The 113,928-nt window shown below is 51.9% G+C and overlaps 1 protein-coding gene and 1 long non-coding RNA gene across 3 annotated transcripts; both read left to right on the plus strand.

Annotated features, from left to right (window-relative positions):
* Positions 1-11,486: 11,486 nt before the first annotated feature.
* Positions 11,487-104,061, plus strand: BMP1 (bone morphogenetic protein 1). 2 transcript variants are annotated; one of them, XM_084615218.1, is made up of 20 exons: positions 11,487-11,742; positions 45,062-45,175; positions 51,510-51,671; positions 52,941-53,058; positions 57,436-57,614; positions 57,847-57,952; positions 75,452-75,576; positions 81,536-81,651; positions 84,520-84,622; positions 86,360-86,476; positions 86,784-86,929; positions 89,269-89,464; positions 89,975-90,100; positions 90,300-90,460; positions 91,210-91,393; positions 99,778-99,903; positions 100,187-100,314; positions 100,830-101,043; positions 101,714-101,964; positions 103,105-104,061. In XM_084615218.1, exons 1-20 carry the CDS (start codon positions 11,604-11,606, stop codon positions 103,237-103,239), a joined length of 2,946 nt encoding a protein of 981 aa, XP_084471344.1. In that variant the 5' UTR covers positions 11,487-11,603; the 3' UTR covers positions 103,240-104,061. The 2 variants fall into 2 exon arrangements, with proteins under 2 accessions (XP_084471344.1, XP_084471345.1); XM_084615219.1 differs by having other exon boundaries at positions 11,488-11,742; positions 91,213-91,393.
* LOC311513404 lies at positions 93,039-98,820 on the plus strand. The gene is made up of 3 exons (XR_014709718.1): positions 93,039-94,617; positions 95,144-95,734; positions 98,688-98,820. It is a non-coding gene; the product is annotated as an uncharacterized lncRNA (long non-coding RNA).
* Positions 104,062-113,928: the final 9,867 nt, after the last annotated feature.

Genomic DNA, 113,928 nt, shown 5'->3' on the forward strand with positions numbered 1-113,928 from the left:
TCGAGCCTGGTCCAAAGCACTGGAAGGGAACAGCACAACCCCCCTCCCCACCTAAAATGAAGACTGCCTGTGACAGCCGAGCGTGCAGCGCCAGGACCGACGACCCTCAGCGAGCGCTTTACCTTGCGCCCTGGAGCACCCAGGGGGCCTCGCAAGCCTGGCAGTCCAATGCAGGTGCAGGGGCACGGGTGGCAGCATTTCTTCTCCGACACAGCCAGCTGCAGCGGGACAGAGCATCAGCGTCACAGCCAGGAGGGGGACCTCTGCCCCATGGCCCAGAGAGCAAGTCCCCTTGGGTCTTGTGTGAGGCGCAGGGGAGCTGCAGGCTGACACAGAGCAAGTGACTGACCACTGCTGAGAAGACAAGCCCAGTCATCAGGCTTCTTTCGCTCAGAGCAGAGGAGCTTCCGTGCAACCTTGACATCTGGGCCAGCTGGTCAGTATCCCTGCCTCAAGGGATAGACCCAAATGGCCAGCTTGTCAAGTATCTCTGCCCTCTGCTAGAAGGGGTCAGACCCCTGGGCCCACGAGCCAGCCTGCTGGGAAGGGCCATTCCTTACCAGCTCTTGAGCCAAAACAAAGCCAATCTCGGGGCTCTCCATGCTCAGCTGCTGGCTGTGCCTGAACCTTCGCCCAAACTCAATGAGCTGCAGCTCTTCCACGTTGGTAGCGTTGTTCATGGCGATAGTCACTAGTGCGTCGAGCTGGCCTAGGACAGGAATGAGGCCAGAGCAGGGGCCAGCGTGGCATATGGAGCAGGTTACCGACTGCAGCGGGGTGTGGGTTAGGTGACTTAGCACCCTGGGGCACATGACTCCCTGTCTGACTCTGTCTTTCAACCTCTCCATGACTCAGTTTCCCCATCCATAGGGTGCAGGCAATAACACTGTCCCACCGAACAGGGACGGTAAGGATAAGTTAAATGTATGTAAAGTGCTTTGAGATCCTCAGAAGGGAGGGTGGATGGTGCCAGGGTAGCTCAGCACCATGGGGCAATGGTAAAACATGGCATCATGGAACCAGATGCAATGTAGTGAAGGACTACAGTCCCTGGGATAAGAGGGGAACGGAGACACCATGCTCAATCAGTGCTAAGATCCCCACCTTCCATCAATGCCCCTGCACCCAATCCCCTCCTGAGGTCTGACTGTGCTCCAGGCTAACATTCTGAAAACCTCTTCCCCTCCCGATATGACCACTGGTCGCCAGGAAGTTGTGTGATCCACCCACATACCTTGCACCTGCAGAGCGGCTGACATCTCCTCCAGCTTCTTCACATCATCGTCCAACCCGTCCGTAAACAGGAGCAGCACCTGGGGCCCAGACACGTTTGGGGCCCGTCAGCCTACAGGCCGCCGTGGAGGAAGCAGGATCCAGGGCAGAGATAGCTGGGGTCCCCCAGCCTGGGAGTACACAACACTACCCAGTGGCAGCAAAGCTGCTCTTATTCTGCCCAAGCCAGATGCACCTGCTGTGCCGGCACCAAATGCCCCAGGTACCACTGACCCGGGCAGCCAAACAACCCAGGTGAAACCTCTGCTGAGCTCCGAGGAGCCTTCCCCTTTGAAAAAGCAGTGGAACAATGGGAGCTGCGCAGGGAGCTGGCAGCAAGGGGGTTAAGTGGCCAGAGCCAACCGAGGAAGGGAGCCCGCTGAGCGAGCGTCCTTGCCCTGCAGGACGTGCCCATGCAGAGCTGTTGGGCCAGCTGTGGCTCTACCTTGTTACTCTCTGGCAGGCGTTGGCTCATCTCCAGGTGGCTGCGCAGGGAGGGCTGGTTCAGGTAGGAGCGCCTGAAGGCGTGTGCCACGCGCAGCTGCTGCAAGGTGTCATGCTGGTACTTGGCGAGGCGGGCTCGGAATAGGACCTCGCCGCCCTTGTCCACGCTCTGGATGCTCAGGGTGACGTTGAGCTGGGCGCAGCTGACCCTGGCCAGGGAGAACAGCTCCCGGATGATGCCCTCCAGGTACTGGTGCAGGCTGGACTGTTGGTAATCAGTGACGTCCAGGCCGACGAGCAGGTGCAGGGGGCATAGTCCTGCAGGGCAGAATACGGAGACCCAGCCGGCTCCCTGCCTCCTCTCACTCACCCCCACCCCCTCCACATCTCCACAGCAGCCCCTGGGGTGCGGAGTCCGTCTCCCTCCCACCCTCGTCCAGGGATTCATGTGCCAAGGTCTCGCCGACCTGCCCATGGTGTTCAACGGCTTCTCAGGACTCACCCCTGCGTCGGGACCATTCAGGGCACGTCTGCTCCGCAGTCGGGAGCGTGCCTCCAGCCTGCGCAGACAGACTTATGCTACAAATAGCAGTGTGGACGCTGCCGTGCCAGCAGAGGCTCAGCTAGCCCGCCGAGCTCAGAGCTAGCGGGTAAGGGAGGCGCACCTCGGCCCCTCCTGTTCTCTGCCTGCGTCGCGTAATCGTCTGGTCTCCTGGGGGCTGTGGTGCTTTGGTCTAATTCTGGTTGTTGGGATCAGCGTGGAGGTGGCATGGACCTGTGATCTGTGCTATATAGGAGGTCAGACTAGAGAATGGTCCCTTCTGGCCTTAAGCTCTGTGTCTTCATTGTGATAAAAAACCGCACGGTGCCGGGTATCAGAGCCTGGGTCTGTTGACTCGGGCTCACACTGCAGGGATAAGCCCTGAGACCCTCCCTCTGGCGGGCTCGCCTGGAGGTCTACATTGCAATGTCATAGTCCTGCATGGTCCGGAGCCCCAGGGGCCTGAGTCATCTGACCCAGGCTAGCCACGGCCACGCAGAGCAGTGAATCAGGCTGGAAGACTCCTTTCCAGCTGCAGTGCAAATATATCCTAAATGATGCTCTCCCTGCTCACTTTTCACAGCTGTTCCAAAATACTAAGGGACTGTCATGAGCCAGGGGCCCTTCGCCCCACTCCAGCATCCCCGCAAAGAAGCCACCTTGTGGGCCAGACACTGAAGTCAATAGAGCTCCCCTGATTTACAGCAGCTCGGGATCTGGCCCTCTGTCTTTACACATGAAATGGGGCTTGGGGTCCCCATGGGGGTACAGCCCTGGGAGTCCCCTCCACGCATGTGTACATAGACAGCAAGGCCTGGGGTTTCACTTTGTGAACCCTCACCAGCCCTTGCCCCTCCTTGTGCATAGAGTAAGGCCTGGGGTCTTCACTGGGGTACACCCTGGGAGTCATCAGCACCTACCTGTAGGGATTGGGATTGCCCTAGGCAGCGTATTGGAATAAACGCCCCTCCTGGGGTAGTCCCCACTTACCTGGACTCCGAGCCCCTCCAGCTCCAACAGCGAGCAGAAAGAGAGCGAGCCAGCGTTTGAACAGCACCATCCCCTGCATCCTTGCAGGCAGGACCTGGGCTGGACAGGCAGGAGTGGACGAGGGGGCCACGGGGATGGTGCAGCCCGTCTGCATGGGGAAAGCACAGGGATCACCTTCCTGGAGCTCTTGGCCCTCAGATGGTCTACAAACTCACCCAGGGAAGAGCCTCACTTTCACCCTGATAGTCCAGCTACCAGTCAAACTGGGTCCTGGGCAGCTCCACAGGGAAGTGGACATGAGGCGGTATCCTTTCCCCGGGCTGCAGCGCCAACCCTTAGAGGTGACTCTGGTGCAGCAGCCCTTATGCATGCTTCCCACGGGGATGAGCACAGGAGAGCCGAGGGCCTCAGCTTCCCGGGCCCCACCACATGCATGGAACTCCCATAGGACACGGTTCCAAGCATCCCTGCAGAGCCCCTCCCCCAGTCCCACCAGACCTGTCCTACTGCGGGGGGCCCTCTGCAGCCATGGGAAGAGCAGGATTCACCCCTTAGTATGGGGCTTCAGCAGGCCCCAGCAAGTCTAAGCCAGCCCTGGTGACCCCATTAAAATGGGATCGCAACCCACTTTGGGGTCCCGACCCACAGTTTGAAAACTGCTGACCTAGAGCGGTGGGACTCTGATCTCAGTTGTGGCCAGGAGACTCCACTATAATATAAATAACGAATAGCAATAATAACAGTAATCAAGCACCTGCCTTGTGAACTTGGGTCAGGGCTCTGGGTCTGGCACCACTTCCTACTCTCCATCATTGCTCATGAAAAACAAACAGGGCCCAGCCCAGCTGAGAGGCTGATTTTGGCTTCCTCCAGCCCTGGCTGCAAGAGCGGACTCTGACCCCGTCCTTTCTTGTCTGTCTGTTTTGCACTTTGCAGAAACACATTTGGGTGCATTTTATTCCTCTGCTAATGGGTGTCAGTTTCCAATCATTGTGCAATGGATTTGATGCTGCGGTCTGGGGTGAGGGGACACCGCGTACAGGGAGATTTACCCTGAAGGACATCTGAAATGTATGTAAGTGTACAAAAATGACTTTTCCATACACATCTCATGTTCCTTGGTCCTTTCTCAAGCTGTATGGATGCAAATGCAACCCTTCACTAGCTCACATGTGTCTTTTGCTTCAATGTTGCAGTGAGTTAATAAATACTAATAATGCTTTGAATTTATGTAGCATCTTTCAGCGGAGAATCTCAACATGCTTTCCCAATGTGGTTAAATAGCTTCTTTAAAAAGCCTCATTTAAAAGATAGGAAAATGGATGTACAGAGGTTAAGATTCAGTTGAGAATAGAACCCAGGACTCCTGGCTCCTTGTCCCTGGTTGACCACTAGACCATTCCCTCCCAGAGCTGGGAGTAGAACCCAGGAGTCCTGACTCCCAGCCTCTTGACCTAACTGCTAGACCATCCTACCTCTGTTTTTACTGCACAACCGTCACTTTGTAGATTCAACACCTTAACGTCACTGAAGGATCAAAGCGAAAGAGAACCTTGTTTAAATGCAAACACCTTTAGGAATTAGCAAAGTGGCCAGCTGAGAACAACACACAGCCAAGAGCTTAACCTGTGATATCTCCAACTTTCTTCGAAAGCTTTCCCTAGGGTAAAGTTTTCTCTTTTTAGAAAGCATAGCCTCTTACCTCACGGTACCATTCGGCCGCACGGAATAGCAGCAGTGCCTGGGGATCCCAAGAGGCTTATCCAAAAAGGACAGAAACACATAAATTACTTTATTTGATAGTCAGCTGCAGGATGGAGGAGAATTGACTGCTCACTCAGGACGGTCGGAGGTTTACTTGTTTATTCCACAGCTTAAATAAATAAATAAATGGATACGTCAGGAGACACCAGATTCCGCCCAGTGACTGGCTGTGAAGAACTTCCCAGATTTTAGCTTTCCGGTTCTTAAAGAGAACATGTGAGGTCAAACTAACCGTCCCAAGGCCCATGATGCCACATGGCATTATTCTCACTAAATAATGCTGGTGGGGTTCTCATTTTTGTCCTGTTGAGGGTACAGTATATCCAACTTCCAGCAAGCCCACTTGAAAGAATCGAGGAACAGACTTGCCAAAGGGCACTTCTGTTCATTGGAGCACCTCTTGATAAAAGAATATAATGAAGCCTTTTAAATGAAATTCCAGGACAAGGATCAGTGAGATTTCCAGTTTTCCTACGTGGCAATCAGAATGAGAGACCAGGCCACTTCATGAACAGGTGTGGAAAGAGATGTGAAAGAAATTCACCCTCTGAATCGGTTTGCCAACATGCTACAACTTAAAGGGGAAAAATACCCAGATTGGCCTCCAGCTTCTTAGAGGGTGTAAATCTGCATAGCTCCATTGAAATAATAGGTAGAGGCTGATTTACACCAGCTGAGGATTTGGCCCAATAGCGTCCAAAAAAACCACTTTTCCTGTAATCCGAACAGAACCTGAAGTTATCAAAATGGAAAGTGTTTGAGACATTCAGCTTTTACATTTTAAATGTTTCACCACGGATGCAGTTTGTCTCCTCTCGAGACTACCCTGACAATGACATTGGATTTGCCTCTTGCCCTTTTGCGTTCTCATTGCAAGCCCAATGTTGCAGTGTGGGGATTGCACGCTACGAAAGGGGGGAAACAAAGAAAGCCACTGTTTTCAAAGGGTGCTTTGTGGAATAGAAACTTTTTTTAAATTGCACTTAATAGCTTTAAAATCTTGTTTTTACAAAAAAAATCTAAATTTTGGGTTTAAAATGAACCTGCAAGCATTTGTGTAATTGAAGTATATCCTGACATTATCTACCCTGGAGAAAAACAAAGGGGGGAAATACATCAAAGGTAATTTATTAAGGTGACAGGCTTTCCCCCTCATCAGTGATGTTTGAGTAAGGAATTGGAATTAGAGGAATTCTGAATTTAGCAGTTACTGAAAAGAAAACAGGAGATAAGTAATGTTATTTAACAGATAGGAAAAGGAAGGGGGATCTAGGATTCCTGGGTTCGATTCCCATCTCTGGAAGAAAGTTTTAGCTTGTACCCAGCGCAGGAATCTGGGACCGAGGATGACTGAGTTCTGTCGTCTTCACTGCCACTAACTCACTATGGAACCTCAGCCACTTTGTCCAAAAGTGGCCTCAGATTTTTGACACCCAACTTGAGATACCTCGAGCCTATGCAATTGCAGTTGGCATCGAGGGGAGTTGAGGGTGCTCAGCCTGCTGAAAACGTGGCTGGCCCTGCCCTCTCTGTGCCTCCGTCCTAGTCTATGCATTGTGACTAACAACACTGACCTGCAGTGAATGTTAATGTTTGCGAAGGAGTTTGAGACAGTCACACAAAAGGGCAAAATATTAACCTGGCTGTTTAACAGAGAGGCAGCATTACCTAATGCCCAGGACCGGGAGTCAAAAGAACTGGGTTCTAGGCCTGGCTCTGCCGCTCACCTACTAGGTGCTTGCTCTTGGGCAAGTCCCTTAATTTCTGATTCCTCTCTTTTTTACAGCACAAGCTTTTTGGGAGAGGGACTATCTCTCCCTGTGTAGATAGCTCCTGGCACAATGGGGCTCTGAGCTCAGTGGGGGCCTGTGCATGTTTTCATAATCTAAACAACAATATTAACTTTAAATACACTTCCCTTCCCATTTGTACTTGCAAGTTGGGGACAATCCTCCTCCTGCTGTGAGATTTGCCATCAATTTCAACAGAAGCAGGATTGGGTCCTACAGGAGCATCATCCCAGGGATGTGAGAGCAGAAGCAGTGGCCAGTGAACCTGATGAGTTCAGGCAGCTAAGCCAAGCCCCTGTGAGTCCACTGTGCACTGCTGTAGGACTAGTCATGCAAAAGGGCCAAGAGCGGTACACAGTGCATTTAAAGTCCTTAGCAAGTTGGGACACTGTATGCTGCAAAGTGTATCACAGCGTGTAAGGCCCAAAGGGACCACTAAATCACCTAGTCTGGCCTCCTGTGTAGTCCAGGCTATCGACCCCAGCCAGCACAGGGAGCAGATGGCAATACAAACTGCAGAGAACCACCCTAGAGTCAGGCAGAGTGCACTCCTTGCCCCCGTGTTGGAACAGGGTTGGTGGGAAGAGAATTTCCTCCTCTCCTCCCTATCACACTCATGACTCACTTTCTGCTGTAGGCTGGGAATCTAACCCCCCCCCCCCCCAGTCTAAATCCTGCCTACTCTATCCCAGGAGTTCTCAAACAGGAGTCCAGGGTCCCCTGAAAGGCCACAAGCAGGTTTTAGGGGGTTTGCTAAACAGGGCCAGCATTAGACTCGCTGGGGCCCAGGGCAGAAAGCCAAAGCCCTATCACGTGGGGCTGAATTCCGGGGCCCTGAGTCCTGCCACCCAAGGCTGAAGCCAAAGCCCGAGTTTCATGGGGAGGGGGGCTGTGGCATGGGGCCCCAGGCTTTTATATGCAGAAAACCAGTTGTGGTGGCACCGGTGGGCCAGGGAATTTTTATAGCATATTGGAGTGAGCCTCAGAAAGAAAAAGTTTGAGAGCCCCTAGTCTATCCTACCCCATCAAAACATGGGAATGCACATCATGCCCATTGATTTTAAGGGGGTTGCATGAGTTTTGTAAGCTCTTTGGGGCAGGGAACATCTCTCTGTTCCATTTGTACAGCGCTGAGCACCAGGACTCAGACTCCCAGGCACTTATGGGGATACACATTAGTAACAATTCAGCCCTGCATGTTCGCTGCCCTTGACAGTCAATAGCAAGCTTGGAGCTCTACCTAGTGGTCACTCCTTGGGCTGATCCCAGTGCTGGCCAGTGGCCAACCCTCACAAATCACAGCCTTGCCCAGAACTGCAGCAGTTCCCCCATGTGGCTGATTCACCCCCAGTGCTGCTGAAGTTCACTCCCAAAGTTAGGCCTCCGCAGAGGCATTTTAACCCTTTGGACTCAGCTGGGTTTAGCATGGGATGGGATATGTGTTCTGTGTCCAGTGGCAAGGAGGGAGGAAGAGACTGCAATGAGAAGGGGGGTGTAGAGGGGAAGGATAGATGCTCAAGGAAGACCAGGAACAAAACAGCACAGTTGTGAGAGGGAAAGGCATCCCTCTCTCATCAGCACCAACAGCTGCTCTGTGGGCAGGTGTTCAGTGTTTGATACAGGCAGAGATCTCATTCTTCTCAGAGGAGCATGCAGTAGGAATTCCACTGAGAACTGCAGGGAAGAAACCACAACATCTCGTCTTCACAGAGGTAACTCTGCTTTCTCAGTCTGCTGTCCAGCTGGGGTTGTGTTCTGCAGGTAAAGGAGACAAGGGCAATTAGTGAATGCAAAGGTATGGACACTGCTCACACCTACACACAAACAGCATAAGCACTATGTACTCTCTGACGGATGCACACACTTTTATATATATATATATATATAAACACAGTATCCTCCCACACACCTTAATAAGTGAGACCACTGCTCCCGCCCATGTGCACACAGCCCACACCTGCACATACCCACCATATCAAAGGTGCAATATCCAAGGCTGCTGGGAAGAGACTGCAGTTTATGGCCTAGCCCCAGTCACGTGACCCGGGTAAAGGTTTCAAAAGTGTCTGCACAAGCTCCATGATAGTAGCTAACAGTTTCTACTGCTCCAGCAGTTGCTTGTGCATTGAGATGCCAGGCACTTCTTCCCAGACCCACCATGCAGCCCAGGGAGTCCTAGGGGCAGGAAAGAAAGGTGAGGAGCTGTTCAAAGTGGGAGATGTGCCGCCGCTGGTCATATCTGCCCTTGGGATGGAGAATAACCTACAAGCACAACCCCACTGCTGTTCTGCAGATTGGGCACAACCAGGGTCCTGGGGAGATCCGAGCCTTAGCCAAGTCAAGGGGGCTAGTCCCAATCCGGGAGCAGGACTGGGAATGTTTGCTGAACCCTTTGCCTAACTGTGCTCTGCACTCACCATGCTATCCTTGTACCCCCTTCCTTGGGCCTTCTGTTTGCAAACAGCTTGCTCCCCAGGGCTCAGCTTCCAAAGGGTTAAGAAAAACACAGGCTGGGTGGGCTCATGACAACAGGCGGTCTCAGGGTCATTGTGCAAGGTAGCCAGGGGCCGCCAGCCACAAGAGAGGCCTGAAGTGACACAGCTTGACCAGTAGGTGTCGCCCACAGACCTCCATTACAGGAGTGCTGAGCCCAACTTCCCATGGGGGGAGCTCCCTGCATGTGTAAAGGCTGTTCATCTCTCCTGGCTGGGGCTGCTGCCAGGGCCTGGCTTTATCCTTCCACACACAGCTACTGCACCACCCAGCAATTCCCCTGCCCTGCTTCTTCTGCACAAGACAGCCACCCTCTCCCAGCACACCAGTCACCCCAGGGTGATTTCACTGCTGTTAACCTGGCTGAACACTGGGGCTCAACAGCACCCCGGGCTGGTCAGACACCCTTCTCCAGTGGGCAGAGTCCATCCCTCTGCATCAGTCCTGTGGGGAGAAGCATGTTGCACAGGTACTAGGGTGACCAGGTGTCCCGATTTTATAGGGACAGTCCTGATTTCTGGGCCTTTTTCTTATATAGGCTCCTATTGCTCGCCACCCCTGTCCTGATTTTTCACACTTGCTGTCCGGTCACCCTAACAGGTACAGGCCTTGTGCCAGGACAAGCTGGTGGGTTCTCGTGGGGCCAAGTGTCTATACCTCACACGCATGCAAGTGAAACCCCTGCCGCAGCTGGCACGGCTTAGCCTGGGCCGCTCCAGCAGAGAGGTCCAGGAGCAAGTGGGCTGAGGAGAACTCTGTGGCTGAGTGCAGTGGTGGGGCCCAGTGTGTGCATAGGGGACGCTTGCCCCCGCTCTGTGGTAGCTCCAGGGATAGAGGGCATCCTGCTCCAGGGCTGTCAGGCCAGCACATCTCACCAGCATGAAATTTGCCTTGGGAGAAGGGCTGCTAGAAAACTGAGCGGGGCCAGATTTGCAAAAAGGTGCAGCCCCCAGCAGCTGTGACTGCTCCTGGCCGAGGGTTCACACTGTCCAAATCGGACTCTTACAAACTCTCCAGCCCTAGTCCAGACCAGACCCCCGAGTGACACAGATTCATGGGGCAGAGACTGTGCTTCCCATGCTCAGTGCACATACTGAAATGAGCGCAAGCCAGCTGAGGGACTTCCTAGGGAGGGATGGCTAGATTCCTAGATGGAGACCTCACAGGGGCACTGCACGCCTCCCTGTATTTCCCCGGGCACTGGAGAAGCATGCTGTCCCCTTCCCAGCCTGGCTCTGTGGCCATTTACCCCTGTGACAAGTGAGTTGAGACTCCAGTCCACCAGCAGCTCTTTGCATGAAGCCAGAGGCAGGGGGAGAATCCCTTGTGATGCTCCGATCCTGGGAATGGCTGGAGCTAGGGTTTTGGTTCAGGCCTGTCCGTGGAGACCCCAAGGGAAACCCCAATGTGAATGCTAACAGGAAGCCCTTACCAAAAGCAATCAACAGACTGCTAAGGAGGCTGCTTATTTCCCAGTTTCCTTCTCAGCAAGCAGCTGCTTTGGGGTCTATCCCATGGCCCTCAAGCCCTGCCTCTCACAGACCAGCCCTGGGATCCCAGCAGGGGATGACTCTCCCAGTCCTTCTCCCTCCCCGGTAAACATCCCAAGGGCCGGAGCAGAGAGGGGGCAGCGTTTCCTAGCCCTCCGGATCTCTCCTCACGCAGCTGGGAGCCCTGCAGCCGGCGGCTGCCCTTTTCTCTGGGCTTAGCTGCAAGGAGCAGCATCCAAAGCGGTGGGCGAGGGGACTGGACCATGGCGGCCCCCCCCCCAGGACCCTGCAGCTCAGAGATCAGGTCTGAAACCCCCCGCTGCCGCCCTATAGAAACCTGCCACACGAAGGGGGCCCCGCAGCAGCTCCCTGCAGACCCGGCTCTCGGGGACCAGCCGGTGCCCACAGCGGGGCGGGGTATGACGGCCCCACGCCGCGCCACGGGATGCCGGGCATGGCCAGCCCCGGGCAGGCGGGTACCCCAGCGGCGGGGGTTGCCCGGGGGCCCCAAGGACGGCGCTCCGTGGCCGGTGAGCGGCGATGCAAGAGCATCTCTGGGAGCCGCTTCTCCCCCACCCCGGGCTGGCCCCGTTCCCAGCCGGGCTGCGAGCAAACTCTGCAGGCTGGAGGGGCTGAGCTCCCGGCCTGAACCCGCCCCCGCCAGCTCTCATTTCCCTAAAAAAAAAAAAAAAAAAAAAAAAGACAGAGAGCGAGGGGGGAAACCCTCCCATCTCCTTCCACTTCTCTCCTTCCCCCTCCTTCCCGCTCCGCTTCTCCCTTCGGTCCCGAGGCGCGTCTGCCCGGGACTCGCCAGCCAGCATGTCCGGCGTCAGGGCGTGCTGGCTGCTCCTTTCCTTCGTGGTGCTGGGGCCAGCCCTGGACTTTCCCGACTACACCTATGAGCTGGAGGACGAGGAAGACACGGAGCCCATTGACTATAAGGATCCTTGCAAAGCTGGTAGGGCCAAAGGGCTCCCCCTATTCCCCCCCCCCCCCAACCTCCGGTGCAAATGCGCCCCTTGATGGGCGGGTGCGGGGAGCAGCGAGGCCACTGGAGGACAGGGGCTGGGTGAGCCTGGGTCATGCAGACTCTGCCTGGCTGGCAGGGCAGCTGCAGACAAAAGAAAGGGGCCGGTGTGTGTGTGTGTGTGTTTAAGGGACACTTTCAAAGTTGCTGCTCCTGCAGCCGGGGCTGGGAGGGAGCTGAGCCAGGGCAGAGACAGCCTCGGGCAGGGAAAAGCTCCGAGGCTGGAGACTTGAGTTTTCTGGGTTGTTTTGCCCCCTTTTGTGCTGCAGGAAATGAAACTTTGCTTCCCCCCCCCCCCGGGAGTTTTTCCTCCCCCGGGGAGTTTTGGGTTTCTTTGTGGGGAGGGCTGGGGGGGAGTTAAGTATACCTCATGCAAGGGAGAGGGGGAAGGAAGTTGCCACGAGGTTACGCTGTGGTGTGGGGGGGATCCATCCATCCATCTGCTTATACTTCGGACGTGGAGGAGGCTGGAGGGAGAGGGGGGGCTCTCCCGCTTCCCCAGGAGGAGCTGTCAAAGCAGGCGGACTCCTCCAGCCCGGATCAGCCCCCAAGTCCCCGGCACAGCTGGCCCACTAGCAGCTCAGGCTTTGTGGCTACGAGCTCTCTGAAAGTCTCCTCTCGTTCACACCGGTTTCACTCCTGTCTCAGTCCGGTGTGAAGGGTGGGATCCTGCTCCAGAACCCAGTGAGGCAGGATCGGGCCGTAAGCAAGAGGAGGATCGGGACCCAAAGACTTTGCAAAAACTTTTTGTTCTTTCCTTATCCCAGCTGTATACGCCGCTGCGAAACAGCAGCGGAAAAGCCTGGCGGTGATAAACCTGGGGGTTGGATTACAATTGATAAAGAGGGATTTTGGCTGGGAGGAGTGTTATCTCAGTTAGTGATTGTGACATGTTATTTCATCAGCGCCTTGGGTGCTGAGACTTGGGCTGGGAGTGAGGAGACTTGGCTCTGTTCTTGGCTCTGCCACCAGCCTGCTGCCTGTCCTTGGGCATGTCACCTCATTGCTTGGTGCCTCCCTTTCCCCAAAGGTAAAATGGAGATAATGAGGACTGTCTTTTGTAAAGTGCTTTGAGATCTGCTGAGGAAAAGAGCCCTGTAAAGCCTAAGTAGTAATATATCACTGTTTATTATTATTCCAGTCATTATTATTAATCAATCTAGCATGATGCTTTACCAACCAACAGTGAGGGAGTTTAAAATTTAAAGCTGCAATGGGATCCTTAGGGGTCCTGGGGTCCACTGGGGCTGATTGGATTGTGGGAGTGGGGCCTGAATTTGTGTGTGGGCCACTGTGACCATACAAAGCACCGCCTAAGTGCAGTTATTATTGTATTAGAATGATGTTTATCATCTTCCTTGAGCAAGCCAGGCCAGGAGATGGCTAAGGGGTTGGTATTTAAATTACAGCAGCACCTACAGGCAGGGCTTTGGAGCTGTGCTCCGGCTCCGCTCCAGCTCCAGGCAAAAACCTGCAGCTCCACTGCTCTGCAGCTGCTCCGCGCTCCAGCTCCGGGCTCCGCTCCAAACCCTGCCTACAGGTCCCAGCTGAGATCAGGGCTCCATTGTGCCAGGTGCTGTATTGAATGAGAGATGCTCCCTGCCCTCAAAGAGCCTGCAATTGAAATAGACAAGAGTGATGAAGGGTGGGAGGGGAAACTAAGGCCCAGAGAGCAGACATGAGTTGCCCAGGGTCACACAGTAGGTCAGGTGTTGCAGAGCTTAACCTTGTGCTCTGGACACAGGAACCAGTTGTCCCTTTAAATCTGCTCTGTTCAGCCTCCACTTTGTCACCGTGTGTGTGTGTGTGTGTGTGTGTGTGTAGGAGAGGGGGCTTTAATTGTTGATTAAATTAATAGAGGTTGGTAGGGACAAGAGGTAGGTCAAGAGGCGTTCTTTCTGATTGTGCTTGTTGGTCCATTGTGTGTGAGAGACACGCAGAGCGGCGTGCCGGAGCCCTGCCCCCCACCTTTATTGGATCCATATGTGACTAAGTCAGTTATTGCCATTTGTATGGTGGCTGCGTCCGGAGGCCCCAGTCTGAATCAGGCTCCATTAGACACTGCACAAACACAGGCCCTATCCCGAAGAGTTCTTTATCCCTCGATTAGCTTCAAGTGCAACTGGGAATCGGGGGGGTTGGATGGGAGCTTGCCCATTGCTTCTTACAGGACAGGGAAGCCGTTCCTCTGCTAAGATTGGCCTGGCCAACTACATATCCCACAAGGCTCTGGGATCGTGTGTGTTTGTGTGGTGTTTTTTGGTTTGTTTTTTTTTCAAGGCACCAGCTGCAGTAAGTTTCCTAGGACTTTAAGAGCAGCCGGAAACAGCTGACTCCTTGGCACTTGGAATTATTCCGTGGCTCCCTTAAATTCCACATGGAGAAGGAGCAGTAGGAATAACGAAGAATGAGATTTGGTTTTCACTGCACAGTTCCTGCCACGGGTATCCTGAGGCCACCCGCCCACCAGGGATAACTCCCTGTGGCTCACAGCCTCCGTAATGTTCCCCTTGCCATCTCTCTCCGCTGCAGAGCTTCCCCCAGCCCTACCCCAGGGTGGTACTGGCCCAGACCCTGCTGTAGTGTGCCAATAGGCGTTTTCCTGAGAAATGCAGCCAGGCTTGGGGGCCTGCCAGCTTTGGCATCAAAGCTCCCACATCACAGCTGTGCCCGCTCCCTAGAAGGAAACAGTGGCCCTGGTCCTGCAGTCCGGTCTCCTTACCTCCTGTCAAAATAAACCTCCCTGGCTCTGATTCAAAGCCATGGCGGCGGCGGCTGCCTTAGCAGCCCAGTATCAGGGGGTAGCCGTGTTAGTCTGTATCCACAAAAACAACGAGGAGTCCGGTGGCACCTTAAAGACTAACCGATTTATTTGGGCATAAGCTTTTGTGGATAAAAAAAACCCACTTCTTCAGATGCCTGGAGTGAAAATTACAGATACAGGCATAAATATACTGGCACCTGAAGAGATGGGAGTTACCGTACAAGTGGAGAACCAGTGCTGACAAGGCCCGTTCAGTCAGTTAGCAGTCCAGACTCCACAGCGCTGAGGGGCCCCTTGGTAGTTTGCCAGGAGCAGTAGCTGCATCAGAGCCTGTGTGTGCTGTGGGTTCTGTCCTAAGCACTTGGATCCCCTGCAGCTCTCAGACTAACACCCCCTCGATTTCAACCCAGGGGGCTGGCAACTGTCGGAGAGGAGCCCTTCGCTGTAGCATTCACTCACCTGTTTGGACCAGGAGAACCATGTCCATCTATTCTGTTTTACTGTGTATAGGTTCTCATACCGCCCTCATCATTGTCCTATATGAAGTACTTCCAGCCGTGCATTAAGCGACATGACTGACAACCTCACACGTGGGTTGTTCCCTCCCCAGGGCAGTGTGCAGTGTCTTGTTTGTGCAGTGAGGTGTCTTGTTTTAGAAGGGCTTTATTTAATTTTTGTATATCTCTGTCCACAGTGCTCTGTACAATTGCTGTATTAATAGGGGGGCTTGCCCATGGGATTAGCAAGTCCTGTGGGGGGGGCCATCTGTTGCCACTGAGTCAATCTTTTGTGACAGAGTCAGTTTATAAAGCAACTAAATATCGCTTTATTTCCTTTTGTACACCGTGGGCTAGAGGAATAAGCAGGAGATTAGCAGGCAGAACTCCTTGGGTTCTCTTTCCAAGTCTGGGATGGAAGTGTGAATTTGTGGCTGGAATAAGTGGGGGGGACTGGCAGTCAGGACTCTTGGGTGCTATCCCTGGGAGGGAAGTGTGGTCTAATGGCTAGAGCATAGAGGTCTGGATTCTGCTCCCAGTTCTGCTACTGACTTGCTGTGCAGCTGTGGGCAAACCCCTTTGCCGCTATATGCCTCAGTTTCCCCATCTGTGAAATTGGGATGTTGATACTGACTGACCTTTACTGGTTTATTATGAACAAGGCTGAGTTAACATTTGCACTGAGCTTTGAACACACAACGCCCTTTTAAGTGCTAACCAAACACGTACAGCTAGTGTTTGTGCTTGCTTTGTCCTTGGAAGATTAATGTACCGTTGTTGAGCTCTTCAGCAATGAAAACAAACTCCTGGGTGTCTCCTGACCTGTTAGAGATGGACAGCAGCTGTGGGTTTGGCCCTGTGTGAGTCACTAGTTCCTATTAGCCGGATGTGCTACTGTTGTAATTCTGCCTCTGTAATGTGATGTCGTTGGGGGTGAAGCTGGAAAACATGGATCCAGATTTTGGACCTCCCCCTTCCCAGAGTCAGGGCTGATTTGAATCTTCCCATTCTGAAGTGTCGTGGTATTCTGTTCCAGGAGTTTAGTCTGGACCCTTTGCTGGTCAAAATGCCCTTCCAATATGAAAGGGTGTGATGACATTTCATGGGCCCTGATTTCTGGATCTCTGAGCATCCAGGATAGCAAAGGGTGTGGTATACTGGATCACCAGGAATAAGATTGGGGTTATCCCCCAAATAACTGGGATAGTTAGCGAACTCCACCATCTGCCTATGTAAGAACTCCCCAGATCATACCTTGGGTATCTCTACCATACACACCTGGTTGCAGGGGAGCAGGGCTTGACCTAAATTCCAGTTTCCATGTTGAGTCAACTGAAGTCACTTGTTACAGTTGTATTTGTCATCATGATGCACAAACCTATTCCAACTGTTGTCATTTATTCATCCAGGGTGAAGTGCGTCCGCTGAGCAGAAGCCAGCATGAGGCTTTTGTTTGGAGATTTAAAGCGGTGCATAGGCCTTGTGAATTTCACACCATGACATTTGGATTTTGTTTGTTAGTGCAGGGGCGTGGCTCATTTCACACTGCAGCAGTCCTCTGACTAGACAGGGATGGTCTTGGTCTTGGACTTACTCGTGCCTCAGTGTGGGTTGGGGCGAGGGGGAAGACCTTGTGAAGTCTCTTCCAACCCTACATTGCTATGATTCTATAATAAACTGAACAGGGGAGAAGTCAGCTCTCATCCTGCAGCTTTGGGAGGGCATGGTGGTGGCAGTGTGGTGAATAATAGGTAAGGTTTAGTTGCATGCTGAATTTTAATCCTGGGGAGAGCTGGCAGGATTTCCCATGGCAAAGCACAAGGCTGCGTGCTTGGCTCAGCTGCACCTCCCATCTGCCCTTCTGTACACGCTGCCAGCAGCTTGGGAAATCCTCCTGCTGTTGATTCATGCCAGCGGGTCATGTCAACAGGGACGCAGGACTTCCCAAGGCTTATCAACCAGCACTGCTGCTGTGCAGGAACAGGGAGTACCTGCAGTGCACTTGGACAGGAAGGATGCTTCAGCCTGCTAGAGACGGAATGGGACAGAGACTCCCTGCAGATTTCTCTCTCCTCTCTGGTAGAGGAAGGAAAGGAGAGAACAAAGCAAAGCATCCACAGGCAGCACAAGCAGAAGGGGAGAGATTGGCAAGACAAACTAGATTGGAAAGATTTGAAGGGGCTTTAATTTGTGGGTGAAAGAACTGTTTGAATGGAAGAGGAAAGGACCAGTTATCTCCAGGGGTTGATCTGCCTGAGGAGTGCATTTCTTACCTGCTTTGGTCTTTAAGGCAGCACCTAGAATCATACTGGGCATTGCTTGGGAGGAGAGATGCCCCCTCCTGGTCTATCAGCAGCCCTGTGTGCTTCCTGGAGGTTCCCAGTCCAAGCAGTGGCCCTTTGAAGATGTGATACGATCACAGCTTGAGACAGGGCTGCAGCGCCTCCCTGACTAGTGAGCGAGTGGATTGAGAAGCCTTGGACAGCACTGACTCATTATGAGGTCTCCTGGGGTCAGCCACACGCAAACAGTTTCCGGCCGGGAGAGGAGGACCTGAGAGCCAGCAGCGTCATAGGCTGGAAGAAGGAGGCACTTGGGGAAGAAAAGAAAATGTCCTCTTTCCCCAAACCTGGGCTGGTGCACTAGAGAGACTGACAGTAACTCTGGCATGTGTCCTTCCCCACAGAGAGGAAATCCCTGCTTCCCCCTGGGCCTCATAGCTCCATTTCCCAGTGGCTTCAGATTTCCAAGCCAGGGCTACCTGGGGTCTGATAGTTCCTGCACCGTTGAGAGCGGATGCTGCTGGGGACATTGCCTCAATGGCTGGGATCTAGCAGGTCCTAAAGATGAGAAGCATCTGTAATAACTATCGGAACCTAGTTATTGAGCGAGACTGTATAACTACTGTATTCAGATAGTGGAATGCTTATTATACATGGGTATTGTGTTAATTCAGTGGGGCTGCAGGCGAAAGAAGACACTAGCTTCCAGATAAGAACAACCCAGCACACAGTTGAAAGACAGTGGGGAAAGCTATTAGCTTGGAAGATCCTACAGCCTGTCTCCAAGGAAGTTGCAAGGTTTATTTTGCCAGTGGTGGGAGGTAACACATCAAAGGACTATAGGCAGTTAAAAAAGGACTTGATCCCTGGGAAGGGGTTGATCAAAAGATAGAGCAGGATTTAAAGGCACACTCTTTGAAGCAGGCAGGGAAAACTGCCTGGTTTAGTTGAGAGAACAGAGTATACCACCCAGACTCTAGAGGTCTTGAAGTGTCTGTAGGAAGTTTAGATCTGGATGTGGATGTGGAAGGTGGACAGACACCTGGTAAATTAGACATGCGTAAATAAACAATATGTTGCTTTAAGAAGGCTGTTTGGTCACTGCCGACCAGAGGAACAGAACAGAGGGCATTGAACATAAGTCAAGCCTGATGAGGCAATCACAATTAGTATCTGGGGCTGCAGTCCAGGGTCCAATCTGAGGGTGAGAGAATTGTGTGATTCCACCCAAAGAGAGGTGACAGCCCGAGGCCTGAGAGGGGATGCTCTTGGAGAGGCCAGAAGGGGTCCAAGGTGCAGTTAGCTTGGTAACTGTGACACAACAGTCCTGCGAGGCAGGCAATTGCTCTTCTCCCCGTTTCACTGATCGGGGGAACAGAGGCATCAAGAGACTCAGGCCTGGTCAACATTTAAAAGTTTTGCTGGCATAGAATCATAGAACTGGAAGGGATCTCGAGATGTCATCTAGTCCAGTCCCCTGCACTCGTGGCAGGACTAATTATCTAGACCATTCCTGACAGGTGTTTGTCTAACCTGCTCTTAAAAATCCCCAATGATGGAGATTCCACAACCTCCTAGGCAACTTATTCCGGTGCTTAACCATCCTGACTGTTTGGAAGTTTTTCCGAATGTTCAACCAAAACCTCCCTTGCTGCAATTTAAGCCGATTGCTTCTTGTCCTATCCTCAGAGGTTAAGAAAAACAATTTTTCTTCCTCCTCCTTGTAACAACCTTTTACGTACTTGAAAACTGTTATCATGCCCCCTCTGTCGTCTCTTCTCCAGACTAAACAAACCCGGTTTTTTCAATCTTCCCTCATAGGTCATGTTTTCTAGACCTTTAGTCATTTTTGTTGCTCTTCTCTGGACTCTCTCCAATTTGTCCACATCCTTCCTGAAATGTGGCGCCCAGAACTGGACACAATACTCCAGTTGAGGCCTAATCAGTGCTGAGTAGAGCGGAAGAACTACTTCTCGTCTCTTGCTTACAACACTCCTGCCAATACATCCCAGAAGGATGTTTGCTTTTTTTGCAACAGCGTTACACTGTTGACTCATATGTAGCTTGTGGTCCACTATGACCCCCAAATCTTTTTCCGCAGTACTCCTTCCCAGACAGTCATTTCCCATTTTGTACAGGTGCAACTGATTGTTCCTTCCTAAGTGGAGTATTTTGCATTTGTCCTTATTGAATTTCATCCTATTTACTTCTGACCATTTCTCCAGTTTATCCAGATCATTTTGAATTTTAATCCTATCCTACAAAGCACTTGCAACCTCTCCCAGTTTGGCATTGTCCGCAAACTTTATAAGTGTACTCTCTATGCCATTATCTAAATAATTGCTGAAGATATTGAACAGAACCAGACCCAGAACTGATCCCTGCGGGACTGCACTCGTTATGCCCTTCCAGCATGACTGTGAACCACTGATGACTACTCTCTGGGAACAGTTTTCTAACCAGTTTTGCACCCACCTTATAGTAGCTCCATCTAGGATACATCTCCCTAGTTTGTTTATGAGAAGGTCATGCGGGACGGTATCAAAAGCCTTACTAAAATCAAGATATACCACGTCTACCATTTCCCCCCTATCCACAAGGCTTGTGACTCTGTCAAGGAAAGCTGTCAGGTTGGTTTGATAAGATCTGTTTTTGATAAATCCATGCTGACTGTTACTTGTCACCTTATTATCTTCTAGATGTTTGCAAATTGATTGCTTAATTATTTGCTCCATTATCTTTTGGGGCACAGAAGTTAAGCTGACTGGTCTGTAATTCCCTGGGTTGTCCTTATTTTCCTTTTTATAGATGGGCACTATAAGTGCCCTTTCCCAGTCTTCTGGAATCTCTCCTGTCTTCCATGACTTCTCAAAGATAATCGCTAATGGCTCAGATATCTCCTCCGGCAGCTCCTTGAGTATTCTAGGAGTATTTCATCAGGCCCTGCTGACTTGAAGACTTCTAATTTGTCCAAGTAATTTTTAACTTGTTCTTTCTCTTTTAGCCTCTTCTGATCCTACCTCATTTTCACTGGTGTTCACTACGTTAGACGTCCAATCACCACCAACCTTCTTGGTGAAAACCAAAACAAAGAAGTCATTAAGCACCTCTGCCATTTCCTGATGTTATTTTTTCCCCCTCATTGAGTAACGGGCCTACCTTGTCCTTGGTCTTCCTCTTGCTTCTAATGTATTTGTAGAATGTTTTCTTGTTACCTTTTATGTCTCTAGCTAGTTTGATCTCGTTTTGTGCCTTGGCCTTTCTAATTTTGTCCCTACATATTTGTGTTATTTGTTTATATTCATCCTTTGTAATTTGACCTAGTTTCCACTTTTTGTAGGACTCTTTTTTTGATTTTTAGATCATTGAAGATCTCCTGGTTAAGCCAGGGTGGTTTCTTGCCATACTTCCTATCTTAGCTACGCTGGACAGGTGTGTGATGCGGTATGATCCCTGATCAGCAAAGCTGTGCTGGCAAATGGTTCCTTAGTGGTTAGAGCAGAGGACTTGGAAGTCAGGACTCCTGGGTTCTTTTTCCAGGTTTGGAGGGAGTGTTGTCTCATAATTAGAGCACCGGGGGGAGGAGTGGGTTGGAAGTCAGGACTCCTGTGTTCTTTTCCAGCTTTGCAATAAGAGGAGGATGGCTTGAGAGACATGACTTGCAGGTTGTATTCTTGTCTTTGCCAATGACTGGCTGTGTGACATTGGACAGGCCACTCCACCTCTCTGTGCCTCAATTTCCCCATCTGCACAATGGGAGTTAGTCAGTGTTATCAACCCCACAGTCATGCAGCAAAGCCAGGAACTGATCCCAGCAGTCCTTGCTCCCAGTCCTGGCCATGAACCACAAACACTGTTCTTCCTCCTGAAAAACCTGCTCTCACCTCTGAAGATCCTGTTTCCATGCAGATGACCTTGATCATGAAGAACTGGGGAAGGATTAAAAAAAATCTGGTACCCCCGCTGAATAGATTCCAAATATTTTTCATTCCAGCAGCTCTTCTTTCAGCAAGTGACTAGCTCTGCTGGCTCCAGTTCTGTCTTCATAGTCAACTTGAATTTGCAGATTGAATCCAAACTCGAGAAGGAGGGAGAAAGAGAGAGAGAGAGAGAGTGTGTGTGTGTGTGGTCCCCCTGGTGTCCCTTTGCAGTTTTCTTCGATTAATAAATATCCTTCCTTTTCCGCTTGCTTCCAGAGAGGCTTTGACGTGAGTTGGGCTTGCTTCCTTGCCCTGCTTCCTCAGCTGGCAGCTGGGAAGCATCTAGTCTGTTCAGAATAATGGAGTAGGAGCAGTAGGAAGATGAGTCCCACCCCATAAGGAGAGTTCCCCTCCCTCTCTCCTTTGGGGTGACCAGACCATCTCCTGTTTGTGACCCATCTCTGAGCATGTTAGCTGGAAACCATTTATGCTATGCAGGAGGTCAGACTAGATGCTTACAATGGTCCCTCCTGGCCTAAGAATCCAGAGAGCTCAGCTGAGCTCCTTTCATTGTTGAGTGGGCTCTGATTAAGCTGAGAGGTACCCAAATCAGAAGCATTATTCCACCTGCCCCACCCCAAGCTTTGTGGGATCCAGATGTCATGGGTGTGCTAACCTCAGAGATTTACAAAACAAGACCCAAAGCCACCCGGGCATTATCCCATCCCTAAGACACCTCCTAAACAGCCTCCCCATTCCACAGTCTCCGCAGCTTCCCCCACGAACATGGCTAACTTCTCTACCCAACCCCAAAGTAGCCTGCGGGTGAATCGGGCTAACTGCACTGACGTCCTGTACTGACGTCAGTGAGCCCAACTGCCCCAGTGTCTCCTGCCTTGGGCAGCTGTTCACCTGCAATAGCCAGGGCTACAGTGGCAGGATGAAGGAGGCAAGGGGAGAAATGAAGGCAGAGAATAGAGCTGTGCAAGCCTTGAGTCCTGGACAAGAGAAGTTGTGGACAATGGGGGGAGAGGGCAAAAATGCTGAGCTTGCTACAAAAAGGAGAGAGAAGGGGCAGGGGACAGTGTGCTAGACTGGGACTCAGGAGGCCTGGGTTCAAGTCCCAGTTCTGTGTGACCTTGGGCAAGTCACTGTCCTGCACCTCAGTTCCCCCATCTGTAAAAAAGGGAAGAATAATACTTCCTGTCCTCTACCTTTATCTGTCTTGTCTATTTAGTGTCTAGACTCCTCAGCACAGACAAAGGGTAGGAGTGGAAACTGAGGCCCACAGAGAGGAAGAGACTTTCTGAAGGTCACACAACAGGTCTCACATTTCCCCATCTGCTTTCCCAACAATCCATCCCACTTGCCTAATGCCCTGGTATAAAAAGGCCCTTTCCTCCTTATCCCTTTCTGGATTCCTCTGTTCCCCATATCTGAACCACCAACACTCCCATTTTCTGTTCCCAAGGATGCTGGCTCCCTCCCTTTTCTGATTCCCTCCACAAACAGTTAAAGAACATGAGGCCATCCTGGGTCAGACCAATGATCCATCTAGTCTAGGGTCCTGTCTTCTCACCTGGTCAATACCAGGTGCTTCAGAGGGAAAGAAAAGAACAGGGAAATTATCAAGCGATCCATCTCCTATTGTTCAGTCCCAGCAGCTGGCAGTTAGAGGCACCCAGAGCGTGGGGTTGCATCCCTGACCATTTTTGCTAATACCCATTGATGGATCTATTCTCCATGAACTCATCTAGTTCTTTTTATAACTCACTTATATGTGAGTTCTCTGTGTCTTGCTCTCTCCTGTCCATGCACCATCTGCTGTTTCCATCCTATGTGTGCCTTGGCGCATAACGTTCTCCTCGCGCTCCCCCTTGGCCAGTAAGCCTGGGATGCGCTCTGCCTTTGCGCTCAGTTCGCACAGATACATCCCATGGTACCGACAGCCCTGGCGGCTGGTCGGGCTGTGATTAGCAGGGATTCGGAGCTCGCCAAGTCTGTAATTACACACTCGCCATGTGAGCCAAGAGGGAGGGAGGCAGAGTGGTTAAGGTGATGAGCAGCTGGAGATCCACTCGGAAGTAGGGGCCTAGCAACAGACATTTAGCAGAGCTTGAGGAATACAGTGAGGGGCTCGCTGCAGGAATGGAAAGCACACTAACTCCAGGCCCAGGAGCAGGGATACAAGGGTGCACTGAGGAGGATGCACCCTGAAGAAGGAACCCTCAAGTTCTTCATGCTACTGCCCAGTCCCAGCTCCATCCCAGAATCCCCCAGAGCCTTTGCCCAGCCCCTGCACCATATTCCCTGTTCCCCAGAATCCCCCAGGGCTCCCACCCTTCCCCAGCACTGTATCCTGTTACCTCAATGCCCAAACACTGATGTTAGCCTGGTCTCAGCACAGAAGGGATTTTTTTCTCGACCTCAGTTAAATCAAGTCCTCTAACTGACACAGTTGTACCAACTGTTCACTCACTGCTAGCAGACACCAGTAAACTATAGTAAGATCTATACCTGGCTCAGATTGGGCACATGCCAGGAGAGGGTCCCTGGGTTCTCTCCCCAGCTCTGATACTGGCTCACTCCCTGGCCAGCCACTTCCCTGCCCAGTGCCTCGATTTCCCCCTCTGTTAAAACAGCATCCGTGATAATGACCTGCTCCACAGCACGCGTTGTGAAGCTGAATTTCTTTTTGTGTTTGACAGACATGCGTCTGGGTCAGAAGGAAGATGCTATGGGAAAGCAAATATCCCTAGCCAGTGTTCACAGGCTGTTTGCTCCCCATCCCTGGCTGGTAGTGAGGGGCACTGCCAGGGGGCTGCAGAATGGTGCATCTGGGAGGAATCTCGCAGAGGGCCTCCCTTGCTTTCCTGGTTTGTGTCTCCATCCCTCCTTGCTGTTCTCGGAATCTCTTTGCACAGCCGAGGCTGCTGCCAGGCAAACATCCCGGAGCCTGCCTGTTCAAACACAGCAGCAATCAGGAGGTGCGCTGCAGGCCCAGCAGAGGAACAGAAGCTTCACCAGCGGTGCCAGGTAACCGTCCACTTCGCCCCAAGGAATCTCTGATGCTGCTGCTAGGCAGGAGACTTTTGAGGGAGGAATTCATTCTCCCCCCCTCCCCCCCAACAAATGAGTGAGCTCAAGTTGCAGGACTCTGGTCAGGACTGTGGACGGGTTAGTGCAGAGGGTCACTCCCTCTGCAGCACACGCACTGGGATATATCCCCACTCCGATATGTGCTCATAGGACTCCCTGCACGGTGCCTGGGCTCCATGGCTGGTCTAACATGAATGCTGTGCCTGGCTCTGGCCAAGCTTAGGAAATGCTAAGCATTGTGGAATGACTGCCTGCCTCTGAGCTGAGTGATTGCCCAAGGCCAGATAAACACTCCGACCCCGTGAGGATAAACACAGGAAGGATATGGGGCAGGGACGGGCTGTTGGCCCTGTCCAGATGCAATGGGGACACGTTACTGACCATTCAAGCTAGCGTGTGCTCTCTGCACTCTCCTCTCAGCTAGGGTGACCAGATGTCCCGATAAAATCGAGACTGTCCTGATTTTTAGTTCTTTGTCCCGCGTCCTGACCGATGCACGGTCGGGACGCCATTTGTCCCGATATTGCGGCTTTGGCTGATCCGGCGGGTTTTGGTTTTTTTTGCTTCCCCCATGTGTCCCAATATTTTGTCAGGTTCATCTGGTTACCCTAGTCTTATCTGACAGGGTACACAGCAAGGCTACATAGTACTGTGGGTTCATGGGGTTGTGGCCCCATCCATGTAGGCACAAGCAGGATGCGCTTTCTCGGTTACACTGCAGGGGTGCTGTTTGCATGACTTCCATCTAAACTGGTGTTCCTGATCCACCCTGGTCCATTAAAGAAGAGCCAATCTGGGGGATTGGGTGGGCTCAGGCGATTAGAAAGGGGATAAGTGGAGCCTTCTGGCTGCAGATCACAGGTTCCTGTCCAGCCTAGGAATGATGGGAAGGTGATCGGGGGTGCGGGGGTCTGTGTGAAAGAGCTGGACTGAGCCCTCTGCATTGAAATGAACTTAAGTTCCACAGAGCAAATGAATGAGAACGGTCATCGACCTGGCAGAGAGGAAGGATGGCCCAGTGGTTAGAGTGCAAGCCTGGATCTTTGGGTTCAATTCTTTGCCCCATCACAGACCTTCTGTGTGACTTTGGGTAAGGCCCTTAGGTTTCCCAGCTGTGGTGGAGGTATAAATAGCACTGCTCTGCCTCACTACTCCTGGGATGATGGGGGCCACGCAAGTCCCTAAGGATAAAGAGCAATAGTAAGGATTGAGTGGAGCATGAGGCCTGACCCTCCCTCCCTCCCCCCCCCCCAGGTAGTGCAGGATTGAGCTCCTTCCCGCAGCCCTGCCATCCTCCGCTGTGTCATGGAGCTCCAGTATTTCAGGGGGAGAACCTGGAACTGGCTGAATTCCACTCTTTGCAGCTTGGTGTCTCTGTGTGCTGGGAGCGTAGCATGTTCTGTGTGCAGCAGCCAGGCTGGCGTGAGCTAGCGAGGGGGAGGGGGAGCATTCCTGACATATTTAACAACTTTGGGGTGGAAGTAGGATGCTCAGCTATTGAAGCTGAGGCTGTATTATTTGCCAGATCAGCACTTGTCCGGGATCCACATTTTTAAACTAGGGTGACCAGATAGCAAGTGTGAAAAATCGGGACGGAGGTGGGGGGTAATAGGAGCCTATGTAAGAAAAAGCTCCAAAAATCAGGGCTGTCCCTACAAAATCGGGACATCTGGTCACCCTATTTTAAACAGATCTCCTCCTTCCACTGAGCTGCGTTCCTGTTCTGGGTAAACCCACAATCCCTTCCAGTGGTGCAGGAAAGCAGGTCAGGGTCTTGTCTTCCTTGGGACTCCACATTAAGTCTATTCCAGGAGGGCACAGGAATCCAGTGTGAGATTTGGAAAAGATCTTTCAGATCCCATTCAGTCCACCCCCAGAGATTTTGGAATATGAGACTTCCCACACTGGATCAGCTCCATAGTCCAACTAGTCCTGTCTCCAGCAGTGACCAACTCCAGATGCTTCAGAGTAAGGTGCAAGAAGCCACACGGTTATCAGTGGTGACGCAATCTGCCCCACCCCATGTCAGCCGAAGCTTTCTTGCAGGAGTTTTCCTTACTCTTTGTTTTCTAGAGTTGTTTCAGGACTTGTTTGAAACCCCCTCATGTAGTGTGTCTGTCGAGAAGCTATGTTGGCAGGAGAGCGTCTCCCACCTACATAGTGCGGTCTGGCCGCACTTTAAGTTGATGTAACTTGCGTTGCTCGGGGGGGTGTTGTTTTCACACCTCTAACCAATGTAAGTTACATTAACTTTTGTGGTAAGGTAGGCCAGCTCTCTGTCCATTGGTGCTGCAGGGCTGGGTCTTTTAGCTCAGGCAGTAGAGGCTTGTGAACATAAAGCCAGAGGGCCCAGGTTCAATCCCTGATACCAACAGCTCACCCAGAGTCATGGTGTTACACTGGCAGTTGATCAGAGGTAGCTTTTCCTCTGGCTAAGACTTTCTAGAGCATAAAACTGTCTCCTCGCCATTCCCTGGGAATCTCTTTGGTGGTATATGCCCAGCTGTGTTTATTATCCCACAGATGTCTGGATAGTTAAAGTCTCTCCTGTGTGGCTTCCTGCAGTTTTAAGTACCAGGAGAGTTGGCCTGGGCCTTCTGTTTGCTTTCTCTCTCTCTCTCTCACACTCTCTCTCTCTCTCTCTCTCCTAGCTTTGGTCATCTGTGGAAAATGCCCATTGTGGTTTCTTTGTTTTTCTTCCCCTTTATCCTTGTCTGGAGTGTTTAAGGCCAGAATGGACGATTGTGATCACCTAGTCCGGGGTGGGCAAGCTTTTTGGCCCAAGGGCCACATCTGGGTATGGAAATTATATGGCGGGCCATGAATGCTCACAAAAGTGGGGGTTGGGGTGTGTGGGGGGGTGAGGGCTCCAGCTGGGGGTGCGGGCTCTGTGGTGGGGCTGGAGATGAGGAGTTGGGGGTGCAGGAGGGTGCTCCAGACTGGGACTGAGGGTTTCGGAGGGCGGGAGGGGGATCAGGGCTGGGGCAGGGGGTTGGGGCACGGGAGGGGGGCAGGGTGCAGGCTCCGGGTGGCACCTACCTCAAGCAGCTCCCAAAAGCAGTGGCATGTCCCCCATCTGGCTCCTACGTGGAGGCGCAGCCAGGAGGCTGTGAGCACTGCTCTGTCCGCAGGTGCCTCCCTGCAGCTCCCATTGACCGCGGTTCCTGGATGTGGAGCCCCCTGGCTGCCCCTACGCATAGAAGCCGGAGACGGGACATGCCGCTGCTTCTGGGAGCCTCACGGAGTGGAGCAAGCCCCGGACCCCGCTCCCCAGCGGGAGGTCGAGGGCCAGATTAAAACATCTGGAGGGCCGGATGTGGCCCCCGGGCTGTAGTTTGCCCACCGGTGATCTAGTCTGACCTCATGTATAGCATGGGCAAGAGAATGCCCCCTAAGTTGTTCTTGCATCTTATGACCATGTTTTGATTCTGTCACCCCCTTCTCATTCTTAAATTGCAGCTCACTGGTATTGAAAATACATTTGGAATGGGGCTGTCAATTAATCAGTTAACTCAAGCGATTAACTCAAAACAAATGAACTAAATTAAAAAAATGAATCACGATTAATCACAGTATTTAATCGCACTGCTAAACAATAATAGAATGCCAATTTAAATGAATTATAAATATTTTTGGATGTTTTTCTATGTTTTCAAATATGTTTATTTCAATTACAACACAGAACACAAAGTGTACAGTGCTCACTTTATTATTATTATTTTATTCCAAATATTTGCACTGTAACAAAGATAAAAGGAACAGTATTTTTCAATTCTCTTCATACAAGTACTGTAGTGCAATCTCTTTATCATGGAAGTGCAATTTACAAATGGAGAATTTTTTTGTTTGTTTCATAACTGCATTCAAAAACAAAACAACGTAAAACTTTAGAGCCTACAAGTCCACGCAGTCCTAATTCTTGTTCAGCCAATGGCTAAGACAAAGAAGTTTGTTTACATTTACGGGAGATAATGCTGTCCGCTACTTATTTGCAGTGCCCCCTGAAAGTGAGAACAGGCGTTCACGTGGCACTGTGTAGTGGATGTTGCAAGGTATTTATGTGCCAGATATGCAAAATATTTGTATGCCCCTTCATGCTTCGACTTGTAGATTGCACTATCTTTTATCTTTTTTTACAGTGCAAATATTTGTAATTAAAAAATAATAATATAAAGTGAGCACTCTACACTTTGTATTCTGCGTTGTAATTAAAATCAATATATTTGCAAATGTAGAAAAACATCCAAAATGTTTATAGTAAATTTAAATTGGTATTAAATTTATTGTGATTAATCGTGATTACTTTTTTTTTTTTTGACACCCTAATTTGGAATAGGGGCCATATTCTCTTGGGGCGTCTACCCAGACAGAGTATGTTACAAATGGATAAGCTCTCAAAATAGTAAGTGGGACTGAAGTGGTGCAAAGGACTTAATCCGGGGTTGCACAGACGTTCAATTTACCCAGATTGAGTTGAGATGTGATCTTCTTCTTTTTATCTGCATGACCCTCCTTTGCCACTATCATTCCCCCTAGTCCATGTTTGCTCTTGCTTGCTCACAAGAACGCTGTTCACCTTTTGTGTGCGTGACCCCACTCACGGCCCCATTGCTCCTTCCCATTCTCCTGCTGTTCCGCCAGCCTAGCCAGTGTGGATGTGGGGTCTAACTTGTCCTGAAGTGACTGCTGCAAATGATTTGGGAAAGAATATTCTTTTGACAGAGCAGTGCAATTTTATCATACCCTGCAGGATATTTCCAGCTTTGAGGAGCTACTGGAAGGCTACCGAGCTCCCAGACTCTTTGGTTTGCCAAAACAAGCCATCTGGGGTTGCTGGAGATCTTTTAACATGGTGTGGTGCTGAGGTAGGGAGTGGGGGATTAGAAAGGGTGACCAAGAGAGGGAATGGGCTTTCTGTTTGTTAAAGGAGAATGCCTCTTGCAGTTCAGGGACTGGCTTGTGTCATAATAAGAGCCTTGTTTGTACAAAGCTCAGCCCTGGGATTACATCAGCGTTCCAAGAAGCAAAAAAGAGAGAGACACAACGTCAAATAGTTGAGTATTAAGTTATCTTCCAGCCGTTGGAAAAATATGGTCAACTAAGTTCTTTTGCTCCAGTGAGAATTCCCAGGACTTCTGACACAGCAGCACCTCAGTGTGACCCATTCACAATAATGCTGATACTTAGCAGCTCTCTAGTACCTTCTCCATGAGGAGCTCATGCACATGGCCCATGCGCCACTCAAATCTCACCTGAGTTTAAGTACAAAGACCTTGTGCTTCAGTTTGAGTAGGGCTTAATGAGGGCATGGACTTTGGGCTGGCGCTCTGCCCAGAGAAGAATTGTACCCTAGGCCTTTCAGAAATAGGAACTGATTTAATTCATTCCAGGGGGGGAGTGTAGGTCAGTATTATCCCAGAATTGCTGATGGGGAATCTGAGGCACAGTGGGGTTAAAGACAAAATATTCAAAAGTAGCCACTACTTTGGGTGTATGTTAGGTGCCTAACCTGAGATATGTGGGTCTGATTTTCAGAGACTAAGCATATGCGACAGCGAACAAGATAACACTCTTTTTTGTGTTTGTGATTTCATTATGAATTAAGGAACAATGTGCAACTCATTGGATTCTGCATGGCCACTCCCAATTGTTTGGTTACTTTGTTTTCAGCTTGTAAAAATGAGCCCATCCAATGCTCTGAGTCCATTTCCAGCTATTCTTAAAAAAAACAAACCCTATCTGTCTATCATTTACGGTAGAACTGCAGAGTGACAAATACCCCGGGAATGGAGGTTGTTAGTAACTCTGAAATGTTCATAACTCTGAACAAAACGTTCTAGTTCTTTCAAAAGTTTACTACTGAACATTGGCTGAATACAGCTTTGAAACTTCACTATGCAGAAGAAAAATGTTGCTTTCCTTTTGTTTTTTTTTAATAGTTTACGTTTCGCACAGTACTATTTGCTTTTTTTTGTTGTTGTTTTGGTTTTTTGTCTCTACTGCTGCCTGATTGCGTACTTCCGGTTCCAAATGGGGTGTGTGGTTCTCTGGTCAGTTCGTAACTGGTGTTTGTAACTCCGAGGTTCTGCTGTAGTTGAGTTAGGGTAGCGCCTGCAGGCCCCAGTCAGGGACCAGGGCTTCATCGTGCTTCGTACTGTACAGGTGAACAATAAAAAGGTCCTGCTCCAAATAGCTCACCCTCAGAGTTATCTCTCAGTTGGGTTTCTGTACGACCCATCACCATGATCTCTCTACCCCCAGATAGAAGGCCTGATTGTCAGAGGTACTGAGCCCCCACAATTCCAATTGAAGTCAATGGGAGGTCTGGATGTCAGGCCTATAGTATCAATCTCTGTCCTCTCTAGGTTATTGTATTACTGTCAGCAATTATTAGGTCTAATGTAAGGTCCACCTGGAACCCCTAGATTCCCACACCCGCCTCCCCTCCTACCCTAGCAATAGCCTGGGAGAGCAAGCCAGCCCAGAAGTCGATGCGCCATTTTGGCTTTGACAAGCGAGTAGAGGAATCAAATTGCAGAGTCCCTTCACTGGGGATGCCCGGCATCCTGTCCCCGAGGTGATCAGAGCATTAACTCCCGTGCTGCGAAGGGGGGCGCTCAGCTGCCATGGTGCAGCATGGGGAGAGGGGCTCTCAGTTAATCAGGATGAAAGCACCTTGTGCCGATCACTCCTTTGGAAGCAGGGCGTGCTTGCGAAGCAGCTAGAGAGCACATTGCTGCGCTGTTAGGAATTGCTAGAGGAACAGCTAGAGAGCACATTGCTTCAGCTTTGCAGCCCCCTTCTTTTTCACAATTTCTTTCCTTCTCCTCCTCCTCCTCCCCCACTCAGCTACTGTCGATGGGAACTAGGTTGAAGGGATAGTACAGGAAAAACCCATCAGCACCAAGCAACCGCCCTTGAACCTGCACCTGCGCAAGATTGCTGTGTTCTCTCCCTCCTCTGGCTCCAGCCCAGGCCTGATCTGCTGAGCTGTTATTTTGTCTACCCGTGTGTGTTCTGCCCACCATGCACTCGCTTGGGTCGAACCCGGTCTCACCCCGATAAGGCCCTGTTTCTGAAGAAGACAAAACAGCCACAGGCAGAGCCAAATGGAGATAAACCTGGACTGAGGTGCCCGGCTTCCTTGTGAATGAAGTGGAGCACTGACGTGAGAGCAGGGCTTGGTCCTCAGTCCCTTGACCAAAATATCCCCCTTCCCACTGGTTTGCATGGTGCTGTGTATCTGTCTGCTGCTCTCCTCCCCAGAGGTGGCTGCATTGCCACAGGCTGCATGTATAGCATTTGTGTGAAGCAATTTGGGACCTGTGAAAGCCAAAGGAAAATACCCCTGGTATTCCCAATGCAGATTGCATCCTGCGGTGGCGAGTACCTTTAGGGAGCACATTAATAATGGCTGTGACTGGGATGCTCCAGACACGTACCTGAGCCAGGATTGACTGCCCTACAGCTCCTAGCTTTCCTCATGCCCTTGCGGCTATTGCTAAGTGCTTTGGTGTCCGTGTCTCTCCCTGACCTTGCCTGAGGCCTCTGTGTCTGAGTTTTCCCCAGCAAGCCAGCTCCTACTCCCTGCTCAGTTCAGTGCGCAGACCCCTAAGGCTGCTTGCTCAGCAGTTTTCTGATGCCCAGTGACACCCAACCCCAGCTTCCCCAGGTACAGACAGGCCACTGCACAGCTCCGGGACGAAACCCCAGGTGGTGAGGCTGAGCTGTCTGTCCCTCTGCCCCAGTAACCCTCCCACTCCTCCCCTTCCCCGGCATCTCTCCCCTTTGCAGCGCTGGAATTTACAGTAACAGAAGTCAGTCGGAAAGTTAAGCAAGGGATTTTTCTAAGCTCTGTGTGGACTAGCACAGCTGGCAGCCCCGAGGGAAGCCGCACTAATACACATCCCCACCCTTACAGAAAATCTTTACTCCTTTCACAGAGGCTCATCCCCTCTCTGAAGGGTCTTTGCACCAACCTGTAGAACTGAGTAGAGAATTGCATCCCTGCTATAGAGGGCAATGGGATGGGTCAAAGCCTCGGCCTTTGTTACATTCCATGGACTAGATCCTTAGGTCATGGTCTCCTTGACCTCTGTGGAGCGACGCTTTTTATACCAGCTGAAGATCTCGCCCGATAGGTCATTGTAATAATAGAACCCTGTTGCTTTCATCTCTGTTAAATTCTACAGGACTTTTCCCTGTGGAAAAGGTACAAAGGACATAATGGGTTATGCCAAGCCCCAGCCTTCTGGCTTATTGCTCTGAGACCTTTAGAGTGAGGCCAGGGTTCAAATCACCGTCCACGTGTCGCTTGCTTTGTGGGAACAGGAGAGCCTTGTGGAGGCAGCGCGTGCAGCCACTGCGGGAGGACAGCTCGGCAGTTGAAGAGCGGTGATCTCTGCTCACCCAGCCCAGGGCTTAGTGGTTATAGGGATCGTGACTGGGTGGTGACATCTCTGATGTGATGGAGGGCAGGGCCTAGGCTATGGTATTCGGAGGGTCACTAAGAGGATAAGAGAGAACAAAGCACAGCGTCTGAGGAGCAACTCCAGGGACTTCAATCAAATGCATGTCTGGGGCTGGGCAGGAGCCCGGGGTCTTTGGGTAACAGTGAATGTGACGCTGAGTTTGGCAGGAGCCCCAGTGGATCCTAGGTAACAGTGAATGCAGGGTTGGGCAGAGGCCCCTGGGAGTTTCTGGAGAACACAGTGTATGTCAGACCACAGTAAGGGGGAGGCACCAGCCCTGGGAACAACAGGGTTTGTTTTCTATCCCATCAGCTCACTACATATATCCCTAATTAGCCAGGGCTCACTTTTACCGTTTCGCTGCATTATTTTTTAGACCTGGGGTTGGAAACACAGAACAGGAGCAAGAAAACATCAAAGCAGTGAGAAGGATTTGAGGGAGCCCATTGCAGGCGGGTGATACCAAAACCAGAACCCCTCTGTCCTGGGGTTTGAGTCTCTTAATCACGTACTTGACTGAAGCTCATTCCTAGAGACTCTGCGACGAGACTGCACAGGCCGAGAACGCCACGCTTTGGCGCTTGGAAAGAGCCTTCGAAGATGAGGCTGTAATTCCTGTGAAGAGAGCGGCCCGATTCAGCAAGGTGCTTTGAGTACGTGGGTTGCCATCAGTGGGACTATGGCTAAAAGCCAGACCTTGTCTGCACACAGAAACGGTAGCACTCTGCTGTCTGGGCAGAGCTGGTGCAACTCCTTAGTGCGGATGCAATTACACTGGTATAAAGGTGCGTGTATTGGTACAGCCATTGATTGCTGTATGGGAAGGGGAACAAGCTACCCTGGTAAAAAGCATAACAGTGTATCTATACTAGAGTTGTACCAGAATAGCTATACAGTGTAAAAAAAAAAAAAAAAAAAAAAAAAGTCACTCCTCTCCGATGTCCGAAGAGATGTTTCTGCAGTTATTCTGCAGCTGGGCTTCCACTCCTCCTCCTCCTCCCACAGGCTGAGGAAATCCAAGGCTTCTTTCCTGGACCAGGCAGCAGCACCAGGTTTATCTGGAGCTTTACATGGAGCCATACCTGTGTGCTCGCCAAGGTGGGCTAGCAGAGAGAGGCATTTCAAAAACATGGTAGAGGTTTTAAAGGTGATGGGCAGCTTCTGGTCCCTGCAACTCCTGTGCAGCAGAATTGTGACCAGAGCTGTGGTCGTTGCAGGGATGGGGCCATTGTGGGACTGTTGTTGGAGGACTGTTGACAGCAGAACAGCGAATGCAGCATCTACTCAGTGATGGTACCTCTGGGATAGGGCTCTGAGATGACTTGGGTTGTCCATGGAGTTGGCTGACCATGACACACAGAAAGTCAGGGTTTTACCAACAGAATGCAAAACTGAGTGTGGACACATGCAGAGGTGTGTTGAAATGAGGCAAGTTTTACTGGTAAAACTTGGAGACCAGGCCTAATTGACGTTGTTATGCTGCTACAACATCTGTATGGAGACCAGGCAGCAGGCACACGGTTAAGCGCCATGCTGAATGGTGGCCGGAGCATTGGTCTCCAACCCAAGTTAGCGTGTTCACCTACTTTTTTATTTTGTCTTGTGTATTCTGTGCTCTTGATAAGTACCAGGCTGACTGTCGTGGCAAATGAGCACCTTTAGTTATTGATCAAGCGGATACAGCATGGGCAGCATCAGGGCCACCTTCCCTGCCATGCTGGCCTGCCAAGGGGCATCCATGAGAAGGGATTTCAGTCTGGATGATCCAGCTGGTCCTTGGTCTGTGAGCTGGGACTTCCCGAATATGTTGTTAACTGCTAACCTGCAGGGGTGTGTGTGTTTTTATGTAGGCAGCTGTTTGGGGAACTGGACTGAGACGTCCCACCCAGCACCTTTCACATGGTAATAGCCACGTTTTACACTTCTGCACAGGGCACTTTTTGGCCAAGGGGCTCAAAAGTGTCTGGTGACTTGGAGGTGCTCAGCTTGTGGCTGGCTGGCTTTAGGCCCCTTAGAAAGGTCTGATTTTCCTGCCATTTGAAAACCAGGCCCCTTTAGGATGCCTTCAAGATGGACATCCAATATCTCACCTCCCTGGCCCTTTTCAAAGGAGGGTAAGTCTCTGTCCATTGGTCACTGAGGAGGATGGTGGTTGTAGTAGGAAGAGGGGCTGAGCCATAAGCCCTTGTATGAAGAAGTTTCGTACGAGGCAGGACCTGCTCACAGAATCTGGCAAGAACAGGGCTGATATTGCAGAAATACACATTCTTAAGAAGTGCTAGTCACAGAGTGCTCACGCAAACACATCCCAATATCAAGGATGGTACAAAAACATTCCCCAAGGATAACAGGAACACACTGACCCCTCCTAAAAGCTAAGGTCAGGATGACAGTACGTAATAATCAAACCAATATGTAGAAGGTGATGGATGATAACTAGCCACGTCAGGGGCAGTAACTAACTATGTCAGAAGGGCGGTACTAACGTGTTTGGATCAGGGTACAAGTTGTATCTCAGAGGGAGTATCTTTGCCCAACATAGGGGGCAGTGGAAAGTCCCACCACGGACTGAGCTGCGTCCGTTGTCACAGGCATCCATGTCTTAATATCCTTGTAGAGTCTACCAGGTGCTATTACTGTGCTTCGTGGACAATAAACCTGGCCGGGTGCCTTCATACCTTAACGGATCTTGTGGTCATTGGGCGGTTTGATCGAGGTCTGCTGTGCCAACTGTCTGTGCAGAGCTGGGACAGCACGCAGGGAGAATACACACATGCAGCCAAACATCTGACCACAGTGGTAACTTTCGGTGACTGCTGGTCTGAGCTGGGTGTGCCTTAGAGGTGAAAGGCCCCCACATATGATCACCATTCCCCTGAGACATCTACCCCACCTCCTTGCCAGACTAATATGTGTATTTGGGTGCATGGTGCTTAAAATTAAAGTGTTGCATCTTCCAAGGCTGCCGTTCACCTAACCGTCTGCCTACCACTGTCTTCCTGCAAAAATGTGAGAAACCTCTTCTGTTCATAGCCAGGCATCTCCTGCACTCCTGACTTCTATAAGCCGTCTCAGAGACTTCTAGCAGATTATGCTGTCTTGATCCCAGGGAGATCATTAGCAAATATAAGGCAGCCCAGCTGTTGTGGTTTATGGTGTATACTCAGCATATGGAGGAACTTTGTCACCATACAAAAAACCAACAAATCGACATGTCCATGTAAGATCAATTTGGAGAAATACGCAGGCCATTCCCAAACCTGTCCAGGAATGGTTCAACCCAGGAGTGTGTCAGCTTGTCTGTCTTGAAATAGCTCCACTGGTTCACACGGGGTCACCTCAGTGTGTAAAACAACACGGTTCATTGTCAGTGGCTGAGCTTCTGAATTATATTGTAAACTCTTCCGGGTGGGGGCCCTGGGTCTGACCCACCTGTGCCTTGCATCTTGTGGTGTCATATACACGAGCGCAAACTGAGCGCAACATGCTGCCATTGTAATGGCTTGTGCTCGGATACTGTGGTGATAAAACCCTGAAACAGATTATTTATATAGCAGTAGCGTCTAGAGCAGGGTTGGTCAATAAGTGGGACCGTTGGCCAAATCCAGATCAGCAGATGCTTTTGAATGGACCCCAAAATCTTTTTATTTACTCATTATTAGTATTAGCATTACTGTTGTTTTTTATTATTTTCTCCGGATTCTGGACCTTGACTATACCTTGACCAAGAAATTTGGACCGAGACAAAAATAATTGACTCCCCCTGGTCTAGAGGCCACAACCAAGATCAGGGCACCATTGTGCTAGCTGCTGTACAAACACCTGGTGAGAGACAGCCCCATCCAGAAGAGTTTATAGTCTAAATACGCAAGACAGATAATGGGTGAAGGGTGAGCGGAGTTGCCCAAGGTCATGCAGCAAGTCAGAAGCAGAACCAGGGATAGACCTCTGGTCTCCTAATTCACCAGCCATGAGGGCTAGAAACTTTTTTTTAAACAATGGAAGCTGCCATTCTCAGGTATTCACATGACTCCAGGAGCTGGGACTCAAAGAAAAACACCAAATGTCACAAGGTTCATGAGAAAATGGCGAGTTTGGCCCCATCAGCCACATACTGGGACATGGGAAGCCCGTTCCCTGTTTGTTCAGACACCAGTCGCTACTAGAATCCCTGCAGAGACTTGCAACCTGTGCGCTAAACCAGTTTCCTCCATCTGACAGCAGGATGAGGGGAGGAGCTGGCCCGGAGATCAGTTTTCTCTTCCCTTCACAGCTCTTGCTTGTGACCCCACAGTCTGTACTGCCATGTCCTGCCATCTGCTTGAGCTTTGGGGTCTAGTGCTGGTTGAAGGCTGTTAAAATTCTCCGCTTCCCCCTTGCATTGCAGAGAGGGTAATTTACAGGGAGCGCTCTGCTTGCTAATCTGCTATCACCCATGAACTGCAAACATCAGACAGCAACAGCCATTATGCTAATTGGGGATAAACAAGTCACAACAACATTGTATCAATTACAGCCAATGCTGTCAGAGAAATTAAAAGTGTCTTGGGAATCTTTGCAAATGGGTTGAACGCTCCTTCACTCCATTGTCTGTGATGTGGCAGCGGAAACTCCAGTGGATCATTTTATGGCATTCACTGAAATCTTTTGCTTGAAAAAAGATTTTTGATGAAAACTGCCTTTTTTTAGAATAGAAAAAAGGTTTGTTCTTGTGACACTTTCTGGGTTTTTTCTCAATGAAAAAATTATATATATTGGACGTTGAAAATGATTAAAAACTGAAAAACAGTCATGAAATTTTTTTAAAAAAATGTTTTATTTTGTTCTGAAATTTTTCTTGGAAAATCCTTGCCATTATCTGACCAGCTCTGTTAGTTTCTAATACCCCTTTAGCCCGGTGTGACAGTACCCCTCTACCCATCTCAAAGCACTTTTCAAACAATAATTAATTCAATCCCACAACCCTCTGCAGGATAGATGAGTATCATCATAACCCACTTTGCAGATGAAGGAAAGAGATGGCACAGGGAAGTAAGCGAGTTGGGATGTTGATCCTGCGCCCGTTGCGACAATGGTAAAACTCTCATTGGCTTTAACAGGAGCAGGCTTTGGCCCTAGCCCAAGGGCACTCAGAAAGTCAATGGCAACCTGGGAATAGAACCCAGGGGTCCTGACACCCAGTAGCCTCCTGTACCTCAGTAAACACCACTTGCTCTCAGCCAAAGGAACCCAGGTGTCCTGATTCCCACTTAGCTGCTCTAGGCACAAGACCACAGTCCCCTCTCAGAGTCAGGGATAGAACCCAGGAATCCTGATTCCTAGTCCCCTGGTCTAAATACTTCTGCCTCTTTGGGTCCATCCCAGTATCTGTCCAACTCTGCTAGTGGTGCCAATGACTACAGACTTTTTAACCCCCACGTCACTTAGGCTTGCGCTGAACAGAGTTAGACAACATGCCAGTAAAAACACTGAGGGCTGGAGCTGATCTGGTGATAATGGCGGGAAAAGAGCTAGCCTACATAGAGCCAGAGTCCTTCTCTCCAGCATTCCCTGACACATTCCCTGACCTACAGTGATCCTCCCGTGCAAGTCACCCATGATGCACTGCAGTCGTGTTGGTACATGTGTAGCTGAGCTCTTTGAAAGCGCTGCTGGCAGGAGCTCACAAGTGATACTTTGCTGCCTTGGTTTTGCCAAATATTTAAAAAATATACGAATAATTATTGGTTTCCCATTTCCTGCTGGAGGCTTTAGGAGCTTGGTCAAGAGGGCAGATCTTAGACTGTCTATTCCTCTGATGGGCATTGTTGCCGCCTTGTTGCAGTAGCCAATATGTTCTGTTTTTGTTTTGTTTTGTTGCTGCCGCGTGGGGGGGAAGATGGAACTTTTCCAAATCCTAAGTGTGCATTTTGTCTGTGTTGATTCCCTTCGCCAGCGATCCCTTTGCTGTAGAGAATTGTGTTCTCCACCCACGTGGCTATTAAAATACATTGCCTCTTAAAAACACATAAAGCCACCTTCATTTAGGGATACACCCAGCTTCAATGAGCCAGATCCTTACCTGCAATAAATCAGCATTGCTCGGTTGAAAGCATCAGCCACTTTTCAGAGGAGATGCATGTATTTGTCAGTTATTGAAGATAATGGAATGAGGCTGAGAATCTGGCTCTAAAGACTTGCAGTTTCATTACCCAGGTCTTGCACGTACCATAAGTCTCCCCACATGGCTTCTATACATCCTCTTAATTTATATCTCTTGGCTGCATTCATAGCCTTGCAGCTCCTTCAGCGAGTTTAATTTCCCTTGGCTTTCTGTACTGTTCTTTCGCAGAAAAGGACCTGGGGATTACAGTGGACGAGAAGCTGGATATGAGTCAACAGTGTACCCTTGTAGCCGGGAAGGCTACTGGCATGTTGGGCTGCATTAGTAGGAGCATTGCCAGCAGATCGGGGGAAGTGATTATTCCCCTCTATTGGGCACTGGTGAGGCCACACCTGGAGTACTGCATCCAGTTTTGGTCCCCCCACTACAGAAGGGATGTGGACAAATTGGAGAGAGTCCAGTGGAGGGCAACAAAAATGATTCAGGGGCTGGGGCACATGACTTACGAGGAGAGGCTGAGGGAACTGGGATTATTTAGTCTGCAGAAGAGAAGAGTGAGGGGGGATTTGATAGCAGCCTCCGACTACCTGAAGGGGGGTTCCAAAGAGAATGGAGCTCGGCTGTTCTCAGTGGTGGCAGATGACAGAACAGGGAGCAATGGTCTCAAGTTGCAGTGGGGGAGGTCTAGGTTGGATATTGGGAAACGCTATTACACTAGGAGGGCGGTGAAGCACTGGAATGGGTTACCTAAGGAAGTGGTGGAATCTCCTTCCTTAGAGGTTTTTAAGGCCCAGTTTGACAAAACCTTGGCTGGGATGATTTTGTTGGGGTTGGCCCTGCCTTTAGCAGGGGATTGGACTAGATGACCTCCTGAGGTCTCTTCCAACCCTAATATACTATGATTCTTGGCACTACCTAAGTGAGGGTATTGTCCATTAATGTATTTGAGAGTCGGAACTTCTGCAATCCCTCATCTTCCCCTTGCAGGTTTTGACATGTTCCCTAAAAGCTGTATTCTTTTTTATTATCTTGTAATTATTATTATTATTATTTTTGCACTACTCCATTGCCTCCTTGCCCACATAAATGGATAGTCAATCCAAATATTGTACAGTTCGTAGCCGGGTTCCTTCTTCTAGCTGCATGAGGCAGTGTGACACAGTGGGTAGAGTGCCAGACTGGGAGCCCAGACGAGTTCTTCACCCCAGGCCTGCTCTGTGACTCTGGCAAGTCACCCTTTGTGTGTCTCGTTCTGCTCTGCTGTAAACTAGGGAGAAAACCCACCCTTCTGGGGGAACTGTGTTGAGATACTGGAGACTTCACAGCACCGGCGCTGCGGTAAGATCTCTCGTGTAGCCGCTCTATGCCGATGGGAGAGAGCTCTCCTGTTGACATAATTCAACCGCCCCAGTGAGCGGCGGTAGCAGCTCTCCCACCGACATAGCGCTGTCCACACGGCCACTTCTGCCATTGAAACGTATGTTGCTCGGGGCATGCGTGTGTGTGTGTGTTTCACACCCCTGAGCAGCATAAGTTTTGCTGACATAAGTGGTAGTGGAAACGTGGTCGTGTAGAACATCATTGTTCTGTGTCTGGTCAAAGCTGTGATCACTAGAGACAGGCCTGAACCATGAGGTCCAGAGCCAAAGGTCTCCAAGTTTTGTTCAGAGCGGGGGGCTTGGTTCAGCCATTGTAAAAGGGGGGCAGGTACCACGTTCATTTCTGGGTCAGGATCTGATTCTAGCTCAATATTCAGAAGGCTTTTAGTTTTCTCCAGTTACTCTAATTGTCCTGTCTCATTTTCATAATTAAAGACATAATTAAAGATGTTCAATTGCATCAAAGCAGGGACTGGGCATCACCTTTCCTTACGTGTTAACTGATCCTGTCACCTTCCTTTTCATTATTATTACTCTCTCCTCCATCTTTTCCTTGGTGCCAGAAAATGTTGGTGAGCTAGAAATGCAGAAGGAGGTGGCTTATTTCATGAAGTCCTATGATTCTGTCCTCCTCATTCCACTGTGCTGGCTGCTTTCCCTTTCAATGATTCTAACATGGACTGTGGCTGCCCATTGATTGCATTGTAGAGGGAAGGGCAAGACATTGCCTCATGCAGTCTGCAGCTCCCCGTTCATGGACCTGGCCCGTGGTGCTAGGCACTGTGCAAACATAGAACAGAGGGATGGATGGTCCCTGCCCCAAAGAGCCTGCAATCTACATACGTCTTTCGACACTGGGCTCTTATAGGAACAGGATAAATGACCTAAACCCCCTCTCCAGACCTGCACAGGGTGTTTCAGTGAAAGTCTGGCCACCAAGGCAGACAGTTGAGCCAAATTCCTGTAACTGAGCTGAATCGCCATCCCAGGGCTGGCTGGCTGAGTGTTGATGGTGTATCTCTAAGATGCAGCCGCCTAGGGTTTGCATGTGGATTCCATCTACACAGCAAAGAGGAGAGCTTAGATGTCTTTTCCAGGGGAAGGAAATGGAGGGAGGAGGAAAAAGCCGTCTTCCAAGCCAATTGTTAAGTCTGGGGTATTCTTTCTCAGCCTCCTTTGGCCAGAAACCATCCTGTTTCTTTTTAGCACTGTTTTTTGCCCTCTGTGGCAATGCAAGTTATGTCCTTTAAAGATTAGGTTGCTCCCATGGTCCCCCTGTATGCAGCATACAGCACAGGCTTTGTTTACCCTGGTGATTCCAGCAATCAGTAGCCAGTCACTCACTAGCGCAGAAGTGCAGACCCAGGGTATGTATTATCCAGTCAAATGGCTGTGGGCACTGTTCCCTCTAAGCTGCACACATGCCCGCGCGCCTGACAAAACACCGCGTGCACAAAAATTTGCACAGAAGCACAACAATTTGCACAGAAGACATTTTTTGCGCACACGGCCTTTCAAAAATTAGAGGGAACATTGGTGGTGGGGCAAGTCTGCTTGATGGAATAGGAAGGAAGCCAGAGCTGGCCAAGGGGAGCGAGAGGAGCAGAGAGAAGGACCAGGTGTGTGATAACAGTGGAAACGAATCCATGAAGGGTTTTAAACACAAGAAGGATAATTCTGAACTGGCTCCTGGTCTATTTAAATTGTAGGCTGCTCTGGGCAAGGACTTCCTGGTACTCTGTGTTTGACCATGCCCAGCACAATGGGGCCCCATTCTTGGTTGGTCCCTAGGCGCTACTGTAATAAACATGATTAATAGTAATAATGGGATTTCAGAAGCTGGATACTGGGATTCCCTCATCTCCTTTCTCCTACCACATGCACTAGGTGTCCCCATTCTGTGCATCCCAAAATCTGCTGTCACGTTCTGGGACTGTTCCATCACATAGCTATGGCTTCCAATCTAGGTGTGTTTTACACAGAGGATTGACTGGCATTATCTGCTTGCATGGCGCAGTGTGGTTCTTAACTACGCAGAGCTCTACTGTGATACTTGGAGAGCTTGTTGCTGTAGAATTGCCCTTGTAACCAGGAGGATGGCTACTCCGTCTTCTCTGAGGGTCAAATTCCACACATACACCGTGTACTGGGCCAGGACTAGGTCTATGTACGAGGCAAGGCCCAATCTGAGGGCTTAAATAGGACTAAAGTGGTGCCTAGCCTTGTGGGTACTCTGCTCAGGGGTGAATTTCATTGGACACATGGGGAGAAATCTTCTGGGCCTTCCTTACCCAGGTGACGCTCCCAGTGGTTGTAGTGAGATTTGCCTGAATGAGGGCCGCGCCGCAAGCTCAGGGGTTGGCTTGCAGCCCTCCTGATGGACCCGAACCAAACCACTGGATCAGATCCCAGATCTGAACAATGCACTTGGGCCACTAATCTTTATACCAGGACAGCCCCAAACTTAGCTCCAAACTTAAAATGTGAGTAAAATCTGAATCCAGACTTTGCAGCTTGAGCCCCATCTACCCTTTGAATGTTGGACCCCCTCCCCCAGGCTGGCAAATCAGGCACAGGGCCCCCACCCCATCCTCTGAGGGCCTCCGTTGTGACTCTGGGTCTGCTGTCTGCAGCGGCCATCGTGCGAAGGAGCTGAATCCAGGCTCGCTGTGGGGAAGGAGGGAGGCAGAGGCCGTGTTTGCACCAGTGATCTCTCGGTTGTACCATATGGTTTATATTCTCTTTGGCAGAGGAAGCTGAGGTTATTTGAGTATCCCTTGGCCGTAGACTGGCGTGTGTGTGGAGACACAAAGAAAAAGGAGGGTGCAAAGAGGGAACTTGCAAAAGAAGCTCTAGGTTAAAACAATGTGTGTAATAATAATTAATAAAAAAAAGTCCCGAGGCCTGTTGTATCCAAACCAGATGTCTGAGCGTCACTGCTGCCAGCAAAGCTGGTGAACCGGCACAATGGTGGGGCACAGAGCACCAGTGGGTGCTCCAGCTTCATCAGTCTTCTTTGTTGCTGCTTTCCCTGCACGCACTGTGTTTTTATTTTTAAAAAGGGAGTGGGAGGGAAGGAAGGAGAGGGAAAAGCCAGCTGCATTCTTTCGGAGGTGCATTTGAGGTGGAGATTAACTCCTCACCTTTCCTGTCCTGGGATTCAGGGGAGGCTGGGCAAGAGGAGAAACGGAGAGAGAATCTGCCTTAGTTATCCCTGGATTGGAGCCGCACTTTGCCCCAGTAGTGTGTTTTCTGAGGTCAGTTATCTGGGATTGTGACATGGGCTGAGGTGCCTGTGCACAAGAAAATCCATGGGCAGGTCCCGGGGCACCAAATACTGTCCCCCCACCCGCCCTCATTCGTTTACAATGATTATCAGTGTCCCTTGTGAGCTGGCAAATGTGCCCCGACCCAAACCTGCAGGGCACTCTGCAGCTGCTGTGCGGCAAAGGAAATACGGTTGATCTGAGCTCGGTTTACTGGCGGCAATGAGAACCCAACAGACTAGAGCGTGTGCACTGGGCTCCTAACTCACCGAGCTACGGAGTGGAATTCTCTGCCCTGTGATTTATCGCAGTGTTCCTGTCTGGCCCTGGAATCTCTGTATCCATGAGGCACCCTCTGAGCTGCACGTCCAGGGGCCTGATCCTGCATTGTCCACTTTGTGCAGTCATCTGCACCAGTGCCAAGTGACTGTAAGATGCCAGTTCCGAAGGGTAGCATTTGACACCCTGTTGTGCTGGTGTAAATATGGCTGCACAGGGCAATAGAGAATCGGGTCTCCAGTCTTTTGCCCTGCCTCCTTGCTCTTTTCAGAAGGTCCGGTGGAATGTTCTGAAATAATAATCCTGGGGAATAAATATACACTGGCAGTATCGCTAATGCCAAGCCTTTATAAAGCATGAGTTGTGTCCCAAAAATCATGGGACTGGCTTACAAATCATGAGATATGGGGTGGAGGGGGGAGGAAACCCAGCAACTGTTGGGTTCTTTTTCTTTATCTCCTCATTTCTGGGCCTTTAGAGTGCCTTTGGGCCCTGGTTCCAAGCTTTTCTCGGCAACCATAAGTGCTAGAAACTTCCTCCTTTTTTTTTTTTTTTTAATGAAAGTGGAGATTCTCACCTAACCATGTTCGTCTGTGGTCAGAAAGTGCCTTGAGAAACACACCAAACATCGTGAGACTCCGTGACAGAATCACAAGAGCTGGCAGCGCTGGAGTCTTATGATACCTACAAGTTGTCACCAGTTGTCCATTACTCTCCTGCCCCTTCTGCTTGGGCTATGATTATGGTACCATACGGGACCCTGGAACCAAGACCCCAAAGTCCCGTTTCTAGAACATTGATTGCTCTGGCAGCTAGGTGCTGGTCTTGGCCTTCCTGGTGACAGAGGGCCAGAACAAACCCTGTGCATCACTGAAACCCTGAAAGTCCCCGTTTTTTACCTTCAGTGGGACATAAGTGCTGCAAAACGCCACGTACTGGGAAATTTCACCCGTAAGCTTTGCAATGGCAGCTGAGCTCTTGAAAATCTGGCCCAGCAGTGGCTGCAGGACATTTGAAAACCCAGCCCTGAGTATCTGATCTTTTTCTTGACTCTTCCCAAGCTGTCAGCTTGAATAATATTCCATGACTGCAAACTCCAGGGTTCCCCTTATAAAACGCCTACCCTGGGAGGGCAGCAAAATTAAAACCTGACGATTTCTGTCCCATAACCGGCCTGTCCCCTTTTCCAGCTGCCTTTCTGGGAGACATCGCATTGGACGAGGAGGATCTCAGGTTATTCCAAGTGGACCGACTCGTGGACCTCAAACGCCGCACCATCGAGAAAACAGCCACCAACACCTCAGGTACAGTAGCACCTTAAGAGCGGTAGGAACTGCTCAGCTGCCAGAGCTCTTTACTCTGGTCCCTTCCAGGTGCTTCCTTTAGATGCCTCCGCACACGGCGGGGTCGGAGAAGAGTGGGGTTGCCAAAGTCTTTCATAGTTACCGTTATTTGGTAAGATTACTAAGTGCCTCCCAGCCCCAAAGCAGAGGGATGTTTCTGCCCCATCTGCTGAGCCGCTGATGCTGGGGTGGTCCCCGAGGTCACATTTCTAAATGATTTCCGGGAGGTAGTACCGCATGTCGTGCTGCATAATGAAATGGAGGGAGAGTCCCCAAAGCAGAAGGGATCAGCTGGCAGGGGATGGCTTGAGCCAGGGCCCCTTGAGAAGAGGGGATCATGGACTGGAATTTTCAAAGGGTCCTGATGGGAAAGTCAATGGGAGTTGGGAGCCCTGCTCCCTGAAAGCCCCTTTGAAAACGCCATCCTGTATCGTTAGCCCGGTATTCGTTACTGGGGAATGCCTGGCTGCAGGATGCTGTTAGAAGGGAGAGCTTGACTCAATCGTAGGGCACGGGCCTGAGAGTTAGGAGGCCCCAAGTTCCCGGCTCTGCCACTGCTATAGTGTGTGACGTTGGGTGAGTCATGTCACCTGTGTGACTCAGTCTGGGAATGGGTATCGCGACACTGGCCCGTCTTCACGCAGTGCTTTGAGCTTGTGTGATGGGAAGCACAGAGGCTTATTATTCATGTCCTGGTTGTCTCTGGCAAGGCCTGTGTTGTAGCTCTCTTAAAAGGAGCTAGATATAGAAGGTACCTAAGAGGTTTAATTCCCTTCCCTCCCCCGACATCCATTTTACGATATCAAGCATCTGGATTATTTGTAGTATCCATAGCTCCAAGGAGCCCAGGCCCTGGACCAAGACCCATTGTGCTGGGTGATGTACGAACGCAGAACAAAGGGATAATCCCTGCCCCCAAAAAGCTCACTGGTTTAGCGCTGAGAGCCACAGGTAGGAAGGACACTTCCCTGTCTCCGGGATTCTCTTTCTGCGTCACTTACAAATCACAGACCCTCCTGTTCTAGCTCTGTTCACCACAGGCCCTTAACTAGTGACTTGAGCACAGGAGCCATTTGGTGCAACCCTAACAGCAGGGCTCCCCAGCCCTGTTCTCCTGCCTTTCTTTCATCCTCCCCGCCCCGCACCAAAGATAAACAGAATGGCCTGGCCAGCGCTGAAGGATTGCATAGACCCTACCGCCCGTCCTGCTGAGAGGTAGGGGTCATCAGCCCCGCAGGCTGCCCCACTGTTAACTCAGCTGCTAGTACTGAGTCAGACTGAAAAAGGGGCAGCCGCCTCTGGCATGGCTCCACTAACAATATTTGCAGGCTGCGCGTCTGTTTGGGATAAGACAAAGGTACCCCAGCTCAGGGCCAGTTCCCACAGGCACCTCAGGGAAGCTGTTTAACCATTCACGTTCCCCCCGGAGTTCCTGGGGATCTGTCCTCCAGTCTTGCTGTCTCCCTGCTAGGGAGATCTATGAGGCTGTGGGGAGACTCTCCCCAAAGAGACGAGCAGACGCCCCGTTGCTTGGAACAGTAGTAGCTGGGCTAGGCAAAGTGCTGGGAAATAGGGTGGAGGGGACAGGCCTGCCATGGGCCCCGGAGGCAATGGACCAGTCGGGAGCTAACGGGTTTTCTCCATCTGCAGTTTCTCCTACCTCGTGCACCATCGTGGCTCACACAAAGTGGGCCCCATGGTCCGTTCTGGCTGAGATTCTGGAAAGTGATTAACCCTTGGGGATACCTCTGTTCTCAGGTGCCCGGCCCAAAACCATCCAAAGGGGCCTGACTTTCAGACAGTGCTGAGCACCCGCCCTCTGGTGACATGACCCCTTTAAGACATCTTGAATTGGGCATCGAAAATCACTCTGGAAAATCTCTTCCTATGAACCAGTCAGGGGTCCCAGGGCAGAGCTATGGACACAGCATAATCCCAGTGCCTAAGCCCTTCCCACAGACCTGGGGACAGATCTGTGGCAACTCACAGAATCATAGAATATCAGGGTTGGAAGGGACCTCAGGAGCTCATCTAGTCCAACCCCCTGCTCAAAGCAGGACCAATCCCCAATTAAATCATCCCAGCCAGGGCTTTTTCAAGCCTGACCTTAAAAACTTCTAAGGAAGGAGATTCCACCACCTCCGTAGGTAACGCATTCCAGTGTTTCACCACCCTCCTAGTGAAAAAGTTTTTCCTAATATCCAACCTAAACCTCCCCCACGGCAACTTGAGACCATTACTCCTTGTCCTGTCATCCGCTACCACTGAGAATAGTCTAGATCCATCCTCTTTGGAACCACCTTTCAGGTAGTTGAAAGCAGCTATCAAATCCCCCCTCATTCTTCTCTTCTGTAGACTAAACAATCCCAGTTCGCTCAGCCTCTCCTCATAACTCATGTGTTCCAGTCCCCTAATCATTTTTTTGCCCTCCGCTGGACTCTCTCCAATTTTTCCACATCCTTCTTGTAGTGCGGGGCCCAAAACTGGACACAGTACTCCAGATGAGGCCTCACCAATGTCAAATAGAGGGGAACGATCACGTCCCTCGATCTGCTGGCAATGCCCCTACTTATACATCCCAAAATGCCCTTGGCCTTCTTGGCAACAAGGGCCCACTGTTGACTCATATCCAGCTTCTCATCCACTGTAACCCCTAGGTCCTTTTCTGCAGAACTGCTGCCGAGCCATTTGGTCCCTAGTCTGTAGCGGTGCATTGGGTTCTTCCGGACTAAGTGCAGGACTCTGCACTTGGTCCTTGTTGAACCTCATCAGATTTCTTTTGGCCCAATCCTCTAATTTGTCTAGGTCCCTCTGTATCCTATCCTTACCCTCCAGCGTATCTACCTCTCCTCCCAGTTTAGTGTCGTCTGCAAACTTGCTGAGGGTGCAATCCACACCATCCTCCAGATCATTTATGAAGATATTGAACAAAAGCGGCTCCGGGACCGACCCTTGGGGCACTCCTCTTGATACTGGCTGCCAACTAGACATGGAGCCATTGATCACTACCCGTTGAGCCCGACAATCTAGCCAACTTTCTACCCACCTTATAGTGCATTCATCCAGCCCATACTTCTTTAACTTGCTGACAAGAATACTGTGGGAGACAGTGTCAAAAGCTTTGCTAAAGTCAAGGAACAACACGTCCACTGCTTTCCCTTCATCCACAGAACCAGTTATCTCGTCATAGAAGGCAATTAGATTAGTCAGGCATGACTTGCCCTTGGTGAATCTGTGCCGATTGTTCCTGATCACTTTCCTCTCCTCTAAGTGCTTCAGAATTGATTCCTTGAGGACCTGCTCCATGATTTTTCCAGGGACTGAGGTGAGACTGACTGGCCTGTAGTTCCCAGGATCCTCCTTCTTCCCTTTTTTAAAGATGGGCACTACATTAGCCTTTTTCCAGTCGTCTGGGACTTCCCCGGATCGCCATGAGTTTTCAAAAATAATGGACAATGACTCTGCAATCACATCCGCCAACTCCTTCAGCACTCTCGGATGCAACACATCCGGCCCCATGGACTTGTGCACGTCCAGCTTTTCTAAATAGTCCCAAACCACTTCTTTCTCCACAGAGGGCTGGTCACCTCCTCCCCATGCTGTGCTGCCCAGTGCAGCAGTCTGGGAGCTGACCTTGTTCGTGAAGACAGAGGCAAAAAAAGCATTGAGTACATTAGCTTTTTCCACATCCTCCGTCACTAGGTTGCCTCCCTCATTCAGTAAGGGGCCCACACTTTCCTTGGCTTTCTTCTTGTTGCCAACATAGCTGAAGAAACCCTTCTTGTTACTCTTAACATCTCTGGCTAGCTGCAACTCCAGGTGCGATTTGGCCCTCCTGATATCATTCCTACATGCCCGAGCAATATTTTTATACTCATCCGTGGTCATTTGTCCAATCTTCCACTTCTTGTAAGCTTCTTTTTTGTGTTTAAGATCAGCAAGGATTTCACTGTTAAGCCAAGCTGGTCGCCTGCCATATTTACTATTCTTTCTACGCATCGGGATGGTTTGTCCCTGTAACGTCAATAAGGATTCTTTAAAATAAAGCCAGCTCTCCTGGACTCTTTTCCCCTTCATGTTGTTCTCCCAGGGGATCCTGCCCATCAGTTCCCTGAGGGAGTCAAAGTCTGCTTTTCTGAAGTCCAGGGTCCTATTCTGCTGCTTTCCTTTCCTCCTTGTGTCAGGATCCTGAACTCGACCATCTCATGGTCACTGCCTCCCAGGTTCCCATCCACTTTTGCTTCCCCTACTAATTCATCCCGGTTTGTGAGCAGCAGGTCAAGAAGAGCTCTGCCCCTAGTTGGTTCCTCCAGCACTTGCAGCAGGAAATTGTCCCCTACACTTTCCAAAAACTTCCTGGATTGTCTGTGCACCGCTGTATTGCTCTCCCAGCAGATATCAGGGTGATTGAGGTTGCCCATGAGAACCAGGGAGTGCGATCTAGTAGCTTTTGCGAGTTGCCGGAAGAAAGCCTCGTCCATCTCATCCCCCTGGTCCGGTGGTCTATAGCAGACTCCCACCACGACATCACCCTTGTTGCTCACACTTCTAAACTTAATCCAGAGACACTCAGGTTTTTCTGCAGTTTCATACCGGAGCTCTGAGCAGTCATACTGCTCTTACATATAGTGCAACTCCCCCACCTTTCCTGCCCTGCCTGTCCTTCCTGAACAGTTGATAACCATCCATGACAGTACTCCAGTCATGTGAGTTATCCCACCAAGTCTCTGTTATTCCAATCACGTCATAATTCCTTGACTTTGCCAGGACTTCCAGTTCTCCCTGCTTGTTTCCCAGGCTTTGTGCATTTGTGTATAGGCACTTGAGATAACCCGCTGATTGCCCCTCTTTCTCAGTATGAGGCAGGAGCCCTCCCCACTCACACGCTTCTGCTCATGCTTCCTCCCAGTATCCCACTTCCCCACTTACCTCAGGGCTTTGGTCTCCTTCCCTCGGTGAACCTAGTTTAAAGCCCTCCTCACTAGGTTAGCCAGCCTGCTCGCGAAGATGCTCTTCCCTCTCTTCGTTAGGTGGAGCCCGTCTCTGCCTAGCACTCCTCCTTCTTGGAACACCATCCCATGGTCAAAGAATCCAAAGCCTTCTCTCCGACACCACCTGCGTAGCCATTCGTTGACTTCCACAATTCGACGGTCTCTACCCAGGCCTTTTCCTTCCACGGGGAGGATGGACAAGAACACCACTTCCGCCTCAAACTCCTTTATCCTTCTTCCCAGAGCCACGTAGCCCTCAGTGATCTGCTCAAGGTCATTATTCGCAGTATCATTGGTGCCCACGTGGAGAAGCAGGAAGGGGTAGCGATCCGAGGGCTTGATGAGTCTCGGCAGTCTCTCCATCACATCGCGAATCTTAGCTCCTGGCAAGCAGCAGACTTCTCGGTTTTCCCGGTCGGGGTGGCAGATAGATGACTCAGTCCCCCTGAGGAGAGAGTCCTCCACCACCACCACCCACCTCCTTCTCTTGGGAGCGGTGGTCGTGGAACCCCCCACCCTAGGACAGTGCATCTTGCTCTCATTTGACTCCTGTCCTGGATACTGTCCGTTGCAAAATCAGCAAGCCCCATGCACTCTTTGCCAGGGGGCCCATCTGTGTGGCCTTGGCCAAGCCATGTCCCATCACAACCCCAGCCCATCCCGACAGGCAGCATCTTCCATGAGCCCTTCGATGGCAGCATTCTAGACTGTTTGGAGACCAAGAACTTGGTGCGCCCCGGCTGCTTTTATTTCATTTTCTTACAGAGACAGGCAAAATTTTGGAACGGCTGTGATTCCCAAGCCAAGCACACGTCGCTTGAGATCCCGGGGGCACTAGCTGGCCTCTGCTCTGCCCCATCCTAATTTAGCTCAAGAGGGACCAAAGCCACTGTCTCCTCGGCAATGTAGAGAACTGGTGGCTTTGGCGAAGGCCATGCTAGATGAGTAATTAGTCCATTCTGCCTGTAATCTGGGCTAGCGGGGAGATCACATCCTGGCTTTCCACTGTGAAGTCCTGGGTTCAAGTGTGATGTAGACTCATTCCTGCGATGAGTTTGGTGGTCTCCTCTTAATCCCTGTTATCATGACCCTCAAACTGGGCCTTGGATTCATCACCCCAAAACAGATGTAACGGAGCATGGATTATTGATCAGTCTGGTGTGTTAGGTTCGCTGGGCCAGGTCCATCGCTGGCGTCACTGAAGTCAGTGGTGTTACACCAGGGAGGAATTGGGCCTGGGGACAGTCAAGTCACCATGGTTCCATGGTCACACCCCTTGCCTTCGCTGCCCTCCTGCCCCCCAGGAATCAGCACCAACAGCACCAGCCTGAAGTCCAGGAGGCAGTGGAAGAGGCAATGGAGGAAGGGCCGGGAACGGTCTCGAAGCCGCCGGGCAGCCACTTCCCGTCATGAGAGGGTGTGGCCGGATGGGGTCATTCCCTACGTGATCAGCGGGAACTTCAGTGGTGAGTGGGGGCGATCGGCATGTGCTGGGCCCGCCGGCTCAGTACGCTGGGAGTGCGTTTCATTGCCAAGCTGTTTTCCTTTCTCGTCATCTGTTGCTGAGGAGAGAAGGGCTCCAACGTGGCAGCAGCGCGGTCCAGTGGTTAGAGCAGGGGGTTGGGAGTCAGGACCCCTGGGTTCTATTCCCAGCTCTGCCCTCAACTTGCTGTGGGACTTTATATGAGTGGCTTCCCCTCTATGAGCGTCAGTTTCCCTCTCTGTTAAAATGGGGATGATGATGATGACTAGGGCCCTACCAAATTCATGGTCATAGGATTTTTTAAAAACTATGATTTCAGATATTTAAATATTTCATGCTGTTGTAACTGCCGGGGTCCTGACCCAAAAGGAGTCAGGGCGGGGGAACAAGATTATTGTAGCGAGGCTGTGGTATTCCCACCCTTACTTCTGAGATGCTACTGGCACAGAAGTAAGGCAGGCAATCCTGCGACCCCCTGCAATAACCTTGCAAATCCCACCCCACCCCCAGTTGACCTCCTTTTGCGTTGGGACCAATGTTCCCTCTAATTTTTGACAGGCTGTGGGCGCAAAAAATTTCTTCTGTGCAAATTTTTGACAGGCCGTGGGCACAAAAAATTTCTTCTGTGCAAATTTTTGTGCGTGCGGTGTTTCACCGTGTGCGCGGGATTTAGGATCTGAGTGCGCACGCCCACGTGCACTGCTAAGAGGGAACCGTGGTTGGGACCCCCAGTTTGAGAAATGCTGGTGAAATCTGTATGGTATAGGGTAAAAGCACACAAAAGACCAGATTTCACAGGGGAGACCAGATTTCACGGTCCATGATGCATTTATCACGGTCGTGAATTTGGTAAGGCCCTAATGCTGACTCTTACCTCCCTTGGTAAGAGACCTGTGGATTGTGCGTGCAACTGCTTCCACTGAGAACAACAGGAACTGATGGGTGCTGGGCCCCTTTGAAAATCTGGCCCTGCAGGGCCAGGTAAGAATGAAAGATCATTGCTCATTCCAGCACGTTGCTCTGCCAGGTGCTGTAGGACCCTGTGACAGGTCCGGCTCAGCCGTATTCCTGTGTTGCCCCTCACCCACCTCAGCAGGGCCAATGGTGATTATTTATTATTGCAGAAAGTGGGCGCTCTAGTTATGGATCAGGGCCCCCTGGTGCTAGGCACTGTACAACCCGAGAACAAAATCCCCATGGGGCTTAGAGTCTAAGGAGCTGAACTCCTGGTCTCCTCCTGCCTCTCTTGCAGGCAGCCAGCGGGCGATTTTCCGGCAGGCCATGCGCCACTGGGAGAAGCACACCTGCGTCACGTTCTTGGAGCGCAATGCTGAAGAGAGCTACATAGTGTTCACGCACAGGCCATGTGGGTGAGTGGGGCTGAGGCCGCTGCTGGGCGGGAGGTGGTTCTCGCTCACCAGAGCCCCGAGGGACATTGTGCACTGGACAGAATCACCCATACTGGGAACTAAGGCTGAGATTTTCAAAGTAGTCCAGGGGAGTTAGGTACCTACTTGACTTTGAAATTCAGTAGGAACTGAGCGCCTTATTCCCATAGGGCCCCTTTGGAAACCCCAGCCTAACAAGTGGGGCAACATTGCCGAGTGATTGAAGCACAGCCATGGGAATTTGAACTGTGCTCTAATCCGCTTCTGACTTGCTGGGTGACCTTGGGCACATCACTTTGCCACCCGGGACCTCAGTTTCCACATCTGCCCAGCGGTGATAACAGTGCGGGCCTGCCCCACAGGGGACTGGGAGGACTCGTTCTGTAAAGTGCTTTGAGATCCTCAGATGGAAGGGGCGAAAGGAGGGCCTTGGCTTAAGAATTATGATTTTAATTATAAGACATTGGCAAATTGGAATTCAGAGGAAAGGTGGCAGAAAATTATGATGAGCCAAGTTTGAAATGTGGGTGCCTGGCTTTGCAGTAGATACAAAGGGCCTGACTCTCCTCTCACTCTGGTGTAACTCTGCTGAAGTCAAGTAGCTATGTGGTGTAAAAGTGAGGAGAGAATCAGGCCTCCAAGTTTCATGCAGCCCGTGAAAATTTTATTCTATTCATTACAGTAAGGCCTAGAAGCCATAATCTGTGTTGGGGCCCCATTGTGCTGGGTGCTGTACATGCACATAGTGAGAGTCAGTCCCTGTCCCCAAGAGCTTACAATCGAAATAGACAGGACTAGACAAAAATTAGGAGGGTAAACTGAGGCATGGAGCGGGGCAGTGACTTGGCCAAGATCAGGTAGCAGCTCAGTGGCAGAGCCAGGGATAGAACGCAGCTCTCTGGAGTCCCACTCTGGTACCTTAACAACTAGACTTTGCTGCTTATCTGACTCCCCCTCATTTGAAAGAGCAGGTCCATAATATACTCTGGGGGCCAATCCTGCAGCCCTTGCCTACCCAGATGGTCTCATTAAAGTTAACAGGTCTTCTCGCTGCAGGCCCAGGCCCCGTGCTAGAAGCAGACCATATGTGCCATTCAGATGCAGTCCCATCTGCCGCGATCACTGCTTGGTCACAGCTGTTACACAGCGATCCTTTCCAGAGGGCAGAGTGTGTCAGTGTTGTGTTCGAGCGCCAGGCTGCGGGGGGGTTCAGGCTCCAGGGCCAGATGTGGCAGGGATCCATTGGATCCATTTGCTCAGCGGTAGGGGTGGACTCCTCTCCTGTGTGATACACTCAGCTGCCGGTGAATAGAGTGGTGGCACTAATTAGACCCAGTTAGGTATCTTGGCATTGAAACACTGCCTAGCAGAATTTGCTCTGCCCTAGCTCAATAAAAACTTTGGTCCTGATCCTGAAATAAATGGAACTTAGGCACTTGAATGACTTTGAGGATCTAGCCCTTTGTGCCTGATTTGGGAATTTCTTTTTTAAGGAGCTGGGTGCAAAGATCCTTTCAATGTAGCAATACAAATTGGGGTTGCCCAAGTTGGCCCTCCTAGCAGGATAAGAGGACAGTGACACTGTGGAACTCATTGCCACATGATATATTTGGGGCCAAGAGTTTAGCAGGTTGAAAAAAGAAGGATTGGGGGTTTTTATATGGATAATAAGACTAGTCAGAATCCTAGTAGTAAGAAAAAAATAAAACAAGAGCTTGGGAAGAGAGAGAAATCTTCATGCTTCAGGGCATGTATCAACCTCTAACTAATGAAGGTCAGGAAGAAACTTTTCTTGGAGGGCAGGTTATCCCACATTGGCCTTTTGCAGTTTCGTGCACCATCCTCTGACACACCTGGTGCTGGTCACTGTTGGAGACAATGCTCTTGGCTAGGTAGAGCCCTGCTTTGACCCAGTCCCTATGTTCCTGTGATTCACAGACCCGTTTGTACACACTGTGCATATGCCTGCAAATGAGAAACTTTGGTAGAATAATGAGGATGGATTCAGACAACCCAGTCTGATTGTGCTGGTGAAGCAGCGGTGAAAAGTAGGTGGGGGATGTGATAGCTGTCCACATAGTCAGCGAGGAAGGAGGAGAGCCCTTGGGGTGGGGGCTGAAATAGGATAAAATTAAGCAACGGAAAAGGCAGGCTGGCTCTCGGCAAATGTTTCCTGACAGGGAGAAGTATCAGGCTGTGGAACAGCCTCCCCGGGGAAGTGGTGGATTCTGCAGGCCTTCAGCTAGCCTACTGCAGGGATCAATCCTGGGCTGGCCAGGCTGGTTAGACAGGACGGGGCCAACCTGCTTTGTTCCATCTCCACATCAAGGCAGAAGGCAACTCTAGCTGGAAGGAGGGCTGCTCCCCGGCATGGCAGGTGCTGCGTGTTCTCAGCAGGTGTGGTGAGCTGGGGAGGCAGTTTTCGCTGGGAGCTCCCCAGCCCAAGTGCTGGAGTCGCATGAAAGCCGCCTTCTCCTCCACGTCCCTGCGTGTGGTACAAATGCAATAAAGCAGGGTTATTAATCCTCTGGTTTAGCGGAGTCAATCCATGGAGGAGCCATGGACCCACCCTCTTCCCACAGCCAGCCAGTAACAGCCAGGAGCCCTGCTCATTCCCTGGGAATGAAGCCTCTTGGGAGGAGACCAGCAGGGACTTGGTGCACTGCAGAGGTGGAGGAGCAGGAGTGATGAACTTGGTTATGCTCTGGAGCAGGCCCTATTGGCCAGCATAAGTAGCAATGCCAAAGCATGACTCTCTCGAGGCCCCTTCTGGTCCTAGGATTCTTTCACCCCTCTGTTCAGTGACAGCGGGTTCAGCTTCTTGGTTGCTTGCTTTGTTCAGATCCAGTTCTTCCTCTTCCACCTCAGCCGTGCATAGCCATAGAATAAGGTGCGCTATTGAATGAAACAGCTGGATTCGCTAGAAGCCTGCACACTGAGCTGAGAGCACTACCAACTGAGACAAGGTGACCAGTACCTCACCGGAGCAGGCCCTAAAGGATACATTTTACCTTGATTTGCTGTCAGCACATTCAGGCCTCCAAAAGTCTTGGGGAGGAGAAAGCACCTCTCTCTGGCTACTCAGCCTGGTGCAGCTTTGGCTGACTCCACAAGTCTTTAAGGAGAGGTGTAGACAAACACAGGGCGTTCCCAGCTGATCCACCTCTAATCGCAGGGGAGAGAGAGACATGTGACAAAGTGCAAGATGTTAGAACCATCACCCAGGAAACGTCCGCACATCCTGAGCCAGGGGGCCAGATTCTGACCCCTTTGGGAACTGGCCAACTCCTGCTGAAGGCAATGAGTATCTCCCCATTGACTTTAATGGGTGTATAGACCAGGGTGTGCCAATGACTTCAGGGGAGTTAGATCAGTCTGGCCCACAGAGTGCAGCGTTCTCCTCGCGGGCCCCAAGTGGCGGCGGCATCCTGGGGTTCGGTTCAGAGCAGCAATCAGCAGCTTGGACGCTCATGCAGACCTCGTCGAAGCTCTCGGAGCCTCTGGCGTCTGGCCAAGGAGCCTTCGTGGTGGTATTTTGGCTCTGCTAGTTCCAGTCCCGGCCAGAGCGCAGAGCTACAGAAAGGAAACACAACTGTTCTTAGGAGTTAACCCCAAACTGGTCCCAGGCAAAGATCCAGGCCAGGTCTTACTCCATCCAAACTGGTTCCCCCATCCCCACCTGGGGCAGCTTCTCCCCCCGCCCCCTCCTTGCTGGTGACATTCACTTTTCCAGCTTCAACTTTTCCATCCCACAGGCAGCTGCAGCCTCTCAGCCCGGTGGGATGTGCTAAGCCTTCCCAGTTTCCGACTAGACCCTTCTCGAGTTAGTCACACAGGCTTTCATTTAAATAAAACCTAGGCAGGCCGTTAAAAGTTTCCAGAGAGTAATGCTTTTCCATAGGCCCTGCCTCTTGTGGAGACTTTACAGCACTAACACTTACGGCCCCGCTGATTCTCAAATGATTCCAAGGGTCGTGATTTCCCCACGGTCAGAGGGGGACGCTCCCTTCTCCACCCAGCTATCAGACGTGCCTCGGTCGTGGGAGGAGGAGGTGGGGTGTCCCCACGAGCACAGGTTACTCCAGACCTTCCATCATGTGATTGCAGACACCTGCTCATCTAGGATGATGGATGGAACCCTAACTCTAACTCCAGGCCACTTAGTGCCAGGGGAAGAGCATAGCCTTAAGACCATTAACCCTTTGGAGACTGGCATATCGGCACCTCCCCCTGAGCACTGCCCTCGGAATGGCAGTGATCGAAGGGTTAAGGAGAGTTGCTGATGGGCTGGCTGATTTCTTGTTCTTGCTACGCATGGGGTTCGATGGGGCTCTTATTCCCCCTCTCCACCCACCCCAGGTGCTGCTCCTATGTGGGCCACAGAGGAGGGGGACCCCAGGCCATCTCCATTGGCAAAAACTGTGACAAGTTCGGCATCGTGGTTCACGAGCTGGGTCACGTCATCGGCTTCTGGCACGAGCACACGCGCCCGGACCGGGATGACCACGTGTCCATCGTCCGGGAGAACATTCAACCAGGTAAAGGCCCCTGCACTCCTCTCCACTGCCATCTTCCTCTGTCCTCCCCTTCCCTTCGTCCCCATGCCTGGCACCCTCAAGGATGGGACTGGGAAGTAGCTGGCAGTAATCAGCCCGTGCTCAAAGGGAGAGAGCGAGACCAAGGACGTGCGTGGCTTATCCAGGTTCCCCTTCTCCACCCACTGCCGCCTCCCTTGCTTTATTCATGCCTCTGTCTCCCCCGGTTTCCCAGGGCAGGAGTATAACTTCTTGAAGATGGAGCCCGAAGAGGTGGAGTCCCTGGGCGAGACATATGATTTCGACAGCATCATGCACTACGCCAGGAACACCTTCTCCAGGTAAGAGTCCGAGGAGATGTTGCTTCATTCACTTGCTCAGCCCATGTGCACACACCTGGCCTCTCCCACCGGAGCTTCTTTGTGAAAGCCACGCCTTGGGCCCGAGCCCTCTCTGATGCCCTGTGGACCTGCCACAGGGATGAGCCTCACCCACTGCGTGAGACATGCAGGCTAGGATGAGATTCCCAGCCGGGCACTCTCTGCTGGCTTGTTGGCCAGTTCAGGCTAGGATAATTGTTCCTGTTGCACTGAGACGAGGCCTGAGGGGACCAGATGCCTCTCTTGGGGAATGGGGGTTAAAGAAGCCAGGGGATGTAATAGGGAGGGAATTCGCGGGAGGAGGCAGAGAAATTCCTTGACTCAGGCTTCTGCAGGTGAGCAGCTCCTGAGGGAGCTGCAGAATTAGACCCCTAAGCCCAGTTTGTTACTGGCATCACTCCACTGATGTCAGGGAGGGATCCCTTGTCCGTGTGTGCCTGGTGATGAGCCGGCTGCGGCTCTAGGGAAGTTCACCATCTCCCCCCTCTGAGGGAAAGCCAGGAGGGTACTCTCCTAAGGAGGCTGGGCACAGACAGACCCTACAGGTCTCTCTTGCTCCCCGGCTGGCGCTGCCCGGTGTCCCCACACAAGCTCCCCAACAAGTCCTGGCCTGGATTAGACGGTCGGGTCTGCTGACAGCATGCAGTGGCCAGAGGGGAGACGGAGAGCGGCCAGAGAGAGAAGCAGCCACCTCGGTCACACGGCGGGAAGTCCACTGATGGCAGAGGAGGTCGGGAACTGTGGTGGGAGCTGCAGCCTCTAGCAGAGAAGCCTGCAGCTAAGGGCACTGAGAAGGGGAGGAAAAATCAGGGGGGCTCGGTGCCTCTGGGACATTCATCCAGAATCTCAAGGCACATCCTGCTCTAGGTCCCATGTGGAGGCAGCGTCCTTCAGGGGCCTGTGCCAGAGCGTCATTTGAGAGCAGCTCCTGAATCAGCCTGAGCTAATACTCCAGTAAAAGCCCATCCCAGGGCAGGCCCCCGCAAACAACAACTCTGTCAAAATAGTCCTGGCAGCGCTGACAAGGGCTGGCCGTGGCCGGCTGCCTCCTAGGAGTCAGGAATAGGAGTTGAGTGTTTACCTTAGAAAGGCAGGGGAAGTGCAAAGCTGGGCCTGGAAATCCCCTCATTGCCCTAGGGAGAAGGTTATGCACTCCCAGGTTGCGCACACCTGCCTCCTACACTTCCCTTCTTCACTCCCGATTCAGTAATTCCTCATCCACCGCAGTTGTGGAAAGCCACAGAATAGGGTGCCTGGGTACTAGCATGGAGAGAGAGGAAGGAAGGAAGGAGAAATCAAAAAGCTCTATTTAATAATGATACGCAGCTCTAAGATGACCATTTAGCTGTAGTACTGAGGCCTCTCCTGTGTCTTCTGCCCTGGCCAATGCAGGATTGTTCCCTGCAGTATATTCTCCAGGGTTTCATCCCATCTGGGTTTCAATGTTTCAACTCGTGAGACTCTTCCTTGTTACCAAACATTTCCTGCTCTTCAGCCCCAGTTTCCGCAGGATGAAGCTGGCAATAGTACCGGCCGAAACACGCCAGGTAACAACACAAACACCGCAGGTCAGGGGTATCTCATCCCATCTCCCATGGCCATGAATGATTCTCCTACCCCCTCTGTGATCGCACCTTCCAGTGTTTGCAACAGCAAAGCTGGAATCTCCTCCGAGGTGCATTGGAGCAGAGAGAGAGAGAGACCCAGAATGTATTCTCACTTGCAACAAGCCGTGTTTGAATCCTGATTTTAAATGCATGAGAAATCCCCTGAGGAGAAGTTCACCTTCTGACACAGCCGCAGCCAGGGAAAGGGCTTTGAAAATACAAATAGCTAATTACTGTAAATCTCACAGATCGCTGGGAGCAGCGCCACATCTGGATCTGCCACTGCAGCCTGACTGCACTGCACCACAGCCCACCTCCCGGCGGGTTGCATCCTTGCATGCTACGAGCTGACGATGTCCTCTGCTGAGCCTGTGGGCTCCAGATTATCCCTCCTTTGCTTGCCGCTGTTGGGCTTGTCGGTCTTTTCCCCGGGGAGGTTGGCTCGGCAGGTGAATCCCAGGTTGTGAATTCCTTTCAGCCGAGCCCGTTGGCACGCGCTCCGCAGACACGTGTCACTGCAGGCTACGAAGGTGCAGCTGGTGCAATTTCTCCTTGCGCTGCGTGTGCGGTGCTGCCTGGCGTGTTTCAGCCGGTACTATTGCCAGCTTCATCCACGCTGCCTGGGATGTGCTGCTGGGGCTTGCTTTCGTAAGAGACACACCATGTTCCCCAGATGGCATGAACCAAACCTACCCAAACCACCTGTTATCTGTAATGGAGGCAGGTCCCTCTGGCTATTTACCATGGAGTATAACAGGACAGGGGTCCAGAGACACAGAGTCAAGCCTGAGTTAGCATGGGGGCTCTCTTCCTCTGCTGGGTGTCAGTGGATTCAGTGAGAGCAGCCAGGCTCAGGCCCCAATTCAGCAGGTGCAGAAGCAGTGCAACAGACTGGGCGCATGACGTCAGCAGGACTGCCCGGCTGCATAAAGCTGGGTGGGTGCTTAAGTGTTTTGCTGGATCAGAGCCTGCAGCGTCCTAAGCACCTTGGTCCTACCGGCTCACATCTTCAAAAGTCGCTAGTTAGAGCAGACTGAACCAAGGGGAGGGGTCTTGGTTCTATTCCCAGCTCTGCCACTGACAGACTGGGTGACCTTGGGCAAGTCACTTCACCTCTCTGTCTCACCTTCCTTTTCTGATTTAGGCTGTAAACTCCTCTCAGTGGTGCCCCAATCTCTGTGCTACCATAATAATTTGAGGTGCTTTTGGTGCCCAACTCAGGACCCCTCTTTGCAGAGGTGGTGAGCACTCTCAGCTCCAATTCCGGGCAGTGGGGGATGCACGCATCCATCTCCTCTTAACCAGGAAAGGATGGAAAGTTCAGGTGAATTCTGCAGAATTCTCCACCAGTTGGACACCAAGCCTTCAGGCACCCTGAAGGAGGGGCGGCTTTTGAACAGTGTCCTGCTGATCTGGGAAGCTGGACATCTGCCCATCGTTGGTGAAGTGGCATCTGGAGAGCCACAGCAGCCTTGATTGCCGAGAGCTCCAGGCCTCCATCAAGAACGTTGCAGAATTGCGATCGCTCGGCACTTTTTTTTCCTCTTTCATAAAAAAGCCGGGTACTTCCACCCTGCCCTGCGATTCCGTGAAAGCTGGGCCCTGGAGGCTCGATATGGGACAAGCACTTGGGCTTCATATTCCCAGGGTCACTGGCAACTCACCACACGGTTACTCACTGCGGAGCAGCCCTGAAATTTCATCACTTACTTTCCATCTCTGGCCAAAGCCTGTTGAGGAGGAAAAAGACTGGACATGGGGCATCTCCTTGGGTGATTTGCCGCACATGATGGTGCTGCTGCTGCTGGTGGAGAATGTCCCATCTGCCTTGCCTTGTGCTGCTCTTTCAAGTTCTATTGCCTCTCCTGCCTTGGCCCCGGCTGCCAGATGAGGGTCCCTGCCAACTGGGTGAAACGTAACAAGAACTCCACGGGGCCAGGAAAGCAAGCCTGCAGATCACTCAAGATGACAGGATGGAAACTATAGAGAAATAAAAGCCCCCCTTCCCCCCGCATGCGCTCCCTTCCAGATTTAAACAGGTCCATATGGTAACAGGAGCAGGGAAAGATTCCATTCATTAATGGCAGAGTCCCGACCCGTTGGGGGAGAGCGAGCCCAAGCTGCTTGCACAGCCTCGCTCCGTCTCAGTGCCTGGTTCTCATTCTTTTCCATTTTCCTCCATTCCCTCTTCCTCTTGTTTTCTTTCATTTTCTCTCTCTCGGGGGATGTCTACCCTGCCACAGCGCGTCAGGCCTGGTCTGCCCTGGAAAATGAGGTTGGTTTAATGACGATGACGTCGGTCGGGGTGTGCAAAAGCCATGCCCTCGAGCCGGGTAGTTCCGGCGACCTCTCGGAGAGGTGGATTAACGACAGCGCGGGGAGCGGTTTCCCCATCGCTGTTGTAACCCAACTCCCTAAGAGGCCGTAGCTGGATAGATGAAGGAATTCTTCCGTCCCCCTAGCGCCGTCTGCCCTGGGGGTTAGGTCAGTGTAGCCTCATCCTAAATTCCCCTAAGCTGTGTGGTCGTGCAGCTGCCTATTAAGCCCTGCGCAGGGCTCAGGGCTGCAGCGAGGAGAGGTGCCCCTGCCGCCGGCCCCAACACAAATCTGCCACAGCCGGGAGAAAGGAGCCCCTCCCTTGGCCTGGCCCAGCCCAGCCGGAGCTGCCGCAGCTGAGAAGAGGCACCTTTCCCCCAGCCCCGAGTTGCTGCGGCGAGAGGGGCCTGAGGGGAGTCCTCTTTCCCCAACGCAGCCCCTGGGCAGCCTGCAGCCCAAACTCTGCATCCTCGGCCCCACCCCAGAGCCTGCACCCCAACCCTCTGCCCCAGCCCTGAACCCCCTCCTGAACCCCTCTGCCCCAGCCGCAGCCAGAGCCCTCACCCCAGCCAGAGCCCTCCCCCTCTCCCCCACACCCCAATCCTCTGCCCCAGCCCTGAGCCCCCTCCCACACTCTGAACCCCTCATCCCCAGCCCTGAGCCTTCACCCCCAGTCAGAGGCCTGATCGCCCCAACCCTCTGTCCCAGCCCTGAGCCCCCTCCCACACCCCTCATCCCTGGCCCCACCCCAGAGCCTGCACCCCCAGCCAGACCCCTCCCGCACCGAACCCCAACCCTCTGCCCCAGCCCTGAGCCCCCTCCCACACTCCAAACCCCTTGGCCCCACCCCCACCACATGAATTTTGTTGTGCGCACCAATATGGAGGTGATGTGTTACACATCTCCTCCATATTGGTGCACATAACAAAATTCATTCTGCACATGGACGTAAAATAGAGGGACCACTGGCCACATCTCTCAGAGGTGTGGATTTTCACATATCTGAGAGACGGAGCTTTGCTGGTGTAACTTCCGTGTGTAGACCAGTCTTCTGTTCCTCTTCCACACACATTCTTACTCATTTTCTCTCCTCCTTTTCCTTGCCCTGTTTTATTTTCTCTCACTCACTCACTCACTGTCTTTAGCATGCCAAGCAGCCTGTGGGCACCGTGGAATTTGCTCCCTGTTGAGCTTGCTTCTGAAAAGAGGCAAGAAATATAGACACCAAAGTATGGGGCGTAGGATGGGCCAATGCTGTGTCTGCAATACCCTTTGGGCCTGATCCTGCTCCCGTTAAAGTTGCTGGGGAAACTGCTGTTGCCCCAGGATCGGGCGCACTGGCTTTTCAGAATGTGGGGGAGTTCATCGCTTTGGTTTGGGGCCCCAGGGGAGGCCCTGCTGGAAAACTGAGTGCAGGAGCCTTGCCCTTCGGGATGGTGTGTCTGTGGGGAAGGTTCTGCCTTCTTTGTGGAGAGCAGTTGGATTAGATGGTGTGAGAGACAAGGGGCTTCCCAGCTGGCATCCTGCCATCCGCCTCGGTGATGGAGAGTGAAGCTGCTTCCCTGACCTGCTCCTGTTTGTGGGATGAGCTCAGAGCAGAGGTGGGATAATGCCCTCAGACCACAGCCTGGCCCATGAGCAATCCCTCTCCACTCTCCCTTCAGGGCACTCCTCCGGTGGTTTTGGTCTCTGGTGACGACAAAAGCTTCCCCCAGAGGTTCTCCCTGCATGTCTTGGGTGCCCTACTTGCTGGTGGCTGGGTTTCACGACAGCTCCGCACCCTTGTTTACATTTTGGTGTTTTTTCACGTTTGGTTGTGAAATGGCAAAGGGCCATGGGGAGCTGCCCTGCTCTGTACAGCTGCTGCTGGCTGGTCAGGATTATGCATTGGGTCACTCCAAGGGCACATGCTTCATGTAATCCGTGTCAGAGATGGGACTCCCTCGGCTCTCACCTCTAGACCCCACTCCCCTCCCAGAACTAGGGATAGAACCCAGGAGTCCTAACTCCAACCCTCCTCTGCTCTAACCATTAGACTGTATTGCCCTCACAAGACCCACCCTAACTGGGGAATGACACAACCCCACCCCAGCCCTGCTGCTCCCCCTGCACCCCAGGTCTCAATTGCTGATTAGCAGAGGAGTTAGCTGCCCCTCTCCCCCCACCAGCTGCATGCAATCCTGTTCTTCCACCGGTGTGGGCCTCCGGCTTGGTTGCCTCACTTTCCTTCATATATTCAAGGAGCACTTTAATTACAGGGGCATGTGAGCTGTTTTTAGCAGCTTGCCCCTTTTTCCCCCCCGAGAACAGAGCTGACCTCCTTTTACAGCTGTGCCACCCTTTCAGGGGCGCGGTGTGCGACGCCCGCACTGAGTCCCAGGGGAGGAAGCCAGCCCACATATTAGAGAGTTCTGACTCAGCTGCCTGGATGTGGACCCCACAAGCCAGGCTAGATCTGGCACAGGCAGGGTCGTGGCCCACCCCCCCACCTGCACTAAGCTAGGAGTGCCGCTGCTGTACTCCTCCTGCTCCAACATCAGCCCCCTCCCCTCAGCACCTTTCCCCACACAGTCCTGATTGTTACCCCTGGATGGCTGATATAAAGCCATGTGTTTGTTACGGTCTCCTGGCGGCCTGGCCCAAAGCAGTGCAGCTCCTCCTCAACTGTCCCCCTCCTGCACCCCGAGCTGCTGCCCCAGCTTCATCAAGTGGCTGGTGTCAAAGCAAACTTCCCTCTGGTTGATAACCGACGATACCGCTGACCGGAGCAATGCCAGGGCGGGTACTAATGCTACCGATAACTGACGATACCGCTGACCGGAGCAATGCCAGGGCGGGTACTAATGCTACCGATAACGGACGATACCGCTGACCGGAGCAATGCCAGGGCGGGTACTAATGCTACTGATAACCGACGATACCGCTGACCGGAGCAATGCCAGGGCGGGTACTAATGCTACCGATAACCGACAATACCGCTGACCGGAGCAATGCCAGGGCGGGTACTAATGCTACCGATAACCGACGATACCGTTGACCGGAGCGATGCCGTGGCGGGTACTAATGCTACCGATAACCGACGATACCGTTGACCGGAGCAATGCCAGGGTGGGTACTAATGCTACCGATAACGGACGATACCGCTGACCGGAGCGATGCCGGGGCGGGTACTAATGCTACCGATAACCGATGATACCGCTGACCGGAGCGATGCCGTGGCGGGTACTAATGCTACCGATAACGGACGATACTGCTGACCGGAGCGATGCCGGGGCGGGTACTAATGCTACCGATAACGGACGATACCGCTGACCGGAGCGATGCCGGGGCGGGTACTAATGCTACCGATAACGGACGATACCGCTGACCGGAGCGATGCCGGGGCGGGTACTAATGCTACCGATAACGGACGATACCGCTGACCGGAGCGATGCCGGGGCGGGTACTAATGCTACCGATAACCGATGATACCGCTGACCGGAGCGATGCCGTGGCGGGTACTAATGCTACCGATAACGGACGATACTGCTGACCGGAGCGATGCCGGGGCGGGTACTAATGCTACCGATAACGGACGATACCGCTGACCGGAGCGATGCCGGGGCGGGTACTAATGCTACCGATAACGGATGATACTGCTGACCGGAGCGATGCCGGGGCGGGTACTAATGCTACCGATAACGGACGATACCGCTGACCGGAGCGATGCCGTGGTGGGTACTAATGCTACCGATAACCGACGATACCGCTGACCGGTGCGATGCCGTGGCGGGTACTAATGCTACCGATTACTGACGATACCGCTGACCGGAGCGATGCCGGGGCGGGTACTAATGCTACCGATTACTGACGATACCGCTGACCGGAGCGATGCCGTGGCGGGTACTAATGCTACCGATAACGGACGATACCGTTGACCGGAGCGATGCCGTGGCGGGTACTAATGCTACCGATAACGGACGATACCGTTGACCGGAGCGATGCCGTGGCGGGTACTAATGCTACCGATAACGGACGATACCGCTGACCGGAGCGATGCTGGGGCGGGTACTAATGCTACCGATAACCGACGATACCGCTGACCGGAGCGATGCCGGGGCGGGTACTAATGCTACCGATAACCGATGATACCGCTGACCGGAGCGATGCCGGGGCGGGTACTAATGCTACCGATTAACGGACGATACCGCTGACCGGAGCGATGCCGTGGCGGGTACTAATGCTACCGATAACGGACGATACCGCTGACCGGAGCGATGCCGTGGCGGGTACTAATGCTACCGATAACGGACGATACCGCTGACCGGAGCGATGCCGTGTCGGGTACTAATGCTACCGATTACTGACGATACCGCTGACTGGAGCGATGCCGTGGCGGGTACTAATGCTACCGATTACTGACGATACTGCTGACCGGAGCGATGCCGGGGCGGGTACTAATGCTACCAATAACGGACGATACTGCTGACAGGAGCGATGCCGTGGCGGGTACTAATGCTACCCATAACGGACGATACCACTGACCGGAGCGATGCCGTGGTGGGTACTAATGCTACCGATAACCGACGATACCGCTGACCGGAGCGATGCCGTGGCGGGTACTAATGCTACCGATTACTGATGATACCGCTGACCGGAGCGATGCCGTGGCGGGTACTAATGCTACCGATTACTGACGATACCGCTGACCGGAGCGATGCCGGGGCGGGTACTAATGCTACCGATAACCGACGATACCGCTGACCGGAGCGATGCCGTGGCGGGTACTAATGCTACCGATTACTGATGATACTGCTGACCGGAGCGATGCCGTGGCGGGTACTAATGCTACCGATTACTGACGATACTGCTGACCGGAGCGATGCCGTGGCGGGTACTAATGCTACCCATAACGGACGATACCGCTGACCGGAGCGATGCCGTGGCGGGTACTAATGCTTCCCAAAACGGACGATACCGCTGACCGGAGCGATGCCGTGGCGGGTACTAATGCTTCCCAAAACGGACGATACCGCTGACCGGAGCGATGCCGTGGCGGGTACTAATGCTACCCATAATGGACGATACCGCTGACCGGAGCGATGCCGTGGCGGGTACTAATGCTACCGATAACCGACAATACCGCTGACCGGAGCGATGCCGTGGCGGGTACTAATGCTACCGATTACTGACGATACCGCTGACCGGAGCGATGCTGTGGTGGGTACTAATGCTACCCATAACGGACGATACCGCTGACCGGAGCGATGCCGGGGCGGGTACTAATGCTACCCATAACGGACGATACCGCTGACCGGAGCGATGCCGGGGCGGGTACTAATGCTACCCATAACGGACGATACCGCTGACCGGAGCGATGCCGGGGCGGGTACTAATGCTACCCATAACGGACGATACCGCTGACCGGAGCGATGCCGGGGCGGGTACTAATGCTACCCATAACGGACGATACCGCTGACCGGAGCGATGCCGTGGCGGGTACTAATGCTACCGATTACTGATGATACCGCTGACCGGAGCGATGCCGTGGCGGGTACTAATGCTACCGATAACGGACGATACCGCTGACCGGAGCGATGCCGTGGCGGGTACTAATGCTACCGATTACTGACGATACCGCTGACCGGAGCGATGCCGTGGCGGGTACTAATGCTACCGATTACTGATGATACTGCTGACCGGAGCGATGCCGTGGCGGGTACTAATGCTACCGATTACTGATGATACCGCTGACCGGAGCGATGCCGTGGCGGGTACTAATGCTACCGATAACGGACGATACCGCTGACCGGAGCGATGCCGTGGCGGGTACTAATGCTACCGATTACTGACGATACCGCTGACCGGAGCGATGCCGTGGCGGGTACTAATGCTACCGATTACTGATGATACTGCTGACCGGAGCGATGCCGTGGCGGGTACTAATGCTACCGATTACTGACGATACTGCTGACCGGAGCGATGCCGTGGCGGGTACTAATGCTACCGATTACTGACGATACTGCTGACCGGAGCGATGCCGTGGCGGGTACTAATGCTACCGATTACCGACGATACCGCTGACCGGAGCGATGCCGTGGCGGGTACTAATGCTACCGATTACTGAAGATACCGCTGACCGGAGCGATGCCGTGGCGGGTACTAATGCTACCGATTACTGATGATACTGCTGACCGGAGCGATGCCGTGGCGGGTACTAATGCTACCCATAACGGACGATACCGCTGACCGGAGCGATGCCGTGGCGGGTACTAATGCTTCCCAAAACGGACGATACCGCTGACCGGAGCGATGCCGTGGCGGGTACTAATGCTTCCCAAAACGGACGATACCGCTGACCGGAGCGATGCCGTGGCGGGTACTAATGCTTCCCAAAACGGACGATACCGCTGACCGGAGCGATGCCGGGGCGGGTACTAATGCTACCCATAACGGACGATACCGCTGACCGGAGCGATGCCGGGGCGGGTACTAATGCTACCGATTACTGACGATACTGCTGACCGGAGCGATGCCGTGGCGGGTACTAATGCTACCGATTACTGACGATACTGCTGACCGGAGCGATGCCGTGGCGGGTACTAATGCTACCGATTACTGACGATACCGCTGACCGGAGCGATGCCGTGGCGGGTACTAATGCTACCGATTACCGACGATACCGCTGACCGGAGCGATGCCGTGGCGGGTACTAATGCTACCGATTACTGAAGATACCGCTGACCGGAGCGATGCCGTGGCGGGTACTAATGCTACCGATTACTGATGATACTGCTGACCGGAGCGATGCCGTGGCGGGTACTAATGCTACCCATAACGGACGATACCGCTGACCGGAGCGATGCCGTGGCGGGTACTAATGCTTCCCAAAACGGACGATACCGCTGACCGGAGCGATGCCGTGGCGGGTACTAATGCTACCGATAACGGACGATACCGCTGACCGGAGCGATGCCGTGTCGGGTACTAATGCTACCGATTACTGAAGATACCGCTGACCGGAGCGATGCCGTGGCGGGTACTAATGCTACCGATTACTGACGATACCGCTGACCGGAGCGATGCTGTGGTGGGTACTAATGCTACCCATAACGGACGATACCGCTGACCGGAGCGATGCCGGGGCGGGTACTAATGCTTCCCAAAACGGACGATACCGCTGACCGGAGCGATGCCGTGGCGGGTACTAATGCTTCCCAAAACGGACGATACCGCTGACCGGAGCGATGCCGGGGCGGGTACTAATGCTACCCATAACGGACGATACCGCTGACCGGAGCGATGCCGGGGCGGGTACTAATGCTACCGATTACTGATGATACTGCTGACCGGAGCGATGCCGTGGCGGGTACTAATGCTACCGATTACTGACGATACTGCTGACCGGAGCGATGCCGTGGCGGGTACTAATGCTACCGATTACTGACGATACTGCTGACCGGAGCGATGCCGTGGCGGGTACTAATGCTACCGATTACCGACGATACCGCTGACCGGAGCGATGCCGTGGCGGGTACTAATGCTACCGATTACTGAAGATACCGCTGACCGGAGCGATGCCGTGGCGGGTACTAATGCTACCGATTACTGATGATACTGCTGACCGGAGCGATGCCGTGGCGGGTACTAATGCTACCCATAACGGACGATACCGCTGACCGGAGCGATGCCGTGGCGGGTACTAATGCTTCCCAAAACGGACGATACCGCTGACCGGAGCGATGCCGTGGCGGGTACTAATGCTACCGATAACGGACGATACCGCTGACCGGAGCGATGCCGTGGCGGGTACTAATGCTACCGATTACTGACGATACCGCTGACCGGAGCGATGCTGTGGTGGGTACTAATGCTACCCATAACGGACGATACCGCTGACCGGAGCGATGCTGTGGTGGGTACTAATGCTACCCATAACGGACGATACCGCTGACCGGAGCGATGCCGGGGCGGGTACTAATGCTACCCATAACGGACGATACCGCTGACCGGAGCGATGCCGTGGCGGGTACTAATGCTTCCCAAAACGGACGATACCGCTGACCGGAGCGATGCCGTGGCGGGTACTAATGCTACCGATAACGGACGATACCGCTGACCGGAGCGATGCCGTGTCGGGTACTAATGCTACCGATTACTGACGATACTGCTGACCGGAGCGATGCCGTGGCGGGTACTAATGCTACCGATTACTGACGATACTGCTGACCGGAGCGATGCCGTGGCGGGTACTAATGCTACCGATTACCGACGATACCGCTGACCGGAGCGATGCCGTGGCGGGTACTAATGCTACCGATTACTGAAGATACCGCTGACCGGAGCGATGCCGTGGCGGGTACTAATGCTACCGATTACTGATGATACCGCTGACCGGAGCGATGCCGTGGCGGGTACTAATGCTACCCATAACGGACGATACCGCTGACCGGAGCGATGCCGTGGCGGGTACTAATGCTTCCCAAAACGGACGATACCGCTGACCGGAGCGATGCCGTGGCGGGTACTAATGCTTCCCAAAACGGACGATACCGCTGACCGGAGCGATGCCGTGGCGGGTACTAATGCTTCCCAAAACGGACGATACCGCTGACCGGAGCGATGCCGGGGCGGGTACTAATGCTACCCATAACGGACGATACCGCTGACCGGAGCGATGCCGGGGCGGGTACTAATGCTACCCATAACGGACGATACCGCTGACCGGAGCGATGCCGGGGCGGGTACTAATGCTACCGATTACTGATGATACTGCTGACCGGAGCGATGCCGTGGCGGGTACTAATGCTACCGATTACTGACGATACTGCTGACCGGAGCGATGCCGTGGCGGGTACTAATGCTACCGATTACCGACGATACCGCTGACCGGAGCGATGCCGTGGCGGGTACTAATGCTACCGATTACTGAAGATACCGCTGACCGGAGCGATGCCGTGGCGGGTACTAATGCTACCGATTACTGATGATACTGCTGACCGGAGCGATGCCGTGGCGGGTACTAATGCTACCCATAACGGACGATACCGCTGACCGGAGCGATGCCGTGGCGGGTACTAATGCTTCCCAAAACGGACGATACCGCTGACCGGAGCGATGCCGTGGCGGGTACTAATGCTACCGATAACGGACGATACCGCTGACTGGAGCGATGCCGTGTCGGGTACTAATGCTACCGATTACTGAAGATACCGCTGACCGGAGCGATGCCGTGGCGGGTACTAATGCTACCGATTACTGACGATACCGCTGACCGGAGCGATGCTGTGGTGGGTACTAATGCTACCCATAACGGACGATACCGCTGACCGGAGCGATGCCGGGGCGGGTACTAATGCTTCCGAAAACGGACGATACCGCTGACCGGAGCGATGCCGTGGCGGGTACTAATGCTTCCCAAAACGGACGATACCGCTGACCGGAGCGATGCCGGGGCGGGTACTAATGCTACCCATAACGGACGATACCGCTGACCGGAGCGATGCCGGGGCGGGTACTAATGCTACCGATTACTGATGATACTGCTGACCGGAGCGATGCCGTGGCGGGTACTAATGCTACCGATTACTGACGATACTGCTGACCGGAGCGATGCCGTGGCGGGTACTAATGCTACCGATTACTGACGATACTGCTGACCGGAGCGATGCCGTGGCAGGTACTAATGCTACCGATTACCGACGATACCGCTGACCGGAGCGATGCCGTGGCGGGTACTAATGCTACCGATTACTGAAGATACCGCTGACCGGAGCGATGCCGTGGCGGGTACTAATGCTACCGATTACTGATGATACTGCTGACCGGAGCGATGCCGTGGCGGGTACTAATGCTACCCATAACGGACGATACCGCTGACCGGAGCGATGCCGTGGCGGGTACTAATGCTTCCCAAAACGGACGATACCGCTGACCGGAGCGATGCCGTGGCTGGTACTAATGCTACCGATAACGGACGATACCGCTGACCGGAGCGATGCCGTGGCGGGTACTAATGCTACCGATTACTGACGATACCGCTGACCGGAGCGATGCTGTGGTGGGTACTAATGCTACCCATAACGGACGATACCGCTGACCGGAGCGATGCTGTGGTGGGTACTAATGCTACCCATAACGGACGATACCGCTGACCGGAGCGATGCCGGGGCGGGTACTAATGCTACCCATAACGGACGATACCGCTGACCGGAGCGATGCCGTGGCGGGTACTAATGCTTCCCAAAACGGACGATACCGCTGACCGGAGCGATGCCGTGGCGGGTACTAATGCTACCGATAACGGACGATACCGCTGACCGGAGCGATGCCGTGTCGGGTACTAATGCTACCGATTACTGAAGATACCGCTGACCGGAGCGATGCCGTGGCGGGTACTAATGCTACCGATTACTGACGATACCGCTGACCGGAGCGATGCCGGGGCGGGTACTAATGCTACCCATAACGGACGATACCGCTGACCGGAGCGATGCCGGGGCGGGTACTAATGCTACCCATAACGGACGATACCGCTGACCGGAGCGATGCCGGGGCGGGTACTAATGCTACCCATAACGGACGATACCGCTGACCGGAGCGATGCCGGGGCGGGTACTAATGCTACCCATAACGGACGATACCGCTGACCGGAGCGATGCCGGGGCGGGTACTAATGCTACCCATAACGGACGATACCGCTGACCGGAGCGATGCCGGGGCGGGTACTAATGCTACCCATAACGGACGATACCGCTGACCGGAGCGATGCCGGGGCGGGTACTAATGCTACCCATAACGGACGATACCGCTGACCGGAGCGATGCCGGGGCGGGTACTAATGCTACCCATAACGGACGATACCGCTGACCGGAGCGATGCCGGGGCGGGTACTAATGCTACCCATAACGGACGATACCGCTGACCGGAGCGATGCCGGGGCGGGTACTAATGCTACCCATAACGGACGATACCGCTGACCGGAGCGATGCCGTGGCGGGTACTAATGCTACCGATTACTGACGATACCGCTGACCGGAGCGATGCCGTGGCGGGTACTAATGCTACCGATTACTGACGATACCGCTGACCGGAGCGATGCCGTGGCGGGTACTAATGCTACCGATTACTGACGATACCGCTGACCGGAGCGATGCCGTGGCGGGTACTAATGCTACCGATAACCGACGATACCGCTGACCGGAGCGATGCCGTGGTGGGTACTAATGCTACCCATAACGGACGATACCGCTGACTGGAGCGATGCCGGGGCGGGTACTAATGCTACCGATTACTGACGATACCGCTGACCGGAGCGATGCTGTGGTGGGTACTAATGCTACCCATAACGGACGATACCGCTGATCGGAGCGATGCCGGGGCGGGTACTAATGCTACCCATAACGGACGATACCGCTGACCGGAGCGATGCCGTGGCGGGTACTAATGCTACCGATAACGGACGATACCGCTGACCGGAGCGATGCCGGGGCGGGTACTAATGCTACCGATTACTGACGATACCGCTGACCGGAGCGATGCCGTGGTGGGTACTAATGCTACCCATAACGGACGATACCGCTGACCGGAGCGATGCTGTGGTGGGTACTAATGCTACCCATAACGGACGATACCGCTGACCGGAGCGATGCCGTGGCGGGTACTAATGCTACCCATAACGGACGATACCGCTGACCGGAGCGATGCCGGGGCGGGTACTAATGCTACCCATAACGGACGATACCGCTGACCGGAGCGATGCCGGGGCGGGTACTAATGCTACCCATAACGGACGATACCGCTGACCGGAGCGATGCCGGGGCGGGTACTAATGCTACCCATAACGGACGTTACCGCTGACCGGAGCGATGCCGTGGCGGGTACTAATTCTACCGATAACCGATGATACCGCTGACCCGAGCAATGCTAATACGATGTATCGCACCACGGTGCTATAATATTGATACTGCTATTCATAGAATCACAAAAGATCAGGGTTGGAAGAGACCTCAGGAGGTTCTAGTCCAACCCCCTGCTCAAAGCAGGACCAACCCCAACTAAATCATCCCAGCCGGGGCTTTGTCAAGATGGGCCTTAAAAACCTCTAAGGAAGGAGATTCCACCACCTCCCTGGGTAATGCATTCCAGTGCTTCACTGCCCTCCTAGTGAAATAGTGTTTCCTAGTATCCAACCTAGACCTACCCCCCTGCAACTTGAGACCATGGCTCCTTGTTCTGTCATCTGCCACCACTGAGAACAGCCGAGCTCCATCCTCTGTGGAACCCCCCTTCAGGTAGTTGAAGGCTGCTATCAAATCCCCCCTCACTCTTCTTTTCTGCAGACTAAATAACCCCAGTTCCCTCAGCCCCTCCTCGTAAGTCATGTGCCCCGGCCCCCTGATCCTTGTCATTGCCCTCCGCTGGACTCTCTCCAATTTGTCCATATTCCTTCTGTAGAGGGGGGACCAAAACTGAACACAGTACTCCAGGTGTGGCCTCCCCAGTGTCGGATAGAGGGGAATAATCACTTCCCTCCATCTGCTGGCCATGCTCCTACTAATGCAGCCCAATATGCCATTAGTCTTCTTGGCAACAAGGGCCCACTGCTGACTCATATCCAGCTTCTCGTCCGCTGTCACCCCCAGGTCCTTTTCTGCAGAACTGCCGCTTACCCAGGACTGTGACTACTACTGATAAGTTGCAACACTACTGACAATAGTGGTAGAAAAACTACCAATGCTCCTGCTAGTACCAGTACTGCAAATGTCGTAATACTACTTAACATTTCTCAAATCGTTTTTTCAGTACTATGGGTAGGAGTATTAATGCTGCTATTACCACTTCTGATACTAAGATGTTGATTAATCCTAGCTCTAATATGCAGTGCGACTTGCAATACTGCACTACTAATGCTACTGTGGTAACAGTGCTAATGTGGTTTCTCTGCAGTCTTTGGGGCCGTGACTGTATGGTCCTGGGGTCTGAGTTCTGCTCCTCCCACCTTACTCGGTGCTTTTCCTTCCCATCTGCTGCTCTATCCACCTGTTCTTTTCCACCCACTTGGTCCTAAAATCTCCCGCTGTCTCCTGAGCAGGTGACTTGTGTGCTTCTCCCCACTTCGCTCTGCCAGTCATTCCAGGAAATAATTGGGCCGAATTTTTGTGCCTCTCCCTCTTTAACTGTGTGGCCAGTCGGGGTCTGGGCCATGTTCATCTCTGGGATAATTCCACTGACTCCAGCCTTTCTCCAAGCGCAGTGAGCGGGGCTTGCTGTGACTGCATACAGCTTAGACACGAGCGGACCTGGACTCTCGCCAGAATGGGTGAGCCATGCCCATCGAGCCTCACTTCGGCTCTTAGACTGGGCCTGGGCTTGCTACAGAGGCAACGGGCAAAGGACTCTTCACTGCTCTGCAGCCAGTTTGGGCAGCAGGGGAGCCCTGCATGGAACCCATGAAATGTGAATCTCTGCCCCAGGTGCTGCTTTGCTATGGAGGCCCAAGGAGAGCTGAATAGGTGGCGTCCTCCATTCCCCTCACCCCTCTCTGCTCTTGTTCCAGGGGGGTTTTCCTTGACACCATCAAGCCCAAATACAATGTGAACGGGGTGGTGCCCCACATCGGCCAGCGGACTCGGCTGAGCAAAGGGGACATAGACCAGGCACGCAAGCTTTACAGATGCCCAGGTAAGAGCCACTGGCTACTCAATATCCGCGGTGGGGATAGGGTAGGTGCAGAACATCCATCTGTCTGCTGGGATCAAGGGGAAAAGGGCAACATAGAAACCAGCTACACTAGCCTTACCTGATACATTATTGTTATTACTGGTGTCACAGTAGCATCCAAGATCCCAATTAAGTTTGGGGCCCTATTGTGCTACGTGCCACACGTACACTTAAGTCAGGGACAGCGCCTGTCCTGAAAAGCTTGCAATCTAAAGAGAGGAGGCAGACAAAGAGTAGGAAAATGGGGGATTATTATCCCCATTTTACAGAAGGGAAACTGAGGTCACCCACGGAGTCCATTGCAGAGGCAGGAATGGAACCTTCGACCCCAGGAAACTTTAACCGCATAACCCTCCCAGTTGAAATTGTTCACATTCTGAAATTTCCACCAAAAAATTAATCAGAATTTCAAATTTTTGACCAAAAAAGTGATGATTTTTTTCACTAGTGCTCTCTGGTTTTCAATCAACCATGGAGTGGCTAATTTTTTACCTTTAAATATATATATATATATTTTGACAAAACTTCAAACAAAAATAAATAATAAAACCACAGAAATAAATAGAAAAAAAATTTAAAAATCCAAAGCCCAGCTCAAATACACACGCTGTGACTGCAATCAGAATGTGGCATGCATTCTTTATAGGTCTATAGTGTATTTTGACCCACACACTTATTTTGTTTGTCTCCTAGCTGCATGAATGTAAAATCTTTGGTAAGGATGACTCAGAAAGGAGTTTAGAGGGCAGAGAATGAGTCAGTGACCCACTGGGAATGGAATCACAACCTCCGATTTGGTAACACCAGCTGGAGTAAGCTAAGCCTGGTGTCCCAAGTCCTTCCTTGTGTGTTATGTCCCCCGAGTTCTGACATCATGCTCTGATCTGACCGCTTCCCACTGCTTTATGAATGGAAATAGCATGACATAACCCAGGTCTGAGAGCCCAGTCTGGACAGACAGCTCCCATCTTCACCAAGGCTTTGGAGACCGTCCAGCCATCCCCAGCTTTGGCGCCAGCAATTAAACAGACGTCAGAAAAGAAGGCAGGGACAAGTAGTCAAGAGACGAGCCGGGGTGTGTGAAACTTCTGGTTCCCATTTGACTCCTGAGTCTTGTCAGGCCGGAAGATCCCAGCAACCAGCCTTGCTCACCCTCTATGTTCACAGAGAGGTCAAAGGCTTATAAACAGAATGGGCTTGTTTTTCCACCAAGGAGTTCAGTGATGGCCGCGGGAACGTTTCTGAAGGGAATGATGAGTCGGTGCCAGGGAATAGGGGGTGGTGCAGCAGAGGGGGAGTTACTGGCAGAGTTGAGTGTGTGAGGAGCACAGGGCTTGGATAGCAGGGTCAGGATTGAGGTGCATTGACGGAAGTGGGGTGGGTAGCCCAGTGCTGGAATAACAACAGGTGCAGTGGGACAGGACTGAGATGCTCTGACAGAGGTGTGTGTAGGGAACTTGCATCCCACTCTTGTTTTGCCTGGCTCTAACTGGTGTTGATCACTTTGGGTACCACTCCATTTCCCCTAAATACAGTCAAAACAGAATGAAAATAAAAATGATACAAATCTGCTGAGTTTCCCGAGCCCTAGAGGGGCCTTTTCTGTTGCTTTCTCTGGAGCTCACCCGAGAGAGTCAGCAAGCTCTGTTATAAACCTTTCCCCTTGTGCCTTATGGGTTGCTGCCAACGGAGGATGTTACGAAGAACCAAAGCACGTGTCAGGCAAATGGAATGAGGCTTTGGAGTGCCACCCACAAAAAATAGCCATGGAGACACATGCCTTGTGACAGTTGCCTCCCCAGCTTCCCCCACTCCCAGCTGACAGGGTGTGGATGGAGAAGACAGGCTGGCCAACAGCTGTCAGTCTCCTATCTTCCCTGGGGCTTCCTGCAGGCATCAGAGCGAGTATCTTCCAGCTGGTTTTCCTGATGTGCATGGTGTGACCATGTGACCCATCCGGCTGCACAGGCAACAGGGTCAGTAATAATATTGTTCTTCAATGTCAGTGAGAATGAGTCGGCTTTGCTGTAGTTGTCCACAGCTGGGGGAGATATGGTTGAATCTCCTAACAAGTTCTAATCGGCTGCCTCATTGTGCCAGGTGCTGTATGTACACATAATAAGAGATGGCCTCTGCCTCAGGGAGCTCACAATGTAAATAGACAAGACAGACAAAGGAAGAATTGAAATCCCTGTTGTACAGATGGGGAACCGAGGCACAGAGAGAGAAAGTCAGCGGAGTTACTCCCCGTGCAGCTTGAGATCTGAACCTGGCCCTGTGAGCCAAAGAACAATGCTGTGTAGGAGCCCGGGTGCCTGGGTTCTATTCCTGCCTCTGTCACTGACTAGGCTTGAGCAAGTCATTCCACTTATCCATGCCTCTGTTTCTCCATCTATTAAATGAGGGTAATACCCAGCTCCTTGGGCCAGAGGAGAGTGGAGTGCAAGGTTGAATTCATCAATGTGTGCAAAGTGCTTTAGGATCCTCAGGTGAAGATGTTAGAAATGGGTAATGTATTTACAGGGCATCTGTGGTAGATGCTATGGTGACAGAGGCATTACAAATGTGTGTGATATCTACAAAAGAACAGGAGGACTTGTGGCACCTTAGAGACTAACAAATTTATTTGAACATAAGCTTTCATGAGCTACAGCTCACTTCATCGGATGCTTATGCTCAAATAAATTTGTTAGTCTCTAAGGTGCCACAAGTACTCCTTTTCTTTTTGCGAATACAGACTAACACGGCCGCTACTCTGAAACCTGTGATATCTAAGTACACTACAGATAACAGACCAAGATTCAGAAATGTAGATGGACCCTGACTCAGGATAGGAGCAGACCATGCAGAAATCCCTGCTGCTCAGAGATAATTTTTACAGTGGAATAAAATGAGACATATGCCCTATTGTTGCTTCTTTATAATGGAGAAGGAAGCCTGAAAGGAGGTTTGTTTTTGTTTTCTTTTGTTGATTAATCGCAAAAGTAAGGAGGAGGGACAGCTCTTCTTCCATTTGTTTGTTTATTTCTTTGTTTTAAATTGAAATTCGGATCCGCTCTCAGGTGGAAGGCTCTAGGGAGAACTGGAGAGCTAGGAAGAACTATGACATCACATAGGCAAGGAGAGCACAAGTTGGGCAATTGAGTGGAGAAGGGATTTTTAGTCAAATACCTTAGAACTTTTTGTGCCAGATTGTCTCCTGGGATAGATGGACACAGCTCCTTTGGCTTCGCTGGAGTTTTGTCCTTTTGCCCTTTGTTTATCATTAGTTCCTGTTTAACTCCAGTGACTAATTGACCTCTTGGAGAACGGAAGTCTTTGTTAAACATACAACACCTTTGCCGGGCCCTTGCAGTGAGAACACCCCGGAGACCTTCCAGAGGTTCTCCAGCAAACTCAGGGCAGAGCAGAGTTGAAATTGCTGATATTTCTAAGGTTAGAAACCAAGCAGGGAAAATTATTATTAAAAAGAGAGGGACAGGTTTTCCTTTTTTCCATGGCAGGGACAGGCTCAAACCCCAATTCTGAAATTATCTTTTACATTTCACCTTTAATCTTGCTCCACCAAAATAGTCCCCAGTGCTGGCTCCACACTCGGGGAGGCGGGAAAGAATGTCTTGGCCTGTGGACAGCAGTACTGACGTGCCTCTGAGCTTTGCCACAGCTGACTAGATCATGTGGCTTCCAGATGGTAGTGCTGGGCTAGCTCCAGATAGTGCTAAGCAGTAATCCTGTCATGGCTGGCTGGCCACGGCATGGCGTGGCAGGGTGTGGGGGGGGGGATTTCTGCCCTGATGGAGGCGGGGCTGCCACGGGGCCTTACTGCAGATGCAGTTCCTGGAAAGCCTTAATTGACACTTGGATGCAGCTCACCCCGGCTGGGTTTGAGGCTCTGGCTTGGTGGCTATTGGAGCTGGGAGGCAGGGGAAACTGTTTACAGGAGAACGTTCAGTCCATGGTGCTCTGCTGGAAAGGCTGAGACTTGAGGGGCGGGAGGGGGGTGACACGAAAACTCTTGTAAGGTTTAATTTTCCATCTTAAAGTTGGGACTTCTGTTGCTGTGGCAACATGGCACCAGGTTGGGTTTCCATGGCTACTTGGGAGCTTCAGTCCAGGCTATTGAGATTTGATTGGAGGGGTGAGGGAGATGCATCTTAAAAAGGCCAGCGCTGCTATTTGGGTGACAAGAAGCAAAGCCCACAGACAAAAGACAAAGATTTCCCTTGGAGCAATGCAGCCAGAGGGGTTGGGGGTGTGTGTTAAACATCAGGTTTGGAAGTGCTAACTTCTGCAGGAATGCAGGGTCAACGCCCAGCCAAGGTGATTCAGCCCGGCTAAGGGGGATAAATTGTCCTCTGTGTGATGTGCTGTCTGGGGGAGGTCTTGGGGATGGGATCTTTGAAAGCTGCTGGTTGTTGAGCCTGATCCAAACATCCCTGAACTTTGCATTCAGATCTTGCAGCAGCCTCCCTCTGGATGGGACGCCGGAGTCCGTGAGCGCTACCCAGGGGCAGAGCATGCTCTGTGGCAGTCCAGAGAGGCAAGCCTGGTCCAATGCTCTGTCTGTACAGTAACTGGGAGCCCATTGTGCACCCTCTCCTTGTGCTCAGGATCAACTCCCCAGCACGCCTTCAGCGCTTTCGTGGTCCATTGAGCCGTTTCCTGTGGGCACTTGCCTCCCTCGCCCTGTGCTCCCTCGGAATGGGCCTCGGGGTCCAAAGGCGCCTCCAGTCCTATTACAGCCTCAGGAGCCCAAACTGTTCAGAGCTGCTGGGCCCACAGAAGGAGGCTGGAGCAGTGCAAGAGCAGAGAGCTTTGGGGTATACCTGGCGCACGGGAGAGGTTCACCTGGTTTTGCATCAGGACCACAGACGGGTCAGAACGCTGGGAGTTCAGAGACAGACCCCAAGCAGGCCCTGGGGTTTCTAAGCTTTTCCCTATAGCTTTAGTTCCCCACCACGACCCCAATCTATATAATCCTTCTCAAGAAAACGCCCCACACGCAACCCTGCGACCGTCCCTCACTCGCACCAAGCTATTATTTGGGAGCTCTTCCAGCTTCTGCCCTCCTCCCACTGCTGCTCTTCCTCCCTGATACAAACCGAGCAGCTCTGGACACGTCATTCCACCTGCTGCTGCTAATGGTACCCGGCTTCCCCTTAGGTGCTGGAACTAGGGCACTGGGGGGCAGGCAGGGGGGCTGCCGCACCCCTGGGTTGAAGCGGATTCCATCATATAAAGGATGTACAGTTCGAGTCTATACAGCTTGTTCCATTGCCCTGCCCACCCGGCCATACAGCTCCTTCTGTCACAAACCCTTTCCGAAGCTTTGGCTCATCATGCACCTTGTGAATACATGCCAGTAACATGTCCCCGTGTGTCTCCACAAAGGCCAGGAGAGACACTAAAGTCAGCCAGCCTGGATACCTTCTGCTCACGCTTGCAGAGCTGGCAGGGGAGGGGGTGGGGGGGTGTCGCAAATGGGAAAACTCAAGGCACTTCTTTGGGTAGCGCTGGAATCGGAAGCTGGCAAGGGCAGGGAGCGGTTAGCGACACGTTAACCCTTGTAACAGTGGGAGCAAGTAGCTTGGGTCCAGAGTTTGATCTTCGATATGTTGTCTGTCTGGGGTCTTCCTACCCTTGTGCTGGACTTCAGGGAAGACTGGAATAAAATTCTTTCATCTCTCTGATTTGGATGTTTCTTACCCCCGATCCATCTGCCTCTCTCACTCCCTGCCCTGGCAGATTTATGGGAGCGTGGGTGGCAGTCCGTCAACATTTGTTCCTTCTGACCCAACCTGCTGTTGACAGGGGGATCTGCTGTGGGGCTGCTTGTGAGGGGTGCGATGACTTGGCTGGGTGCTGGGGTGGCTTTGCTGCTGGGTTTTTAACCCTCCGCCCTTTCCTGTTTTGTCCCCAGCCTGTGGAGAGACCCTCCAGGACAGTCAGGGGAATTTCTCCTCCCCAGAGTTCCCCAACGGATACCCTGCACACGTGCACTGCATCTGGAGGATATCGGTCACCCCGGGGGAAAAGGTACCAGAGCCCATCCCAAAGTGTCTGGGGTGGGGCGCACAGTTGCAAAGGGCTGGGGGTAAAGGGGTTAAACGAGGGAAATCCAGGTGTTGAGTGATGCTTTCCTTTCTTGTTCCTCCTTCTTCCTAGTCCCCTTTTCCTTTCTCTGTCTCTCCACCCTCTCTTGTTCTCCTTCCTTCTTTTTTCTCCATTTTTCCCTTCCTGTCTTTCACTCTCTGTCCCGTTTCCCTCTCCCCTCTTATCTTCTCAGTCACCCCCACCCCCGGAGCACTGGATGTAAAGCCACACAAATCGTCACCTTCTCTCCTTCCACACCTTTGTGCCCCTTGTGTGGTGGTTCCTTCCCCTACACACACACGCATGCTCCTTTCCCATGGGCAGGTCAGCCCCAGCTTTCAGCACGCAATGTGGTGTTAGCTTTCTTAGGGCCATACCTCCGCTCTGGCTGGCTGGCTGGGATCCCATGTTCTGGGAACTGTCTTGACAGCCGCAGCTATTTAACTGCGCGCTCCCCAAGCTCCACGGCACGGCTCTGTGTAACCAAGGATCCCCTGGAAGGGCCTCGATACGGAGCGCAGGGCAGGGAGCAGAAACGGGGCATGGAGCAGGAGTGGGAACCGCTCCTTTGCTGCACCCCATTGGAATTTTACCCCCTCCTCCAGTCTCATGCTTTCAGGGTCACCAGCCTCCTATCAGTTAGGGATGGGAAAGGCCAGTAGAGCATGTGCCTTCAACGGGGGGGTAGGGACCATCCTCCCCTTCCCATACTGCCAACAGGAGAGGATCCCAGCTAGATCCTGGCTGGGGGGCAGGGAATGGAAAAGGTGTGAATCACTGCATTAGAGGCGCCAGAGCCATTTACTCTTTGGGGCAGGGACTGTCGCTTTGTTCTGTGTCTGTACAGCGCCTAGCACCGTGGGGTCCTGGTCGATGGCTGGGTCTCCTAGGTGCAATCGTACTACAAATAGACAATAATCATTAGAGCACTGAGCCCATCCCCCTTCAAGGACAGGGTACAGGCCCCAGAGCCGGGACATCACACTGATGTGCTGCTTCACCTTTGGCTGTGCCTACCTGTGTGGGAGGGGCAGTGGGAAGGTGAGTAGCCAGCAGCTGGTGCCTCTTGGGGGTCCGAGTGCTCCTCCCCAGAGTGGGGGGTCACCGGAGAACAGGGGTGGTTTGGGCCAGGACCCAGCCTGCTACTCAGGTCACAAGCAGGCGACCTTACTCTTCAAACAACCTGGTTCTCCCCTTTACCCTCAGGCACGGTGATTCAACCCTCCCCTTCTGCCCTGCCGTGCCGCCCATGCATTGTCCGTGCCAAAGTCACTAATGGGATAGCCACACGTTCATGCCAGCTGGGGAGGGAAAAGGCCTTGTGGGCCATCCCCAGTGGGGGATAGCACAGAGGCGTGGGCTATTCCCTGGGGCTTTGGCCAGCCCGTTGGAAATGTCCCAAGCGCAGGGGGCTCCCAGCGCTTGCCTGGAGAGGGACTCTGAAAGATCTCTTCTTTGGGAAGCTTTTCCCCCCAATGAGCTGCCTGAAGGCCCAATCCAGAGCCTGCTGAAGTCACTGGGAAGGCTCCCAATGAGTTCAAGGGGTGTTGGATCAAGCCTTAATTGCTCCTCTTGTTCAACTTTACCCCATTCCTCTGAGTCAGACACTCTAGAGTTCCTCAACCCCGCACCCCGGCCTTGCTGTTTTCTGCCTGTGAATCGTGCCAGCAGACGGCTCTCTTGGCTTTCCATAGTTAGCAGCTAGCCAAGCTAAGCAGCTCTACATATTTAGTGCCTCTGGCTGCCATATCTCAATGCAAGCACCTGTTCATCCCTGAGCCCTTCAAGACTTTGGAGAAGGACCCGATCTGACGGTGCCCACGCTTGGGTTGAGTGGTGATCTGGAGCCCAGCTCTGCAGCCTAGGCCCGTTTCTAGCGGGAGGGGTTAAGCAGCGGAGCTTTACGCAGTCACGATTGCCTGAGTTGGGGTTTCATTACGGACTCGTAGCTTGAACCTGGGTCCTCTCACATGAACCTGGGGCAAGTGCTTTGCTTTCCTGACACCCTGGGATACCTGTGGTTCCCACCTCAAAAATCAAACGAAAGTCTGCTCTTTCCGTTGGAGTTTCTGCCATTTATTCCACCCTGACGTTCAAAGCTAAACGCAGGGCCTGCGGCCTCTGCAAACACTTTCCTGTGTTAACTGACCGCTTTCCTCAGCCAGCAGTTGCAGCGCCTAACAATACTTGCCTGGGGTGATCACAATAACGGATGGGCCATGGGCTAGCTGCAGTGCAAATGCCCTGCTTTCGGAAGTTTGGGCCTGTGACTAGTGGTACCTCACTTGGTAGCTTCCCAACTTGAAGTGCCTGGATGGGCCGCAGTTTTCAGACAGTGCTGAGCATCCCCCTCTGCAAGTCGGACCCCCTGTAGGGTGTCTAGCCACTTCTGGAGGTGTGCAGGCCTTTGATCAAAGTGGCATCTGGACATGGTGGCTACTAGAGATACCTGAGGTGGATGAAAGAACTTTAGTTGAGCAGAGGATGCGATTAGTTCATGACTGCACCCAATGGAAAGCCCTCCTGCTGCTTTTGGGTTCACTCACTCCCCCTGAAGCCTGTTGGAGGGAGATGGCTGGAATGGCCTAATGATCTCCTGGATGCGTTTGAACCTGGGAGCTTCAGTAATGCAGCACAGGCTAATACCACATCAGCTCAAGGAATAACTCTGTGAGCTGGCACCAGTAGTAGGTTATTATCCTGTCATGGTCGAGCCATCAGAGGGGGAGGAGGCACTCACTTGGCCGGTGTGTTACCATAGGGTTCCTCCGTGGTGGGGGTGTTTTAATCTCTGCTTGTTTTCCCTCTCAGATCATCCTGAACTTCACGTCCCTGGATCTGTACCGAAGCCGGCTGTGCTGGTATGATTACGTGGAGGTGAGAGACGGGTTCTGGAGAAAGGCCACACAGCGAGGTAACCAACAGGAATCTTGGGCAGGCGGGCCAAGCTATGCTGTGCAGCTGGAAGTCAGTCCCTCTAATGACCCCTTCCTCCACCATTAACTCCCAGCTCCAGTATGCTCTCCCGCCCCACGTTCCCCGCCTTCTCTGCTTTATTTGCTTGTGGCAAGGAACTTTCCACAGCGATGCTGAATGATCCACATGCCATCAGCCAGAGTAGGCAGAATAACCAGTGTCTTGGGCCTGGTTTTCCTCTCACTCACCCCATTGGTTCAAATGGGGATAATCCCAATTGACATGAGTGTGAGATCAGAAACTCACCCACAGAATCATAGGAACAAAATGCTGGAAGGGGCATAAGAACGGCCACACTGGGCCAGACCAAAGGTCCATCTAGCCCAGTATCCTGTCTTGACAGTGGCCAGTGGCAGGTGCCCCAGAGGGAATGAACTGAACAGGTAATCATCTAGTGATCCATCTCCTGTCGCTCATTCCCAGCTTCTGGCAAACACAGGCTAGGGACACCATCCCTGCCCGTCCCGGCTAATAGCCATTGATGGATCTATCCTCCATGAACTTATCTAGTTTTTTTTTTAACCCTGTTATGGTCTTGGCCTTCACAACATCCTCTGGCAAGAAGTTACACAGGTTGACTGTGTGTTGTGTGATGAAATACTTCTGTTGGTTTTAAACCTGCTGCCTATTAAACATCAAGGAATCATCTAGTCCAGTTTCATAAACGACTGGTCTGAGGACCGGCGTCAGTCCCTGAGATCTCCCTGACGCAGTTTAGGAAGGCAGAAAGCCAGTTCCTGGTATCAAAGAGGTTGAGAAACACTAACTAGTCCATCCCCCTGTGCCGAGGCAGGATTAAGTCTACCTAGATCACCCCAGACAGGTGTTTGTTTAGCCTGTTCTTATGAACATCCAATGACAGCAATTCACACCCCCATGTTCACCCACATCTTCCAAGTGCTTTGCAAATGAAGCAAGTGCAACTCTGTCGACCTCAGTGGAGTGACCCCTGCATACGTGAGCGCTGCATGTGACCATTAGCAGATTAGCCTAATCCACATGGCCCATCTGGCAGGCAGGCAAGCCAGTCTCCCCATTTTGGGAAACAGAGGCACAGACAGACATGACGGGCCAGATTTTCCAAAGATCTCGGCCCTCGTGCGCGAAACTCTTTTGAAAAATCTGGCCCTCGAAGACTCGCCGAGGGTCCCACCGCGAGTCAATGCGGGGAACAGAACCCAGGAGTTACTTGATTGCTAGTCCCCAGCTCGACCACTAGCCCACGTTGCCTTTAAAAAATGGCTGATTCAGACTTATGGCTGCACAAGCTATTTTGAGCCAACCAACGTAGGGGCCTACAGAATTCCTTACCCAGGAACAAACTGGGTTTCCCCGGGGCGGGGGCCTTTCTGGTAACTTGCTCTAGCCCCAGAACTTGATCTCTATGACAATGATGATATAAATGTTCCCCAGAATTCCACATCCTTACATTCTGGGCCACTTCACCCCTCCGCCCCGGAAACATCAGGTGTTTATGAAATTGCCATAGAATGGCCATTTTCCCATCCGAAACTGGCCGCGTTCCAGGGCCAACCAGGTATTGTCAGGAAGCGATGTTGCCTTGCCAAATGTTTTGCTCTGCAATGACGGTGCAGGGAGCATAGGGTGTGAGCCGCTGCCAGCCGGCAGTAAATGCCGTCGAGAGATACCCAATAAAGCACGTGTCCTTCTCCAGGTAGGTTCTGCGGGAATAAGCTCCCCGAGCCCATCATCTCCACCGACAGCCGCCTCTGGATTGAGTTCCGCAGCAGCAGCAACTGGGTCGGCAAAGGGTTCTTCGCCGTCTACGAAGGTACCGGGCTCTCCCCCGGGACTGGCTGGGTCGCTCATGTTGGTGCGGGGAGGGAGATGACTCCATGGGGGGAGAGATTCCACGCAGTATCTTAAGGGTTACTTTTCTTTCGGGAGGGCTGATTAGGATTGTCAGTGCTAAGCCTTCTCCTGGGAATGGGCTGGGTGGTCGCAGGCCCTCCAGATAACTTTCTCCCCTGGGGGCTGCCCCAGAATGTGGGGGCCAGTCCTGGCAGCAGCATCACCTCTCCCCCAGGCAAGCACCACCCTGCTGCTTACAGCTGGGCTGGTGTTACCTTCCCTTACAGCCATCTGCGGGGGAGAAATGAAGAAGGATAATGGCCACATCCAGTCTCCGAACTACCCAGATGAATACCGGCCCAACAAAGTGTGCACCTGGAAGATCACGATCTCTGAGGGGTTCCATGTGGGGCTCACCTTCCAGTCGTTCGAGGTATGGGCCTCATGAGTGTCCAGCCCGCACTGTGAGTGCGCGCAGGGCAATGGGGACAGGACACAGAGCCTTGATGCTCACTGTGGCCCAGATCCTGAGACATGCTGAGCCTCTGGGACTCTCTCTGGCCCTGTTGAGGCTGGCAGGAGCCCAACACCTCTTGGGATTTCACCCAAAACTTCACTAGCGCCTTTTGCCTGAAGATCTCAAAGCGCTTCCAAAGCATTAATTAGTTAATTTTCGCAGGCTGGGTGAGGGAACAGCATTTCCCAGTGGATAGGGCATCAGGCTAGGATTAAAGGTTCTGTTTCTGGCTCTGCCATGACATACTGGGTGACCTTGGGCAAGTCACTTTCCTTCTCCCTTCCTCGGTTTCCCCATATGGGGGTAATGGTCCTTTAAGCTTCCTGGAGGAAAAGCCCCATATAAGAGTTAGGTATTGCTATCTTGCCCATGGTAGAGCTGAGACACAGAGAGGGGAAGTGGCTTGGCCAAGATCATTCAGCAGGTTGGTGTCGGGATTATAACGCAGAATGCTTGATTCCCTATCCTGTTTAAACCCCTTCTAAATCCTTTTGGCAGCACTGAGAATCTGAGCCCTAGATCAGTGCTTCTCTAGCTATCTGATGTGGGGGACCGGCATTTTTCCCCCCAATGTGCGCACAGACCGGCAGCCAATGGCTCGCGGACTGGTACCAGTCCGCGGACCACCACTTTCAGTCGCACTGCCCTCGATCATGCCTCACTCCTGTTAACAGCAATTCCCATTAGGCTGCAGCAAACGCACACTCTCCTCTTTTTCACAATCCCCTCCTCTTGCCCAACAACAGACAGGCTCACAGAAGTCACCACATGCCTCCACTCCGTAATCAAAGCCAGAAAACTGAGTCATTGGCACTCATCCGGAGTCACCCAGTGGCTCTTCCCGTTAGAACAGCATTCCTTAGCAACGAGAAACCTACCGGCGAGCTCGCCTGCAGAGACCGTCAGAACTTCCATCCCCTGGGAAATCTTGATATTGCAAAATTTCCTTGTTCCCGAAATCACATCGACAAGTCAAAATTTCCAAAAATTCCCACGAAATGAAATTTCAGAAACATGGTTTTGTGCTAATATTGAAATGACCTTGTCGAAGGGCTTGGCTCTGAAGGAAACATTTTGACTCTGATATGATATTAATCGAAATGTAGTGCTTTGCCTTATCGAAACAAAACGTGCCGATCATTTTTCATCCAAAATATTGAGAACACGCGAAATGTGCCGATTCCATTGAATGGATATTTTCCGATAGTAAATGGTCCCGCTGGAGGATTTCTGCCCAGCTCAGCTCTACAGCGGTTGGAAGCCAGCATGGGCTTGTGGTCAGAACCGAAGGGGGCGGTGAGTTGTATAATTGCACCTCAGCCCCACCTTGGAACAGCTCCGCCAAGGCAAGCGTCATTTGCCTTTTCAGGGTCTATGTACGCTGCAGTGGAGAGGTCTGATTGCAGCAGGGGGTGCCTTCCCCATGCTAGCTGTGATTGAGGTAGCTTGCTAAAAATAGCAGTGGAGACTTGACTTAGCGCAAGCGAGTCCATACCAGGGGTCCAAGGAGGACTTGTATTTGGGCTGCTAGCCTGTGTGGCCCTGTCTTCACCACTGTTTTTAGCAAGCTAGCTCGATGGATGCTAGCCCAGATACACGTGTTGCAGTGACACCTCCCATGCTTAGCACAGACATGCCCTAACATGCACTTTACCTACCCCTTGTGGGCTTGCTTGTGCTTTCACGGTGGTGTAAATCAGGCATCCCTGCTGAAGGCATTAGGATCATACCTGTATAGAAGTGGTTCACGGGAAAGCAGAATCAAACCGTGCATCCCCAACTTCCATTTTGTAGCTGCAGTACCATGACCCCAACTCAGACACCTGGTCTACAGCTCTCAGGCCTGGTTGCATGTCGAGTTTGTGGGCTGGGGTATGAAATTGCTCACACCTGAACTGAACCTGTAACGCTTCTCCTTTGGGTCAGTTGAACTAGGTCCTACTCCCTTCTCTGCCACTGACCTGCTGGGTGACCTTGGGCAAGTCCCTTCCGTGGCTCAGTTTCCCAAAATTTAAAATGGGGGTCATGGTACCACCCCTGCCTGCTGGGGCTGTTGTTGAATTGCTTTGGGATCATTAGCTGAAAGGAGCTAGAGCTGCCAAGTAAAACCACAATAGTTTGGGCCATTGCTACTGGATTTGTGAGCTAACCTCAGCAGGTGAAGTTGCCGTCTGGCTGATCAGGCCCCTGAGCAGCTGAGGGATCCTTGGGAGCCCTCCGGTGAACTGATGTCTTGCCTGCTCCCCCTATCCCAGATCGAGCGGCATGACAGCTGTGCCTACGACTACCTGGAGATCCGGGACGGCAGCACCGAGTCAAGCAGCCTGATCGGCCGGTACTGTGGCTACGATAAGCCTGACGACATCAAGAGCACTTCCAACAAGCTGTGGATGAAGTTTGTCTCGGACGGCTCCATCAACAAGGCTGGCTTTGCCGTCAACTTCTTCAAAGGTACCGGAGCTTTGCCTCCGCCTCTCCTCTGCTGGCGGCGTCTAGAGCTCATGTGGCAATCGGACCCTTTCTTCTGAGCCTCCTGGTGTATGGGGTGGGCTTGGCACAGCAAGCCGGGGCGGATGGGCTCTGCTTGCCAGTGGGAAAGGGGCAGGCTGAGCTGTTTCCCCCATGTCAGCTGGGGGAAGCTCTTTGGCTTTAAAATCTCAACTTTTATCCTTGGGTTTCCTGGAGCAGAGGGACCAAAAGCAAGCCCAGTCCAAGGTACGGTCCAACCTTCTAGCAACTGGCCAGGAGCTTAGCTTGTTCAGAGGCCTCTCTCTTTCCAGGCCACTGTTCCCCAGTGCCTGACTGGGGCTGCAGTCCCCCGCCCAGCTTGGTTCCTTTCCTCCATGGGGGGCTCTGAGAGTGGCACTGCCCCCCTTGCTGGCCAGCGCCGAGACGTGGCCCTAGCAGCCCTTTCCAGGTGTCCCGCTCCCAAACCCTTTCTCTGCTTTTGTCCCCTTGCAGAGGTAGACGAGTGTTCACAGCCCAACAACGGTGGGTGTGAGCAGCGCTGCGTGAACACCCTGGGCAGCTACCGGTGTGCCTGCGACCCTGGCTATGAACTGGCTTTGGACAAGCGCCGGTGTGAGGGTCAGTATCTACGGGCAGCCAGGACCCTTCCCTTGACCCTGCTGACCGCTCCAGAGCTGTAACTGCTCTTCCCCACTGCACCTAGCCCTGCACTGCTCCAGCACACCCATCCGCTTCTGAGTGGTGCCTGGCCTAGGACAGTCAAAGTGTCACGCGGGAGGGAAGCCTGGCCAATGCTCCCATGCTTTGTACCCTTCAGCCGCCTGTGGAGGCCTCCTCACCAGACTCAATGGCTCCATCACCAGCCCTGGCTGGCCCAAGGAATATCCGCCCAACAAGGACTGCGTCTGGCATCTGGTGGCGCCCTCCCAGTACCGCATCTCACTGCAATTCGAATACTTCGAGACTGAGGGGAATGACGTGAGTGCCAAGGCCCCATCTCCTTATGGGAGGAACTCCTCCTTTGTGAATTCCTCACCACCACCTGCAAAAGACCAGCTTGCTGCGTCTCCGGGTGCAGATCCCCGCAAGGTTTTAAGCCCCTCTGTGCATGGTCTGGGCTTGGGGGGAGGCATGGCTGCAGAGGGAGGTCAGATGCTCATTTTACGTCCTGGAAAGTGCGTGGGTCAAAGCCAATGTAGTAGCTCTCAGAGGAAGTGAGGGACTTTTCTACACCAGGTTGGTGGTTGCACGAGATTCATAGACTCTAAGGCCAGAAGGGACCACAGTGATCATCAGAGAACTTCCCTGAAATTCATTCCTGTTTGAACCAGAGCAGATCTTTTAGGAAAACATCCAATCTGGATTTTAAAATTGCAGCTGATGGAGAATCCACCACAACCCTTGGTAAATTGTTCCAGTGGTTAGTTACTCTTACTGTTGAAAACGTACCCCTTATTTCCAGTCTGAGTTTATCTAGCATCAGCTCCCAGCCACTGTCTAGCTAGGGCCGATACATTGGTGCAAAGCTTTAGCATGCATGTGTGCACTGCTGTATATCGTGACCAGCCTCCCCCATTGCTAGTCACTTTCTGCCCACTGTAGACAAGCCCTGAGCTCAGTGCTCTAAGCCCTGCTCCAGATGAGCAGCTGGTCAGCTCCTGCTGGCTGCGTCTCCTCACCCCATCTCAGCCTGGCTCCTCTGTCTGTCCTCTCCACCCTCACCCCAGCAGGTTTGCAAATACGACTTTGTGGAGGTGCGCAGCGGGCTGTCGGCCGACTCCAAGCTGCACGGCAAGTTCTGCGGTGCCGAGAAGCCCGACGTCATCACTTCCCAGTACAACAACATGAGGATCGAATTCAAATCCGACAACACCGTCTCCAAGAAGGGCTTCAAAGCCCATTTCTTCTCAGGTAGACCCACTAGCCTGCGGCATGGGTGTCCTCTGTCCCTTCACCCCCACCCTATCGCTAACTACCTCCAGCCACTTACCTATGCCTAGAGGGTGCAGTCCCCAGCCCCTTTCACTGGAGGACACTCTGCTGCCTCCAGGAAGTTCTATGCAGATGCCTCCCCCTCTCCAGCTGCAGCTGCACTGGAGAGCCATGGAGGAGTGGGGAAACATGTTCGAGGTTCTGCAGCTCATTCCAACTAGGAGCAATGGCCAGATCCTCAGCTGGTGAAAACCAGCATTGGTGCTACACTGTTTTACACCAGCTGAAGACTGGAAATTTAAAAAAACAAACCTACAACTAAGGCTATCTCTGTTTAATAGGCAAAATCTCTGTCCCGCTGGAGTCAGTTCCTGTGGCATCACTGTATGCTATGGGGCGTGTACAGTGTATGGGCTGCAGTCTGCCCCCCGTTCCACGGGTAAATCCAGAAGATGCTGAAGTGGCTGCAGGTCTGCACCAGCGTACTGGAGATGGGAATCTAGCCTAGTGTACCTGGGCCCAGATCCTCAGGTATTCAGGCACTGAACTCCCATTTAAAATACTGCGAGTCCGGTGCCGGACTATCTTCGAGGATGTGGGCCTCGTGGCTTACTCTGGTCCTGATTCCGCCACCCTCGCTCACACCTGGTTTGCTAGGGTAGTCAGTAGCACAAAGGCAGGACTCCCCATGAGTGAGGGCAGCCCTGTGTGTGTCAGAGACAGCCAGCTACCCCCTGGGATGAGCCCGGGCAGCCCCAGTGGATCCCTCTGCGCCAAGTTCAGCAGTGACGTAAAGCTCCGCTGTTACCAGGGTGAGTTATACACACTGGGCTAAATTCAGCTGTCAGCGACATGGCCGCCGCTCCCGTTGACTGCTGCGTGTGGCTAAGGATATGTCCATACGGCAGACGGGGGATGGCAAGCTCTAAGTAAGGGATATGTGCCAGCTCACACAGCCTTATGCCAGCTCATGCCTATGGGCCTTCATTGGTTTCAGAGAAACTCCCCACATGACTAGTCCTCCGACACAGGAAGCCTGGGCGTTGTCCACTCCCAGCTAGGGAAGCTTTTACTGGCATTGATGCAAACAGGGCTTGTCTACACACAGACTGAGTGCGTGGCCAGCTGGGGTGTGAATCTACAGCCTGCCGCACACTAAGGGGCTGTGTGGACCCTGCTACCATGCACTAAACTTTCCCTACTGCACTTTGGCACCTTGCTACTTGAAACTCCAGCTTGCCACGCACTAGGTCTCTGAATAGACAAGCCCACACGCTTTTTGCTTCCCTTGCAAGGCTAGACCTTGAAGTCCGCCTCTAAGCCTTTGGCCCCTGCAATCAATGACAGGTGCAAAACTGCCAGAGCAAATGACAGAACCAGCGTAGGGCTGCACAGCCAGTTGTTATTGTTTGCCTGACTTTAAAAGGTGCTGAGCTCCCACCGGGCCGGATGAAGTTAATGGGGCCTGCCAGTGTTCAGCACCTCAGATATCTGCGGTCTGATTTGCAAAGTGCTGTCATTTGTGTCTGTAATTATTAATTATGTGTATTGCAGTAGGACCTAGGCGCCCCAGTCATGGACCTCTTGTGTTAGGCGCTGTACGAACACAGAACAAAAAGACAGGCCCTGCCCCAAAGAGCTTGCAGTCTGATTAGTTGTGCTACATTTAAAGGGACAACTCCTGGGAAAGCAATGAGCTGCCCTAGCCCCTGACTGCCCTTGGTGCTGACCTTCCCTTCCCAGGGCACTGCATTCTCTAGCATTATTATATCATAACAACTTCATGGAATTTGAGCTATCCGAGTGGGCCACTTCTCGCCTTGGCTACGGGTGTCTCCTCGCATCGCCTCCTCCGCTTTGCCTGTCCCCGCGGTGCATCCCAATCCCTGGCTCTGCTTTGATGATGCCACTGTCTGCTCAATGCCTTTGCCACTTGTCCCTCCTCCTGCCACGCTGGGGACGTGGCAAAGCATCGGTGCGCCTTCTCTGCTTGAGGGTGTCCCCTCTCTTCCTCCTCCTGCTGGGATGTGCACTGATCTAGAATGGACTAAAAACTCCCACTACTTTCCTAGACTAGTAACAGCGGTGAGATATTGACCCGTCCTACTCTCTTGGCTATGCAGGGTCATTTGGATCCCTGGCTTATACCTTATGCGGCAATGGGATTGCACCTGGTCTAAGTCTAGGGCATTGCACAGGGTCTAAATCTAGGCAGAATTAGTCCTGAGATCACTTAATTATGCCACGGAGGTGAATCATCTTTGATCCATGGAGCCATTCAGCTGCCTACACTCCTTGGATTGGGTCTCCTTCCTTTAAAGCAGACAGGGAATGTTGGGACAGTTCCAGTAAAAACCATTACCTGCTTATTTCCTGTGTGTCTTTCTCTTCTTTCCTACACCAATGCCTTGAAAGCAGCGTTAGTTTTTGGAAATCCTTTATCCGCTTCTTTTAAAAAAAACAAACTCCTGGGCGAGCCCTCCAGCTGATGTAAATCAGCGTAGCTCCATGGAAGACTAGTTCAGGGGCTCACTCTAGGACCCCAGTTCATTTTTGTTTAGGACAGGTTTTAAGTCTGGGCAGGATTTGTCCTGAGGTCCCTTCATTATGTTGCAGCTGCGAATCGCCTTTGATACATTTCATACATGTTTAGGGCACGGTTATCTTTACGCGCATGCTGAAGTCCCAGTGAAGTCCAGGCGATTGAAGGACATGTTTAAAGGGAAGCACATACTGTCTTGAATAGGCATGGATTTAAGCGTATGCATATGCCGAAGGGCATTCCTGAATCGGGGCCAGAGAAAGATTCCTCAAGGTCTTGGCCCCTTCAAGCCGTCTACCTGAGCAGTTTTGCCCTCAAAGCTCAGAGAATTTCCTTCAGCTCCTAGTGAGCGCCCTGCCCCATCCCATGCTGCCACAGGAGACGTTCCAAAGAACCCACCCAAGAGGGCTTCTGCAGCTCCTGTCGAGCCATCATGTCGCTCGTTAATCAAGGCCACCTGCAGCTGGCTGGAATGAATGAAGAGCCAATGGGCGGGCTTCGGGTATGGTATTTTTGCTTTATTTTTTTTTTTTTAATGAAAACAAGGCAAGTAAGGTAATCTGGCCTGGCCCAGCTGGCAGGAATCGCCACCGTCCAGCAAAGAATGACCTCAGATAAGCCTCAGCAGCTGATCATCCAGCAGGATTGCCAAGGCATCTGGGTAAGTGTCTTATTCTCCTCCACTTCTTAGCTTAACGGCCTGCTCCTGGATCCTTTACTCACCTAGGGGAATGAAATCCGGGCCCTGCTGAAATCAACGGGAGTTTCATCATTGACTTCAATAGGGTCAGGATTTCACCCATTGGTTTTAGTGGCACTACTTGGGTGGGTAGGGGCTGCAGGATCCCAGGTGCCAACTTAGGTCCTTTTCAGCCTTTTGATGTGCCTGCTGTTTGTTTGCTCCCCTGCCCGGTCTGCCATTGTAGAAACACAGCGTTCCTCAAAGACTTCCCAAGTCGCCCCTACCCGCCCACAGAACAATTCAGACCCATGGCTTTATAACTGCGATGGCTACTACACACCCTTGTTCGCATTTTGTGGCAACTAGGGAGCCGTGGGTGACTTCTCGGGGAGCCCCCAGTTTGTCCCATGGGCTCTACTCACTGGAACGTCCTCAGGCTGCGGATTACCAGAGGTGCCCACTGCAAATGAGGCCATAAAAATATCCCTTCTGTCTCTTCACTCAGGTCACAGCAAGATGAAGCTGGAGGACACAAAAAGAACTGGATTCCCTATTTGGCGTATCACCCCTATTTACTCCCAGAATATTCTATTGTTACAGTCCAACACCAGGCAGGGCCAACCATGAGCAGCTCCCAGATGTTTGCTTGGCTGGCTGGTCTCCTCTCTAGAGGTATTCCTATTCCCTTGGTCCACTCTGGAGTTCTTGGGCCATTCATGCTCCAGATTCAGTCCGGAAGCAAAGCCTGGCTGCCACTGTCCTGTTGCGCAGGAAGGAGCCCTCCCGTCTTTGTGACTGAGTCATGTTCCTCACCTTCTGGGCTGCTTTGGGAACTGGGGATAACCAGAGGCAGCTGGCAGGAGGCAGATCGCTCTGGATTCTACCTGAGAAAGCACCAGCCGGGAGCAGAGCTAACGGCCTGGGTTAATGTGGGTGCGTGCATTAGACGAGTAAATGAGATCAAGAGCCGTGGTGGAACAGCAGCTGTTGACCAGCCGAACGGAGGACATTGGCTGGAATGTCCTGTTCCTTAGCAGGTGCTGCAGAGTCTTGGGGCTTATCCATTTCCACTGGAGCTGCCAGTGTCAGTGTTCAGGTAAGCTCCCCTTCCAATGTCCCTTCCACACCGGAGCATTGCTTCACTGCTGTATGTTTGTGTGATTCAGTACCTCTTGGGCTTAGGTATCTTTCTGGCCCTTCATTACTATTGTGCAGTGTTATCTGCCTAGGTTGTTGCCCTCCACCCCAGTGGCGGCTTGATTTAATCACCGCTACATGTGGCCCTGCTCCAGGAAAGCACCTAAGCACATGCTTAACAGTGGCAGTCAGTGGGACTTAAGCACGTGCTTTGGCCAATGGTGTGCTTTTGTGGTATCGGGATATATGTCAATACAAACGGGTGTATACGGCCCAATGCTGCATCACTCGATTGCAGTGGGAGTTTTGGGTGCAGATGGAAAGCAGAATTGGGCCCAGAGTTTGTAAGGTGCTTTGGGAACCTTCAGGATAAATGTCAGATGATATCGTTATTGCTGATTATTTATTTTCAATGAACGAGTTATAGAATAAACAGTTACTAAAGACAGCTTTCCAGTGGGCTCTTTTCCTATGCAAATTCTCTTTCTTTTATCTTTATCCATCCCAGGTGTCCTTTCTGAAGGGGGTTTATTATACACAGTCCCCCTAGCAGACCCCTAGCCTCGATTGAAACGCTTCTCCCCCCTGCTCTGTTTGCTGCCTGTACAGTTAGGCCTTTCAGAGCCCCCTCCTCTGCTGCATCATGAACTTTGAGCTTTCTGGTTATAGGCTTCCAGGAAACAGGTCTGGCTATGTGCAGCAGTGGGCGGTCAGAACAAGGGGGTACGTACCGTTGCACAAAGGGGTTGTAATGGCACGTCACACCTGTTCTTAACAGCAGCCAGGCTCGTAAGAGTAACTGGACCATGCATCATGCTAAACAGAGCCTCGCATGCATATCTAGATGAAAGAGCCTCCTGAATGCTGCCTGTAAGCAGTGTCTCACCTGGAGCCTTGGGCACGGGAGACACCTGGCTTCCTGAGGGGTGTTCTTTTCCCCACAAGACAGAACGGTCACGTGATTTTTGCTATTCTTTGTATCATAGTAGCAGACCTAAAGGCTCTAACTGAGACCAGGCTCCTATTATGCTAGGCACTGCCCATGCACAGAGTTGACCTGCAGAGTTGACAATCTAAACAGACGAAGGAAGGACTGTTAAGCCCCTGTTCTACAGATGAGGAACAGTGGCAGAGAGGTGAAGTGACTGGCCCAAGGCCGCATGGGGAGTTTCAGAACTGAGCCTGGATCCCATGAGACCCAGTGCGATGTCTTAAGCATAAGACCAGCCTTTTGCTCCAGCAAACCTTTCCTGGATTTGTGCTGTCTTGTGGGGAAAAGAACACCCCCCAGGAAGCCAGGTGTCTCCCATGCCTGAGGCTCCAGGTGAGATGCTGCTTATAGGCTAAATTCAGGAGACTCTTTGACTCGCTGACTAGAAACAGGTGCTTCTTGCAGACTAATCATTCTTGATGTTTAAGCCCCTGACTGTATGCTTGGCACAGTACAGGGCTAAAAGAACCACAGCTCCTGGGGGCTTACAGTCTGAACAGGTAGTGCACACAAGAGCCCACTGCAAGACCAGGGGCTGGGGCCAACTTACTGCCATTTTTAATACTTGGTTGTCTGACCCCAGAGTCAGGATCTGCCATAAGTGGAAATCTCCAAATGCCCAGTCTTAACTGTCCTGTTATTGTTATTTGTATTACAGTGGTGCCGCAAGACCACAACCGAGATCAGGGCCGTGCTGTGCGAGGTGCTGCACATATAGATAGTGAGCAACAGTCCTTGCACAAAGAGCTCACCAGCTAGACAAGACTGGCTAAGGGTGGGAGGGGAAACAAGAGGCCGAGAGAGGGGCAGTGTCTTGCCCAAGGTCACACACACAGGTCAGTGGCAGAGCTGGTGAATAGAACCCTGGTCTCCTGGCTGCCAGTCCAGTGCACTATCTGCGTCACCGCACGGCCTCTTGGCCTGTCCTATAGCCAAAGAAATTGCCCAAAAAGATCATCTCACCTTCCCAACTGGAAGCCCATGGGGAGCCCTAAGTAACCAGCCTTCCTACACATGCTCCAAAGCCTTGAGACGACGTCGCATTTCAGGGGGTTCTGCCACGTGCAGGGGCAGGTCCTTCCCGTAACAATTGCAGCCAGGGTTCGGCGGAGCGGAGGTAAGTGGGTAGGCGGGAGGATTTTGCCTCCTCCCATCTCCACGCACCGTCCCATTCCAGGTGCCCAAAGCACAAACAACGATCCCTCAAATATGGTCTTCCAAAACCTCCTCCAAATTAACACTTTGCAAACCCTGTGCCCTCTAAGTTATCTATCTGGAGGGCTATCCCCCATGATGCTCATGTTCCTCACAGGAACGATGTGGAATTGGTATTGGCTTTTAGCAGGTGACACCTAGCGAAGACTTTATTTGACTGATAGCTTGAAAGGGCCAGTTTGCTCCGAATACTCCCTTGTCTCAAACCTCTCTGGAGTCTGCCAGCTCACCTCTGCCTCCTCGCATTCTCCTCTATGCAGAGCTAGAGCTGTGTTAGGCCAGTGAATGTAGAATAACATGGGAAAGGAGGAGACGCTTCTGCCCTGAAAGGAACACTCCCCCCAAGCGCCTCGAGGGGGTGCTGCACCAGAAAGTTCCTCCCGACTGGCCCATCCATCACTTAATGCTGGAGCTAAAGTTTGCTTTCAAGAGCCAAAGGGGAGAGGTGGGGTGTGACTCAGTGGGCTCCGGGAGATCTTGGCGCCTTCCCCTTGTGCTGTGCCTCTCCTGTAGTTTGGCAGCAGTAGCTGTGTGTGTGCTTCCCCTTTCGCTCAGCTCTGTAACACGTGCTACTGAGTATGGCCCCCGCTCTCTGCATGTCCCTCTGCCCCCAGCCCTTTCCTTGGCTCCCTTACCTTGGTGTCCAACTCTCCTTCCTGGCACAACAGCACAGGTTCGTTTTCATTTTCTCTCTCTGTCATTTCAGAAACGAAGCAGCAGCCGCAGCCCCCGAAAGCTCGCCCACCCGGCTTGAAGTTCCGCCTGCAGAAAAGGATACGAGGCCCGAAAGGAACTCGGCCAATCCTCCGTTCAGTTCCTCAGGAACACCACTGCCCCTCCAAAGGATCCAGGGAACAGGGAACCAATGTCCTTCCGTTCTGTCCTAGCTCACAGCCTCGCTCAGAGAGCCGCCCAGGCCCCAAATTCGTTGCTTGACAGAACTGGTTGTTGGCCTTATTATTTTTTTATTCACCATTGTTTTTAGACTCCTCTGGTTTGTCATTGACCAGTTGACCTTTATTTCCAATTTTTATTGTGTCTGTGACATTTCCTATTGATAAGTAAAGAAGGACACCATGTCCTGGTCTTTCTTGCATCTTTGGTTGTCCTTGTGTCTGTTTTTCTACCTACCCGTCTGTACAGTAAGCAGGTAATGGTTGTGTCCCATATATATTGAATTGATTTCCATATGGAGTTAGCACGGGGCAAGATTTGTAGACACGGAGCTTGATTCTCCTCTCGCTTGCACTAGTTTTGTGCTTCAATCACTGCATTCACTCTGGTGGAAGTGAGAGCAAGGGTCAGGCCCATAGATCTGGTTGCTGCTGGAAATAAGAACTTGCTTGTCTGATAGTTTCCTTCCACTGATAGCTGAATGTTTCGAGTCCAGGTCCGGGGACTTTCAGTAGCACAGCACTCAGAGCCTGAGAGTAGTGAGTGAGGTATGATTTAGTTGGCACAATTTGTCTCCATGGAAGAGGTTTCCACTCGAACAGGCGGAGGTATGGATTGAGGTCCCTTAAGCTGATGTTCACCCCAGTGCAGAAGGGTCACAGGGAGGCACTGGACACCAATTCAGTGATGGAATTTAAGTGGGATTCTGCAATGCACAGAACCTTGTGAGTGAGCCTTCTGCACTGCGGGTGAGTCTGGCCCTTTCTGAACGGCTCAGCTGCCCTAGATTTCACCCCATGGAGAAGGGCCATCCATTGCAATGCTGGTGATTCACCATAACCCAGCAGGGAACAATTCCTAGGCCCGGCTAAACCACAGACTGCTTCCTTTCTTCTCCTTAGACAAAGACGAATGTTCGAAGGACAATGGGGGGTGCCAGCACGACTGCCTAAATACCTTCGGCAGCTACCAATGCCAGTGTCGCAGCGGCTTCGTGCTGCACGACAACAAGCATGATTGCAAAGAAGGTACGTTTATCCCCAGGGCAGCAGGGAAGGTACAATTGCCTTGCTGGGCTTCTCCGTGCACAAGGTCTCTGAAGGGTTTGCTGCCAGTTTCCTCTGGACCGTGCACAGGTTTCCCCATCTCTTCATATTTCCCAGCAACAAGGGGCTGGCGAGGGGATAAACAGCTTAGCTGGCTCTTTGGGAGTGTTAGGTGAGTGAGTTTTGGAGGTGGGGGAAGGATAGAGAAATGATCCTTTGGGGGATAGGCCCCCTGGCTGACTCCTTTGGGATTCTCTTCCTGCAGCTGGCTGTGATCACAAGGTGACGTCCATCACTGGTACCATCACCAGCCCGAACTGGCCCGATAAGTACCCGAGCAAGAAAGAGTGCATCTGGGCAATAACTACCACGCCTGGGCACCGCGTCAAACTGGTAACGTATAGCGCAAGGGACTAGCAGCAGAAAAATACACATGTGATATAGCGACCGCAGCCACCGGTCCCCATGTGAAGGATACAGCAGCTAGGAATTTCCAGTCTGCTTCAGAGCAATGTCTGTCGAGTCCATTGTCCTCTCTCCCGCTATGTCCAGTGCCAGATGCTGTGCAGGGAGGTGGATAACCTCTCTAATGGACAATGGAGCCATGACACACATGGGAGGAAGGGGACAATTACGCAGGAACATCCCCGGGGGATGTTTCTTGTTAATGGTGCTGTGAGAACAGTCAAATGGGATGGGAGTAGATTGCAGACAAGGTGACCTCTGCACAAAGAAACTGCCGGCTGCATCCAGACTAACGTGGCTCCTAATAGCATAGCCAGAGATGTGCTGTGTATGGGACTTGGAATGGCCCCCTATCACTGTCGTGACTTGAGATCCATAGAACTTCGGTGCTTTGCCACCTACTATCATTGTAAGTTTCCCTCCATCTCATCCCGTCTTCCCAGACCTTCACAGAGCTGGATATTGAGGGTCATCAGGAATGCACTTATGACCACCTGGAGGTTTACAATGGGAAAGATGCCAAGGCTCCAGTCCTGGGCAGGTTTTGTGGGGCTAAGGAACCGGACCCCGTCATCTCCACCAGCAACAAGATGTTCCTCAAGTTCTTCTCCGATAACTCCGTCCAGAAGAAGGGCTTCCAGGCCACCTATTCAACAGGTAACTGGGTTTTTGTTTGCTTGGTGTTTGGTTCAGTGGCAGGTACCTAAAAACTCCGGAGAGTTGTGGTGATGTCAGGCCAGGTGTGAAGCTCTGGTCCCAGAAGAGAGGGGCTGGAATATTATCCCACTTCACCCTTGTGTCTTCCTAGGAACTGTGGTGCTTTAAAGACTCCGAGGCTTGGCGCAGTTCAGTATTTTGCATAATGTGTTAAATGTATGGAGAGAATCAAGGGGAGGAGAAGAACAGAAAGATTAGGGGTCACGGGCTGATAGTAAAGCAACGTTGAGAGGAGCAAGCAAAGCAGCTGCCATGTTTCTTTTTGAAGTCACGCTTTTGCGGGGCAGATGGCTCAGGAGATCAGTGATGGGACAAGGAGCCACTGACTTCTGCATGGCACATTTGGCCATCTATCTCATGGCTGCTCAGTGGACCCTGTGCAAAAAATGCCCAGGCTGGCAGATTATGCAGAGAGGCCAAAGGCTGGATGGGACCAGAGGCTGAGCTGATGGGGTGGGTGTTCGGTGAGCTCCAGGGTAGAGAGAGGCCCCCCGTGGCTGCCAGAGGGAAGACATTAGGAAATAGGGAGGAAAGAAGATGACCCTCTCTGGCAATAGGTGTGCACCCTTCTTCACCTCCTTGCTATACACGAGTGTGTTCTTACTTCCAGTCTGCGGGGGCCAGATGCGAGCTGAGGTGAAAACCAAGGACCTGTACTCACACGCTCAGTTCGGAGACAACAACTACCCCGGGGGCTCGGACTGCGAGTGGGTGATTGTGGCGGAGGAGGGCTACGGGGTGGAGCTCATCTTCCAGACCTTCGAGATCGAGGAGGAGGCCGACTGTGGGTACGACTACATGGAGCTCTTTGACGGCTATGACGGGACAGCGCCACGCCTGGGGCGCTACTGCGGATCCGGGGTAAGCTTCCCCTGCTCTCCTCCCTTCCTTCCCACCCTCACCCCCGCTTGGCCCCAGAAGTCAGGGATAGCTGCACCACATCCCGGAGTGAAACCGTGCGCTCTGAGCCAAGAATTGATTGTTCAGTTTGGTGGCTGAACAGAAAAATCCAGGGGGAAAAAAAAAATGTTTTTGTTTGACCCACAATGAATTTTTTACCCAGTGGTTTTATTACGGTTTGGAGTGGTCTTCAACCTTTTTTAAAAAAGTTTAAGCAAATCTAGCTACATTTTTAAACAAAAAGCCAAAAAGGTTTGTTTTGAAATGTCTAAACAAACCATTTTGACTTTTTCTACTTTTTTTTTTCATTTGTTTTGGGACGAAATTATTCACTGAATTCAATCTGGATTTCCAACCCGGATAGGGGGCGGAGTTTGGACTGAAAAATGCCTTTTTTGGCAAATAAACTATTCCCTGAAGAAGAAAAAACTGGCCCAGCTGTAGCACTCAGCTACTGTGGAGATGGGCACAGTGTAAGAACCTATAGGGACGGGAAAAACCAATGATGATGCAAAGCACGGCAAGCCCATTGGAGGAGAGCGGGAAACACCTCACCCCTGGCGGGGAAGCGATTGAGCTTTCAGAGCTGGGGGCGGGGTGGCTAAGACTAGGGAGGGATATTTCAGTTTAATGTGGATCCATTAGGAAAGAGGGATAAGGCAAACCGAAATCAGTGCCCATCCAGCATCCGTAGCCATGGAACTAACCCAGTTCAGGTTGGTGCATAGATAAGCCTTATGGTGCTCGCCCAATGGCCGCCTAGGCTCAACCCTGCCATTGGACGCTGCCTCAAGCAAGGTGGGGTGCAAGCTGCCCCATCCCAGGAGTTGCCCTGGGATTCAGACATTGCTGTCAGCCCCCCAGGCCTTCGCCCTGCTCCCTCCTGGCTCCAGGGCCGTTGATGGTTTGTTGCTGACCTCTCTCAGCAGCAACTTACCTCACTGGCCCGTGAGGAAGGGGAAGAAGAGCCAAGGCTCCACCCAGCCATCCCAGAGAGCCTGTAGACTCTCATGTCCCTGCAGTCTCTCACCCTCTGGGTCTGTGAGGGAGAAACAGTGTGCCCTGACCGGCTCTCTCCACTCCGTTGCCTCCCCCCCCCAGCCCCCGGAAGAGGTCTCCTCCGCCGGCGATTCGGTCATGATCAAGTTCCACTCGGATGACACCATCAACAAGAAGGGCTTCCATCTGCGGTACACCAGCACCAAATTCCAGGACACTCTGCACACAAGGAAATGAGGCTCCACGGCCACCAGGGCCCTCACCACCCCACGCTGGAGGGACGGTTCTTTTCTGTATAGAACAAATACATGCGCGGGGAGGTGGGGGGAACCAGACAGACTGGATGGAGAAACACACAGTCAACCTCAGCGCTAAGACACACTCACACAGAGGCTAAGGGGCAGTCAGCTGCTGGCATCGACCAGATTGAGGGCGGGGGGGATGTCTTTTATCTCTTTAAATATCCATTTCTGGGCCTGTTTTTTTCTTTGAAGCAGGGCACCGCCCAAGCCAGGAGCAAATGTTCTTCTTAACCACTTTGCAACTACCGTTGATGAATCGATTGTATCCCCCAACTCCCATAGCACCCCCCCCACCCTTCGGGAGGTATCGCTTAATGCAGGAAAGTCCAACTGTATGGCAGACGTTTTCCTTTTAACTTGACAAAGCAGGTATCAGCTCAGCTCCCTGAATGTACAAAGCCCATAGGAGTGAAGAGCCCAGCACGCACACAGAAGCTGCTGGCTATCTGTTGTAACGATGTAATAAAAATTCTGTCTTGTAAGGAGATGGCCATCGGCCTCTTTAACTCTCATCTGTTTGGGGTTTTGTTTTAGTGATGCTTTTATGAGAGACACCTAATGTTTCGGAGTCCTTTTCCCCCAATGTACGTTTGTTCTTTTTAAAAGTCTGATCTCCAATTGGAGCGTTGTCCTCTTTCATGACACATCAGTCGATCTAGAGACAGCCCCGAAAACAATTGCGGGAAGGAGCCATGCACTACCTCCAGCCCCACTTGGAAAGTCTACATCTAATAAATGGAAAGTGTTGCAAACAAAACCGCCTGGAGTCCTTGCTGGTGTGCGCCTGCTATCCAGGTATTCCCATCTGTGCACTTTCTCTTTTGGATCCTTTTTGGATCCTCTTTCATCCTCTGCCATCTGGTGGTGGTTTCCAGCAATGCTGTTTCTTTCTGGGGTCCTGCTTTGCAGAAGCCATTGTCTCATTGGGTTCCAGTAGTGCTGGATCCTTCTTGAGAGAGATCCTGATCTCTTGGATCCCATTCTCGTGCCTGCTCTCCAGCTCTGCCATCTCCTTCGGGATTCCTGTGGTAGTGTTCTGCTCTCCAGATGTTTCCAGCTGTGATCTCTCTTTTGTCGATCCTTTTCTGCAGCATCTCTTAATCTTCCATGGGTCTGATTCTCCTTTGACACTCATGTTAATCTGGAGGAATTCTAGTGGACTCAGTGAAGTGTCTCCATTATGTGGTAAATGAGAAGACTAAAAAAGGCCCTATTTATCTGGGGCTTGAGTCAGCAAAGCAATTAAGCAGTTGCTTAAACTTAAGCGAGTACTTATGTGCTTTGCTGATTCAGGGCCTTAGGGAGACGGGAAGGGCTTTATTGATCATATTTAATAAGGACTCTTTTTTAGGTTTTTATATTCCAATAACTTTTCCCCTCACCCCACGTTGCAAGGGGAATAGCAGGAAAATATTGCAGAGCAATTAAGAGAGACAAGAGAAACCTATAAGGTAACGTGGGCATTTCTAGTCAGCAAAGAGCAGAGACCTGGCTCTGAACCTTGGCGTGGCTACGAGTCAGGTTTGCTAATGTGAAATGCTCAGTTGCTGGCTCATTTTGCAGGAGGCGCTACACGAGCAAGGCGAACACTGTTCACACATGAGTAGGTCTCTCTGAACCAGAGACGAGGCCGAACCCAAACTCCAGAGCTTCAGGAAAGCACAGAGCCAGGCCTGCATTGTGCAGTCCAGGCCCAGCTCTGATTGCAACAGCCATTCTGGAGCCTTTAACTGAGGCTTGAAACAAATTTGTAGAGCTTCTGGTCAAATGCATGTCAAGGGCAAAATGCAGACACTTGGATCAAACTCCATTCTCAACCCAAACAGTCTCCAGAATCCTCCTAGGCGGAGGAGTCACCAGCTCTGTCATGGGTGTGCGAGAGGCACATGGGAAGGAAAACCACACCCTGGAAACATTTATCCTCAGCCCTCTCAAACTCACCCCCCCCCCCACCACTCCTCCTCTGTACAATCCAAGAAACAAGCTGAAGTGTGATATTGCCTCCATCCCCTTGCCCAAGCCTGCCTGTCCCTCTTCCATTCTGTCTTGTGTCTGTCTCTACATGAGCTGCTTGGATGGCTTCTCTCCTGTGGGTCTGAGAGCAATACAGTGCTTTTCCTCCGGAAGGCTCCCAAGGCACTTTGTGAGCCCCATACAGGGTACTTAGCAACACTGGGAAACAGTTGCCCCTGGGGTGGGGTGGCAGCTCTGTCGACAGCTAGCATACAGGGCTGTGGGAGATTGGGGGACACCAACGGAAACACTGACTCCAAGTGCCAAAAGATCTTAATGTCTTTGTAGAGGACACAGGATGTCAGCCTGCTCCAAGAGACACAGCCTGGGGTCTCATCTGATCTCCCTTGGAAGGATAAAGGTTAGATGCACTAAGCACCACCAGAGACTCACGTGGCCAAATCCTTAGACCCTCACTCAGTTTTCACTACACTTACTCAGCAAAACTGCCAGTAACTCCAATTAGAATTTGCTTGATTAAGTAAAGAGCAACTATGGAGTAAAACATGAGTAAGGACCTTGGGAATTCCACTGTTCTTTCCATCAGCTTCAGCATGTGTGCTGTAATGACCTTGCTAAGCAAACTACTTCATTCAGTGTGTCCCTCCATCCAGATGCTTACGTTTCTCTTTTGCCAGCTGTAGCCTGTTGCTCCTTCCTCGGCCCAATGGTGCTAGAAAAAGAGAGTGATGCCCAAATACTGTGACGTTGGATATCCTAGAGTAAATGGGGTGGATACATTAGTTATCATCGACCTTTTCCATAACTGTGCTCCTCTAGCCAGGGCCTAGCTGGGACCCTCTCCACCTTTCATTTAACAACATGAGAAAGGCAGGGAGGGCATGACCCCCAGCACCAGGTCATGGCCCCCCAGCTGGAGAACCCTTGAATTCAAGGATTCCATGAAACAGGTCACTGAACTTTGTCCGGAAAGTGATGAAACTGAAATCCACCTCTTGAAGGTCTCTGATGACAGCGTAGGTATGAAGCGTGCTTATGACATCACTCGGGCAGCTGCTGATGTCACAGAAACCCCAGCACCGGGCACAATACTCAAGTGAAGGTGGCATGGAGATGGGTCAGGTGAGCGGAAAGGGAGCAGCATGAGACTCCAGAAAGAAAAATGGAAGGAAATGCACTACACCCCACGGCAGCTTTCCAAGAAGATTGGAGTCACCTACTCCATGGCCCAGTTCATAGTGCAGAGCTATCGCAGGCCATGCCATGCCAAAGCTCGCCAACGTGTCACCCACCTTCAGCCAACTCCAAAAAAACAGAACGTAACTGTGTATAAGGCCCAGTGCACATATTATGTTGGGACCAGGGGCCGAGGCCAGGAGTTAACGGACTCTGATGCATCTTTAACATCTTGCTGCAGAGCAAAGGGGAAAGCGGAGGAGGATATGCGTGGCTATGATGCTCCGTTGACATCTAATGCCGGGGGCAAGAGAGGAGCCAAGAATTTGGGTGACTCTGATGTGCCTTCTCTTCACATCTATTCAAGATCTTATTCCAGGGCCAAGTCCAGAAAGGAGCACGTGAGCCCCTCCACATCCTATTCCAGACCCTGCAGGGGAAGAAGCTGTGTGGCTCCTCCTGCTAGAAAAGCAAAATTTTCTAAAGGAAGGAGGGGAAGAAGGAGGCAAAGTGTAAAAAGGAGAAAAGGAGCCCAGGGTGGGAGATACCAAAGAATGAGAAAAGCTGTCCCTTTTGTGCCTTCTAAGCAGCCCTGCCAGGGAAGAGGCAGAGAAATACCCATAACCCTCCTTCTGGATGTACCATTGAACATATACCTGGAGGATGAACAATGGACAGTGAAAGGAGAGGAGAGGCAAACAGGCAAGAAACGGAGGAACAAAGGTGTCGCTGTCCAAGTCCCTTCCATCTGCACCACCGAGCTCGTAGCAACAGATGGCTATCAAACCGATTCTTCTTGTGGACAGGGGGAATCCAGGACCAGGCAATGGGCTGCAGATGCATCCACGACTGTAGATGAGAGTCCAGGGGAGAGGAAGGTTCCTGTCCCTGAGGAGATTTCCTGTGAACATGGGGCTTATCCAACAGGGGGAGAGGTCCCAACAGAAATCAGCAAGGAATGCACTGGCTCTGGGTGGTGGGAAAGGATCCAAAACTGGCTGCTGTCCTTCGGAATGTATTTGGAAAATATAATAAAGTCCTAGCTCTCCCAGCCAGATCCTTTCTTGTTTGCTATTGTTTCATTCGTCCCTAATGTGAGCATGCTTAGAGTGCTGAACCAGGGACCATCTGCATCACAGTGGGATGTGGGCACTTGCAGGTAGCCTGCTGTGAGCCGCTGGAGAATCTAGCGAGCAAGGCTTTGAGGACCTGATTTAAAGGCCACAGGAGTCTTTGCACTGACTTCACTAGGCTTTGAATCAGGTCCTTATACAGCCCTCACCACCGACATCTGCTGACCACCTCACAGGCTGCATCCCAGGTGATGAGGATGATCAAGTGATTACCTGCTTCCTGGCCACAACCCCATCACCTGGGAGGCAGCTTAATTAATCACAGGCTGGGGATTGAACCAGAATCCCTTTAAAGGACCAGCCCATCCTGGGAGAGTCCCTTGGATTTTAGGGGCCCAAATTGGACCCCTGGCAGGGGCCTGTTTTTCAGAGGGAGGGAGGGTAGGTAGCTGGGTGGGTAATAAACACTGTCTAAAAATTAGCCCCCTTAAGTTACCTTAAGTAGAACTAGGTGGGGAATAGTTCTTCATCCTGGTAGTGTTTTTGAGAGTTCCATGTTTTTTCCCATCCCAAATTGGGATGAGAAGTCAAAACTCCAAAAATGTTTGCAACCTGGCGATCTGAAAAATGTTTTGTTTCGATCACTTTGAAACATCTCATTTCCATTTCAACCTTTTTCCCCATTTTTTAAAAGCTTTTTTTAGTATAAATTAACTAAAATGTCTGAAGAGAAAGTCGCTTTGCACCAGAAAACGAAGCTGTTCATTTCGGTAATGTCAATGCGGGATGGTTCTACAATTTCAGAACTTGTTCTTCTCAAAGGGGGAGAGTTATCAGAACCGACCCTCCCCCACAAACAGTTCCAGCCCCAGCAAATTGACATTTTCTGACAAAAAAAGTTGGGCTGGAAAACTCGCAACCCGCTCCAGTCTCAAGTGGGGCACTTGGATGCACGAGTTGCTTTTGAAAACCTTGGCACGCAATTGCCACTCCTTGGAACCTCTGGATGGCCCTTTGATTTATGGGTGCTGCCAGCTGTGGGGAACATTGGCCTCATTTTCCCCTTTCCCTGTCTCCCTCGCATCTGCCCAGCTCGCATCTGGATTCAATCTCTTTTGGCCCTAACACTGTCTTTGTATCATTGCCCAGCCAGCCGTTAACATTTCAGCAGCCCCAGTTCTGTCATTCGGGGAATGCAGCCTCTTTCAGCTCCCCAGGCTGTATCTCAGAGTCGACATAAAGGGCATGCTTGGTCACCTGTGAAATCTGCAGCCTGATTTGCAATAGTTTGCAGGCCAGTCCCAGTTTTAACCTGGTCCTTTCAGTAGCTGTCGATCAGCCCTGTGCTAATTGGGCCAACTTTTAGGCAGAGACTGAGTGGGGAGAGCGGTCCTGCGGCACATCTCTGCTGACTAATGAAATTCTGCGCTAACTGAGCTGGCCGATGTGTATGTGCACCACTGCCTTCTACTGGATGGTATCTGAACTGCTCAGCTGTGTGGCATGAGTCTGATACTATCGCTAACTACTAATGGAGATGTGACAGGTAGAATCATCATCATCAAACACACACAGTCTACTGAAGACCACTGCACCAGGCAGAGTGACCATGGCGGATGGTGTCGCACCCGGCATTGTGTAGTGAAGTTCCCAGATCTGGCTCAATTCTGCAAATCCACAAATCCCTGGAATGGCCCCACAAAGGTAGGGTCAATGGAGAGTTTTGGAGAGCATGGTATGCTGGGGTGTTTTTGTCCATCCTGGCAATGGGGTTGAAGAGCACGCAATGCTGCTTTTGAACTTAATAAGTGAAGAGAGTTCGTCTGAACTCAACAAGATGAAATACAATGAGAATAAGCATGAAGTACAATACTTGGAAGGAAAAATCAAATGCCCAACTACAAAATGGGGAATAACTGGCTAGGCGGTAGTGCGGATGAAAAGGATCTGGGAGTTACAGTGGATCACAAATTGAATACGAATCGTCAATGTGATGCAGTTGCCAAAAAGGCTAGTGTCATTGTGGGCTGTATTAACAGGGTGTTGTAGATAAGACATAGGAGATACTTGTCCCTCTCTGCTGAGCACAAGTGAGGACTCCGGTGGAATATTGTGTCCAGTTCTGGGCACCACACTTTAGGGAACATGGATAAAGTGGAGAGAGTCCAGAGAAGAGCAACAAAAACGATAAAAGATTTAGAAAACCTGATCTATGAGGAAAGGTTAAAAAAACTGGGCATGTTTAGTCATGAGAAAAGGAAACTGATAAGTCTTCAAATCTGTTAACGGCTGTTATAAAGAGGACAGTGATCCATTGTTCTCCATGTCCACTGCAGACAGGACAGTATAACAATGCAGGTAGTACACAGGTTTGACAGATCCTGAACTTTGTCTCAGCACAAAGATATTTTGGCACCAATAAGCGAGACGTGGACATCATGCAGGAGGCAGTGAGAAATACTGCAACTTTGAACATGGCTTGCAGCCTAGGTAGATAAACTCGTCAATTGCTCCACAGAACTCAACCCCTCCTGCAACAGGAACTCTGCCGGCCCTGCTCTATGGTTCTGGCCCTTGATCTTCTGCCACGAGAAGCGAGCGGCGTCTTGGAGACTTTGGAGCGGGGAGGCTGAAATATTTGGACTTCTCCACAAGCAAGGCAGTGTCGTCAGCAGAGTCTCAATGAGTGAACACTTCTTCACCACACTTGATTCTGACACGTGGAGGGGGAAGTCCCAGTATCCAATCGATCACTCAACACAGAATAGCGGCAGGATGAGAATTCATCCCTGCCTCATGTTGTGTAGAAATGCGGCAAAAGCCGTGAACCAAGTGACAGTGGCCTGTACTTTTACAGTAGCTAGTGCTGAGTTCTCTCTCCGTTGGTATTAGGGTGACCAGAGAGCAAGTGTGAAAAATTGGGACAAGGAATGGAGAGTAATAGGCGCCTATAAAAGACAAAGCCCCAAATATCAGGACTGTCCCTATAAAATTGGGACACCTGGTCACCCTAGCTGGTATCACCATGAAGTTCAGAGTAGCCCTGACATGCAGCACAGTCCTGGCATGGTTTTGTTTCACCACACCTTTCAGCTGGGGATCACAAACCATTATAACCATCAAGCAATGATTTGCCGTAATGCAACACATTCACCGCAGTTCCCTTCTGTTTGTCAGGCAGCTCCAGTCTGGGGGTTCACATCTTGTCTCAGAGACAGCTGGAGAGGGGCTGGTGGAGGGGAGAGTGAACCCAGTGGCCAATGCACCATGTACAATGTCCCTAAGCACAGATGTCGTCTTGCTGGGGGCAAAAGGCAGGATACTGCGTGGGGCTGAGACCCAAGAGAACATAGCAGAGGTTGGTAATTGACATGGTGCAGAGATAACCAGACCTTCGGCATAAATCTTGTTTCCTGGGAGCCTGGATTCAGGTTTCCGCATTCAGGTGGTGGCCGCTGGCAGTCGTTTTCAGCGCTAAGATATGGGACATCGCCAGGTCCACTTGGGATAACAAAGGTGAGTCTAAAATGAGACACGCTCCCCTAGGGAGGAGCGGACAGGAGGTAGGCTAATGCCCCTATGCACCCCCGCTTCCCCTGGACTTTGTTTAGTGCCTTCGCATTTCAGAAACGACAGCTTTGCGGCTCCCCCTTGTGACCAAACTAGCTAGTGATGGGATTAACTTTTGCGCTGGGGGGAGGGGGGTTGTCGGGGGGGGGGGGGTTGTCAGCAGTGGAATAGCCTCCCTCCTTAACGTTTCTCAGAGGCTGGTTTGTTCTAAGTGTCAAGTAGCGTCTGTGTACTGCACTGTCCTGTTCTGGGGTGCAGGACAGCAGCAGGTAGTGGGGAATGGGGGTGGGGGTGGTAGAGGGTGGGGGCTACTGAAGAGATGGAGTAGAGAGAGCACCCATTACTAGGGGCATTGTGAGGGTGTTTGTTGCCAAGGAGCATAATAGCGAGGGCACCTGTTACCAGGCAGGCCTGGCAGTGAGCTCTGATTGCAGGGGTGCTACAGCATTCAATAATAATTTTTCATCTTTAGAAGGTGGGGAAAGATCATGGCTTTAAGTAACTTGAAATTTTCAGTGTCCATTTTGGAGCAGCTGCAGACATTGCGCTGTGTGTGTGTGTGTGTGTGTATGCCCATGCTCCTTGGAGAGTCTTTAAAACCTGCGCGCCTCCCCTCTAGGTCCCAGGTTGTCTAGGCGGACAGAATGACGCTATTCTGCTAGGAGAACAGAAAAGGGAGCTGAAGGACACGCGTGGGACTGGATGTCCACGGGTTTGCTGGCGGGTTAGACAACTTCACCGCTAGCTCATCTATCCAACCCCACCTTTGGACAGTGACGATCAAAAGCCGTTTCTGTTCGAGGGCTGCCCGGTGGCCCATGTGAAATGAGTTTGCTGGGTCTTGGCCCAGTTGGGCAGGCCTCAACATCCCAAAAACAATGATCAATTGGCACGAATTAGTCCCCTTGGTTGGTAGCTTCAGCAAAGGCGCCATGGACTGAATGGGACATTCAGAAGAAAGCGCAGTGTGGTCTAGTGGATATAGCATTGTACTGGGAGTAGGGAGACCAGGGTGCTACCTAGCTCTGCCTCTGTCCCATCTCTGTGCATCAGTTTCCCCCTCTGTAAAATGGGGCTAATTATTCTACCTCCTTTATAAAGCACTCTGAGATCTACTGATGGAAAAATGCTACAGAAGAGGTAGATGATGATATTAGTGGTGGGTAGGAGTGTAGGGAGAAGCTTGCACTGCCTGCCTCTGTCCATGCTGTACCTGCTCCATGCACAATCTCCAGGCTTGTCTCTTACAATGCAAATTGTAGATAGGAAAGCTGAATATCCTTTGGGAGAAAACCCTGATCTGAGGGTCATAGCTAGATCCCTAGTATAAGAGGCAGCCAGTCCTTACCCCTACTCCAGGAGGAAGGGACATGCAAACAAAATGGCAAGTTTTCTTTTCTTCTTATGTATTTCATGCTAATATTACGAGTGGGATAATAGTGCAAAGCATGACGAGTAATTGCATGCTAATTGCCAGTTAGTCAGTATCTTATTTAGCAGTGTTCTCTCTCTCTCTCTCTCTGTAGCTTGCCTAATTTGCAAAGAGAACTTGTGTGTGAATCGGATCTTTTTATACATAATTTAATAATAACAGGTTTCAGAGTAGCAGCCGTGTTAGTCTGTATTCGCAAAAAGAAAAGGAGGACTTGTGGCACCTTAGAGACTAACACATTTATTTGAGCATGAGCTTTCGTGAGCTACAGCTCACTTCATCGGATGCATTCAGTGGAAAATACAGTGGGGAGATTTATATACATAGAGAACATGAAACAATGGGTGTTACCATACACACTGTAACGCGAGTGATCACTTAAGGTGAGCTATTACCAGCAGGAGAGCCGGGGGGGGGAGGGGGAACCATATGAACTGGAACCATAAACTCACTGAACATTAAACCCCACCAAATGAGGGTAGATCCATCCTCATCATCGTATCCACTCATTATACTCCACACCTGAACATAGCCATTATATGGACAACATACCCCCATTTCTCAATGTCTGTACTTTGACCCGTTAAACTTTTACTCCGAATCGGGGAGATTGCAGATTATGCATTCCTTACACCACCAGTTCCTAAACCAAATTTTGTACCTCTTGATAATCTGTACCTAATTCCCTGATAACCAGAACCTTCTATGCTTAAACTCTGTACCGTTTTCTTTTTACTTCAACATTATCTTAATAATCAAGGATAGTGTTTTCAGGAAGATCACCGATGGATTGTAGTTTCCTCAGGAAGTCAGTGGTGTCTCGAAGATAGCTGGGAGTGCTGGTAGCGTAGGGCCTGAGGAGGGAGTCTACATAGCCAGACAATCCTGCTGTCAGGGTGCCAATGCCTGAGATGATGGGGCGTACAGCTAATAAGTGATGGTCACATAAACACCACCCTATACCGGAAACCTACTGACAGCTATTCCTACCTACATGCCTCCAGCTTTCACCCTGACCACACCACACGATCCATCGTCTACAGCCAAGCTCTGCGATACAACCGCATTTGCTCCAACCCCTCAGACAGAGACAAACACCTACAAGATCTCTATCAAGCATTCTTACAACTACAATACCCACCTGCTGAAGTGAAGAAACAGATTGGCAGAGCCAGAAGAGTTCCCAGAAGTCACCTACTACAGGACAGGTACAACAAAGAAAGTAACAGAACGCCACTAGCCGTCACCTTCAGCCCCCAACTAAAATTTCTCCAACGCATCATCAAGGATCTATAACCTATCCTGAAGGACGACCCATCACTCTCACAGATCTTGGGAGACATGCCAGTCCTTGCTTACAGACAGCCCCCCAACCTGAAGCAAATACTCATCAGCAACC

This window comes from Lepidochelys olivacea (genome assembly GCF_965140295.1).
Source record: "Lepidochelys olivacea isolate rLepOli2 genome assembly, chromosome: 26".
NCBI classification, from domain to species: Eukaryota; Metazoa; Chordata; order Testudines; family Cheloniidae; genus Lepidochelys; species Lepidochelys olivacea.

Coding starts and splice junctions, on each gene's coding strand:
- BMP1 (XM_084615218.1), top strand. CDS start 11,604: ATGTCCGGCGTCAGGGCGTGCTGGCTGCTCCTTTCCTTCGTGGTGCTG. Junction 89,465..89,974: donor TGCCGTCAACTTCTTCAAAG/GTACCGGAGCTT, acceptor GTCCCCTTGCAG/AGGTAGACGAGTGTTCACAG. Junction 91,394..99,777: donor CAAAGCCCATTTCTTCTCAG/GTAGACCCACTA, acceptor TCTTCTCCTTAG/ACAAAGACGAATGTTCGAAG.